Source organism: Cornus florida, unplaced genomic scaffold (genome assembly GCF_030987335.1).
Source record: "Cornus florida cultivar Cherokee Brave unplaced genomic scaffold, ASM3098733v1 CherokeeBrave_3.0.0_Hap2_Chr05, whole genome shotgun sequence".
Classification (NCBI taxonomy): Eukaryota; Viridiplantae; Streptophyta; class Magnoliopsida; order Cornales; family Cornaceae; genus Cornus; species Cornus florida.
Window position 1 is genome coordinate 69,922,539 of NW_026775575.1, and position 144,179 is coordinate 70,066,717.

A 144,179-nucleotide genomic window follows, 5' to 3' on the forward strand; every position below is an offset into this window, starting at 1 on the left:
TTCCCTTAGGATGTATACAGATATAGTACTCATCCGGATATAAATGATTAATTTACTTGATTCTCTGATTTGGGTCATAGTAGAGAGGACTTGCTCGTGGGGTTGACCCACCATTGTTGTTATTTCAGGATACGGTCAGTACCCGTTCCAAGGTTAAGGTTAGCAGTGTAGGACCACCATCCGAACTCATCTATTCTTACGATCCAGTTCAGGGTAGAAGTTTTATGTATTACTTCAGTTTCAGTTTTTATTTACTTTTGACGTTGAACTCTCGGGGTTATATTTAGGGATCTTTGACATAGGATTTCCAAGTTGTAATGAAGTACGGTATTAAATAAAGGATGGATGGATGTTGTATTATTTAGTATTCCTTTCCTGTCTAAATTCTTTTATTATCATCATTTTGTATTCCATGCTTGTATATTGCCAATTGTTTTTGATATCCCTCGTTTTTCGTGTATAAGCCTGATCAACTTATGCGTGAAAAATGTGGGAGTGTTACAAAATTCCTCTCAAGTGTAATTGTTCCTAAATTTTAAGAAGGGTTTGAGTTCCTAGATAGGGAGGTAGCAGAATATTGCTATACAACTTTCAACACAACGAATACAAAGTGTTTATGAATTAAAATTTTAAAAGATTTATGAAGTTATAATTGAGATTTTGAAGTTAGAGAATATTATACTACTTACATTGTTTACTTGTATCTCTGGACTCATTTTATTTTATTCCTCAACTCAATTATCTTCCATTCTATCAGTAATTTTATTTACAATATAACAAGTGGTTAACATGATGTTTATATAATATAGAACAATTTCTTATAAAAGAATTGGTTAATGTATGGTTGGTGGTGGTGTATCTAAAAACAAATATGACTACATACTTTATGCAATGCTTTCTTCGGTAAAAAGGAAGGTAGAGATGTGAAAGGAAAATAAGAATGAAGGAATAAACTTTCTTTATTGAGTAGTAAGAAGATAATGGGAGAAATGATAATAAGATGGGTAAGTAATCTTTCCATTTTTACAAATTTTTATCCCAGCAAATATTAGCAAAAGAAATGAGAGAAAACAAGTGGGGCTGTTATAGAATTTTAAATTACTAGTATCCTAAATTATTCCAACACGGTAAATACTATTATCCTAAATTTAAACTTTCTCTTCCTTTCTCTCTTAACGAATACTGTAAATGTGAGCTTATTCTTTTCTCTTCCATCCAACAGAAAAAGAAAAAAAAGAATGACACAATCTCTTATTTAGGGATGTTTCATCTTTCCCTTCTTCTCTCCCTTCTAACCAATTGTTTTCATTCCTACCAAACGAAGCATAAGAGTGGTAAAGTTTAATAATGTTAGTCATGTATGAATTATTTATAGTTGAGATGGTATAATCTCTCTTTTTTAAAGAGATTGTCGAGTGTTTAATCCTGGCAATAGGATTCGGGGACAAAGTCGAAAATATTTTATTGGTGGGCGACTATTAATATAAAAATAAATTCTAGAAATAAAATAAAATAATTGTAATATATGATATCTTATTTTAGTGCATTTTAAATGTATATTTTTAAAAACCATGTCTATAAATGATATAAGAAGAAAAAATTAAGAGAAATATAGTTGAAATAGCCAATAAATGTGGCTGTTGAGCATTCTTTTTCTTCTCTCTTGGATTCATAAAAAATAATATGGTAAATTACACGAACCTCCCCTGTGTTATTAAAAATTTCACTGACTTTCCCCAAAAATGAAACCTGGCTACACGGACCTCTCCTGCTAGTGATAGACCATCAAATGAACCGACGGAATTGTGTAATTTATTAAAATATCCTCAAGTTTCTTTAGAAAATGACAAAAATACCCATGTCTTATTGATGGGACTTCACCTATCCTTAATTTTGTTAGGTACAACTTTTATCTTGGAGGCAAAATTGGGAAAAAGGGAAAAATGATTCATTTATACTATTTAGTTTAGGGATTTTATCTTAATGGGGTTTATGTTTTGTTAACGCATTGATGGCCGAATGTTCATCATGCAACCTATCAGGGAAGATGGGTAGGGTTTAGGTGTTTTTAAGGTACATAATTTAAGGAACTCTTATTGTTTTGTGGACAATGTAGTGATGGAGAGGACATAGAATTTGTTTTGGTTTTTGTTATTGGTATGTATTTGGGATTTTGATATGTATTTTTCTATACAAGGACAGATTTATATAACACACATTGGAATAGATGAGGGCGGTTAGTGTAATAACATTTTGTTTTTAGGGAAGTTTCGTGTCATTTTGAAAAGTATAGGGGAAGTTCGTGTAATTATGACAAACTATAAGGGAGGTCTATGTAAGTTACCTAAAATAATATACAGGGTAAAAGTGTGAAAAAATAACCCTAGATTATTATCTTTTTACAAGAAACTCTCTAAACTAAAAAATAAAAATAAATAAATAAATAGACTAACAAGTTGTTGCATTTAAGGACATTGAATCACATGTGAACGATAGAAAATGCAAAAGACACATCTACCCTTATCATACGTACTTTTGGGAGATATAAATTAAGTTGATGACATGGAAAGTGCAATCTCGTGGGCTTCACACCATTACCATAAAAAAGTCGTTCTCTCTAGTTAATAGTAGAGACCAAAAAAAGTAGTAACAAAAATAAGATAATAGAAACAACATTTTATCTCTCTAAAACAAAATGTCAAGTCTGGTCAATTGCCATATAACGACCCAAATCTAGGGATCCGGATCGCTAATCGGATCCTTACCCGAACCCGAGGTGACACAAGGGTACTATGGTTATTTCACATTAATTTAATACTTTAAGGTCCTCTAAGGGTAAAACCATCATTCACTAAGGTCATCTAGTGATTTCAATGAGATCTGGGGAGCTTATGGTCGTCCCACGTCCTTCTAATGCTCCTACGGTTCATAGGGGTATAAAGGTCATTTCACTTGGTCAATTAATAATATCAAACCAAAAAGTGTAAAATAGACTTTTACCGTGGCCAAATAGTGATATAAAATCCCTCAAGGGTAAAATAGTCATTTACTGGTTAAACTATAACATTCATACCCTTCAAGGGTAATTCTGTTATTTTCTATAGCCATTCTATGTTTTGGTTGGAATCTGGGGGTCATTGGGTAATTATACTGAAATTTGGAGTCAAGGTTCAAATAATAGTTCATCTAACCGGAAAGAAGATTTCTTCTAACTGGGTAGATGAATGGATCAGTAGTCTTGTAATCTTCAGATCACATCTAACTGGTTAGGAGATCTAACCGGGTAGATGAGATTCTAACCGGTTAGAGGAATGGTCCACTAGCTATACCAAGTCTCAGATCTCATTTAACTGGTTAGAAGTGTAGATGAATGGTTTAGAAGAAAAATTATACGTAGATCATATCTAACCGGAATCATCTAACCCCATATTTACCTCATAAATCTAACAGGGTAGATGGGATCTTCTACCCTGGTAGATGAGCACCCAAATCCTATCTAATCGGTTAAAATACCTCATCTAACCGGTTAGGTGGGAGAAACCCATCAAACCTACATACTGCCCATTCAATTAATCGAGTAGATGTTTCTATCTAACCGGTTAGATGATGCTCAAAGATGTGGTAATTAGTTAGATCATTCCCTTAAGCTGTACAAATGCAAAACCGAAATACATAAACGTGAGATCTAAAGCTCCATGAACATCATCAAACACCATCATTTATATATCTTTCGGGAATCAAAATCATCTTTGAAACATTTATACGAGTGCAAAAGAATATGATTACAAAATTATGAGGCTTCCATGGCCGTACATACAAAGGCTTCACCTGAAGCTTACAAAAGAATACAGTTGCATTACAAGGTCATTGTCTATATTAGCCTATTACAAAAGATATCAAAAGTCCATTTCTCTGCTTCTAAGCTTGCGGGGGCACGTCGTCTATAATTTCCTTGCCGTGTCCTGAAAATAATAATTAAGGGGTGAGCACAACGGCTCCGTAAGAGATGCCTAAAGCTAGCATTAGCTTTGGGCTCCCTTGAATCAACATACAAAGAATAGATAAAAGGAGTCGGGATCATACACGGGAATGCCGATAAGCCGAAATCAACTCAAATACACCATTATGCAATGTAATGACATGTTTTCCCGACCATACTCCAGCTCAACTCACACCGAAAACTACTAACTGGCTTTACCGAGGTGAGATTGATTACTATTCTTAGCCTCAAATCCGATGACTATTTGGGGCATAGTAAATCAACTTTACGCGTCCAAGTCTGGCACGCACTCTCTCTAGGTCAAGATTGGCACGAAATCCGATTTCTTTAATAAAGCACTCCTCATAACCATTCCCAAACACACCCTTGCAAAATCAATTAACCACAATTTCCCCCCAAGATTATGTGCATACTATGAAATAAGTTCATGCATTATAAACATCAATTTAACATAATCAATACTCTCCATACAAACTTGGAATGCTTGATCTCAAAATAGAACATCTCATCAACTTCAACTCTAGATATCAAAATAACAACTTTAACATATAAACATGCTTCCATAACAATAATTTAGCATTTCAATTAGACACATACATAAACATGATATTTTCCTAAGACATACATACATCATCTTAAGTCCCAAGAATCATCATTTTATGCAAGTAAAACATGGAATCAAAGGGATACAATTCAAAAAGGGGCTAAAGCATGGTGAATTAGACACTCCTACCTCAAATGATGCAACCCAAAGCCTTAGATCCCAAGCTTGAAATTCACCAAATGCATGCAAGATCAGTATAGAAATGTAGCTCTTGAAGAGTATAACAACTTTGTCTCTTAGGCCTTCTCTCAAATCTCACCCAAAGGTTTCCAAAATGTGGAGTGAAACTTTGATGAATATAGAGATAGAGAGAGAAACAGTGAAGATAAAGAAAGAAAGATATAGCCGAAAATGAATGAGGAAGAAGGGTTGGTTAGCAATTCAATTAAAGTCATGTGGCCCTCATGCTTTCACATGTCAAGTGGTGATCCCTACTTGGTGTCAAAACCCCAAAATACCCTCCTTCCATCTACTAACTACCAACAAGCCACAAAATATCACCATCCACTAACCTCCACACACACACACACACACACACACACACACAACACACCATCTCATAAATAAATAGATGCATGATAATGGAAAAAAAAATTACCAGGACCCATACGGTGCGCAAAACGATGTACGAAAAAATAAATAAAAATAGATACTGAAAATTTTGAAAAAAAACAATCTTGGACACTACATGCCACCACTTCCACCACTTCATACTTAGAAACTCAACCAATTCATACTTAATCGCACACTACACCCCAACATTCGTACATGATAAAACCTAATTGAAACCCCCTGCCCCCCCCCCCCCCCCCCACACCCACACACACACACACACACACACACACACCAACTCACTGCCACCACCCCACTTCTTCCATAACCATCACCGTCATCCCAACATCCATTCATGATAAAACCAATAAAAAATGACTTCTCTTTCTTCGTCCTCATCACGTTAATTGTAGTACTCACAACTTTGTAAGTTGACTTAATGATGACTTCACATGTGGACAATCATGGTCAGCAGACGAGCGATCCTTATTACACACCGATCACAGGGGTTAATAAAAGAACTAACAGAGGATTGTAAGAAATCAGAATTGAAATAAGTAGAGGAGCAAGTGGATGGCGAAGTGGGGAGCTTGGATGGGGAGAGTTGTTGAAAATAAATCAGAGATTGGTGTCACAGGTGTTAGAGATAGGGATTATATTTCAGTCGAACATGATGATAAGGAAGAAAAGGTGAGGTGTTTGGGTCTTTGAAATTAAGTTTTTTTTGGAGAATTAGGCTAGGGAGCTTCAATGTTCACAATAAGGGGCATTAGAGGTAAAAAAAAAAAAAAAAAAAAAGAAAAAAAAAAAAAAGGAGGCATTAGAGTCTACACTCAATTTTTGTGTCTTGAAAATTAAAGAACAAAATGTGGAACAAATCAATTTTATTGATTTTATAAAAGTTAAATTTGTATAATACACTGTATATATTTATAGAAAAAAAGTATTATCTGATTCGATCTCCTTTGTTGGTTGAATTTAAGGGCTGCAAAAGCTTGATCTTAAATGAAGTTATTGAGAGTCTTCTTCAAGTAGTTGTTTTTGAAGAAAACCATAAAGAGTTTCTAACTGAAAACTGAAACAGCTTGATTTCGAACAATTTTGTTTAGTGATTCTTTAAACTTGTTGACTCTTGAGGAAGAACGACACGACTTTTAATGTGATTGATCTTCCTTGTCTTTAGAGCTTAAGCATTGAGAAAATGTTGAGTCTGTCAGAGTTTCAATACTCTCCAAGTCTTGTTGTTCTCTATTCTCTCCCCGTGTCCCTATTTATAGACTTAATGGGTGAATGAGACGATGACAAGTGTCATCTCTTGATAATTACACAACTATAATATTTTATTATTATTATATTTGTGATAATTATTCTATCCCTAATTATAATTAGGAATAATTGCCTCATTTTTTAAAAAGACCCAATCCGAAGTGGGTTTGGACTATTCAACAATTGGAGTTGACCCATGAAAGTGAAACTGTGCTAATTGGACAATTTAAATTAATCTACGGCCCATGTCATGTGATGAGTCTAATTTGTCAAGGCAAAGGCCCACAAAATTTTAACGTATACTCTTGTGTTTTTAGGGCATTATGGTCATTGAATTTATTTATGTATGTCACTTGATAGTCACGTGGCTGTTTGAGGTAAAATTTGACAAGAAGCTTGCGGGAAGGAGCATTTTGCAATAAAATATAATAGTTCAAGGGTTTTTCTTCTTCTTTTTTTTCGCAAAATTTGTAATTCAGGGAGATATTTTGAAGGTTAGGCAATAGTTCAGGGTTTTTTTTCATCCTTTACCCTAATATGTGTTTGTGTGTGTGTGAATAAAATATTAATATGTTGTAGCAGAATTACAATAATAATTAACATTTTTTAATTACTATATTTGAATTTTTAAAAAGAAGACTAAAAAAAGGTTTAAGGGGGCCACAAGTTTTTATTTATTTTTAATTATTTTACAATAAAGGGGGAGGGCTCCCTGTGTCTAAAATAGTTCGGTACTTTGAAAATTGTGACTCACAAATTTTGTGTTATTTGTAGTTTGTATTGCATATGGAGTTTTATGAATCTGCAACTGATATGGGTTATTTGAACGTAGTTCGACGTCAGACAATTATTTGATCGAATTACCATTTTAGTCCTTCCACATTGAATGATTTTTTTTAACTTTTTTTTTTTAAAAAATTCAATTATATAAAGGCAGATTAGTCTTTTCATCGGTCCATTATTCGTAACTAAAATGAATGTTAGGGGATGTTATGAACCTATAGGGGGTTATATACTATATATGCATACTATATGGTATTTTCTGCACGTGACCATTATTAAAAGAAGACTAAAAAAAGGTTTGAAGGGGCCAAGAGTTTTTTTTTTTTTTTTTTTAACTTACAAATTGCTTTTTATAACCATATATATATATATTATAAAATTGTGGGGAGAGGGGAGATGGCTCCCTCTCTCTGTCCGTAGGATTGCAAATGAGTCGAGCCGAGTTTAAGTTTGTTATGACTTGACTCGTTTATTTATAGGGCAACTCGAGCTCATGAACATGATAAACTCAAAAAGTTGAGTTCATGCTTGGCTCATTATTATTTTGAGAAGTTCGAGTTCGACTCATATAATAACACAAGTTGTTCGAAATTGATTTGAGCAGATGTTCAAAATCACTTTTACTCATTCGTAAATCACTTTTAATCATTCATAAACTTATATGAACCTACACAAACTTAGGGGTACAACTTCGTTGCGCTAATTGGAACTCAACTCAAGTCTAGTTCAATTTTTTATAGGCTTGCACAACTATTTTTACAGTTAAGATTGGGTCTGGGTTAAAAAATATGAACTTGAACTTAATTAGGATTGAGCTTGGGTTGAGGTGCTATCAACGTGAATCCGAGTTCTTATATTATTTTATATATTATTATTTTAAATACATTATTTATGATATTCAAATTATGATGACCTTTTTCTTTTTAACTTTTTTAATTATTTAAATCTAAACCACTCTGAATATTTAATTTCTTAAGAATTTGTTTGTAATTTATTTAAAATTTGTAATAAATTTTTAGAAAATATTCGTGCTTAGGGGTAACTTCATCTTTAACTAATTCAAGATTACATTAATTTTTTAGTGTGCATATTGGTCATATGGATAACTGACCCGACTTTCTATCCCAGCGTCTCGGCTTGAGTTGCAAATTCAAGATTAAAAATATAAAGATGGGTTGGGCTCGGGTTGATGGTTGAGTTATAGTTGAATATTTCATATGTCGGGTTGACTAGAGCCATATCTCCAACCCGTCCAAGTTGCAACCCTAAGAAATGTATGTTCATAGACATCATCATAAGTTTACGTTCATAAACCTATATAAGGATATGTTTATGAACGCGTTCATTAACCTATGCGAGTTTGTGTTCATGATCGTGTTTGAGTATATACAAAGCTTATGTTACGTAAATCTAGATGAGTTGAGTTTAACATTGTTCACGATCAGTTCATTTACTAAACGAATTTAGAAATCGAGCTCAAATTCAACTTGTTTACTTAATGAATGAGCTCGAATAAAACCCTACGCGAGCCGAACTCGAGTTATTCATGAATAATTTGGTTGATTTGGGGTTGAGAAAGACTATGCATTTGTTCCAACTTTTTGTAAAAATAAAAAATTTGAAAATTAGGCTAAAAACTTTGCGCTGGCTAAAAGCTTTTTGCACATCAACCAATAGCTTGTCGCCACGTTACAGTTTCACTAAACCGAGTCTTACTTGATTGAAACTTTAGATGAAAAAACCATATATGTTCTCTTCTCAAACCCTAATTACTCCTACCCATCTGGCCTCAGTCTCAAGTTCGTCCTTCTCGCCCAGTGGCCCTTAGATCGCCGAAAATGGTGAGATTCAACAAAAGCCTTTCATTAAACTCTCTCTCTATGTATATGTATATATATTTATGCGTGTATGCAATTTATGTTTGTACTTCTTTTTGAATGAGTTTGGTTGCTTGTAGCCGTTCAAGAGGTACGTGGAGATCGGCAGGGTCGCTCTCGTCAACTATGGAAAGGAATATGGAAGGCTCGTTGTGATCGTCGATGTTATAGATCAAAACAGAGTACGTATTTTTGTGTAGGCATTTTGTGTATTTGCCATTTATTGTTTTATTTGTGTATTTAAATTTGTGTCATGGATTTCATTTGTTGTGCCTTGCAATATATTGTTGGGATTGAAGTATAAAATTGTACGTTAGTAAAATATAAAATCAGTGACAAACTAATATTGATTTAAAGAGAGAAGAAACTCTGCCTGTATATACTGAATTTAAAGAGAGTAAATAAACTCTGGCTTTTATAACAGAGAGGGCAGGACACACAGTCGTGCATTGTCCTAAATCCTTTTTAGCTTTCCTACGTGCTGGTTATTATGGACTGTAAAAGGTTACGAGATGCAACACCAAGAGGTGGTTCAACTTGGAGGTCTGATTATGATCGGGCGTGGGAGGCACTTGGTCCTCAAGATTTTCAAGTCCCGCCAGGGGCGCACTATACATTGGGTAATGTGCTGCGGTGCTCTCCCAGCCGCTGCCGCTGGACCCTAACTCTAGATGAGCTGTTTATAGGAATACCATCATCAAGTTTAATATCCTAAAATTGAATCTAAAAACAAAGAAATATATTGTAGGAAGAAATAAATTGCAGAAAAAGTTAAGGAGAGTATGTAGTTTTAGGAAAAATGACAACTTGATAGAGTGATACTGATCGCCTTTTTATACTCCTCCACCTCTCTTAGTGATGAGGTTTTAAGCATTACAGGCATCTTTTTCAGACTTTTTGAATGTTCTAATTATGACCGTTAGGATGTGTCCTTAATATGAATTATATTAATTTAAGAAGAGTATTTAAATACAATTATATTTCTCGTACAAAATCTAGGGAACAGTTTTCATTTTTAAAACTCTAAGAATGTTACAATCCCGCGTGAGTTTTTAATATTTTGAAGGATTATATAAATATATACAAGTATATAAGAAATAGAATATTTAGGGTTACTGGAATACTATGCAATGGGGTATTGTTAGAGTTTTTGAAATGATTAGTTTTTAAAACTTCCTTTTGTACGAGAATATAATTGTATTTTAATAGAATTCATATTATTGAAATAAAGTAGAAAAAGGTTATCTATCAAAAAAAGAAATAAAGTAGAAAAGGTGAAAGCACGTATAAATATAGAATACAAATAAATATGGGTAGATGGTTACGTATATGAGCATGAGAGGAAGTATTACATGTGTGTGATTTGACTAGATGCATATGCAAGGCTTCGTTTGTTTGAGCATAATTTTTTTTTTTTCGAAAAATTGTTTTTTTATTTTTGGTGTTTGGTTGTCCTAAAGCAAGTAAAATATTTTAAAAAAATTTTCCTGATAAATTTTGGATAAATTATTTGAGTAATGCTCTTAAGAGGTCTCTCTCATGGGAAGAGTCACGAGCTCTCCTATTTTTTAATTTTTATCTTAGATGTATTAACTATTTTTTAACTTAGATGTATTAAATAATTGATTTGACTTTTCACACATCTCAAAAAACTGTTTCATCCAATGGTTAAATAGGGAATGGCTCTTCCCATGACTCCATGAGAGAGACCTCTTAGGAGCATTACTCAAATTATTTTACATTCCAGCTCGATCGCCCTCGCTCTCGTGTGGAAACTCTCCTCTCTCTTTATGCCATAGAAGTCTCTCTGATCTGAGTCTCTCTTCAGATTGCAGGACGAGTCTCTCTCCCTTCAATCCACAACTACTCTCTCTCTTTTCACACCACACATTGTCTCTTCACATTACTCTTATCTTTCTTCATACCATCGACCTTCGTCGTTGCAAACTATAGAAGAAAGTTTTGAATTTGAGCTTCATCCTCTTTAGAAACAGGTATGAAATGCGCTCTCTATCTACATTTTTAATTTTTCGATTTCATTTTAAAACCCGCAATGGCTTTGTTGTTGAGATCCAGATTTTCATCTCTATATCTATCTATATATATATACATTATACACTCATGCACACATAGATATAAAGATGAAATTTGTATACCTAAAAATGTATACCTAAATATATATATATATATATATATATATATATATATATATTTACGTATATTGTATACATGCTCAAATAGATATAGAGATGAAAATCTCTATATGTAAAAATGTATATGTGTATTGTATATTTACAGGTAAATCTGTATATTGTATGTATACACGTAAAAATATATACGTATTAGTATATATATTTTTATGTATGTTGTATACATGCACAGATAGATGTAGAGACGAAAATTTTTATGCGTAAAAATGTATGTTGTGTACATACACGTAAAAATGTGTATATATATATATTTTTACGTATATTGTATATATGCACATATAGATATATGTGTGTGTGTGTGTGTCTATATATATATATATATATATATACGTGCATAGATAAATATAGAGCTGAAAATTTGGATCTCAACAATAAAGCCCTAAGGGATTTTAAATGAAATCGAAAAATAAAAAAATGTAGATAGAGAGAGCAATTCATACTTGTTTATAAAGAAGATAAAGCTGAAGTTCAAAACTATCTTCTAGGGATTTACAACAACAAAGGTCAATGGTGCGAAGACAGAGAGAGTCATATGGTGTGAACTGTGAAGAGGAAGTGTTGTTGTGGATTGAAGATAGAGAGACTCGTCTGTGATTTGGGGAGAGAGACATCTATGGCGTAGAGAGAGAGAGAGAGAGAGAGAGAGACAAATAGATAGAGAGAGAGGAGGGTTTCTACGTGAGGGCGAGGGCAATGTTGATTGGGCTGGGATCGTAAACTGATTTACACAAATTTATCGTTAAGTTGTTTTTGTAAGATTCTAAAAATAATAATTTACCTAGTTTTAGGGCAACCAAAAAATAAAAAATAATTTTTTTGGAATTTTTTTTATGCTCAAACAAACGGAGCCTTAGTAAAAACAACTACTATTTTCTGCACCTGAGCAGTTTCTTTCAGAGCAGATTTTCCCAACTTCAAAATTTTTAAAAAATTCAAATCTCAACGAATTTAGTTCAAATAAAACCACAGACTCATTAATCAGTGTTTTATAAATTTCAATGGAAAATAACAAGTATGTTAAATCCAGTCCTAACCCCACAGTTTTCAGTTCAGCACTCATAATCAGTTCCAATTTCCACAATTCTCAAGTAATTTCCATTCCAATGAAGTATGACAAGCTAATTTCAAAATCCATTAGTAAAGAAACCTTCATGTAGAAATTTATATATATATATTTTAGCAGTTGAAATATTTTTTTTCCAAGAGTTAAAAATATTGGAAACCTTCTTCTTTTCTCTGTCTCTCTTTCTTTTTCTTATTCTGGCCGAGGACCCTATTGTTCCTCTTCCTTATTTGTACTACATATGTGTATTATATAATAGAGGAGACAAATGGCCTTAAGAGACACATGTATACACATACACAACACTTGTCTCGTAGTGTCACTCATGCACCATGCCTCTCACAAGTTGTTTATGCATGCTGTCATTGCTATAGAATTTTATATTTATATTTATAAAGCTTCCTTGAGAATCTTTGTTGTATTTAATTTAAAATATAATACACTGCTCTAGAAAACTCTAGTTTTTGATTCATCAAGTGCGTATAATATACAAGCAGCTGCCACATGTTTCTTTTCTCTAAGAAGCACCATACACATCCACACTTACAATCCTTATCACATGCACACAAGCACGTGTTGTGTACTAAGTGAACCTTTTGAATTAACACACACACATATATGTAGCATGTACACTAGTTAATTCTCCTGGAAGCTTCTTATATTACACTAATATATCTACATAATTCTTTTTAAAAATTCTGCTCATGCATCAACACACACATGGCAACATCACACGCATACACTTGTCACATGGGTTTTGTATCTTTCTTTAGGTGATGGCACATTTTTTCTCTTTATAACATTACACACACCATCACGTCATTCCACCAACACATGCATCTAGTCATATCACACACACATGTAATCCTTCCTCTCATGCTCCTATACGTACCCATATTTATATTCTATATTTATATGTGCTTTCACCTTTTCTGTTTTATTCCTTCAACCACCATTAAAATATTTTTCACATTTTACCCATGTCCTTTAACTCTATTATTTTATATTTTCTACCCACTCAGAATATTTTCCAATTTTATTGAATCCCTCAATTCTCTAACATTTCATTGTTTCAGCACCACTTCCAATCAAAAGAATTTTTTGCTAATTTCAGGATATTGCAACTAAAAGAGAATACAATTTTATGTAAATTCTATTCATATTACTAAAATATACACCCTACCTGTCATTATTATCAATTCGCTTCATTTTATCTTTTAGCTCTCTCTCAAGAGCTTTCTGTCTGGCTTCGCCCCTTCCCTTGCTTACCACTGCTCAACTAGGGAAGTGTCCCAGGCATGGGTTACATACAGATCCAGTCTATTATATAAGATAGTTGATCCCCTGCATCAGTTCCTGGTCAGGCTACAGCGAAAGAGTGATTGTGGGGTCAGTCCTTTAGCTGTACCAGCCATTCTCCCTGGCTTTTAAGATTTGGAAGTCATCGTGGATGGCACGAGTTAGAGGAGTAGAGTAGGGTAGACGTTGAAGGCTGTCTTTCGTATCTGAAGTAGTAGCCTTGCAACCTTGTTGTTTGGAGTGGGATGTTAGTACCTTCTTTAGTTGCTCCTCCCTTTTTCGGGTTGTCCAATTGGTAGAACTTTCCAATTCATGAGGAGACGTGAATGAATCTATGAAAAGGCAGGCTTTGATTAACGATGTGTATCAATCTATCAAGTTCTTTTCTTCTCTGCAACTACATATTCTCTGTAACCTTCTCTACAATTCATATGTTTCTTCCTATAATATATATTCTTTATTCTATACCTTCAATTTTTGGGCAATATGACATCAAAACTTGGTGATTGTTTTTTGTGAACATTCACCTAGAAGACATATGAATGGTATCTTAAAGTTGTATTATTGATCTATTGTTTTATAATCTTTTATTTATATTCTCTTATGAATAAGTAAGAGATATTCCTAAACTACATTGATCTGCTCATGATTACTAGAATAGAATTATAAATTAAATACCCCAATGGCAATCCCCAACATATTTAACTAATACTATATGTTTTGCATGTTGTCATCGAAAGCTCATTACAGCTAATGAGTTTTTTTTATTTATTGTGACATTAATGCTGGATGGCTTCATTGCAATTTTACCTAGTGTTTGGGGGTAGAGATATGTTAGCTGGAAGAGGGCTATTAGAGATTATTCAAGTCATCATCATGACAAATGAGTTGGGTTCATTTTTGAGATACCACTAACAGTGTTTAAATAAACGAGAGGGCAAGGGAAGGGAAGGGAATGATGTATGAGTTAAGAGAGAAAAGAAAGAATAGTGTTACTCTCCTCTTGTTTGGATAAACAGAGAACAAAATGGAAGGTCTTGTTTGGGAAAAAACTAATGGAGGGAAAAGAAAGGACGTGAATGTTTACTATGTGAGTGGAAAGGATTGAGCGAGAGTTCAATGAAAATTATGGATAAAATGGGTGAGGACTAACTTATCATTTTCTTTCATATCCTCCACTTTTGGAAGGAAGACAAAATGAGTGTTTCAGGGTTTAAAGACCTTTTCCTTTTAACTATCAGTTTTTAACCAATCATAACGTTTCCATCCTATTAATTTTTTTTTCCTCTACTAACTCATTTAATCCAGGGCAACATTTGTTTCAATGTTAAATGTTTTACATTAGAAAATATTTTTCATATACATGTTAAATGTTTGCAATGGAAAAAAACATTTTCCTTCTTATTTTCCGGTGTTTGGCTGAAAATTTGGAAATAGTTTTTGTTAAATTTAAAAAAAACTCACAATAGACTCTTGAAAAGCATGTGTATATAAATGCAAATATTAGCATTTTATAATTATATATATATTAGCATATGTATAGGAACAGGACATTATGCATAAGAGTATGGACAAAAACATGCACACAAGTGCATATATATGAACTTATATTTACATGTACATAAATTTGCTTTTATTTGTGTATAGATGTGTATATATGTTCAATGCTTGTATAATTTCTAATTTCATTCTTTCAGAGAACCAAACATTACAATGTTGTGCACACTGTCAGTCAGTATACTAATATTTTGGGATGGCTTCTTGATGGCACTTTGTATATCATTCTTTGATCCGTCTTAAGACAATTAATATTGCATAGCACCCGCATTGTTGATTGAGATTACATAGGTTGTGAGAGTGCTGTTTACTGCCTCCCAGAGTATTCATACAAATTGGATATTGATCTTATTGAGCTCCTTGTCAATCGACAGGCCCTTGTTGATGCCCCGGATATGGTGCGGACCCAAATGAATTTCAAGAGGCTTTCACTCACAGATATCAAGATCGACATCAAAAGGGTTCCAAAGAAGAAGACTCTGATTGCAGCCATGGAGGCTGCTGGTGAGTATCGAGTCAATAAACTTGCTCTTTTCCTATTCCTATTGTAATCAACATGTTCGCGAAATTGAACTGCCATTCCGCGCTGGCAGATGTGAAGAACAAATGGGAGAACAGTTCCTGGGGCAGGAAGCTAATTGTGCAGAAGAGAAGGGCCTCACTCAACGATTTTGATAGGTTCAAGCTTATGTTGGCAAAAATTAAGGTTTGTAATAATTACAAACTTGAGTCTTCATTATCTTCTTAGTTGTTTTCTTTCTATATATTTGACTTCACAGACAGTTGTTCTTTTACACCACCAATCTAATAATGTGTTCCTCAAATGTGACTTTGCAGAAGGCTGGTGTCATTAGGCAGGAGCTTGGAAAGCTTAAAAAGGAGACCAAAGCCTAAAATATATTGTCTTAGTGTGTGTGTTAAATCTTTACCAAGAAGTTACATGCGTTCTTGCCTTTTGGGTTTATTTTCATTAATTTACTAGAAGATATACTTAAATTTTTATTATTTTATTTTATTTGCTTCTCAGACCCCGTTCAAACTATATTATTAATATATTGGGCCTTGTTTAATGCATGACCTTCCAGCGGGCATTGGTAGGCCCATGGTGGTTGTCTGACAAGCCTGATATAATTGTGAGGTTCTGTGTAATGTTTATGATTTTGGTCATTTTTTATTTTCTGGAATTTTCTAGTTTTTTGAGGGTATTTTTGTCCTTTTGCATTTTGCGTGCCGACATCGTGAAATGTGTCTGGTGTGTTTGAGAGCTAGTTGGGACATTTCCTTGAGTCCAGAACTCTTGGAAATGTATTGGTTGTCATTTTGACAAATTTTTTTTTCGTTTTTTTGGCTTGGACGTACTACCGGGTCGTTATGTCACGGATCTACAGTATATTATGAATTGTTATTTTGTGTATAAATTAATTGCTTGAATGTTCGTGGTAATTTAATTGAGATATAATTATATATTAATAAGGTTAGTATAAGGTTAGATTTTCATTAAGCTTATGGGACCCACGTGTTATAACATCAATGACTTTAAGTCGTCACAGAACCCATTTCTCACCCTCATTATTGGTCAGTCTCTCTCTTCATCACTGTAACTCTTTTTTTTCTTTCTTTTCTCAACAATTCGAGGCTTGATTTAGCCTTGTTCATTGAGAATTTGATCTTGGCACTTAAGGCAATGTTGAAAAAATAGTAAAAATTGATTGATAAAGTTCCTATTTAAGTTGGGTAAGTTTACCTTTTGTTTGAGCAATTCCTATTTCTTTTTATTTTATCTTGAGAAATGTAAATTTTAATATGAAAATTGTTGTTATTATGAAAGCCTTTTAAGTGTGAAAGTATAATTTATATAAACTTTATGTTAAAGGGACTGATTTATTTTGTTGTATGAAGATTGTGTTAATGTTTAATTGAGGGTATGTTATTGTGTATATAATTTTATGTTGAGCATGCTCGGGGTTTCTTGTATATGTCTTACTTGAGATGATGATGTTGTTATTATATTGAATTTTTTAAACATGCTATGATCTTAATTGACTTTGTGTCTCATCCACGTGGTAAGCAGCCTTACTTGACTTTGTGTCTCCATGCACGTGGTAAGCAACCCTAAATTAATCACTATAAATCAATATGACATGAAATTTTGAACAAAATCAAAGATGGCAGTTTTTCAAAAGGATTACATTTTCATTATTCTTATTTTCTCTTCACTTCCATCCACAATCATATAATCAGGAAGGACAGAAGCATAAGTTCTTCTAAAATGGAAGAATAGCTTGTTGTTTTCTAATAATTTCGTTATTTCATGGTCTGTCATTGACCTAAAAAATCACTGCAACTGGACTGAATCATTGCAATTGGACTGACATTGTCTGTCACAGTGCTGAAACTGTATCCGAGATTAACTTGTTCGATTCAAATTTGAATGGAACACTTACCCAATTCAATTTAACTTCATTTCCATATCTCACCCATTTCAACCTCAGTAGCAACCAACTCAATGGGCCAATTCCATTTACAATTGGAAATCTCTCCACGCTCGTTGTTTTGGACTTGAGTCACAATAATTTTGAGGGCATCATACCTTCAGAGATTGGGTGGTTGACAGAGCTTGGGCATCTTAGCTTCTTCAACAACCGTCTGAGTGGTACAATTCCATATCAGGTTAGCAATCTTTAGAAGCTATGGTACTTGGACCTTGGATTTAACCATTTAGAAACTCAATATTGGTCAAAATTCTCAGGCATGCCTATGTTGACTCATCTTTACTTTAATTCCAATCAACTTACCTTTGAATTTCCAGATTTCATACTCCATTGCCCCAACCTCACTTTTCTTTCTTTGTCAAGGAACCATCTCACTGGCGTAATATTGAGTTGTTATTCACCAATCTTGCCAAGTTTGAATATCTTTATCTCTACAATAATTCATTTCAAGGGTTATTGTCATCAAATATTTCAAAGCTTTTGAAGCTCAAATATCTTAGTTTGCGTTACAACTAGTTTGTCGGTTCAATTCCTGAGGAGATTGGATTACTTTCTGATCTTCAATCCATTTTACTGTTTAACAATTCATTCCAAGAAAAGATTCCTTCTTCTATAGGCCAACTCACTGAGCTCACATACCTTGATTTGTCATGGAACGATTTCACTGGTCTAATACCTGAGTTGGTATTCACCAATCTTACCAAGCTTGAATATCTTTATCTCAACAATAATTCATTTCAAGGGTTATTGTCATCAAATATTTCAAAGCTTTCGAAGCTCAAAGTTCTTAGTCTGGATCACAACCAGTTTGTCGGCTCAATTCCTGAGGAGATTGGATTACTTTTAGATCTTCAAATCATTGCACGGTCTAACAATTCATTCCAAGGAAAGATTCCTTCTTCCATAGGCCAACTCAGAAAGCTTCAAACACTTCTTCTACAAATGAATGACTTGAATTCTACAATTCCTTCTCAGCACTGAGCTCACATACTTGGACCTTTCTATGAATTCACTTACCGGACCCTTGCCTTTGTCCCTGTCTAATCTGTCCAAGATATTTCACTTTTCTATATCCAATAATTTTCTTTCCGGTGAGATCTCACCTTATCTTGTCACCAATTGGACTGACTTGCAAGAATTACAACTTCAAAACAATTCTTTCACTGGTAAAATTCCACCTGACATTGGCCTATTGACAAACCTTACATTCATTTACTTGCACAATAACCAACTCTGTGGCTTGATCCCACCTGAAATTGGCCTATTGACAAAGCTCAGATACATTTACTTGCACAATAATCAACTCTCTGGCCCGATCCCACCTGAGATTGGAGTCCTGAAAGAATTGCAGTATTTGGACCTTTCGGCAAACCAACTCTTAGGTCCAATTCCTCCAACAATTTGGAATCTCAGAAACCTCGGTTCCTTGAACCTCTTTGACAACTGTCTTAATGGAACAATTCCACCTCAAATTGGGAATTTGAAACTACTGTTTGCTTTTGATCTGAGCAAAAACCAATTCAATGGTGAAATCCCAGCTCAGCTAGGTCGCTTGACTCAATTGATGTATCTAAGCCTTGAATCAAATGAATTCACGGGTGAAATACCACCTACCATTTGCAACTTGAGTTTCCTTCAGGTTCTTAATCTTTTTAATAACAGCTTGGTTAATGTCATTCCACAATGTCTGGGAAACTTTAACGATGAACTCTCTGTGCTAGATCTGCGAATGAATTGCTTTCATGGGGCTGTTCCAGCAATATTCACAAAGTGCAATAATTTGAGAAATCTGGGCTTGGGTGGAAATCACTTGGAAGGGCGGGTGCCGAGAAGTTTGGTCAATTGTAGACAGTTGGAAGTCGTTGATCTGGCCAACAACAACGTAAGCGACACATTCCCCCATTGGATGGATGATCTTCCAGAGCTTCAGGTTCTTGTCCTGCGATCTAACAGATTTGGAGGCACAATAGATACTTCCATTCTACTGTAGTAATTCTGGGCTTCAGATATATACTACTTAGTTGTTTTATGCTGCTTTCTAAATTACTAATAGTAGTTTGTATTTTAATCAAGTTTTATGCCAGAATATTAAAAAAAGAAGTTCAAGGGACAAGTTTAAGAAATGTTACTCCATAATAATTGTGGAATATTTGGAAATATTTTAATCCTTCAATAAGTCTATAGCATGTTTTGAACCTTAATCTATTTTTCTTGCTATAAAATTTCACTTTTATTATGAAAATTATATATATATATATATATATATACTTGAAAAAATAGTAAAAATTAATTGATTAAGTTCCTATTTAAGATGGATAAGATTGATTGAGACTCACACATGAAGCTTGACTTGGCACATGTGAATGTAAAAAAAAAAAAAAAAAAAAAAAAAAAAAAAAAAAACATTTTTGGACCGACTTTTTATCTTCAAAAATAAAGTTTAGTCCAATGAACAATAAGAACCACATATTAATACACTGAGACTCACATACGAGGCAGACATTGGATTCTACTTTAAGTGGCTCCAATTTGAGCCAAAAACATTGAATGATATAAATGCATGCAGACATATAGCCCACGTAGCAAGTGTCATCCTCAAGTCAACCCACTGTCAGTCAGTCAACATTTGCAATGATTCACCTCCCCAAGTTGGAAATTTCTTTAGTAGGTACATAAAGGCGCGTGTATATATATATATTTTTGGGACAATACTTTGGTTCACACATTAGCTCCTTGTATCATGTAAAAGGTGATCTCGAACTCTACTGACTTGCGCAATTACAAAGTAATGATAATACAAACTTTTCACAAACAATATTATCTTATAGAGGCATGCAAAATTTTTACGAAATTACACTAAGGCACACAAGTGTGTTCAAAGAGAGATGTTGAGTGTAGTGGCGAGTAATCAGAGTCTTTGTATTTGTGAGTCGTGTATGAAATTGGGAGTGCCAACTAAATCAAGTCGCATTGAGTGTATTTTTTGAATTTCTAATCGTACCTATTTATCTAGTCAATTACTCTTATGGGGGTTTTATCCATCAAATATAGTGAATAAGTTCAAGTGTGAGTTTTATTCATTACATCAAATGGATAATATACAAATAGGTCACGAAATTCGATTTGGGAATCATTTGCCTTTTTCATTATGTTCAGTCCACTCACCAAAATTCGATTTGGGAATCATTTGCCTTTTTCATTTGCCTTTTTCATAAGAACAGATGACAGAGCTCGCACGCTGGATATAGCACTCACATTCATCACTTATGCAACAGGAGGAATTCCACATATATTCGAACGGTAGAAGTGGAGAAAAATAAACAAGCACCTATGTGTTTCTTTTTGTCCGCTTATAAGAAGGAAAGAATCATGCGGACATGTACTATTATAATTTTTTTTTAATTTTATAAACTCTATATACTTTTAATAGTATTATATCTTTAATGCAGTGGTAATCATATTATTTTACTCCATAATTGTATTCTTCATTGTTTAAATTTTTAATTCAATTAAATGAAATTATTTTTTATCAGATAAAATAAAACAAAAAAATAAAAACTGATTTGAAATGTTTGATTAAACTACTATTTGTTTATCAGTAGTGTTTATTTAAATAAAAAAGAAGAGTTTTGTTTAATGAAAAGAAGAATTTGTTAAAATAAAATAATATTAAAAAATGATGGAAAACTATTTGTTCTTTTCTCTACATCAAAATATTCAAACCTGTCTCTGTTTCTAAATTGTCAAGGAGTTGCGAATTTTCAAAAATATTAAAAAAGTTTACAGAATAATTTAAAAGCCTTTCATGATTGTTGATAGGAAAAAATAAACCTACCCTACCTTGACCTAACGATAGAGGCAACTAAGCGATGACCAGCCGCCAGACCTCATATTTCCATTGGATAAGAACGATTAGATTTCATTATCCTTGATAATGAAATCTGACATGGTTCAACAGGGTAAGGATAATCTTGGTTAGGGATGGCAATTTGACCCGCCCCGCGGTTACCCTCCCCACCCCGTACCAGTTTTGGCGGTTTTGGGGGACCGTTTTGTTTATTTGGAAGGGAATGGTTTGATGTAATAAAAACCTGCGCGGGTTTGGTGCGGGGGCGGGGAAAGATCGCCCCGCCCCGTTTAGATAGGCAAATTACTTAAATACCCACATTTCATTAGTATATATATTTCCCATTATATATTAAGTACCCTATATAACAATATTAACGTAAAAAATGAATTTGATTAAAATGAAATTTGCAATGGTGAATAATTGAAGATGAGAGAAAAAAAAAAAAGTAAATCTATTTCAACAATAAATAAATTATGGTTTTAAACGGGGCAGGCCGGGTACCCGCGGGGGTAAAAATGTTAAACGGTTACGGGGATGGGGTGGAAAGTACCCCCATTTTTACGGTTTTGGGCCGGGACGGGGGCGGGGTTTTTAAACGGTTGTGGGGGTGGGGGAGGGTACACCCGCCCAAACCCGCCCCCGTTGCCATCCCTAATCCTGGCACAATTGGAGGAAGTCAAAAGGGTTAAATCATATCCCTGACAAATCTAGCAACAAATGGATCTCCTCTGATCTTGCATATATGGATCTCTTCTAATCTTGCACAAGCAGATCTCTTCTGATCCCGTAATAAACTGAGGGAGAGTGACTATAAGAATGAGATTCTACCGGTCAATAAAGGAGGTACGACAAAAACTATTATTAAATCCCTGTTTTTCTTTTAGTCCTCTGGTGACTAACTTGATCGTAGGAGAGCTCTTGGCAGGCACTACACCGGTGCCGTCAAGATTCATCGATCTTCTACTTTCTTCTTTGCAGGAAAACGGTGCCGTATCAGACCGCATGGATTTCACCCTCAACAGTTGGCGCCGTCTGTGGGAACGAAGATTCCCTTAAATCAATTACTCGGTTGGGTATATACACTTGCGGTCCGGTATGGTAACTGGAACAGAAACATCATGGCAGGGATCTAGTCAAAGAGAAGGGTCGGGTGAACACCCAGACGTCCCAAATGACCAGGAACAGCTTGCAGCGTTAGAACTACAGGTCTAAACTTTGAATCAGGGTATAGACCATTTGATCCAACAAAATGCAGAGATCCTGCAACGTCTTGTCCCAGGGGGACCACCACCTCAACAAGAATTGTCCGACCTATATCCTCCCAATCTGAATGATTGGGGACAACACGAGAAGGACCGAGAAAACAATCCTGTTAGTCACTAATTGACTCTAGAGAGGGGGTGAATAGAGTCAAGGGCCAATTTTTCCAATTTAAAAATATTAAATCTAACAGACTATTAATCACAGAGAAACTGAAATATTCAAGCAGTGTATGGCACAAGTATAAGAGAGATAGAGATGAGAGATTGCAAACAATGACTCGGCGATTTAGCGAGGTTCGAAAACTCCTACTCCTCGGCTCAAGGTCCCCCTTGAGACTTCCCAAAATCACTAGAGCTTCTCTTTAATGGTGGAGAGCAAACCTTCAGTTTAAGCAAGACCTTGCTTCTCTTCCTTGCTAAGAGAACACCCTTCTCCTAGACTTTCTTTTGGGTCACACCAACCCTTTTACAATAACTTGAAAAGAAATGAATTGTACAATAAATCTCTCAAAGATAGAAGTACACAGTTCTGTTCATGACTATAGTAAAGATGAATATATATCTGAAGCCCAGAATTACTACAGTAGAATGAAATGTAAGAGAGGAAATGAAAGTAGAGGGAATGAAAGCTCAACGAATGCTTCTTTAATGCTTTTTAGGAATGGTAGAATGCTCTCTGTAATTGTGTATCTTTTTGATGCAAACCAACCTCTATATATATAGATAAACAATGGTCGATATAGCTGTTGCAGGTGGTTGGACAACAATAAATAAAAAAGTTTCCGTTATAGATCAAAACCCTAGAAGGAGCCGACTCTTTGCAAAAGTGGAGGCGGCTCAATTAAAAAAGTGGAGCAGGCTCTTTTTCTGAAAAGGAGACCGCTCAATAGAAAAATGGAGCCTTCTCTAGATTTTTAGAGCCTTCTCTACTTTCGTAGAGCCTTCTCTACTTTTTGTAGAGCCTTCTCTACTTTCAGTAGGAGGCTTAAAATGAATTCCAGTATTATGTAAGGCTCATATGAATGTGTTTAAAAAACCTAATGAGCTAATTTTATGTTCTTTAAGAGATGAGATGAGAATGATATGCATGAATTGTAATTTTGAGCTTCAAAATATATTCAGCTAAACTTTGACATTGAACCTTAGTATCTTACCATCCTATCTACCATTTTCTTCATTTCTTGATCATGATCGTCTAGGCTTGATGAAGATTTGCTGAAAAGCTTGAATGATCTTTGAAGATCGAGTTCGTCTTTATTTTCTTGCACTTTGATGCTTCTTTGAAATCATTGCTTGAGTGTTTGGAATGCTTGAAATGGAACTTCTAGCTCATCATTAAGGATTGAATGATTGAACAACTATACTTCACTCAATGAAAATATTAGTACATAAACATCATTAATGGATTGTAATCATCAAAATATAAGATTGACCTTTAGATAAAATCTTTAGGCCAACAATCTCCCCATTTTTGATGATGACAAAACATTGATGTGTTTATAGTTAACATGGAGCATATTTTGAAAATTATATCAAACTTGATCCAATAGCAATAATTTTAGCATATAAATTTCACAGACATTTTTAGAAGACTCCCCCTATCAATATGCATCTATCAAGATACTTAAAAAAATAATAGAATAGCACATTAGCATGATAACACATCTTTCTCCCCCTTTGTCATCTCAAAAAAAAAAAAAAAAAAAGGGAAGTGAAATGAATAGATAAAGAAAAATAACTTGCCATTTCAGGAAATATCAGAGAAGAATAAATTAAAGGGCAAAAGATAAGCAAAAATAGCATTTTATAGATAACAGAAAGAGACTGTGAACACAAGTACCATATGACTGATAAAGGCATAGTTTATAAAACACAGAAAAAGACTTCTCTAAAGCAAATAAAGCTAATAAGTGCACACAAAAGAGGGTTTGAAATGGAGAAAAACTGTTCTAAGGAGAAGAGGGTCCATATTGGTTTCGAAATTCTGTAAAATCCCCATTAAGATGAGCGATTGCCATGTGCATTTCGTCAAGTTGAGTTTGTTGTTTTTCAAGAATGGCTTGGTTCTGACGAGTACCTTTGAGAATTTCCAACAAGAGAGCACGATTGGTACGATTTTCAACTAGAACTTCCTCATTTTCATCATCGTTATCACTTTCATGGTCGTCTTCATCCCCATCATCAACATCCTCAATCTCTTCTCCTCTAACTCGAGCCTCTTCCAACCTTCGTTGCCTAGGATAAAACCACACTCCATTGTAATCCCTTTTTAGCCCCATTGACGCAAGATTTGAGGCAGTGGGAATGTGTCTTGGCCCTGGTTTGACTGCTTCACGACTATCAAGCGGAACCTTTTTAGCCACAAATATGTGAGAGAGAACCGTGGGATAATATAGAGAGACCTTTTTCTTTCTTTTGCATGTAAGAAGGTGATGAAATATAATGTATGCAAGATCAAAGTGCTTGCCATTTAAGACACACCAGATAAGAAAGACGTCCATGTGGGAAACTTTGGATTGACTGCCAGATTTGGGAAGAATAGAGTACATGATGATCTTGTGAATCAGCCGAGCTTCCATAGTTAATTGTTTGGTGTTAACTTCTCTGGTATTTGTTACATTTGAATCATAACTCATTTGCCGAATAGCCGCTAGTTTATCAAAACCTTGTCCTTTAAACCAGTTGAAATGAGAATAGAATTGAATTCCATCCACAGACGGAAGATGAAGGATTCGAGCAATGCTGTTTGTATCAAGGTGAAAATATATTCCAGCCACATAACAGTTAAGTTTTTCTTCTCCAAGCATTTCTTCAAGATGAGTGTAGAATAACTTTACTAATTTTGGATAATAACCTTCATTCATTCCAACAAATGATCCAAGGCCAATTGCATCAAACAATCTATAGGTGTTGAGATGAAGATCATGGCAAATTGTGTCAGACAACACCATTGCTGTGGCCACTTTTCTATGCTGAAAGAATTTGTCATATATGCTTTTGTATGTGGGGTTTTTATATAGCATGGTGGCAGAGATTTGAGGTGGAGGAGGATTTGGTTCACTAGGGCTTGATTCATCATTATGTTGAGTAGACCGTTTTTGTCCACGAGAGGGATTCTTTCTATGTGAGGATGAAGCCGTGGACATTTCTAGAAATTAAACTGAAATAACAGAGGAATTCTCTGAATAAAGATTCAATTTAAAAGGCAATGAAAAATTCAAATCACAAATAAGTTTAGACAGAAGATTAACATTAGAAAGAATAAAACAAATTGAACCAAGGAAAAGGCCCTGGTTAAAGTTTCACATTTAGTTAGAATTAAAAAAAAAAAATTATTTATCTAGATATAAAGAGCCAAACTGGAATCATAATGGAGGATTCAAATTTAAATATAAATGGAAGGATATGGAATTTTGACAAGATAGTGCATGGAACAATCCTTAAATGTGTGCTTGATAAATCCCAAAAAAAATATATAACATGCTCAGAGGATTGAGATAAAGATAAATTCATCTTAAGAGTAGGAGTTTGACAGAGTTATGAAATGTACTTCCCAAATGAACCATAGACATCACATGATGCAAATTTATCCAAAAATAAATTCAAAAAAAAAAAAAAAAAAAAAAAATTGGTTTTGATAACAAAATTTATGCAATATCTCAAGATTTGATCAATAATGGAGCAGTAGATTAAATAGAGCCAAACTGATAGTTTAAGTATAAAATTTGAATAGCAGAACATATAGTAAGCAATATTCTTAGGATGATTGACCCTTTTAAAAAATAAATAACAATAGTGAATATGAGGGTTTCATGAAGGAAAGCTTAAAGGAAATGAACAAAAAAAAAAAATTGGACAGCTGAAATTATGAATTAAATGTGAGATCATCTGCAATAATGATTGAATTTGAGAGGAAGAGACTTACAGAACACAATGCCTAAAGAGAATGGAGAAGTGCCCTAGCCGAAGAGCTTTGTGGAATGAAGTGTTTATGCCCAATAGAGATACTGCCGAGGCTTACAACAACCTACAGTTTAATTGCTTGACAGTCCGAGACATTGCAATGTAGGAGATTTATGGAGTATTCTTATCAGTGGAGGCGTCCAATATAGAATAGAGGAAATCGCCCAAAGCATGATGGAGTCTCTAAAAGCTTCTGGAAGAAATCTGTTATAACCTCAAAATGAGGAAGTGCCGAGACCAAGGCAATTGATGGAGGAGCCGGCTCATTGAGAATTTGGAGCCGGCTCGGTAAAAGGATTTGGAGCCGGCTCTTAGGAAATGTTGAGCCGGCTCTTGAAAGTTACTTGGAGCCGGCTCTTCAAAGATATGGAGACGGCTCAGAGAGAAAATATAGAAAAGAAAAAAAAAAGAAAAAAATAACAACCGGTTCAAGGAAGAAATTGGAGACGGCTCTAAACAATTTTTGGAGACGGCTCAATAAATTTTTAGAGCAGACTCAATTGTCTGTAGAGGAAATCCCGAGAGTTAAAAAAATTAGCACTAAAGGAGCCGGCTCTACCTTTTTCTAGAGACGACTCTTCCTATTCCAATTTGTATGCAGGTTAGGAAGCCGGCTCTTGTTTTTATAGAGCAGGCTCTTATTAAAAAAAAATTGAGATCCCCGAGAGCAAGCAATGTGACATCATCTGTGGAGACTACTTTGCCTTGTGTAGAGACGGCTCTTTTTCTTCAAAGAGACGACTCTTTTTTTGAATGAAGCTGGCTCTGCTGCTGCTTTGCTTTACTGCTGTATTTCTTTTTCTGAGCACATTCCAATTTCCCTTCTAAGCAAGCAAAACCTATCTTCTTGAAGTGGTTTTGTAAAAATGTCAGCTAATTGTTTCTCCGTATTGACAAACATAAGTTCAATGTCGCCCTTAGAGACATGATCCCTAAGAAAGTGGTACCTAATTTCTATATGCTTTGTCCTAGAATGCTGAATCGGATTTTTTGAAATACAAATTGCACTTGTATTATCACACATTATAGGAACATGATCAAAATGAAATCCAAAGTCCTCAAGTTATTGCTTAATGTAAAGCGTTTGAGCACAACAACTACCGGCTGCAATATACTCGGCTTCCGCCATTGATAGAGCGACAGAGTTTTGTTTCTTAGAGGACCAAGAAACCAGTGATTGTCCAATGAAGTGACAAGTCCCACTAGTGCTTTTTCTATCAACTTTGCATCCTCCAAAGTCAGCATCCGAGTAACCAACAAGTTCAAATGATGTATGTCTAGGATACCAAAGACTTAAGAATGTAGTATAACTTAAATAGCGAAAGATGCGTTTAACAGCACATAGATGAGATTCTTTAGGGCAAGATTGAAAACGAGCACATAAGCATACACTAAACATGATATCCGGTCTACTAGAGGTTAAATATAAGAGACTACCAATCATGCCTCTATATTTTTTAATATCCACATTAACTCCCTTTTCATCCTTGTCAAGTTTCAAAGAAGAGCTCATTGGAGTAATGGCATGTTTGACTTCCTCCAAGCCAAATTTCTTTAGCAAATCCTTAACATACTTAGATTGGCAAACAAAAATACCATCAAGTGTTTGTTTGATTTGCAACCCTAAGAAGAAGGTTAGTTCACCCATCATGCTCATTTCAAATTCATTTTGCATACAAGAGGCAAATATTTCACATAAAACACTATTGGTTGATCCAAAGATAATATCATCAACGTAAATTTGAATGACCAACAAGTTGCAGTCAATGGTTTTAGTGAAAAGAGTATTGTCAATTTTACCTCGAATGAACCCATTAGCAAGTAAAAAACCACTTAGTCTTTCATACCAAGCTCTTGGAGCTTGTTTCAAACCATACAATGCTTTTGTCAATTTGAAAACATGGTTTGGACAATTGTAGCTTTCAAAACCAGGTGGTTGCTCAACATACACTTCTTCTTCAATGAAGCCATTTAAGAAAACGCTTTTTACATCCATTTGATATAACTTAAAGTTTTTATGAGATGCAAATGCAAGGAGCATTCTTATAGCTTCAAGTCGAGTTACGGGGGCAAAAGTTTCCTCATAATCAATTCCTTCTTCTTGATTATAACTTTGAGCAACAAGCCTTGCCTTATTTCTCACAATAGTTCCCGATTCATCCTTTTTATTTCTAAACACCCACTTTGTGCCAATGACAGTTTTATCTTTAGGTCTTGGAACCAAATGCCAAACATCATTTCTTTCAAATTGATTAAGTTCTTCTTGTATGGCCAAGAGCCACGATTCATCATTTTCGGCTTCAAGAATATTCTTTGGTTCAAGTTGGGAAACAAAAGTTACATAGTTACAAACATTACTTATTTGAGATCTAGTGCTTACTCCTTTAGATAGATCGCCAATAATTTGATTTATTGGATGATTGGACACTTGCTTCCAAGCCTCAGGAAGAGTATCTTCATGAGAGTGACAATCTTTTGGAACATCTTTGGAGTGATCTTCAATAGACGAACCATTTAAATCAAGATTTTCAATGTTCTTTTCAATCTCAATCATATCTTCATTATCATCCAATGAGCACCTAAGAGGGGGTAATGGTGATTCATCAAATACGACATGTATAGATTCCAAAACCACTAGTGTTCTTTTGTTGAACACTCTAAATGCTTTGCTACGAGTTGAATAACCTAGAAAAATACCTTCATCCGATTTAGGATCAAATTTTCCTAAACTATCTTTGTCATTTAACACGAAGCATTTACACCCAAAAACTTTAAAGTATCCAATATTTGGCTTCCTTTTGTTCCAAAGTTCATAAGGAGTCTTATTAAGAAGTTTTCTAATGATTACTCTATTTATGACATAGCATGAGGTACTGACGGCTTCGGCCCATAGCGTTCTAGGAGATTTATGTTCTTTTAACATAGTCCTAGCTATTTCTTGGAGAGACCTATTTTTCCTTTCAACTACTCCATTTTGTTGAGGAGTTCTAGGAGCAGAAAGATTATGATTGTATCCATTTTCATCACAAAATCTTTCTACATCTTGGTTATCGAACTCTCTTCCTCTATCACTTCTAATGGACTTAATCTTACACTCTTTCTCGTTCTCGACTCTCTTACAAAATTTAGCAAAGATTGCATGAGCCTCATTTTTGTGTGTAAGGAAAAATACCCAAGAGAATCTAGAGTAATCATCAACAATGACAAATGCATAGAGTTTTCCACCAAGACTAGCAGTTCTCTCTGGACCGAATAAGTCCATATGAATTAATTTAAGTGGCCTTGTAGTTGTTATGTCCTTTTTCCTTTTAAACGATGTCTTAATTTGCTTACCTATTTGGCATGCGCTACAAGTTTTATCTTTAGAAAAATTAGTCTTTGGGAGGCCTTTGACTAATTCATTTCTAGATAGCATTGAAATCAAATCCATACTAGCATGACCTAACCTTCTATACCACAACCAACAATTATCATTTGAGGATACAAAGCGCTTGACATCTTGATCATGTAATTCACATAAAAGTAAAGTATACACATTACCATTTCTTAGAGCATGAAAAACTTCATTATTATCCTTTTTGACAATGCATTTATCGGATTTAAACAAAACATCATATCCTTTATCACATAGTTGGCTAATACTAAATAAGTTGTGTTTTAAGCCTTTAACAAGTAAAACGTCATCAATAGTTAAGGAAGAGGAGATACCAATAGTTCCAATGCCAATGACCTTGCCTTTTGAGTTGTCGCCGAATGTAACATTTCCTCCTTTGTAAGGTTTGATAGAGCGAAAATTTGATTGATCTCCCGTCATATGTCTTAAGCATCCACTATCAAGGAACCATTTATCCTTGGATGAATATGAAGACTTCACGCAAACCTACAAAATGAATTTGAGTAATCTTCTTTTGGTACCCACATTCTTTTGGGTCCATGAGAGTTAGGAAGAAGCACATAAGTTCCTTTAACAACCCAAACCTCTTTTGTCCTATATGGCCTAATAGGACAATGATTGATCTTATGTCCTATCTTTTTACAATAATTGCATGTTGGACTAAAGGAGAAATTTTTAACAAAATAATTGTTCAAGGGCTTTTTCCTTTTTAATAAACATGAATCTTTGTTATGAGGATCAAATCTAAGCCCATCCTTAGCATAAGCATTTCGTTGCTTTCCAAGAATGATGCTTAAATTCTCTCTGCATTTTGTGAATTTGGCTAAGGTTTCAACTTGATCCTCAATAATGACTTTCAATGATTCATTTTCAGAAATTAACTCAATTGAGGCTGCTTCTTTAGCTAATTCTTTTTCCTTTTTCAAGGTTTCATTTTCAAGTTGAGATTTTTCAAGGTTTTGAGAGATGATAAGCTTTTCTCTTCTAAGGCTAGTACACTTTTGAACCATTTTGCCTAATTCATCATGTAGTTCTTTAAAAGCATCTAGCAAATAATTGTGTGCGTCAACTAATTCATCATATGAAGTTTCTAAATCAAATGAGTCATGATTAGAATTTACCTCATCTTCATCGGCCATGAGACAAAGATTGATCAATTCATTGAGTTCATCGTCACTTTCGAATCCATTTGAATCATCATCTTCCCATATAGCTCGCATGGCTTTGCCTTTCTTTTTCCTTTCCTTTTCATTTTTGCAGGCAAAGCAATCGGATTTGAAATGTCCTGGTTTTCCACAATGAAAACATGTAAGTGCTTCTCTTTTTCCTTGCTCACTTGATGCACCATTTCTTTTGAAGTTGTTACTCTTTTGGAATTTTTTCATTTGAAGAACTCTTCTCACAGTCTTGGTAATGAAAGCAACTTCTTCTTCTTCTTCATCATTAGGAGCTTTATCAATTGTGATTTCTTTCTCAGAGGCTTGAAGAGCTATATCCTTCTTTTGAGCTTCTTTGTCTTCATCTCTATCATTCATCTCTAACTCATAGGCCATTAATGAGCCAATAAGTTCATCTATGGGGAGTGTACTGAGATCCTTGGCTTCTTGGATGGCGGTCTTCTTGGCTTCCCAGTTTTTAGGCAGAGACCTAAGAATTTTTCTCACATTGTCGGACGATGTATATGATCTTCTAAGAGCCTTCAAAGGATTCACAATGTTAGTAAAACGAGAATACATTTCATTAATAGTTTCTCTGTTGTTCATAGTGAAAAGTTCATATTTATGGACAAGCATATTCATTTTGGATTCCTTTACATGACTGGTCCCTACATAGGTAACTTCAAGTTTATCCCAAATTTCTTTGGCTGTTTCGCAATCTGAAATTCTATTGAATTCGTCTTTACTTAAAGCACAATAGAGATTGGTGATAGCCTTGACATTACATTGTACAAGCCTACGGTCATTTAGGGTCCATTCAATATCAGGTGTTGGAACAGTTTCACCATTTACAATTTTGGTTGGAACGTGGTCCCCTTTTTCTGTGGCTTTCCAGACATTTATATCAACACCTCTTAGAAATGCTCTCATTTTGATCTTCCAATAGTTGTAGTCATTTCCGTTAAACCAAGGAGGTCTATTGTTAGATTGACATTCTTGATGAAAATTTGTATTGGCCATGGTCGTTCTCTAAGATGGTTAGATCTTTTTCTAGAGATTAGGCTCTGATACCAATTGTTAGTCACTAATTGACTCTAGAGGGGGGGTGAATAGAGTCAAGGGCCAATTTTTCCAATTTAAAAATATTAAATCTATCAGACTATTAATCACAGAGAAACTGAAATATTCAAGAAGTGTATGGCACAAGTATAAGAGAGATAGAGATGAGAGATTACAAACAATGACTCAGCAATTTAGTGAGGTTCGGAAACTCCTACTCCTCGGCTCAAGGTCCCCCTTGAGACTTCCCAAAATCACTAGAGCTTCTCCTTAATGGTGGAGAGCAAACCTTCAGTTTAAGAAAGACCTTGCTTCTCTTCCTTGCTAAGAGAACACCCTTCTCCTAGACTTTCTTTTGGGTCACACCAACCCTTTTACAATAACTTGAAAAGAAATGAATTGTATAATAAATCTCTCAAAGATAGAAGTACACAGTTCTGCTCACGACTATAGTAAAGATGAATATATATCTGAAGCCCAGAATTACTATAGTAGAATGAAATGTAAGAGAGGAAATGAAAGCAGAGGGAATGAAAGCTCAACGAATGCTTCTTTAATGCTTTTTAGGAATGGTAGAATGCTCTCTGTAATTGTGTATCTTTTTGATGCAAACCAACCTCTATATATATAGATAAACAATTGTTGATATAGCTGTTGCAGGTGGTTGGACAACAATAAATGAAAAAGTTTCCGTTATAGATCAAAACCCTAGAAGGAACCGGCTCTTTGCAAAAGTGGAGGCGGCTCAATTAAAAAAGTGGAACAGGCTCTTTTTCTGAAAAGGAGACGGCTCAATAGAAAAATGGAGCCTTCTCTAGATTTTTAGAGCCTTCTCTACTTTCGTAGAGCCTTCTTTACTTTCAGTAGGAGGCTTAAAATGAATTCCAGTATGATGTAAGGCTCATATGAATGTGTTTAAAAAACCTAATGAGCTAATTTTATGTTCTTTGAGAGATGAGATGAGAATGATATGCATGAATTGTAATTTTGAGCTTCAAAATATATTCAACTAAACTTTGACATTGAACCTTAGTATCTTACCATCCTATCTACCCTTTTCTTCATTTCTTGATCATGATCGTCTAGGCTTGATGAATGATCTTTGAAGACCGAGTTCTTCTTTATTTTCTTGCACTTTGATGCTTCTTTGAAATCATTGCTTGAGTGTTTGGAATGCTTGAAATGGAACTTCTAGCTCATCATTAAGGATTGAATGATTGAACAACTATACTTCACTCAATGAAAATATTAGTACATAAACATCATTAATGGATTGTAATCATCAAAACATAAGATTGACCTTTAGATAAAATCTTTAGGCCAACAAATCCTTCTCACAGGATCGAGGCAGAACAAAGCAAAGTCGGAAATCGATACAGAGAGCCTCCTTCCCTGCCTCTGCGAAATCCCCAGTCTCAAATAGGCACAACCTTCTGTGTTAAGGAAAAGACAGAGAAAATTACCTATTTCGGCCTACAGATCTAGGATCTTAAGGCTAAAATGGAAGATGTTATGCAGGCTATGAAAGGGAAAAGTTTTGCCGCCATTGATGACCTGGTGCAAAGGACCAACTTGCCATTCAGCCCCGCTGTTATGAAATGCCCCCTACCTAGCAAGTTCAGGATGCCCTCGTTCGAAAGCTTTGATGGGACCAAAGATCCCCTCGATCACCTGGAGACCTTTTAAGCTCTTATACATTTACACGCCGTGCTAGATGAAATCATGTGCCGAGCTTTTCCCACTACACTTAAGGGATCGGCAAGAGTTTGGTTCAACAAGCTGAAGCCAGGAACCATCAACACCTTCAAAGAATTGAGTAAGCAATTTGTGAGCCACTTCATTGCAGGTTAGAAGCATAGGAGGCCGGCCACCTACTTGCTTACCGTGAAACAACAGAAGGGATAGTCGATCCGGGAATACATCACCCGATTCAACATAGAGATGTTGCAGGTAGAAGAGGTGGACGACAAGGTGGCTTTAACCACTTTTATAGGAGGACTCCAAACCTCTAGATTCTTATTCGCCTTATCTAAAGAACCTCCCACCAGTATGGCAGGGTTGTTGATCAGAGCGTAGAAACACATGAATGCTGAAGACGCCGTATATGCACGGACGGGAAAGGAAGAAAAGGACAAGAAGAGGTCAGCCCCTCTCACAGGGATGAAAAGGTTACCAGCTATAAAAGATCATTCTTTAGCCAAAGCGATGAGGAGGACTCAGAAGAATATACCAACTAACAATTGTCTCACAGTTGGAATTAGCCTTATCAAGTCATTCAAAATAAAGACTGGAGGCATCTCAGTTAATCATTTTAAATGGAGGGTAGCTCCTTCACGTGTCATTTGGGAGTGACGGGTTCCAGATAGAACGGGATGCGATGTCCGATGGGCTATGATCGTTTCTAGTATTGGTACGCTGTGAGCAATTGGTGCTCTTATCTGATTGGTTTTGGTTAGCATGGGTGTTGCAGAGTAGTATATGTGAGGTTCGGTGTTGATAGTGTTTGACGGTCCGTTAGTTACTAGATCGCCTAGATTTGAGTTCGTAGTTCTGTACGGGTATCCGTTTGGTTCTTCTCCTTTTGTGTAGGGAGTTCAATTCATCTCAGGTGAGATTGGGTGTCCACGGTTGGACGATTGGTGAGTAGCGTGTGATAGGGTGTCAGGTGCATTCAGGTACGAGTTGTCAGTCTCTTGTGAGAGCGGGGTTCGTTACCTTTTCCATTTGTTCTAGTCCTGGCAAGGACGTCGTTTGTCGTGAGTCTTGTTTTCCATTTAGGAGTTGTGCGCATCCATGGGTAGACGGACCTGTGTGTGATTTGTTATATTGTTGAGTTCATCGGTAAAGGTTTGGTTGGTTTGGTCGACTCACTCCCACGGAGGGAGATAAAGTCATTGGTTTTTAGTAGTGCTTATTTTTAGGGTGGATTGACAACACGAGTTCCCAAATAGGGATTGTGTTTCCAGTGTCCGGTACTTTCGGTAATGGCTATGGGTGTATCGTGAATTGTAAGCTTGAGGATGGTTAGGTGATGTGATGTGAGTTATGTACTCGGATGTTTTTATAGGCATTTGATTCAAGTAGTGTCTTGAGGATAAGTGTCGATGTCGCCTTAGAACTACGTGATTAAAGAAAGTGAATGTGGGATTCCGTTGAGGAATAATGGGAATGATTGATTTTAGTTTTGAGGTTTCAGGCATGAGACGGTCGTATTGTGTGTCTTGAAGAAGTTAGAATTGGACTGAATGATGTCATGGAGTTGTTTGCCTGGTATGGGTGTTATGAGGAGATTAGAGATCTTTTATGCTGGTTAATGATTGTGACGTTTGGTGCCGTATTGTTTCCAGCTTGTTAGAGGTTCTGTGATTAATGTACGATTGGGATTTTTAGAGTTGGTATGTGACTGTATGATTGTCGAGGTTATGTAGAGTGGCAGATTGATTAGAGAGAGGATCTTGTGGTTGTTTTGTGGACTGTATGGAGTTATGCATGAGGTTTAGACCTGAGGACAGGAACGACGTCAGTGTTGAGATCGGATTGATGATGAGAATGGCCTAGCCAACCATTTCTCCCGAGTCAGTCCATCCTTAGCACGATGTCGGGTCAAAAGTCCATGATGATTTTAGTTTGTCAGGAGCAGTGAGGGCATAACATTGTATGTTGTGTCGGTGTGACAGTGTGGACTTCGATGGTTTGTCTCGAGTGACGTGGTGTGTTAGGACCAAGTGTCCGATAAAAGGGTTTGTGGTAGAATCATTGATTATTAAGGATCTTGTTTTGGGGATTTATGTCCAGAATATAGGATAGTACGTTTTATCGTTTTGATGACTTATGGTTATGTAGTCATTGGGAAATCTGTTGTTTCGTCTCCTTTAAGTTGTTTGGTATGATGATTGTCATATGGTGTGGTGGTGTAGCTGTGCGGTGGATAGTGAGTACTTGATCCGACAGGGACATGTAAGTTTGAGTTTGCGCTTGATTGTATGATGGACGTTCCCCTGTTCGGGTCTAGTACGTCTTTTAAAGAACGAGTTGGGATAGGATAATGTCATGTTAAGGGGTTTTGTGACCGTTCTTCTTTCGAGCCCTGAAGTCTCGTGTAGCAGTGCATAGTGGACCAATGTCCATTTCGAGCCGGATACAGCGTAGGGCGTACCAGATGGTCTGGTTTTATGATGTTGTGAGTGATGAGTACCCTCACGCGGTGGTGAGCATTGGGTTGTTTTGATAACAGTGTGTGATTGCCTATTGGCATTGGGTGTTAAAGGCAACAAAGTTGTTGAGTTCTTAGTCACGGGGTTCGGTGAGGTGTTCTCGGAAGGTGTGTGGCTGTGGGTTTCCTTCTTTAAGGAGGATAAATTTCGAGGACGAAATCTTTTAAGAACGGTAGATTGTAATGTTTATGATATATATTAATGTGTGTGTGTGTGTCTATATATATATATATATATATGTATATGTATTTATGGTGTGTATGTGTATTGGGTGTGGTAGAAAAGGAAAGAAAAAAGTCAAAGTGAAAGTGGGACCTACCACTAATGCACTTAAAAGGCTTAAGGCCACATTTTTGTTTTTTAGTCCTCATTTGTGAGAATTTGTACACACAAATTGAGTGTGCTGGGGATTGTTTTGAGGCATTAATTAGGGAGTCCTTGGTAGATGATAGTATGAAATACATTAAAGTAAGACATTAATTAAGGAGTCTTTGGTAGATGAGAGTTTGAAACAATTTAAAGTTAGACATTAATGGGGGAGTCCTTGGTAGATGAGAGTACTAAAGACATTCAAGACATTGGAGTTGATTAGCTAGGTCTATCTTTTAAAGTGATTTATAACTTAAAATGGGACCTAAAATAGAATTTTACTTCAGGCAATCAATGACCATAGCAATTTTTTACTTTGACAAATATAATTAACTAGAAGTCCTCAATAGCAATTTTTTTTCCTGGGATAGCTTAAATAATTATTAGTAATACCAATTGAATCACGCAATTGATAGAGTCAATCTCACATGTGATTTGTTGTCGCGCATATAGATAGAAAGACTTCTGAGCGGAAAAACATACTGTAATAAAAAATCTACTGTATATTTGAGATGCCACTGTGTTCAAAATACAGAGAACAAAATGGAACAATACGGAAAAACATACCCTGTAATAAAAAATCTACTGTGTTTAAATAAACGAGAGGGCTAGGGAAGGAATGATGTATGAGTTAAAAGAGAATAAAGAATAGTGTTCTCGCGTCTTGTTTGGATAAACAGAGAACAAAATGGAAGGACTTGTTTGGGAAAAACTAATGGAGAGAAAAGAAAGGAAGTGAATGTTTACTATGTGAGTGGAAAGGATTGAACGGGAATTCAATGAAAATTAGGGATAAAATGGGTGAGGACTAACTTATCATATTCTTTCATATCCTCCACTTTTGGAAAGAAGACAAAATGAGTGTTTCAGGGTTTAAAAACCTTTCCCTTTAACTCTCAGTTTTTAACCAATCATAACCTTTCCATCCTTTTATTTTTTTCTCTACTAATTCATTTAATTCAGGGTACCATTCGTTTCAGTGTTAAATGTTTTACATTAGAAAATATTTTTTATGGCTCCGTTTGGAAATAGTTTTTGTTAATTTTTTTTAAAAAAAAACTCACAATAGACCACTTGAAAAGCATGTATATAAATGCAAATATTAGCATTTTATAATTATATCAGCATATGTATAGGAACAGGACATTATGTATAAGAGTATGGACAAAAACATGCACCAAGTGCATTTCTATGAACTTATATTTACATGTACATAAATTTGCTTGTATTTGTGTATAGGTGTATATATATGTTCAATGCTTGTATAATTTCTAATTTCATTCTTTCAGAGAACCAAACATAACAATGTTTGTGTATATATATGTGCACACTGTCCGCCAGTATACTAATATTTTGGGATGGCTTCTTGATGGCACTCTGTATATCATTCTTTGATCCGTCTTAAGACAAATAATATCGCATAGCACCAGCATTGTTGATTGAGATTACATAGGCTGTGAGAGTATTCATACAAATTGGATATCAAGATTGACATCAAAAGGGTTCCAAAGAAGAAGACTCTGATTGCAGCCATGGAGGCTAGCTGCTGGTGAGTATCGTGTCTTTAAACTTGATGTTTTCCTATTCCTGTTGTCATCCACATGTTCCCGAAATTGAACTGCCATTCTGCGCTGGCAGATGTGAAGAACAAATGGGAGAACAGTTCCTGGGGCAGGAAGCTAATTGTGCAGAAGAGAAGGGCCTCACTCAACGATTTTGATAGGTTCAAGCTTATGTTGGCAAAAATTAAGGTTTGAAATAATTACAAACTCGAGTTTTCATTATATTCGTAGTTGTTTTGTTTCTATATCAACTATTTGACTTCACAGACAGTTGTTCTTTTACACCACCAATATAATAATGTGTTCCTCAAATGTGACTTTGCAGAAGGCTGGTGTCATTAGGCAGGAGCTTGGAAAGCTTCAAAAGGAGACCAAGCCTAAAATATGTCGTCTTTAGTGTGTGTGTTAAATCTTTACCAAGAAGTTGCATTGGGTCTTGCCTTTTGGGTTTATTTTCATTAAATTACTAGAAGAAACACTTGAAATTTTTATTATTTTATTTTATTTTATTTGCTTCTCAGATCCCATTCAAACTCTATTATTAATATATTGGGCCTTGTTTAATGCATGATCTTCAAGCGGGCATTGGTAGGCCCATGGTTGTTGTCTGACAAGCCTGATATAATTGTGAGGTTCTAGATGCTCTATGGGGGGATAATATGAAAATTATTTAATGTATATTTTAATTCAGTGATTAAACAAGTTGATATATTAACGTATTATGTCTATTTTTTATAATTTTTAATGACCACCGTGAGTTGGATGCTATTTTTATAGAAAAATGAGAATTATAGGACATGGTCCACTACAGTAACCAAAGTTTTATTGGTTTATTTAACCTATGTTGATATGCGTGTGTATATATCTGTGAGTATATATATATAATTATGTATATGTGAGGAAGTTGCCTTACTTGACTTTGTGTCTCCACGTGATAAGCAACCCTAAATTAATCACTATAAATCAATGTGACCTGAAATTTTGAACAAAACCAAATATGGCATTTTTTCAAAAGCACAACATTTTTCTTTTCCTTATTCTTGTTTTCTCTTCACTTCCATCCACAATCATATCATCAGGAAGGACAGAAGCAGAAGCTCTTCTAAAATGGAAGAATAACTTGTTATCTTTTAATAATTCCATCACTTCATGGTCTGTCACCGACCTAAAAAATCATTGCAATTGGACTGGCATTGTTTGTCACAGTGCTGAAACAGTATCCGAGATCAAGCTGTTCAATTCAAATTTGAATGGAACACTGACCCAATTCAATTTTACTTCATTTCCATATCTCACCCATTTCAACCTCAGTTGGAACCAACTCAATGGGCCAATTCCACTTACAATTGGCAATCTCTCCAAGCTCGTTGTTTTGGACTTGAGTTTCAATAATTTTGAGGGTATCATACCTTCAGAGATTGGGTGGTTGACGGAACTTGGGTACCTTAGTTTTGGCTTCAACAATCTCAGTGGTACCATTCCGTATCAAGTTAGCAATCTACAAAAGGTATGGCACTTGGACCTTCAAGGGAACCATTTAGAAACTCCAGATTGGTCAAAATTCTTAGGCATGCCTATGTTGACTCATCTTTTATTTCTTTCCAATGAACTTACCTCCAAATTTCCAGATTTCATACTCCATTGCCCCAACCTCACCTTGCTTGATTTGTCATGGAACAATTTTACTGGCCTAATACCTGAGTTGTTGTTCACCAATCTTGCCAAGCTTGAATATCTTTCTCTCTCCAATAATTCATTTCAAGGGTTATTGTCATCAAATATTTCAAAGCTTTTGAAGCTCAAAGATCTTGGTCTGGGTGACAACCAGTTTGTCGGTTCAATTCCTGAGGAGATTGGATTACTTTCAGATCTTCAATTCATTAGGTTGTTTAACAATTCATTCCAAGGAAATATTCCTTCTTCCATAGGCCAACTCAGAAAGCTTCAAACACTTGATTTACAAATGAATGACTTGAATTCTACAATTCCTTCTCAGCTTGGCTTATGCACTGAGCTCACAAACTTGAGGCTTTCTATAAATTCACTTACCGGACCCTTACCTTTGTCCCTGTCCAATCTGACCAAAATATCTTATTTGTACATATCAGATAATTTTCTTTCCGGCGAAATCTCACCTTATCTTGTCACCAATTGGACTGACTTGGAGTTTTTACTACTTCAAAACAATTCCTTCACTGGCAAAATTCCACCTGAAATTGGCCTATTGACAAACCTCAGATACATTTTATTGCGCAATAATCAACTCTCTGGCTTCATTCCACCTGAGATTGGAGTCCTGAAAGAATTGTGGCATTTGGACCTTTCGGCAAACCAACTCTTAGGTCCAATTCCTCCAACAATTTGGAATCTCACAAATCTCATTTCCTTGAACCTCTTTGACAACTATCTTAATGGAACAATTCCACCTCAAATTGGGAATTTGAAACTACTGACTGCTTTTGATCTGAGCAAAAACCAATTAAATGGTGAAATCCCACCTACCATTTGCAACTTGAGTTCCCTTGTGATTCTTAATCTATCTAATAACAGCTTCATCAATGTGATTCCACAATGTCTAGGAAACATTAGCAATAAACTCTCTGTGCTAGATCTGCGGATGAATCGCTTTCATGGGACTGTTCCAACAATATTCACAAAGTGCAATAATTTGAGAAATCTGGGGTTGGGTGGAAATCACTTGGAAGGGCCGGTGCCGCGAAGTTTGGTCAATTGTAGACAGTTGGAAGTTGTTGATCTGGCTAACAACAACATAAGTGACACATTCCCCCATTGGATGGATGATCTTCCAGAGCTGCAGGTTCTTGTCCTGCGATCTAACAGATTTGGAGGTACAATAAATACTTCCATGACTCAATTACCCTTTCTTAAGCTGCGAATAATCGACCTCTCTCGCAATGAGTTCACCGGCCCCTTGCCTACAAAATATTTCAAGAATTTCAAAGCTATGATGAATGTTGATGAACATAAAGTGGGTCGTACATACATGGGGGAGAAGAAGTATTATTATCGAGATTCAGTGAAGGTGGTGGTGAAAGGGCTAGAGCTTCAACTTTCGAGAATCCTAACCATCTTCACAACTATTGATTTATCCAGCAACAATTTTCAAGGGGAGATTCCTGACTTCATTGGAATGCTTCATTCACTTCGGTTGCTCAACTTATCTCACAACAGTCTTGCAGGACATATTCCATCATCTCTAAGAAATTTGACTCGGCTTGAATCATTAGACCTTTCTTCAAACCAGTTAGTGGGGGAGATTCCTTGGCAATTGACAAGCCTAACATTTCTTTCAATCTTGAACCTTTCTCAAAATCATCTTGTTGGACCAATACCTCATGGTCAACAATTTGATACATTTGAAAACAATTCATACTCTGGAAACCAGGCATTATGCGGTTTGCCATTGACAAAGAAATGTGGAGACGATGAACCACCGCAGCCACCAACATTGCCACATCAAGAAGTTGATTCAGTTTTTGAAAATGGATTTACTTGGAAAGTTGTAGTGCTGGGATATGGATGTGGGTTTTTATTTGGATTGGTTACGGGTTGTCTTGCCTTCTTAACTGAAAAACCAACATGGTTTGTAAATATTATTGAAGGAAAACAACACGAAACTGGTAAAGGAAGGAAGAAGAGCGGTCAAGGACGTGCTAGGAATATAATTCAGCGAACACAACAAGTCAACTAGCGGTGGTAATGTATCTTTGTTGATCGAATTTGTTACTACTTAGTTGTTCTATGCTGCTTTCTAAATTACTAATAGTAGTTTGTATTTTAATCAAGTTTTATGCCTGAATGTTAAAAAAGAAAAAAAAAAAACAAAAAAAAAAAAAAAAAACAAAGAAGAAGAAGAAGAAAAAGGTTCCAGATCTTGTCAAAGACGAGATTGGAGTCTTTTTGTGCTGATCGGACAGAATGGGAACCATATTATGCGGTTTATACCCCATTAGGGTCGGTATGGTATTCTTGAAATCCTAAAAATTATGATTAGCCCAATGTTTGAATCCTCTCTTTCGGGCTTTAGGTCCTTGAGAGACCTCGAGTGAACCCACTTAAGAAATGTTTGGGCTAGGGTTAGAAACCCTATTCTGACTAAATCTAAATGAACTAACTGGTGTAAACCCGCACCCCTTTTTCGTTGACTAAAAAATAAAGGGACAAGTTTAAGAGATGTTACTATGCAATAATTGTGGAATATTTGGAAATCTCCTTCTTCTTATTTATTTATTTATTTATTTTATTTCAATAAAGTATTTGCCCCTTTCGTTTCGAAATTTCGTTATTTTGTCTTGTTAACAATTATTTATTATAAAATTTGTCTTGTTAACAATTATCTATTATAAATTTTTTAGCTGTTTAAATTAGTGTAACTTAAATATTTTAATCCTTCAATAAGCCTTTAGCATGTTTTGAATCTTAATCTATTTTCTTGTTATAAAATTCCACTTCTATGATGATATATATATATATATATATATATATATACTTAAAAATAACAAATAAAGATTGGTTGATAAAGTTCCTATTTAAGTTGTGTAAGATTGATTGAGACTCACGTATGAGGCTTGACTTGGCACATTGGGTTCTACTTCAAGTGTGGCTCCAATTTGAGCCGAAAACATTGAATGATATAAATGCATGCAGACATATAGCCCACATAGCAAGAGTCGGTCCTCAAGTCAACCCATTGTAAGTCGGTCAACATTGTTGGAATGATTCACCTCCTCAAGTTGGAAATTTCTAAGAAGGTACATAAAGGCGCATATATATATATATACATACATATATATATATATATATATGTTGGACAATACTTTGGTTATATGTCTGCATGCATTTATATCATTCAATGTTTTTGACTCAAATTGGAGCCACACGTAAAGTAGAACCCAATGTGCCAAGTCAAGCGAGTCTCAATCAATCTTACACAACTTAAATAGGAACTTTATCAATCAATCTAATAACATTCTAAATCAGTCTCTGTTTGTGCAAAATAAGGGTTTGGGTTATAGATGATAACAAAAACATCATTTTATCAACTTTGAAGAGAACAAAGAAGATCAAAAGAGAGAACTAATTTTGACAAAGCTTATATGAGAACTACTTGGACCCCCAAGCATTAGCCTGAGTTTATACATAGCGTATCCACCTGTAAGCACTTATCAAACAGTTGTGAAACTCTCCATTAGACAATACAAAGATGGTCAAGAACCAAATAAATACTAAATGGATTGTTGCAAACCTGCTCAGAACACAGGAAAGAAATGTTAACACCTAAAATATAATTCGAGGCAATCATGCCACGTGGTCAAAGAATATGAGGTCCGAACCTTGGGTCAACCTATGATCATTAGGGTGAAAGATTAATTTCTAATCAGGGTGATCAGGTATAAGGTTGGGGGTTAAGAAGAGTGGAATTTTTAGGCCATTAAAGCTGAGATGAGGTTTTGAGCTTATAACCGGTCACAATTGGGACTCTCAGTCTCAATGGTCATGATCATGAGTTCAGGCCAAAATCTTCTCAGTCACTATGGTCATAAGGTTCTCAATGGTCATGATCATGAGTTCAGGTCAAAATCTTCTCAGTCACTATGGTCATAAGGTTCTCAGTCATCATGATCATGAGTTCAGGCCAAAATCTTCTCAGTCACTATGGTCATAAGGTTCTCAATGGTCATGATCATGAGTTCAGGCCAAAATCTTCTCAGTCACTATGGTCATAAGGTTCTCAGTCTCATGATCACGAGTCTTAGGCAAAAATCTTCTCAGTCACTACTGTCATAAGGTTCTCAGTCTCATGATTATGAGTCTTAGGCCAAACCTTCTCAGTCACTATGGTTATGAGAGTCTCAGTCATCATGATCATGAGTCTTAAGCCAAAATACTCTCAGTCACAACTTTCTCAATCACAACGGTCATGGTCAGGAGACCCTCAGTTATAATGGTCACAATCCAAAGTCTCTCCAAAGACTCATAACCAGCCATGATCAAGAGTCTCGATTGTTATTTCTCTCGGTCACAATGATCATAAGACTCTCGGTCATAATGGTCATGATCATGAATCTTAACCAAGATTTCTAGTCACTATGGCCATGATCAAGACTTATGACCAAATATGGTCATGATCAAGGGTCTCGGGTCATTATCACTTGAGGAATCTTTGGGGTAATTCAAATGAAGACCGGTTGTGAATCCCAATGTTTCAAGAACCCAACAAGTCAGGTCTAGAAGTTTGAAGAAAGCTTAAAATAGAAAAGGACAACTTGACAATGTTAGAAGTTCAGAACTACAGATGGAAGGTTCTCACCAACATCTGATGAGGGAAGTCAGGATTGTCAGTAATCAGATGACTCCAGGCTAATGTACAAATCAAGCCAGACATGACAGGTGTAGAGAGCTGAAAATGGCTTGAAGACCAAAATCATCAAGCATGAAAGAATAGGCACCATTTAGTCAAAAATACTATGTCAGACATACTTGTATCTACCTATAGAGGGATGTACAAGTTAGTCAACCTTACCAGCTCAGCAAGGTGGTTAGGAAAAGTCACTTTCGGCTTACAACCAATCAATTTCTAGAGAAACGGTTGAAAGGGACAACACCAGGTGGAAGCCTTTATAAATACCCACTCAAGCATCACAAGGAAGAGGTCCAAGACCATTTCTAAAGTTCAACCTTTAGCATTCCTATCATTTAGCACTTAGCTTTTATTTCATCAAGCTCAGTTTAGCACTTAGCTTTTATTTCAGCAAGTTTAGCTTAACACTATTAGTTTAGTACTTAGTTCATCTTCCAGCATTTAATACTTTAGTTTCCATTTCAATCAAGAGTTTGTAATTCATTCATCATTGTAATCAGTCAAGATCAATGAACAAAGGTTTGTAGATTCAGGTATATTTATTGTCTAGTTAAGTTGCTTCTAATTCATGTTTATCTGGAGTGTTTAAAGTCCTTTCTTAAAGGCAATAGCAACCTTAAGGAGAGGGTCATTCCTACTCTCCAACTTTCGCCTGAATCACCTTAGGTCGGTGACCCGACCCGATAGGAATAGTTTGGCAAGAAATATTCGAGTCCATTAGGACTCTGGCACGCCCGCGTTCTAGGTCAGCCGTTCATTGGTTAGCGACCTCAGACCACTTTGTGAGCCAAACAACTTTGGCACGCCCGGTGGGACTTGTGTTTTATTTGTGAATGGTCGTCGAGACTAGGTCACAGACTCATACTTCAGCTGGACAAGCTAACCCTCAAAGGGAAGATCAGGAAGAAAATCAGCCTGCTCCCATCATGCAAGATTCCGGGTCTGAGCATGAAGAGGGACATCAGGCCAGCCACCAAATGGCGGCCGAAAGTGTCAGCAATATGGTGACACGATTTGAAAGTAGAGTGGAGGCTTCCCAACGCCAAGTCGCTTCCCATTGGTGGCTTCATCTCACATGACTAATACTCAGCTCCAGCAGCTGAATGAGGTGATTAATGCCTTAGTAACTTGTATTGATAGGCAGGTTATTGCTCAGCCGCCTAGGTTAGAAAACCAGAACGATAGACCCGTGGACCAGTTTCTTCCTCAACAAGTTGGTCAACCAGAAAGAGGTGCCCAGCCACATCCCATGGTTAATGGTCCTCGACCAGTAGCTCCAATTCCACCACAAGTCCATCCAGTAGAGCAAGGAGTGAATGGTCACCAACAACCAAGATGGAGGAATCATGACCAACCTAATGGTCGACCTCCTCATTTTCAACCTCAAGTCTTGCCACCTCAGGCTGCAAACCCAGGGGGGCAAGAGGGACATAACCCTTGGCCCAATGTCCCTTTTTCAAAACCAAGTCCCACCTATGGTCATGACTAGGGAGCAATTGGCTGAGGTCATACAAGAACAGTATGGACTAGCTTTAAAAAGGGCTACTCGACCTACTTTTAGGCACCCATTTCCTGACTGGATAGATCGGATGGATCTTCCCCAAAATTTTTGGGTGCCAAACTTTGCAACTTTCTCAGGAGAAGGCAACCAATCGACTCTAGAGCACATTGGCCGTTTCACATTAAAATGTGGGCCACTCAACAACAACGATTGGTATAAAATGAAGCTATTCTCTAACACCCTTACTGAGACTGCCTTCAAGTGGCATCTAAACTTGCCACCAAATTCCATCCACACTTGGCAACAGATGCAGGATGTGTTCCATGATCAGTTCTATAGGACAGAACCAGAAGTCTCTATGTCCGACCTATCTAGGATCCATCAGTTGCCAAATGAGGATGTTGAGACATTTTTGGCTAGGTTTAAGAAGGCACGAAATAGGTGCCAACTTACTTTGCCTGAAGAAGAATTTGTCAACTTGGCCCTTAGCAGTTTAGACTTTGAATTACGAAAGAAGTTCGAGGGTACTCATTTTGGAGATTTGTTCCAATTAGCCGATAGGGTTACCAAGTATGAAAAAATCTTACGAGAGGAAAACGAGAGGAAAAACTCCTCTCGAGGGACCTATTATAAGGACCCTAATTATGAAATACACATGGTTGATATAGTATATGATGACCTAGAGGTCGATGCTGTTGAAATTATTTCAAAAAAACCATATGTATGTAAAGCTTTAGCTAAGCCCTTAGAGACTGTTAGCGGTGTTCAACCCTCATCATCTTTAGCCAAAAGGAATATCTTTGAGGCTGGCAAACAATATGCTTTCGATATAAGTAAAGCAGAGCAAATCTTTGACCACCTGTTGTTTGATAAAATTATCAAAGTCACTGGGGTACATAAAATACCTTCAGCTGATGAAATCAAGGGTCGAGAGTATTGCAAATATCATAACTCCTGGAATCATGCAACTAATAATTGTGTTGTCTTTCGTAATGTGATTCAGGCACAAATCGAGAAGGGGGCATGGAAGTTCCCGGAGAAGAAGAAAGAGGTGATAAGCGTTGACAGTGATCCATTCCCAGCCTTGGTCAGCAGTAACATGGTCGAAATCTCAATGGCCAGTAGGCCACGGAGAAGAATTGATTTTGAGGATACTTCAGCTAACAAAGAAAGCAAGGCTGAAGGAAAGAAACCGATGGTTAAGGAAACTCTAAGGTCTAAGGATGACTTAGAAAAGGAGTTGCGGGAGGCTCAACTGGCGCTGATCAAGCAAGGATTATGCCCTAAATGCAAGACAGACATTGGAAGGGACCGAGAGAGGTTCCACAGCGACACTCGGGGACGTCCTGGAAATTCACGTCATGAAGACAGACCTAGGTCACCCTCGCCCAGGGTGCCTGTGACAAGACGATTAACATGGCCTGATAGAAGGGCTAATACCAATGAGCATCACAAGCGAAGGCGAGAAATGAACTCCAACAGTCGGTCAAGGAATCTTACTCATGCTGTCTGGAAGCCGAGGGAGCATAACTCAAATGTGGCTCGCCAGGCTGAGACATCAGTTAACCACCCAAACCATAGGCAAAGGATGGTCAAGCCACCAGTCACTGACGACGGTCGATGGTCAAGGGTGAGTCATCCAAAGTTCTCTAGGGTCAGGGATATCCCGCCAGCATTCATGACTCACACTTAAGTAAGACGGTGTCAGCGGATGAAAACTGAGTTAAAGAGAATGGAAGAAAAATATTCAGCTCCACAGCCAGGGAAGGTGACTTTGCTTAGGAGAGAACCTATCAAGCAAGATTCAAAAAGTGATCCGAAAGGAAAATCCAATGAAGATAGTGCAGACGGAAATGGATGCACTGAAGAGAAATGTGCGTCTTCCTCCATGAAAGAAGCTGAAGATGAAGCAGGATTTGGTGATGACGAACTCGACCTGGATGACCAGGATGATGGTTCAAAAGGTATCAAATTTGGTTCATTTGAAGGAATTGTGAATTGCAATATGGTTTTTACCTTGCCTCATATTTTTGAGGCTAAGCCTGATCAACCCTCCGCTATGGAGGGAGACGTCGAGGTGATAGATGATGAAGGTCAGGAAGTTCCGGAGATTATTGAGAACCCATCTGAGTCGATCACCGAAGACAAAAAACAGAAAGTCATTGTGATAAGAGCTAAACCACGAGATGATGAGTCAGTGACTATTAGGAGAGATCAGGCGGCTAGGGTGATTTTTGAGAAGCCTTCTGCGGCAATGTCTCAACACTTGAAACCACTCTATATCAGAGTGTTCCTAGAAGGGATGCCAGTGTCTCGGGCACTGATAGATAATGGATCTGCGGTTAATATCCTTCCGATGAACACCATGAGGTTGCTGCAAAAAACGGAAGATGACTTGATTCCCACTGACTTGACAGTCAGTAATTTCACGGGGGGCAGAGCCAGGACCAGAGGGGTAGTCACCTTGGAAATGACAATTGGAAGATGTAAGACCATGACTGCTTTCTTCGTGGTCGACGCAGGGGCGGCTTACAATGCTTTGATTGGGCGTGATTGGTTACACCCACATTTCTGCATCCCTTCTACCCTCCACCAGTTTATGATTTTCTGGGATGGGGATGAAATCCAAGTCATATGGGGAGATAATAAGCCTTTCGAAGCTCGGGTCCATGTGGCTGATGCAGTTTTATATGAGGAGGAAATGGGTCCTGTGAGGCTTATTGGTTGTGACAAGTATGGCACGAGAAGGCGACGATGAGGAAAAATCTGACAGACGGGGACTTATCCGATTTATTCAAGGAACTATCGAGGCCAAATGTTATCTGCGAGCCAAGGCCGATAGTTGAAGTTGATGAACAACAGGTTGTTAATGGACCAAGCCCAAAAGGAGAAGGAGAAAATGCTAGCATTTAAAGCTAGCATGGCACGGCTGAGAGCGTATCTCGCCGAAAGACGGGCAATGTTGTGGAGTGATATGTCGGCCAATATGGCCAAAATCATAGAAGAAGGTGAGTCAGGGGATTGTCGAGATGTTATTCGGCTAGAAGAGCTAGATGCAGCCCCAGCTAAGCTAGAGGATCCGAAAGCCGATGTTCAGGATCCCTTGTTGGAGATCAATTTGGGAACAGAGGAAGAGCCTCGGCCAACCTACATAAGTGATCTTCTAGAACCTGACTTTAAAGCTGAACTAATCTTGTTGCTTAGAGAATATAAGGATTGTTTTGCTTGGAATTACACTGAGATGCCGGGATTACCAAGGTAGCTAGTCGAGCATCGATTACCTATAAAAGAAGGTTTTAGACCGTTCAAGCAAGCGCCTAGATGTATGTCAACAGAAGTGACTATGAAAGTGAAGGAGGAAATTGAGAGGTTGCTCAAAGCAGGATTCATCCAGACCACAAGGTATTGTGATTGGCTATCCAATATCGTTCCCGTGGTTAAGAAGAATGGAAAGATTAGGGTGTGCGTAGGCTTCAGGAATTTAAATTTAGCTACTCCAAAAGATGAGTATCCAATGCCCATGGCCGATCAATTGATTGATGCGACCGCCAAGAATGAGATTCTGTCATTCATGGACGGTCACTCAGGATACAACCAGATATTCATAGCAGAGGATGATGTTAACAAAACGGCATTTAGATGTCCGGGAGCCATCGGCACTTTCAAATGGGTGGTGATGCCCTTTGGTTTGAAGAATGCCGGAGCCACTTATCAACGAGCTATGAATGCAATCTTCCATGACATGATTGGGAAATTTATGGAAGTATACATTGACGACGTCGTGGTGAAATCAGCGACAAAGGCGAAACATCTGGCCGACTTGAGGAGATCATTTGAGAGAATGAGAACCCATGGTTTGAAGATGAACCCACTTAAATGTGCCTTTGGAGTGACAGCAGGGAACTTTCTAGGGTTCTTGGTGCATCGGAGGGGTATCGAGATCGACAAGAATAAAGCTAGGGCGATCATCGACGCTCAACCACCTCGCAACAAGAAGGAGTTACAAAGACTGATTGGTCAAATCACATACTTGGGAAGGTTTATTTCAAACCATGCTGGAAAGATCCATACCTTTTCTCCGCTCTTAAAGCTCAAATCAGAGGAAGACATTCGATGGGAAAAGCATCACCAACATGTGTTTGAATCAATCAAGGAATATCTTGCTAACCCTCCTGTCCTTATGCCACCTAGGAAGAAACAGCCGCTGAAGTTATATATTTCAGCCGCGAATGAGTCAATCGGAAGTTTGTTAGCCCAGGATAATGAAGTAGGGAAAGAACAGGCGGTGTATTACCTTAGTCGTATTTTAACACCGGTTGAGCGTCGATATACGCCAATCGAAAAAATGTGTCTTGCTTTGTATTTTGCTGCTCACAAATTGAGAATATATATGCTACCTGTGTTAGTTTATGTGATTTATGCCACTGACTTAATTAAGTATATGTTTTCTCGTCCAATAATTTCTGGACGAATAGGCAAGTGGTCCTTGGCCCTTATGGAATTCAGTTTCCAATATGTGCCTCAAAGGGCCGTGAAGGGCCAAGCACTTGCTGATTTCGTAGCTGACCATCCATGCTTGGATGTTGATCCGGGAGTCTATGATGCAATGGAGTTATGTGCTATTCAACTAACTCCTTGGACTCTAATTTTTGACGGATGCAGCGCAAATGATATCGGGGGAGCTGGAGTTGTAATAATTGCACCAAATGGCAGGTAAACAACATATTCTTTCTTTCTAGATTTCAAATGTTCTAACAATCAAGCAGAATATGAAGCTCTGATTATTGGTCTTGAAATACTCTTAGAGATGGGGGCACAGACCGTTGAAATCATAGGTGATTCAAGTCTGGTGATCGGTCAGTTGTCCAGCAATTTCAGGTGCCAAAGTTGGCACCTCAAACCATTCCACTCTATAGCCATGCAATTACTACAAGAATTTGCAGAGGTAAAGGTCAAGCATGTTTATAGATTGCATAATAAAGAGGCCAATGATTTGGCTCAAATAACATCTGGCGTTAGGGTGCCAAAAGGAATAATGGAGAATTTGATTAGAATAAAGAGAAGATCATTACCCTCAGTTAAGGCGAGGGAAGAATTGTTGGCGGAGGTCTTTACAATCGAGGTGGAAGACGATATGGAAGAGAATGATTGGAGAACACCGATCGTCGATTTTCTCAAAAATCCAGACCCTAAGGCTGACAAAAAGCTAAAAATTAAAGCTCTTAAGTTTGTGATGATTGATGGAGACCTATTCAGGAAAAGCATTAAAGATGACCTACTCTTAAGGTGTGTCAGTAAGAAAGAAGCCATGAAAGTAATGGGAGAGACCCATAAAGGGATATGTGGTGCTCACCAAGCTGGAATAAAGATGAAGTGGCTGATTAGAAGGTACGCTTATTACTGGCCCGGGATGCTTAAAGATTGTATCACATACGCCAAAGGATGTCAAGCGTGTCAAAGGCATGGGCCAATCCATAGAGCCCCGGCGATTGAATTACAACCAATCATAAAACCATGGCTTTTTAGAGGCTGGGCTATGGATTTGATAGGGAAAGTTTATCCACCTTCTTCTAAACAACATTGTTTTATCATTGTGGCAACTGACTACTTTACCAAGTGGGTCGAAGCGGTGCCCATGAAGTCAGTACACCAAGAAGATGTGATTCGGTTTATCAAACAACATGTTATTCATAGATTTGGGATCCCAGAATCAATCACAACTGATCGAGGTTCAGCCCTTGTCGCCCAAGAAGTGCAGGCATTTGCAGCAGAGTACGGGATCAAGCTCCTAAACTCAACCCCTCACTTTGCACAAGGAAATGGTCAAGCCGAGTCGTCTAATAAGACGTTAAAAGGCATCATTGAAAAAATGGTGGAAGATAACCCTAGGGTGTGGCATGAACTGTTATCAGAAGCACTTTGGGCATATAGGACTTCTCAACGGTCAAGCACAGGTGTGACTCCATTCACGCTCACCTATGGTCATGATGCAGTTTTGCCTATGGAAGTGACTGTGCGGTTAATGAGATTCGCATTGCAAAACAATTTGACCCCTGCTGAATATAATGAGTCTATGTTGATCGAATTGGAGGACCTAGATGAAGTAAGGTTAAGGGCTCTTGACCACATACAAGTTCAGAAAAGGCGAGTAGCAAGGGCATATAACAAGCGTGTTAGGGCCAAAATCTTCGGTGAAGGTGACTTGGTTTGGAAGACTGTCCTCCAAATGGGTGTGAATGATCGAAAATATGGAAAATGGTCACCAAATTGGGAAGGTCCATTTATGGTTTACAAAGTCTTAAAAGGAGGCGCATATCATTTGCAAGATCTTGACGGGGAAATACACCCTCGACCGATTAATGGCCGATACTTAAAAACTTATTATCCTACAATGTGGGAGACAATGGAGAATAAAACCAAAGATGGTTAAATAACCAGAAACCATAGAGACATTCATTTCATTCATTGTTTTTATTGAGTACAAAAGTTTATAAAAGTCATTACCTATCATTTTCTTTGCAGATAAACAAAATGACTCCTGAGCTCATCCCACTCTTTCTTAGACATGGCCATTTTTTCATCCTCTTTGGCCTTCTCAGTCCTCAGTCGAGGAATTTCTTTTGAGACCGATTCTCTCTGCTGATCAATTTCCACATTCTTTTGATAAATCTCCTTCATCTGAATAGCGAGTCCTTCTCTTGACCGGGCAGTTCCAGTCAATTCCATCTTGAGACGTTCTATTTCCCGTTCGATCTCTGCTGCTCTCTGGTTTTCCTTGACATGAGTTAATTTTAAGGCCCGAAAATGGGATACATTGTCTTTCTCTTGTTGAATCAAAGATTCTTGCTCCTGCAGCTTTTCATGGATCGTAGACGACAGCTCACCAGCCTTCTGAGAGGAGAGCTGAAAATCAGAGACGAGAGTTGGGAATCGACTCTGGTTAGATTGAAGATGGTTTATCTGTTCTTGACTTAAGTCATGATGATCTATCAAGACGGACATGGCATCAGTCACATCAGCAGCCAAACTTGGCATCTCAGAGAGGTCTCGGGACACGACGGCGACTAGTAATCTTTTTGCCCCCTTAATATCTGGCAGACGACTGGAAGACGTAGGCACAACGACTGGCTCGTTCATCAAGGGATCTAGATCAAACCCAGCCGCTATCTCGGAAAAGTAGGCATCAAAGTCATCGATCGTGCTATAAGTTTGAAGGGGCGTTTGGGACTGAGAATTTGAGCCAGCCTGTGAATGAAAGGAATTTAGTAAAACAAGTCAAGGCTTGAATAAAAGAATAAGTCATAAATACTCACACCAACTGGTGAAGGCCGAGTCACGTGGCCAAAGGTGCGTCTGGTAGCAAACGCTGGTGCAGAGTAAGGGCTTGGAACTCTTGGTTGTGTACCCGGGGCAACCTGCAAGAGAAGAATGTTTTTTTTGAAAGCCTAACTTTGATAAAGATATACGGGAGATATACTGAAAGATCATCTTGAAAATCACCTCAGCCCCATCAAACTGATGAAAGACAGTGTTTGGTTGAGTAGTGGCTTGTTGACACTCGACTCCACTAGTGTGAGGGTGATCAGCATTCGCAATGTCATCACAAATGTTGATCCTATCTCTTGACAACGACCTAGCCGAGTGTGAGGAAACCTGTCCGTAAAGATGCCATGAGAATCGGCAAGGTACATTGATAATGGAAGTAAAAACAAAGCCTAGTTACCTCACGGCTGGTAGAGATATTTGTCTCAACTGAGAAAGTCGATGGCATCAAGGGGTCAGGATTTTCTTCCTCGATCAGAGGCAAAGGGTTGGTGGTCCTGACTGAGGTAACCTGTTTTTTTTCCTTTCCCTGCCCTGATCACCTGGAATACTATTGAGGTTAAAAAAGGGGTATATAGGTGGCACATATAAGTAAGCTAAAGTTCTAAGAGATTATGCTTTAAAGAATTCATAAGGAGAACCTTAGGCCTCTTGGGGGGCACCACGTTTTCCTCATCAGCCTCAGGCATTTCCGCCTCATGATCAGAAACTCCCAATGGGTCATAGAAATCAACAGCTGCATAAAGGAAAAGATATTCTTATGATCTAAGGCATAGAACTTGGTATTTATATATATGTAAGTGTGAGTGTGTACCTTCTTTGGACGACTTTGATTTTTTCGTCCTGCTGGGAGAACCAGGATTAGCCACACTGATCCCTTTTGATGGCTTGGTCGAGGCTCCTTGGGGTTTAATAAAAATGGAGGCAATCCTATTTGTTATAGTGCGAGAATCCTCCACCATAACCTCCGCAATATGGTTTCCCCACCAGTAGTCAAAGGATGGAGAAGTATCAGGATTTTCCAGAAATGGCTGCAAAGAGAACTTGTTACAGAGACGGTTAAACCGGGAGGATACTCTATCCACCGTTTCTTTTGAGGTGAAGACTACTCGTTCCAAGAAAGAAGTATTGAAAGATCGAAAAGGCGGAAGTGGAATGAGTTGGGTGAGACCAAATTGTCTAGCAAATTGTGGGGGATTGTAATACTCCTCCCCACACTTACTATTTGGAGAGCCCATTCTTGAACATCCATAGGAGATGTCCCTAGCAATCAAGAAACTGGCCCAGGTTTATGTATGTTCGTCTTGGCAACTCGGTGGAGCCTGGGCAGGGGGATAGGAAAGCCACAAAGGTCACCTCGGTCTAGGAGAGAATGGCAAGAAAAGATGACTGGCCCGGTATGCAGGGAGTTTGTAAAAAAAGGAGAACACGGTTTTGAACGATCTTTTTCCTGGTTGAATATATGCATAATGATAGCCGGGAACAGGAACAGCGGTCGACAAGTCGAGATTGGGGTAAAGCTCAGGGAAATATGCGTATTCCCAAAGTTGTAATAGCCAGAATGGCCCAAAACAGGTTTTGAAGTTGGAAGCAACATATTCCCCGATGCCACGGTAAAGATAAGAAAGCAAAAAAGGAGCGAGAGCAAGTTTCTCGCCCGAGTGAAGAGCAAGGGCCAATTGAGTAAATTCCTTAGTGACTGTGAGCGAAGAAACGCAAAATAAGAACCTGTTCAGCCAGTACACCAAGAAAGAAATATGCTCGGCGATGGAAACCGAAGTTCCTTTACCTTTCCTGGCTTTAATAAAAGGGCCATGGGTAGTAATGCGCTCAGAAGCGTCAGGTTTCTTTGGATATTCATAAGCTACTTCAGGAACGGTGAGAAGTGAATTTATTTCTGTACCGTGAGGCCTGAGCCCGGTAAGAAAACAGATATCTTGCACCGTCGGGCCAATCATACCACACCGAAGATGGAAGGCATTGGTGGAACTCGACCAGAAAAAGAGTAATGAGACGAGAGCCTCCTTATCGATAGAGATTCGATTTTTTGAAAGAATGATGGCATCGTAAATGCCGACCTCCTTCCATAATGCTCCGTAGTGAGGTTTGACCCGATCAACCCAATCAATCCAGTCACTTTGAGGGATCGGGCAATTTTTGAAAAGGTTAGAAGAATCCACAAGATTAGAGAACTCGCGCTGAAATGGGAGTTGCTCCTCAACTAAGGGACAGTAGGGAAGAAGTGAGGTTGGTGGACTATCTCTGAAGGCTGGAGCAAGGCCGATTCTAGGTAAGGAGTCAGCACCTAAGACACTGGCTAACACTTCACTAGTGCTGGAAATATCTGTAGCGATGATCTCGTTGACGAGTTTTTGAACAATCCCGACTTGACTGGAAGGTTTGTTACTAGCCGGAATTGACGTATTCTCAACAACGATCGTTACGTTTTTATTACCACCCATTGGCTGAGATCCTGAAGAAAAGAAAATAAAGTTAAATTAGAGAAGGACCAAAGAGAAGAATTCACTTCAAGATACTTACTAGTCGACTGGCCGGAGTTGTTGTTTTTACGGTGGCAAATGTTGAATATTTTGTGTCACCCTTTATCTAAAAATTGAAGAAGGGATAATGCACAGTGTGAGAAGAACTGACAAGAGGAAACAGTCACTTGGCTTTATTTACAATCATGTTCAACACAAGTCAAGGCCGCTTACTAATTTTGACAAAGCTTATATGAGAACTACTTGGACCCCCAAGCATTAGCCTGAGTTTATACATAGCGTATCCACCTGGAAGCACTTATCAAACAGTTGTGAAACTCTCCATTAGATAATACAAAGATGGTCAAGAACCAAATAAATACTAAATGGATTGTTGCAAACCTGCTCAGAACACAGGAAAGAAATGTTAACACCTAAAATATAATTCGAGGCAATCATGCCACGTGGTCAAAGAATATGAGGTCCGAACCTTGGGTCAACCTATGATCATTAGGGTGAAAGATTAATTTCTAATCAGGGTGATCAGGTTTAAGGTTGGGGGTTAAGAAGAGTGGAATTTTTAGGCCATTAAAGCTGAGATGAGGTTTTGAGCTTATAACCGGTCACAATTGGGACTCTCAGTCTCAATGGTCATGATCATGAGTTCAGGCCAAAATCTTCTCAGTCACTATGGTCATAAGGTTCTCAGTCATCATGATCATGAGTTCAGGCCAAAATCTTCTCAGTCACTATAGTCATAAGGTTCTCAATGGTCATGATCATGAGTTCAGGCCAAAATCTTCTCAGTCACTATGGTCATAAGGTTCTCAGTCATCATGATCATGAGTTCAGGCCAAAATCTTCTCAGTCACTATGGTCATAAGGTTCTCAATGGTCATGATCATGAGTTCAGGCCAAAATCTTCTCAGTCACTATGGTCATAAGGTTCTCAGTCTCATGATCACGAGTCTTAGGCAAAAATCTTCTCAGTCACTACTGTCATAAGGTTCTCAGTCTCATGATCATGAGTCTTAGGCCAAACCTTCTCAGTCACTATGGTTATGAGTGTCTCAGTCATCATGATCATGAGTCTTAGGCCAAAATACTCTTAGTCACAACTTTCTCAATCACAACGGTCATGGTCAGGAGACCCTCAGTTATAATGGTCACAATCCAAAGTCTCTCCAAAGACTCATAACCAGCCATGATCAAGAGTCTCGATTGTTATTTCTCTCGGTCACAATGATCATAAGACTCTCGGTCATAATGGTCATGATCATGAATCTTAACCAAGATTTCTAGTCACTATGGCCATGATCAAGACTTATGACCAAATATGGTCATGATCAGGGCTCTCGGGTCATTATCAATTGAGGAATCTTTGGGGTAATTCAAATGAAGACCGGTTGTGAATCCCAATGTTTCAAGAACCCAACAAGTCAGGTTTAGAAGTTTGAAGAAAGCTTGAAATAGAAAAGGACAACTTGACAATGTCAGAAGTTCAGAACTACAGATGGAAGGTTCTCACCAACATCTGATGAGGGAAGTCAGGATTGTCAGTAATCAGATGACTCCAGGCTAATGTATAAATCAAGGTAGACATGACAGGTGCAGAGAGCTGAAAATGGCTTGAAGACCAAAATTATCAAACATGAAAGAATAGGCACCATTTAGTCAAAAATACTATGTTAGACATACTTGTATCTGCCTATAGAGGGATGTGCAAGTTAGTCAACCTTACCAACTCAGCAAGGTGGTTAGGAAAAGTCACTTTCGGCTTACAACCAATCAATTTCTAGAGAAACGGTTGAAAGGGACAACACCAGGTGGAAGCCTCTATAAATACCCACTCAAGCATCACAAGGAAGAGGTCTAAGACCATTTCTAAAGTTCAACCTTTAGCATTCTTATCATTTAGCACTTAGCTTTTATTTCATCAAGCTCAGTTTAGCACTTAGCTTTTATTTCAGCAAGTTTAGCTTAACACTATTAGTTTAGTACTTAGTTCATCTTCCAGCATTTAATACTTTATTTTCCATTTCAATCAAGAGTTTGTAATTCATTCATCATTGTAATCAGTCAAGATCAATGAAGAAAGGTTTGCAAATTCAGGTATATTTATTGTCTAGTTAAGTTGCTTCTAATTCATGTTTATCTTGAGTGTTTAAAGTCCTTTCTTAAAGGCAATAGCAACCTTAAGGAGAGGGTCATTCCTACTCTCCAACTTTCGCCTGAATCACCTTAGGTCGGTGACCCGACCCGATAGGAATAGTTTGGTAAGAAATATTCGAGTCCATTAGGACTCGGGCACGCCCGCGTTCTAGGTCAGCCGTTCATTGGTTAGCGACCTCAGACCACTTTGTGAGCCAAATAAGAAAATAAAATTTGAAAACCTTATATATATATATCCCGATCACGAAGTGTTTGGAAATTTTTGAATAATTCTTTCTTTTTCCAAGATTTTCCTCTATCTCAAACAAAGGATTGGGATATTCCCCACACTTTTTTCTCTCTCATCATAAACAACAAATTGAAGAGCATATAATCAGCAAACAGAAACCAGAACAAATATATATCTCTTTTGTTGGGAGAGTTAAAAAGACGGTATCATCCAAGCAAAGTGCACCAGTAAGGGCTTACAAGACAAACACGCCAAGCCATATTTTCCATCTTACCATGGAGATCAGAGGAAGGAAAGAAAGCAATTACGCACCAGGCCGATTCTTCTGAAACAAAGCATTCAAAACCACCATTTATGGACTATTGTTACCTGAATAGTGATGAAGTATCGGTCAGCAATATAACCTTTCCTTTGCAAATGGTCCTTTTGGTATTCCCAATTAGAGGTTCACTATAGGACTTCGGTGTGCAGCTCGCTTCAATTGTGCAATGGTAAGCATATAGCCTTCCAGACAATTGCGTATCAGAACTACATGACCAGGCTTCAAATTTATCAATGATGAGGTTTGCAACCCTGATGAGTTTCATTCAAGGAGAATCGCTAGGAAATGATGTGTCTTCATTCTAAGACGAGCTCAAGGAAGCATTGCAAGCATCCATAGGCAGCTGCAGAGACACAACAGGCTCACCAGAGCTTAGTTCTCCAAAAGCTAACTGCATATATAGAACATAAAGGTCAATACTACATTCAGTACTCTCAAGGGGACTGTAATGCATCTCCTGACTACTATCAAGACAACCTCCACATTAAACTCACCTCCTTGAACTCAAAAGGGTGCCTCAAGTGATTCATCCCAAACTTCTGCACTTCCATTAGATACATCTTCACCATTTTCTTCCATCGAAAGCCTAATATATAATCTATGTGCAAAGCGATCCCACTCTGTCAAAGTTGGATCTTCTCGTTCTTGCTTATAAAACAAATGCCAACGACTGTTATATTTCCAGATATATAACCATCCATGTTGCAACTCACAATGTGTGGCCATGCAAAATCTACAGGACACTAATAAAATGTCTAATGTACCTGGTGAATGAGAAATGGATCACGAGTTTCAAAAGCCACAAATTTATTAAGATTGAAAAGAATATTGAAAGCATTTGCTGAAAGTTTGCATCCTTTAAAGTCATGCAGCGTGATGTAATCTTCCCTCTGCAAGCAAGATGGTGTCATTGCCAGTGAAGGGATAATATCTAAACAGAATGAAAGAGAAGTAAATTGAAGGTATCATTAAAGAAGTAATTTTCAACCTCTGGTGAGATCATATCAACTATCTGACACAATATGTCCTCAAACAGAACAGGTTCTTGGGCCATGCATTCCATTCGATGCAACTGTTCCTCGTAAAAGAATTGCATCTCGGTGGATGTGAGAACCCCATTTCCATCCAAATTTATGCACTTAAACCTGGAAAAAAATAAGAACTCGTGAAATGGGTGAAGCATGACTGACAACAGAAGAAATTAATATAGTGCATGAAAAGTTAGGCTGATATCTGAAGCCTTGTCCAAGTGCTAGACTCCAGGGAACACGAAGAAGAACCAATAGCTTCACCAGCTTCACCACAACTTTCTGGCTCGTGCTTCCTAGATAGAAAATATGGTAAATCACTATAAAAATAGAAACCGAAAATCATCGATTTCTATTGATTATTTTCTGCAATGGCACTTCATTACTGCTGCAGACAATTTTAGGACACCAATATGTTTTTGAAAGCTCCATTTCATTTAGGCCCTGTTTGGTATCTGTTTTGCTTCATGTGTTTTTGTTGTAGGCGTGCTACAACAGTAATTTTTTAGCCTAAAACATGTTTGGTTCGGTCTGCTTTGTTGCTAATAGTGTCAAAACAGATTCAATTTTTGGGCCAAAAGTTGAAACACCATTTTGGTGTTTTAACGTGTTTTGGGTACTGTTGGCCCAAATAATCACTGTAGCAGAGGAAGTAAAAAACACTCACTTAAACCAGACTTGCAACACGTATGTAAACCATGCTTAAAACATTTCAGTCATTTTATAGGGTTTTCTAGAGAGCTCGAGCGGAGGCGATTTTGTGGCGACTCTGCTGTGTGTTCTTGTTTGGCTGAAATCCACCAAACCGACCACTAGGGATGGCAATTAGCCCCGCCCCACCCAGCTCCATTTTTGGCGATTTTGGGGGACCGTTAGGCTTATTTGGGTGGAGATGGTTTGATGTAATGAAAACCCGCAAGGTTTCGGTGCGGGGGTAGGTCGCCCCACCCCGCCTAGTCCCGTTTGGATAGGTAAATTACTTAAGTACCCTTATTTCATTGGATAGGTAAACGGGGAACAATGTAATTTGGCTTGTCTCATTTTGGTATATTAATACTTTTGCTAAATTGCTATTATCGAATGTTTTTAATGTTAAATTTTATGTTAAACTTTTTATTGTCCATACTTTTTTTTTTTTTTTTTTATGAATATTTTCAATAACTATATAATTTTAGTTGATAAAAAAAAAAGTAAATAAAAGAGAATTTTTGGTCTTAAACGGGGCGGGGTGGGTACCCGTGAGGGTAAAAATGTTAAATGGGGGCGGGGATAGGATGGAAAGTTCCCCCATTTTTGCGATTTTGGGCGGGGACGGGGGTGGGGTTTTTAAACAGTTGCGGGGGTGGGGGAGGGTACACCCGCCCAAACCCGCCCCCGTTGCCAACCCTACCGACCATCGATCTTTGCTTTTTTGTTGTCTTCGTCGAAGAATAAGGCAGGAATCGGAGAATCTGAAGCGATTGATTGTGGCTCGAAAATGAGTCATCGTATAAGATGATTTTTGCCGGACATTCTTTGGGGTCTGGTGTTGCCGCCATCTTGACGATGATCGTGGTGAACCACGGTGACTTGCTCGACGGGATTTCGAGAAGTCATGTGCGATTATGTGTCGCTCAATTTAGCTCTGAAGTATGCCGATGTTATAGACTCTGTGATCTTACAGGTGAGGAATTTGAATGCCCCCAATTTGATTTGGTTTTTCTGGTTTCAGTTTGTTTGAATCAATCAAATGAGAAGTTATTATGAAATTGGTTTTATTCTGTTTATATTTGCTTATAAATGTATATTTTTGAGTTGTTTGATTCAATTGCTTCTGGTTCCTGATAAAATTCATTGCGTATTTGCAACATATTGCAATGTTGGATATGTTGATTTTGAGGAGTCATGGTGTATTCCATATTTCCGAGTGCGATGATTGGATCTGTTGTTCCCCCCTCCCTATCCTATGTACGTGTGTATATATGTATACTTACTTATTATGCATGATTTTGGAAGTGGGTATGTGATCTCAATTTGGGATTGCTAGCTTCTTTCATTTGATAGATTCCTTTGGAGGTTGTTTAGTAACCTCAAAATACAGTTGTGAACCTCAAGAAGTTCAAGGAAATGAGTTCATGTGGTTGGATGATTTCTTGGTAATTATACATGTGCAGTAGCACGAACCATCTCGGTTTGAAAATAGATTATCAATAATGTGTCTCATTAAGATTCTTGTCTGAGTTTTATTCTCTGTGTTGAAGGGGTTTATGTATTTCAACTCTTTAAATGTTCAGGATAATTCATATGTTCTGTGTACTTCATAATTTTGGATAATATGAATGTTGAGGCTTTTTTTTAACCATTTTTTTTTTTTTTTTGTACATTAGCTAATTAGCCTAGCCCTAATATAAATTGACATATTCATTTACATACAAAATAAAAAGAAAAAGTTAGTTCCAGAATTTTTCTAACCTGACCATGTTAGCTTTAGGAAAACGTCCATCCGTTAAATCTTTTGTTCAAGAAAAGCTATGGTCTGTGGTCCTGTGGACAATGAGTTGTGTTTGGTTTGTTAAGCTGATTTTGACTGTTGCATCAATGGTTGTTGACCAACTGATAGATATATAATTTGGTGGAATGTGATGATTATTAAGCATATTTTATTGAATAATTGATTAATATTATTGAGTAACTGTTTAAGAGAAAGCAATAGAGAGTGTATGACATATGATGGAAAAAAACTTATTTGACCTAGCTGATATGTTGTTTATGTCTTGAAAATACCTACATTTCACTATCAGTATATAAATTTGGTGGAGTCACTCCAATGTAATGAACTGACCATGCCAACTTAATCTTACCCAGGATGATTTCTTGCCAAGAACACCCACTCCCTTGGAAGATGTCTTTAAATCAATGTTCTGGTTAGCTGTCTTTCATTTTTTAATTTTTAATTTTGTTTTCTTTCCCTATGGTATCACACAGACTGTTTTCTTTCCCTCCTCAAAGTGATGGTGAAAACGGTGAGTAGTTGAGCATGTGCCTCCGGCTCAGCTTCGAGAAATGGATTAGTTGCGTAATACTATTGCTAACCGAATCTGGAATTCTCTTGGGCACTCTTGATCGATCCTCCTGAAAGTGATGGTATGTTTTTTCTTTTATATGTAATATATTTGTTGCTATTGTGGGCTTGTAATATTTATATATGTAATATATATCTTTTTTGTTGTTACTATTACTTGCTACTATTATTATTAATATATTTAAACTTAAATGCTACCATTGCAGATATGAAGTGTGTTGATGCTCTCTTGAAGGTGACTTGTGCTGTTATGAAGATGATGTGTTGTTGCCATTGCCATCTACTTTATGAACATATTATCAATTTTTAGTCCCAACTATGTATTGTTATGCTTTGTTCCAAAACATTTTATGTAAAACTTAAACTTGTTTAATTTGTTGGTTGAATATTTAAGCACTTGTAAATGGTATACACTCTATTCCACTTATGCTTGCAGTTGGATTTGTTTTTATTTTGAATGTGTTGGACTATACAGGTAATAGGATAACAAAATTAAAGTAGGTTATTGCAAACAACTTATAAATAGGTTATTGCAAATTTTTTTAGGGCTTTTATAGCCACTTATTATATAGTTATATATGAAAAAATATTGATAATATTTGAATTATTAAAATGTATTTTCTAGACATTTTTGTAAATAAATTATAAAATTTATTGACTATTTATATAAATTTACCATGGCATAAAATGTGACATTGAGTTCAAGTTTGTATAAAAAGAAGTTACAAATGTTATATATATATATATATATATATATATGTTTGTGTATTCAAATTTCTCCATATCTATTAAAAAAATGACGATTATTTATATAGAAATAAATTTATAAATATACTTAAAATTTATAAAAAGAAATTAAAAACAATGATAACCAAACATGTTTTTTGTTTCTGTTTTATTTTTTTTGACAACAATTAGAGTGACCAAACATATTTTGTTTTCAAAATTCTTGAAACGCATGACCTACCAAACATGTTTTGGATGTTTCTGTTTTTGACATTTCAACAGCAAAACATTGTTCCTAAACGTGCTTCTGATTTTTTTTTTTTTTTTCTAAAACACTCTTACAGCAAAAACACTATTTCTGTTTTAGTCAAAAACAAAACGCATGCCAAACGGGCCCTTAAGGTTGAGGCAATTAGCGTGCAATAAGGCGTTTCTTGAATTCCTGAGACTCGTTTTCAACAGAAAGACTTCCATGAAATTATTTTAGGCAGTTTCTTTTTCCAGATGGGTATCTTCATCTCGATGAGTATCTCAGAATGAAGCTCCATTTGGAGACTGAATAACACGTTCCATCAGCTTCAGTTAGCTTCCAAAAAATACATCTTTTCATACCAAAATCTTTTGAAGGATAAAAGGAAAAATAAAAAATAAAAAATTTGAAATGAAGACCACCATATACTGTTGGTCTCTTTTAAGTGCATTTTATAACAAAACAATCTAAAAGATGGAACTGATAATTGGTATCAGAGCAATCTTTATTACAAGCATGGTATCTGCTGCTGCACCAACATAAACGTCATACATGCCGTAGATGGGGACCGTCATCAAGAAGGTCCCTAGTGCTCCCAAATTTTTGGAAGCCAATTTGATACGCCAGAAGTGTTTATAGAAGTTCTGCTCACAAGGTCCCCAGCCATGGATCCCCATAACGAAAGTACGTACCAAACCACCTCAGTCAATTGAAAAACATTTCTTGGCTTATTCTCTCACTCTATATATTAAAACGCATTAATAAAAAATAATGAAAGTACTTTAGAGATTGAAAATGCAAAAAAATAGATAGGATCTTAGAGGGAGAAAAACAAATCACAACAAAAGAGAGCAAAGACCAAAATAAGAAACTAGCGAAGAAAGTTTCAATTATAGGTAATCAAACTTGATGGTTAACACCATTATGTAGACATTTTCTCTTCTTTTTTTTATTCCACCATTTTTCCAAGGACAGGGAGGAAGATGTAACGCAGGTTAAGTGGTTGTGGCCAAATTCATGAGGTGATGTAGTTACTTGAATGTTGGCCAGGCCATCTGATCTAGAGAGAGATTAGAGAGCACACCTTTCTCTAACTCCAATTCGAAGACATCATTTTTCGAATATGATCGACTTCACTTCACGACATGAAATAAAAATGCCATTATAGTCACTAAAAACATTAAGTATTAACTGAAAAGGTTGTTTTTTTTTTTTTTTTTTTTTTTTTTAAACCTTGCTTTTGTATAAAAATAAAAATAAAAAAAATTTGATTTTCATTATCATACATTCATTATGTTTACTAAGATTTGAGAAAATAATAATAATAATAATAAAAAATTGATAATAGTGTAATATATGATACAATGTCTAGGCTCTTGATGCGTTTTTGGATTGGTGTGGTGTATCATTTGTGTTAATTTTATTGTCCGCGTGTCCTTGTAATTGTTGTGCTTTAGTGTGTATAATTATTTTAGTAGTTTAAGTGGTGTTTGGATGGGAGAGAAAACTATTATGTGTCAACTCGTGCAAATATAAGGAAGTGATGAAAATACGTGCGTGTAAACGACAAGTTTGTCAAGCGACGTGTAAAAAAAAAAAAAGATTTGATTAGTAACTTTAAAAAAAAGGAAAAAAAAAAAAAAAAAAAAAAAAAGTGTGATGATAAAAGTTAAGATGTTGGTGACTTGCTTACAGTTTTCGCTTTAGGTTTAGGATGCCAAAAATTCTCATTCCTCTAATGTTTATGATATATATTAATGTGTGTGTATATATATATATATACACGTATGTATGTATTTATGGTGTGTATGGGTAGTGTATGTGGTAGAATACGAAAGAAGCAAAGTCAAAGTGAAAGTGGGACCTACCACTAATGCACTTAAAAGGCTTAAGGCCACAATTTTTTTTTTAGTCTCGTTTCCTCTCTTTCCCGGCAATGCACTCTTTCCTCTCGTTTTTTTTTCTTTTTTCTTCTTCCTTTCTCCACAATTTCAAGCTTCAATTCCTCCCTCATTTGTGAGAATTTTTGGGTGCCGTTTGTGGCAAATCGAAGAGTTCGGCGAGATCTTCACGTCTACACAAACAATTTCAACTTTTGGCCTGCCCTAGGATTTCGAATTTGAGACCATTTTGAGCGTTTTTCTACAATTTGAGGTAGGGGTTCCTAATCCATGAGATTCTTGCTCCCTTGTGAATTATTCTTTGTTAATTATAGCTAAGTATGCTTAATTTGAGATGAATGCTTCTAAAATAATTTGGTTTTGTATATGAAATTCATGATTATGTGTATAAGTAAATTTGTGTGAAAAATATGCTTAAATGTTGGTTTTATATACTTGTGTGCTTGATAACTTGTTCAAAACTTACTATGTGGAAAGCATGTTTACGCATTAATTTCTCATGCCTATGGTGTTAGTAACTTACTAGAAATTGTTAAATGAAAGCATGTTAATTGGTGTAGATAAATGAAAAATTGGTTGTAAAAAGATAAATGTAAAATTGGGATTATTAGTTGTAGAAATAAATTTAGAATTTCTTCTCAAAATATGAATATGACGTTGATGGAATGTGTAGAATTTAATTGTTGGATTTGCAAATTAAAAATATGTAAAATGTCATGATTTGGAAATATGAGAATGCGGTATTGTGTGAAAATTCATGTTTTAAATCATGCTTAAATGATGCGGATAATATGTATGAAATTCTATGTTGTCATGGCATTGAAGGAATTGCATAATTCATGCATTGTCATTGGGAAAGTAAAGGGAAAAGTTTGTTTTAAAAACAAATGGAATTATTTTTGGGAAAAAGTTTTTCTAAGCGAAAACCGAACGCCTAGGAGGCGCTTAGTGGTCCATGGTGTTAGTGTAGTTTAGAGGGGAGTATGGTTGAGCAAACTAGGCCGGATGCGACGCTTTGGAGGTGCCTTGTGGTTGTGGATGGTTGGCCAATCCTCCTTTCGTGATGCTTTGGAGGTGCATTGGGTCGGATTACACTAACGGTTTGGAAGTTGAAACGGAAATGTTTCGAAATGGGGAGTAATACACATGACATTGCATTCCATAGTATGGCATGGTTGTTACGACTTGGATTATTGTTGTTGATATTGTAATGACATGATCTCGGTTCTTTTTCCTATTCCTTATTTGGATTCATGGGGTCACAAGAGGTGTGTCTTAGGCACCACCTACTAAGCAATTTGTTCATCTCATATATTTAACATTTTTCAGGATACGGGAGGGAAGTGGCGGACGACGCTCCTCCACAGGTCTTAATGGGTTAGTGGACTGTTTTGACATACCTTGTAATTATGATCTCATTTAATTATTATTATTATTACTTTTTTTATTATTATTATAAACCCTAGAATGACACGTATAATATGTACTGACATAGGAAAGGACGGTAGTGTCCTTAGTTGACCTCGGATTTGGGTAAGGACTCGGTTAGCGATTCGAACCCATGGGTTCGGGTCGTTACAAATTTGGTATCAGAGCAATGGTTCGAATACCATTAGGACGATGGGTAGAGGCCTACCTAGGATTGCATGAGAAGTTGAATTGCATGTTTATATGCTTATGTGTTAAGGTGCTTCATTGTTGAAAAGCATGTATAACTGATTATTTGCTTTGTTGCTTTTGTGTTTACGGTTTTAAGAGACATGCGTCCTTGTTAAGTGTTGACATGCTTATATGCTTAAATGTTAAAATATGTGTTACATGGCTAAAATGTTTATGTATTATTGATTGAAAGCATGTTATACGTGATAAGATGGTGAGCTGTAAATATGGGTTATGGCATGTAAGTGGTGCATTGTAATGTGACGGACAGTTGAGCACGAGTTGTGCAAGTGTGTGTTATATGAGATGATGATGAGGATGAACGGAATATTTAATTTCACATAATAATTTAATGGGTTCATTGGTTAAACTTATGTGATAGGACATGGTTATGTCAAGGGTTATGCTTCGATTATTGTGTATATATATAAGTATGTCTTGTGTATATACCTATTTTCTTATGTGTTTATACGGTCAAGCATAGGATGATTATGTGAGTTTTGACCTGAGTAGGAGAGGAGCTCAGTTGCTCCAGGGTTGTTTGGGTACCAGTTCTTATCGAACGAATTGCTTGGATTTTAGCTCGTGGATTGAGCTACCTGGTGTGTAGTCATTTTGATTTTCTTATTACATTTTGTGCGGTGCTTAGAGCACAACTTTAGAGCGGGTTCATATTTCATGGCATGGTGCCCTTGTTGTGTGTGAGTTTCATGCATTGATGTGTGGGTTTTGGTGACCATGGAGGTCAAGTGTGCGAGTGAGGGTTTCGGTAGGACCTTAGGAGGTCAGTGTTTGTGACTTAGGTCATGGTTTGGTGTGGAGGTTCTTTTCGAATTGGCCGTGATAGGTGTGACGGGGGTTGTTTGAGTCACGAATGTAGTCTATGGATTGTAAATGTGTTTTTCGAGCATTTTGGAACAGCTTAAGGAAGTGTGTTGGTTTTGACTGTCTTGGGAACTTGTTGAATTCTGTAGGTCTATGGTGATTTAGGACCGGTTGCCAGATGTAGATCATTTCATGGTCTTGTAGGAGTCTGTTTCAGAGACTGGTTTGTCGAGGAGTGATTCTCATTCCGGAGAGTTACAGGAGTGTGCTATGGGTAATCGACTCTCAATGAGTCGGTTACATGGCTCGGTCGATGAGCGGGGTTCTAGGTTGGCGAGGCTGTCTTGAGAGTCTTGAGGTGGTGTATAGTGGTTAATTTTAGTTGTGTAGTGTAGGATTGTACAATAAGGCAAGTTATTTGAAGCCATTGAAGTATTCGGTCGTTTGCGAATGAAGTGATTGATGGTAAATATTGTGTTACCAAATGGACTTTGTTTTGGAAGTTGAAAGTTGTGGGTTGGGGTTGTAATTCAAGTTGTGTCTGAAGTATCAGGAAATAATGCTTGGTGTTTGAGGATTCGAGAAGGTAGACTGATGAAAAGAATGATTGGGACGAGGTTGATCTTGTAGGTTTAATTAGTAGCCCCATTTGACTTTTGTCGGGGCCGAGGGTGTTCTTAGGAATGGTGAAGAGGGGAGGTAGTGACGTTGCACCTGGGGTATGAAGTTTCTTGTTTAGATGCGTAGATTGCATAGAAATGGTGATTTGAGTAGTCGGTTAAGCATTAATGATTACTTGCATCGTTGATGGTTTTGAGGAGACAGTTGGGTATTGAGCATTATGGGTTTTATGCTCATTTTTGTTTAAGAATTTGTCAGCACGTCATTGCTATATGGAGGTTCTTTTCTTGTGGTCAATAGTGGCCGTTGTGGGGGAAGTATCGAGAGTGACGCTTATTCTCTTGTTGTGATGGTGCTATGCTAAGGATGTTGGAGGAAGAATCGATTGGTAGTGGCTTGATAATCCAGTGGGATAAGAGGTTTGAGTTTTCATTCAGGGATGATGGTAGTAGAGGTGTTATGGCGTGATGTTTAGTACTGATGAGCAAAATGGTTTAAGGTATGATCCAAGGGTGGTTTAGAGATTACGAGTTGTTTGTTGTGTGTTATCAGGTAGGTGATGGGATTATGCGCCAGTTGAGGCGATTATGGACGGTTTAGTCTTCAGAGCTAGTGAGGATGATGTTGCCAGATAGGCACCTTTCTCTTTTGACGAGTAGTGGGTTGCTGTGGCTGAGGTCACAGGTCTTGGGTGCATGGTGTTCGAGGGAGTATCGCCTAGAAAGAGAGAAATGGAATGGGTGATCTAATGTGATCATATAACATAAAGGTTGTCATTTGGGAGTGACGGGTTCCAGATAGAACGGGATGCGATGTCCGATGGGTTATGATCGTTTCTAGTGTTGGTACGCTGTGAGCAACTGATGCTCTTATCTGATTAGTTTTGGTTAGCATGGGTGTTACAGAGTAGTGTATGTGAGGTTCGGTGTTGATAGTGTTTGACAGTCCGTTAGTTGCTAGATCGCCTAGATTTGAGTTCGTAGTTCTGTACGGGTATCTGTTTGGTTCTTCTCCTTTTGTGTAGGGAGTTCAGTTCATCTCATGTGAGATTGGGTGTCCACGGTTGGACGGTTGGTGAGTAGCGTGTGACAAGGTGTCAGGTGCATTCAGGTACGAGTTGTCAGTCTCTTGTGAGAGCAGGTTCGTTACCCTTTCCATTTGTTCTAGTCCTGGTAAGGACGTCGTTTGTCATGAGTCTTGTTTTCCATTTAGGAGTTCTGGGCGTCCGTGTGTAGACGGACCTATGTGTGATTTGTTATATTATTGAGTTCATCGGTAAAGGTTTCGTTGGTTTGGTTGACTCACTCCCACGGAGGGAGATAAAGTCATCGGTTTTTAGTAGTGCTTGTTTTTAGGGTGGATTGACGGCACGAGTTCCTGAATAGGGATTGTGTTTCCAGTGTCCGGTACTTTCGGTGATGGCTAGGGGTGTATCGTGAATTGTAAGCTTGAGGATGGTTAGGTGATGTGATGTGAGTTATGTACTCGGATGTTTTTATAGGCATTTGATTCAAGTAGTGTCTTGAGGACAAGTGTCGAGGTCTCCTTAGAACTACGTGATTAAAGAAAGTGAATGTGAGATTCCGTTGAGGAATAATGGGAATGATTGATTTTCGTTTTGAGGTTTCAGGCATGAGATGGTCGTATTGTGTGTCTTGAAGAAGTAAGAATTGGACTGAATGATGTCATGGAGTTGTTTGTCTGGTATGGGTGTTATGAGGAGATTAGAGATCTTTTATGTTGGTTAATGATTATGACGTTTGGTGCCGTATTGTTTCCAGCTTGTTAGAGGTTGTGTGATTAATGTACGATTGGGATTTTTAGAGCTGGTATGTGACTGTATGATTGTCGAGGTTATGTAGAGTGGCAGATTGATTAAAGAGAGGATCTTGTGGTTGTTTTGTGGACTGTATGGAGTTGTGCATGAGGTTTAAACCTGAGGACAGGAACGACGTCAGTGTTGAGATCGGATCGATGATGAGAATGGCCTGGCCAACCATTTCTCCCGAGTCAGTCCATCCTTAGCACGATGTCGAGTCAAAGGTCCATGATGATTTTAGTTTGTCAGGAGTCAAAGGTCCATGATGATTTTAGTTTGTCAGGAGCAGTGAGGGCATAGCATTATATGTTGTGTCGGTGTGATGGTGTGGACTTCGATGGTTTGTCTCCAGTGACGGGGTGTTTTAGGACCAAGTGTCCAATAAAAGGGTTTGTGGTAGAATCATTGATTATTAAGGATCTTGTTCTGGGGATTTGTGTCCAGAATACAGGATAATACGTTTTATTGTTTTGATGACTTATGGTTATGTAGTCATTGGGAAATCTGTTGTTTCGTCTTCTTTAAGTTGTTTGGTATGATGATTGTCATATGGTGTGGTGGTGTAGCTGTGCGGTGGATTGTGAGTACTTGATCTGACAGGGACATGTAAGTTTGAGTTTGCGCTTGATTGTATGATGGACGGAGTTCCCCGGTTCGGGTCTAGTGTGTCCTTTAAAGAACGAGTTGGGATAGGATAATGTCATGTTAAGGGGTCTTGTGACCGTTCTTCTTTCGAGCCCTGAAGTCTCGTGTAGCAGTGCATAGTGGACCAATGTCCATTTCGAGCCGGATACAGCGTAGGGCGTACCAGATGGTCTGGTGTTATGATGTTGTGAGTGATGAGTACCCTCACGGGGTGGTGAGCATTGGGTTGTTTTGATAACAGTGTATGATTGCCTATTGGCATTGGGTGTCAAAGGCAACAAGGTTATTGAGTTCTTAGTCATGGGGTTTGGTGAGGTGCTCTCGGAAGGTGTGTGGCTATGGGTTTCCTTCTTTAAGGAGGGTAGATTTTGAGGATGAAATCTTTTAAGGATGGTAGATTGTAATATTTATGATATATATTAATGTGTGTGTGTGTGTGTGTATATATATATATATATATATATATATATATTTATGGTGTGTATGGGTATTGTGTGTGGTAGAAAAGGAAAGAAGAAAAGTCAAAGTGGAAGTGGGACCGACAACTAATGCACTTAAAAGACTTAAGGCCACATTCCTTTTTTTAGTCTCATTTCCTCTCTTTCCCGGCAGTGCACTCTTTCCTATCTTTTCCTCTTTTTTCTTCTTCCTTTCTCCACAGTTTCAAGCTTCAATTCCTCCCTCATTTGTGAGAATTTGTACACACAAATTGAGTGTGCTGGGGATTGTTTTGAGGCATTAATTAGGGAGTCCTTGGTAGATGATAGTATGAAATCCATTAAAGTAAGACATTAATTGTGGCATTGTTTGTCACAGTGCTGAAACAGTATCCGAGATCAAGCTGTTCAATTCAAATTTGAATGGAACACTGACCCAATTCAATTTCACTTCATTTTCATATCTCACCCGTTTCAACCTCAGTCGGAACCAACTCAATGGGCCAATTCCACTTACAATTGGCAATCTCTCCAAGCTCGTTGTTTTGGACTTGAGTTTCAATAATTTTGAGGGTATCATACCATTTACAATTGGCAATCTCTCCATGCTCACCCATTTCAACCTCAGTTGGAACCAACTCAATGGGCCAATTCCATTTATAATTGGCCATCTCTCCATGCTCGTTGTTTTGGACTTGGGTGTCAATAATTTTGAGGGCATCATACCTTCAGAGATTGGGTGGTTGACGGAACTTGGGTACCTTAGTTTCTACTTCAACAATCTCAATGGTACCATTCAGTATCAAGTTAGCAATCTTCAGAAGGTATGGTACTTGAACCTTGGATATAACCATTTAGAAACTCCAGATTGGTCAAAATTCTCAGGCATGCCTGTGTTGACTCATCTTTACTTTGATTCCAATCAAATTACCTCTGAATTTCCAGATTTCATACTCCATTGCCCCAACCTCACTGACCTTTATTTGTCACGAAACCATTTCACTGGCGTAATACCTGAGTTGTTATTCACCAATCTTGCCAAACTTGAATATCTTATACTTTTCGACAATTCATTTCAAGGGTTATTGTCATCAAATATTTCGAAGCTTTTGAAGCTCAAAGGTCTTAGTTTGGGTGACAACCAGTTTGTCGGTTCAATTCCTGAGGACATTGGATTACTTTCAGATCTTCAATTCATTTTTCTGTATAACAATTCATTCCAAGGAAAGATTCCTTCTTCCATAGGCCAACTCAGAAAGCTTCAAACACTTCTTCTACAAATGAATGACTTGAATTCTACAATTCCTTCTCAGCACTGAGCTCACATACTTGGACCTTTCTATGAATTCACTTACCGGACCCTTGCCTTTGTCCCTGTCTAATCTGTCCAAGATATTTCACTTTTCTATATCCAATAATTTTCTTTCCGGTGAGATCTCACCTTATCTTGTCACCAATTGGACTGACTTGCAAGAATTACAACTTCAAAACAATTCTTTCACTGGTAAAATTCCACCTGACATTGGCCTATTGACAAACCTTACATTCATTTACTTGCACAATAACCAACTCTGTGGCTTGATCCCACCTGAAATTGGCCTATTGACAAAGCTCAGATACATTTACTTGCACAATAATCAACTCTCTGGCCCGATCCCACCTGAGATTGGAGTCCTGAAAGAATTGCAGTATTTGGACCTTTCGGCAAACCAACTCTTAGGTCCAATTCCTCCAACAATTTGGAATCTCAGAAACCTCGGTTCCTTGAACCTCTTTGACAACTGTCTTAATGGAACAATTCCACCTCAAATTGGGAATTTGAAACTACTGTTTGCTTTTGATCTGAGCAAAAACCAATTCAATGGTGAAATCCCAGCTCAGCTAGGTCGCTTGACTCAATTGATGTATCTAAGCCTTGAATCAAATGAATTCACGGGTGAAATACCACCTACCATTTGCAACTTGAGTTTCCTTCAGGTTCTTAATCTTTTTAATAACAGCTTGGTTAATGTCATTCCACAATGTCTGGGAAACTTTAACGATGAACTCTCTGTGCTAGATCTGCGAATGAATTGCTTTCATGGGGCTGTTCCAGCAATATTCACAAAGTGCAATAATTTGAGAAATCTGGGCTTGGGTGGAAATCACTTGGAAGGGCGGGTGCCGAGAAGTTTGGTCAATTGTAGACAGTTGGAAGTCGTTGATCTGGCCAACAACAACGTAAGCGACACATTCCCCCATTGGATGGATGATCTTCCAGAGCTTCAGGTTCTTGTCCTGCGATCTAACAGATTTGGAGGCACAATAGATACTTCAATGACTCAATTACCCTTTCCCAAGTTGCGAATAGTCGACCTCTCTCACAATGAGTTCACCGGCCCCTTGCCTGCAAAATATTTCAAGAATTTCAAAGCTATGATGAATGTTGATGAACATAAAGTGGGTCGTGAATACATGGGGGAGAAGAACAATTATTATCGAGATTCCGTGAAGGTGGTGGTGAAAGGGCTAGAGCTTGAACTTTCGAGAATTCTAACCATCTTCACAACTATTGATTTATCAGGAAACAATTTTCAAGGGGAGATTCCTGACTTCATTGGAATGCTTCATTCGCTTCGGTTGCTCAACTTATCTCACAACAGTCTTGCAGGACATATTCCATTGTCTCTGAAAAATTTGACTCAGCTTGAGTCATTGGACCTCTCTTCAAACCAGTTAGTGGGAGAGATTCCTTGGCAACTCACAAGCCTAACATTTCTTTCAATCTTGAACCTTTCGCAAAATCATCTTGTTGGACCAATTCCTCATGGTCAACAATTTGATACATTTGATAACAATTCATACTCTGGAAACCGGGCATTATGCGGCTTGCCGTTGACAAAGAAATGTGGAGACGATGAACCACCGCAGCCACCAACATTGCCACATCAAGAAGTTGATTCAGTTTTTGGAAATGGATTTACTTGGAAAGTTGTGGTGCTGGGATATGGATGTGGGTTTTTATTTGGATTGGTTATGGGTTGTGTTGCCTTCTTAACTGAAAAACCAACATGGTTTGTAAACATCATTGAAGGAAAACAACACAAGACTGGGAAAGGAAGGAAGAAGAGCGGTCAAGGACGTGCTAGGAATAGAAATCAGCGAACACAACAAATCAACTAGCTCTGGTAATGTATCTTTGTTAATCGAATTTGTTACTACTTAGTTGTTCTATGCTGCTTTCTAAATTACTAATAGTAGTTTGTATTTTAATCAAGTTTTATGCCAGAATGTTTAAAAAAAGAAGTTCAAGGGACAAGTTTAAAAAATGTTACTCCATAATAATTGTGGAATATTTGGAAATATTTTAATCCTTCAATAAGCCTATAGCATGTTTTGAACCTTAATCTATTTTTCTTGTTATAAAATTTCACTTTTATTATGAAAAATATATATATATATATACTTGAAAAAATAGTAAAAATTGATTGATAAAGTTTCTATTTAAGTTGGGTAAGATTGATTGAGACTCACACATGAAGCTTGACTTGGCACATGTGAATGTAAAAAAAAAAAACCATTTTTGGACGGACTTTTTATCTTTAAAAATAAAGTTTAGTCCAATGAACAATAAGAACCACATATTAATACACATTGATTGAGACTCACATACGAGGCAGACATTGGATTCTACTTTGAGTGGCTCCAATTTGAGCCAAAAACATTCAATGATATAAATGCATGCAGACATATAGCCCACGTCGCAAGAGTCATCCTCAAGTCAACCCACTGTCAGTCAGTCAACATTGTTGCAATGATTCACCTCCCCAAGTTGGAAATTTCTTAGTAGGTACATAAAGGCGCGTGTATATATATATATATATTTTTGGGACAATACTTTGGTTCACACATTAGCTCCTTGTATCATGTAAAAGGTGATCTCGAATTCTACCGACTTGTGCAATTACAAAGTAATGATAATACAGACTTTTCACAAACAATATTATCTTCTAGAGACATGCAAAATTTCTACGAAATTACACTAAGGCACACAAGTGTGCCCAAAGAGAGATGTTGAGTGTAGTGGCGAGTAATCAAAGTCTTCGTATTTGTGAGTCGCGTATGAGATTGGGAGTGCCAACTAAATCAAGTCGCATTGAGTGTGTTTTTTGAATTTCTAATCATACCAATTTATCTAGTCAATTACTCTTATGGGGTTTTATCCATCAAATATAGTGAATAAGTTCAAGTGTGAGTTTTATTCATTACATCAAATGGATAATATACAAATAGGTCACGAAATTCGATTTGGGAATCATTTGCCTTTTTCATTATGTTGAGTGCACTCGGTCTTTCATAAGAACAGAGGACAGAGCTCGCACGCTGCATATAGCGCTCACATTCATCACTTATGCAACAGGAGGAATTCCACATATATTCGAAGGGTAGAAGTGGAGAAAAATAAACAAGCACCTATCTGTTTCTTTTTGTCCGCTTATAAGAAGGAAAGAATCACGCGGACATATACTATTATAAATTTATTTTAATTTTATAAACTCTATATACTTGTAATAGTATTATATCTTTAATGCAGTGGTAATCATATTATTTTACTCCATAATTGTATTCTTTATTGTTTAAATTTTTAATTCAATTTTTTAATGAAATTGTTTTTTATCAGATAAAATAAAACAAAAAAATAAAAACTGATTTGAAATGTTTGATTAAACTACTATTTGTTTATCAGTAGTGTTTATTAAAATAAAATAGAAGAGTTTTGTTTAATGAAAAGAAGAGTTTGTTAAAATAAAATAATATAAAAAAATGATGGAAAACTATTTGTTCTTTTCTCTTACATCAAAATATTCAAACCTGTCTCTGTTTCTAAATTGTCAAGGAGTTGCGAATTTTCAAAAATATTGAAAAAGTTTACAGAATAATTTAAAAGCCTTTCATGATTGTTGATAGGAAAAAATAAACCTACCCTACATTGACCTAATGATAGAGGCAACTAAGCGATGACCAGCCGATAGACCTCATATTTCCATTGGATTCGAACGATTAGATTTCATTATCAAAGATAATGAAATCTAACATGGTTCAACAGGGTAAGGATAATCCTGGCACAATTGGAGGAAGTCAAAAGGGTTAAATCATATCCCCGACAAATCTGGCAACAAATGGATCTCCTCTGATCTCGCATAAACGGATCTCTTCTGATCCCGCACAAACAGATCTCCTTTAATCCCGCAATAAACTGAGGGAGAGCGACTATAAGAATGAGATTCTACCGGTCAATAAAGGAGGTACGACAAAAACTATTATTAAATCCCTGCCTTTCTTTTAGTCCTCCGGTGACTAACTTGATCATCGGAGAGCTCTTGGCAGGCACTACATCGGTGCCGTCAAGATTCATCGATCTTCTACTTTCTTCTTTGCAGGAAAACGGTGCCGTATCGGACCGCATGGATTTCACCCTCAACAGTTGGCGCCGTCTGTGGGAACGACGATTCCCTTAAATCAATTACTTGGTTGGGTATATGCACTTGCGGTCCGGTATGGTAACTGGAACAGAAACATCATGGCAGGGATCTAGTCAAAGAGAAGGGTCGGGTGAACACCCAGTCGTCCCAAATGACCAGGAACAGCTTGCAACGTTAGAACTACAGGTCCAAACTCTGAATCAGGGTATGGACCAGTTGATCCAACAATATGCAGAGATCCTGCAATGTCTTGTCCCAGGGGGACCACCACCTCAACAAGAATTGTCCATCCTATATCCTCCCAATCTGAATGACGGGGGACAACACGAGGAGGACCGAGAAAACAATCCTTCTCACAGGTTCGAGGCAGAACAAAGCAAAGTTGGAAACCGACACAGAGAGCCTCCTTCCCCGCCTCCGCGAAATCCCCAGTCTCAAACAGGCACAACCTTCTGTGTTAAGGAAAAGACAGAGAAAATTACCTATTTCGGCCTACAGATCTAGGATCTCAATGCTAAAATGGAAGATGTTATGCAGGCTATGAAAGGGAAAGGTTCTGCCGCTATAGGTGACCTGGTGCAGAGGACCAACTTGCTATTCAGCCCCGTTGTTATGAAATGCCCCCTACCTAGCAAGTTTAGGATGCCCTCGTTTGAAAGCTTCGATGAGACCAAAGATCCCCTCTATCACCTGGAGACCTTTTAAGCTCTTATATATTTACACGCCGTGCTAGATGAAATCATGTGCCGAGCTTTCCCCACTACACTTAAGGGATTGGCAAGAGTTTGGTTCAACAAGCTGAAGCCAGGAACCATCAACACCTTCGAAGAATTGACTAAGCAATTTGTGAGCCATTTTATTGCAGGTCAGAAGCATAGGAGGCCGGCCACCTACTTGCTTACCTTGAAACAACAGAAGGGAGAGTCGATCCGGGAATACATCACCCGATTCAACACAGAGATGTTGCAGGTAGAAGAGGTGGATGACAAGGTGGCTTTAACCGCTTTCATAGGAGGACTCCAAACCTCCAGATTCTTATTCGCCTTATCTAAAGAACCTCCCACCAGCATGGCAGGGTTGTTGATCAAAGCGTAGAAACACATGAATGCTGAAGACGCCGTGAATGCACGGAAGGGAAAGGAAGAAAAGGACAAGAAGAGGTCAGCCCCTCTCACCAGGGATGAAAAGGTTACCAGCTATAAAAGATCATTCTTCAGCCAAAGTGATGAGGAGGACTCAGATGAGTATACCGACTAACAATTGGCTCACAGCTGGAATTAGCCTTATCAAGTCATTCAAAATAAAGACTGAAGGCATCTCAATTAATCATTTTAAATGGAGGGTAGCTCCTTCATGTGTTACCTTATTTTCAATAAGCCTTGAGGCAATGATAGTCTTTAATAAAATTCCTTTCAGTTACATTAACTCTTGGTTAGTTATCCTTATACTTGCAATATCCCCGTATTACAAGGATGATAATAAGTGTCATGTACTAAAAGGATCCGGGCTGAATGAATCCCGTAATCAATATCTCCGTACTATACGGGATAGTAAATAAGTGTCATGTACTAAAAGGACCCGGGCTGAATGAATCCCATAATCATTATCCCCATACTATAAAGGATAATGAATAAGTGTCATGTACTAAAAGGATCCGGGTTGAATGAATCCCGTAATCAATATCCCCGTACTATAAGGGATAGTGAATAAGTGTCATGTACTAAAAGGATCCGGGCCGAATGAATCCCGTAATCAAAATCCCTGTACTATAAGGGATAGTAAATAAATGTCCTGTATGACAAGGATCTGGGATAAATGAATCCCGTAATCAATATCCCCATATTATAAGGGATAGTAAATAAATGTCATGTACTAAAATGATTTAGGTTAAATGAATCCCGTAATCAATATCCCCATACTATAAGGGATAATAAATAAATATCCTGTACCAAAGGGAAGATTCCCAAGGGAACATTACCCAAGGGAAGATTCTCAAAGGAAGATTACCCAAGGGAGGATTACCCACGGTAAGATTACCCAAGGGAAGATTCCCAAGGGAATATAACCCAAGGGAAGAGTACACAATGAAACATTACTCAAGGAAAGAGTTCCAAAAGGTAGCCAAAAAAATAAATAAATAAAATAAAAAATAATAAAAAATAATTACTGTTCAATGAACAGTACCCGCGGGCACTGTTCCGGGGGCAAAAAAAAAAATGTTTTTTACTGTTCCATGAGCAGTACCCCAGGAACTGTTCCCGCCGAGGGCAAAAAAACAAAAACAAAAAAAAGTTTTACTGTTCAATGAACAGTACCTGCGGGCACTGTTCTTGAGGGAACAGTGTCGGGGGCAAAAAAAAAATATATTTTACATTCCTAAAGCTAGACGACCAAGCTTGGGAATAGGGGGCAACTGATAAAGAAAAATAAACCTATCCTACCTTGACCTAATGCTGTTGCCGCGGCACCAACGCTTAAAAATGTGCTAAGAGTGTGAATGTGCAATGTGACCAAGTTTTAAATTTATAAAAGCCACTACTACCTCTAACTTAAAATAATATAGCTAGGGCGAGTAGGGATCGTCCCAAGGGATTGTGGGTGTGTTTGCAATGAAAACAATAAATAAGGTTAGTAGGTCGAGTGATCAAAAGATGGTGTGCTTGGTTGATTAAACTACAAACTAAACTAAACAAATTCAATGTAAATTAAGCAATTTAAATGAAATTTAGAGAAAACAAGAGAGTGAGGTCTTGGGGTCTAAAAGTCACCACTAAACATCACCATTCTAGACATTCAATGTATAATTAATGAGGGGAAACATCTATTGCAATTTGAGAGTGTGTGATTGATTGTTTCAACAGGCATGGATGACCAATTAAGCATATATTGTCTAAGCAACCTAGTGAATAGCACAATACATCAAACTAAGCCATTAATCCTTCCTTTAAACTCACAATCCAAGCACATCACATGGTTAGAGAATAATACTACTTGCATTCATAAGCATGGAACATCAAACAACAAGCATGGATTGTCCTCCCATCTAACAACTAAGGCAACTACACTACAACTAAGCTAAGGGCATGAAAATTAAACTAAATAAACTAAGAGAGAGGCACAATCCATCAAGACATGAGTATAAACCATCAAATAAACCACAATACTATTCTATTAAGCGCTATGCCTTGACAATCTCTAAATCCATAGCATCAATACACATAGACATGCATCAATAACACAAAAACTAGAGATAAACACATGAACATCTATTCTAGCATATATAGACTTATGGATAGAATGAAATGATCAATTGGAAGTATTAAACCACACAAATCATTGAATAAACAAGATTCATATATAAAATAAGTGTCAAGACAAGATTACAACACAAATCCCCTCAAAATACAAAGCATTAAAGTCTAGAAGGCATGCTTAGGGCTAACTCTAGCCCCAAGAAGATGTTTAGCCACTCATTGAAGTAGTCATCCAACCCTCAAGGGTTATCTCCATGGTAAGAATAACCTCCTTCTTGATGGAAACCCTAGAAGAATGGAAGAACTCCGAAGAATGTGTCTCTAGCCTCTTCTCCTCTTCTTTTTTCTTCCTCTCTAAGAATGTATCTAAGCATATATTTAAAAATTAGCACAAATCTTTATATAAGTAGCTCATGTGTCACACCCAATGGTCTGGACTCGTGCACAAGGGCTTCTCCAATGATTGCACCATGAGACAACTTTTAATGAGCTGGAATTTGATTTAATTCGCACTTGAGAGGGTTCAATCGATCAAACTGTGTTGAGATCGATCGAACATTGGTAAGATCCATCGAATGCTGCAGAGATCAATCATCCTTGGCGGCGCCTTTTTGAAAAAAGACAAATCTCTGAGATATTTTGGGATATTTTTGGGATAAAGACAAGAGTGGTAGGTGGGTTGGTAGGTGTGGATAAGATCGAATCTTTTCGATCGATCTAAGAAATGTAGGATCGATCGAAGATGGAAAGATCTTTGGATAAGGACAAAAGTTTGGACCCATCTTAACGAAGCCTAGATCGATCACTTACTGATTGATCGAATTAATGTTGAGATCGATCGAACTTGGTGCTTTTCCCCCATTTTGCTTCCACTTTGCTCATTTCTTCCATTCAACTCAAGATTGCTTCTTTAATACTCTTATTTGGCTGAATAAACTTGTTTTGGGGATAAGCACCTAAAAAGGACAATAACATGAAATTAGTCTAAGACGGGAAAATAAGATAGATAAAGGTCCTATAATACTCAAGCGTAAGGGGTTTAAATACGCACTTTTCAGTGTTCATTACCTAACGATAGAGGCAACTAAGCGGTGACCAGCCGCCATACCTCATATTTCCATTGGATAAAAATGATTAGATTTCATTATCAAGGATAATGAAATCTAATGTGGTTCAACAGGGTAAGTATAATCCTGTCACAATTGGAGGAAGTCAAAAGGGTTAAATCATATTCCCGACAAATCTGGCAATAAATGGATCTCCTCTGATCTCGCACAAGCAGATCTCCTCTGATCCCGCAATAAACGGAGGGAGAGCGACTATAAGAATGAGATCCTACCGGTCAATAAAGGTACGACAAAAACTATTATTAAATCCCTGCCTTTCTTTTAGTCCTCCGGTGACTAACTTGATCGTCGGAGAGCTCTTAGCCGGCACCACACCAGTGCCGTCAAGATTCATCGATCTTCTACTTTATTCTTTGTAGGAAAACGGTGCCGTATCGGACCGCGTGGATTTCACCCTCAGCAATTGTAACGATTGAATGGAATTGAATATAACTAGTAAATTAGTTTTAGAATTTGCAACTACACTAGAATTTTCTATTCATTATTCAATTTGAGTTAATTTTTTCTCTCTTTTCATTTCTCTCAACTAATATTAGCTTTTATTTTCTGGGACTTTTAAGATACCACTCAGAATCAACGTAAAAAATGTATCTACATGAGTCTTTAAATATTCCTATTTGGTAATGTCTAGATTTATTTTTAAAATTTTAGGGTCATTGGAAGTACTTAATTACTTTTGAAGTTTTTGGAACAAACTATACATATGAACATTCGGGGCGTAGTAATTAGGATTGCAAGGGGGCGGTACTCCGCCTCGGTTCCGTTTAATTTAGTACAATAAATTAAATTAGGGTAAATAAAAAGAGCTGCGTGGGCCGATAATGCTTCTATATGGTGCACCATTAGTAACCATAATGTTATTCAGACCTAACAGTCATAATACTCTGGCATCCCTCAGTTAGGATATTCGGAAAAACTATCAAGCCTAAGAATCACACTATTCTTGCTCAAAACTCTGAAACTGAGCAAGGATTGGAGTAGCAATCTAAAAAAATTCAGAGATTCTAAATCAGAACACGTTCTATTCTGAATTACATTTTCTTATAGCATTCTAAATCAGTCTCTGTTTGTGCAAAATAAGGGTTTGGGTTATATATGAAAACAAAAACATCATTTTATCAACTTTTAAGAGAACAAAGAAGATCAAAAGAGATAACTAATTCTGACAAAGCTTATATGAGAACTACTTGGACCACCAAGCATTAGCCTGAGTTGCTACATAGCGTATCCACCTGGAAGCACTTATGAAACAGTTGTCAAACTCTCCATTACACAATACAAAGATGGTCAAGAACCAAATAATTACTAAATGAATTGTTGCAAACCTGCTCAGAACATAGGAAAGAAAGTAAAATTTCAAAACCTTACATATATATATATCCCGATGACGAACTGTTTGGAAATTTTTGCATAATTCTTTCTTTTCCCAAGATTTTCCTCTATCTTAAACAAAAAAGAAAGTACACTTTTTTTTCTCTCTCATCATAAACAACAAATTGAAGAGCATATAATCAGCAAACAGAAACCAGAACAAATATGTATCTCTTTTGTTGGGAGAGTTAAAAAGACGGTATCATCAAAGCAAAGTGCACCAGTAAGGGCTTACAGGACAAACATGCCAAGGCGTATTTTCCATCTTGCAATTGAGATCAGAGGAAGGAAATAAAGTAATTACGCACCAGGCCGATCAAAACCACCATTTATGGACTATTGCTAGCTGAATAGTGATGAAGTATCGGTCAACAATATAACCTTTCCTTTGCAAATGGTGCTTTTGGTATTCCCAATTAGAGGTTCACTGTAGGACTACAAAGTGCAGCTCGCTTCAATTATGTCATGGTAAGCATTGTAGACACTAAAATTTTAGTGGGCTTTAGTTTTGACAAATGGACCCATTAAATATGGGCCTAATATTTAATTAAGTTATTTAATTGGCCCAAGCTTGGTCCACTTAAATTATTTATTTAGCCCAGCCCAGATGGTTAAATAAAAAGATAATTATTCCTAATAAAATATATTTAGAATAATTATTTTTAAGAATAGTTATCATAATATAACCGGTCCGGCCCAATTATTATTTTATCCTTATCAGGAGATGACACGTGTCATCATCTTATGGATCCAAGAAGCCTATAAATAGAGGCCTGAAGGAAGAAGGAAGAGACACAAATTCAAAATTTAGAAGTCCAGAAATTCAAGTACAAAAATTCAGAAGTCCATAAATTCAGAGACAAAAATTCAGAATTCAAAAGTCCAGAAATTCAGAGACTCAGAAATCCAGAGTGTCCATAAATTCACCAGAAATTCAGACACAAATTCAGAAATTCAGTAAGTCTAGAAATTCATAGACTTAGAAATCTAGAGGGTCCAGAAATTCACTAGAAATTTAGACACAAATTCGTAATTCAGAAGTCCAGAAATTCAGAGACAAAAATTCAGAATTCAGAAGTCCAGAAATTCAGAGACTCAGAAATCTAGAGGGTTAAGAAATTCACCAGAAATTCAGACACAAATTCAGAAATCTAGAACGTCCAGAAATTCAGAGACTCAAAAATCCAGAAGGTCCAGAAATTCAGAAACATCAAATTCAGAATTCAGAAATCCAGACTTCTAGAGAGAAATCTCATCCCTAACATCCAAATCCAAAAGCGAAGAACACCAAGCACATCCAAAGTCATGTCGTTTTTCATCAAATCCACGGTGATGAACAACAAGCATATCAAATTGTGCCGTTCTTCATCCAAATTCCACGGTGATTCAAAATCAAGCTCGTGCAGCCCTTGGATCCAACCAAAAAAAAATAAAAAGGAGATCGAATCAGAGGACCTTATTCTTTGTAAAGAATATTACAGAGGATTATACTCCAATTTTTCTAATTTAATAAAATATTATTTTTGCTCCATATTTTGTTCTTATTTGCAGACTACAAATTTTGTACATATAAATTTTTGGCACGCCCAGTGGGACATCCTCTGCCTCTCATCTCTTTCTCTAACATCAAATCCTCAACAAATTCATCGTCAGAGTCTCTAACTTCCAACAAGATTCAGACGAAGAGCAAGAATACCCCTAAGGACATCACAGTCGTGATGGACAACATTATTACCACCACAAAAGATAGCCAGAAGGTTGCAACTTCGTCAAGTGGTACCAACATCTCTACAAGCCCAATGATGTGAAACATAGCCAAGGCATCCATTCCCACCAAAAGGTAATACGATGTGGTAAAAGTAAATTCCATCAAATCTGCCAAATCTGTCCACGTAACAACTCAAGCTCATACCGCCTTCACCTTGCTTAGGGCAAGGAAGAAGGTTCTTACAACCTCAAAGGTTGCTCTAGTCACAAGTTCAAGTTTAAGGCTGGTCCCTACGCGACAAATCTCCTCTAACTTAGTCATTATGCCAGTCATGATGACGAGTACGACCTCGTACAAAAAGCAATTGGTGAGTATGGCCAGTGCAATTGAAAAATTACAACACTCTCTCAACGAGTAAGATTTAAAAATTACCTCGCTGACAGAAAAGTTAAAATTACGTGGCGACAATGCTGAGTCAAGAAAAGGCCGAATTCCTTATTCGAATTCCATGCCAGAGATCACTTCAATTGGCGATCACAATGACATGTCCGCTAATCCAACAGTTGAAATTGCCTCCATCACCTCACTTTCTGTCCAACAACTTCAAGACGTGATAATGAATTGCATAAGGAAACAATCAGTGGTATTCCTCAAAGTGCTCGCATGTACTCAAAGCCTTACACAGAAAGAATTGACATCTTAAAAATGCCGGTTGAGTATCAACCTCCAAAGCTTCAACAGTTTGACAGAAAAGGAAATCCTAAGCAACATATCGCACACTTTGTAGAAACTTGCGGCAATGCTGGTATAAACGGAGATCTTCTTGTCAAGTAATTCATTCGTTCCCTCAAAGAGAATGCATTTGATTGGTACATAGACCTCAAAGCTAGAGGTATTGATAGTTGAGAGCAGATGGAACGAGAATTTCTCAACCGTTTCTACAGCACTCGTCGTATTGTAAGTATGTTGGAGCTTACAAATACAAAACAGATAAAGGGTGAACCTGTAACACCCCCACATTTTCCACGCATAAGTTGATCAGGCTTATACACGAAAAATGAGGGATATCATAAACAATTGGCAATATACAAGCATGGAATACAAAATGATGATAATAAAAGAATTTAGACAGGAAAGGAACACTAAATAATACAACATCCATCCATCCTTTATTTAATACAATACTTCATTACAACTTGGAAATCCTATGTCAAGGATCCCTAAATATAACCCTGAGAGTTCAACGTCAAAAGTAAATAAAAACTGAAACTGAAGTAATACATAAAACTTCTACCCTGAACTGGATCGTAAGAGTAGATGAGTTCGGATGGTGGTCCCTCACTGTTAACCTCAACCTATGAACGGGTACTGACCGTATCCTGAAATAACAACAATGGTGGGTCAACCCCACGAGCAAGTCCTCTCTACTATGACCCAGATCAGAGAATCAAATAAATTAATCATTTATATCCGGATGAGTACTATATCTGTATACATCCTAAGGGAACTATCCAATGTATAACATGACCTCAACCAGAATAGACGGTGATCACTTAGACTCACACTAGGTGGTTAAGTGTTGCCTTTCCCTACCCGGGAAATCAGCTATTATACATGGTGCATGGTACTGACAACACAGACTATAACGAACTACACAGTGATAACACCTCGCAAAGCACTGATGAATATACTGAGCATATAAATTAGGCAACACATGCCAATAATATTAAACCACATACCCCGACAACCACACATCTGTCTATGGCAACGAATGCATAAGGTATAAATGAGTCTCAACTTATTAGTCAGCTCACATGGTTCTATATGGCAACACATCCATATAATATAAATGCGACATAATTTATTTAGCAGTCCATTTACCTCCTGAAATGCACACAGCATAGTAATAATGATTTGTATATCATTAACAACATAAATAATCCCGTAATGTATAATGGACAATTTATAAAACCAGGTAATCATTTAATTGAACATTAACCATTAATACCATTTAATAAAATAATGACACAATTAATATTTAGCAATGCCATTAAATTAATTACATCTGTTTAATAGCGATCCGTACTGAAAATGATACAATTAATATTTAGAAATAGTAATCGGACATAGTAATAATTAACGGGTAGTACAATAATAATTTAATGTCCCGCTAATCCCGAAAACACCAACCCGAGGCCCAAAAATGCAAGTCGAAGACTCTGGAAATTTCAAATTAGTCCTTAGGGGTATTCTGGACTTTTCCAGCAGCTGCAGGGACCCCACACGCGCCCTCACGCGCCTCCCAGAGCTTCCTACACACGCCGCCACTTTCCTCACACGCGCACGCGCTTACACGCACCTCCACGCGCTCCCACGCGCGCGTTGAAGGCTCTTGCAGACGTGGCGGATCCTAATTCGTTGGTTGCATGGGCTTTGCTGCAGGCGCGCTACACCGGATCCATCTATCACCTTACACCTAATCCAACGGTTATTGATCCGGGTGTATCGCGCTAACATGGACCGCGATGCACCGGATCAATCTAACACTCCCAAGGGCCAGGATGTGCGCGCACACCAACCTGCAGTACGCCGCAACACACCGGATCACTCCGGTCATCTTCCCCATTGCTGGCGACCGGAAAACTCGGCGGAAGGTCGCCGGAAATTGCAGAAAAGCCCCGGAAAATTCCTAAAAATTCTAAAAAAATTCCTAATGCCTTAAGGAAATATTTTTAGCTATTTTGGACATCATAGGATAATAACTAATTATATACCATCCTAAACAATTAAAAATTTCATTAATTGAATAAGATAAAATTAATAATTTATTAACCTACTAACCTTGGCTCTATGCATACAAATAAACTAAACAATTAATTTATTAATTCAAAGGGGAAAAGTAGATAATAACTTGCCTTTTTGGATTTAAAATAAATCCGCCGGTTGCGCGTAGTCGGGTAAATTTTTCCTACACCGGTCCAAGCTCCTTTCTTTCTTTCTCTTCCTTTCCACACTTTTACAATGGCTTACTAAAATTTATAATTTGTGTCTAACTCCCTTTCCTTCCTTCTAAGGTAGGCTAGCTAATTTATATACAAATTATATAATATAAATATTACAAATATCTATTTTTGTATTTAATTAACCACATTCCCAACCATAAGGCTTTAAGGCTAGCAAATCATAGTCAAGCTATTTGATCCACCATTCTACCATAGTAAATGAAATTCTATCCTCATATTTAATTTTTCATCATTACATTGATTTAATACTATTATTATTTATTATAAATATTATTATTACTAATATTATTATTAATAAAACTTTTATAATTATTATTATTATATTATTATTATTATTACATAAGAATACATTATATCATTATAATACTTTATAACACAAATATAATACTTTAATTAACTAATAATGATTAATATAAACATAACCAACAAATAAAATTATTAATAATAATACATGCATAATTAAATGAATAAATTTACTATTTTAACATACACAATTAATTTACATGCACCATTAAATGAACTTAATATAATAATGTAGCATGCACAATAACAAGTAAAGAAATCCTCACATAAATGAATTTTAAATAAACTAAACTCTTTAATAAAATACGGGGTATTACAGAACCCGTGGTTAACTACATCAACCATTGGTGAGCTCTAAGTCTTGACTGCAAGGACCGTTTATCTGAAATTTCTGCAGTTAAAACATGTATGCAAGGCATGCGTTTGGGAGTTTCTTTACATCCTACAAGGGATTAAGCCTCGCACATTTGATGAGCTTGTTACTCGAGCCCATGAAATGGAGCTTAGTATGGAAAATCATGGTGTTAGGAAAGATGTTCCAGATATACTCGACAACCTTCAAGAAGATAAGGGAAGTGAGTCCGAAGAAAAAGACAATATACTTCTTAACTTGGATAACAAAGTAGCATCATCTTTCATTATAAGCATCAACTCGACAGACTTGCATCAAGAAACGCATCATGCTACAACAATGACTTCAATTGAAAGTGCTAAATCACAGGAGGAATTAAGTCAAGGAAACCAAGAAGAAAATCTTTAAAGTGACAACAAGATAGTCCATACCCTTCAGCATAGGTTTGGATTGCCGTCTAATTCTTACAAAGTTGAAGAATAATACAAATTGAAGTGCTCTCAGATACAAGCCTAAACTGTCAATGATACTAACTGACATAAGTATAAACTATGAACTTGAAAAAAAATGACACTCCTTGACATAAGTTTAAACTGTCTACCTAAACAAAAAATCAAGAACTACTTAATACGAATTTAAACTCTCCAAAAAAAAAAAAAAAAAAAACTGATAGTCCTTGACACGAGTTTAAACTGTCTACCTGAAAAAAAAAAAAAAAAATCAAGAACTCCTTGATACGAGTTTAAGCTGTCTCCCAAAAAAAAAAAAAAAATGACATTCCTTGGCACGAGTTTAAACTATCTACCTGAAAAAAAATCAAGAACTCCTTGATACGAGTTTAAACTGTCTCCCAAAAAAAAAAATGACATTCATTCACACGAGTTTAAACTGTCTACCTGAAGAGAAAAAAATAAAAAAATAAAAAATAAAAAAAATAACACTCCTTGGCACGAATATAAATTGTCCGCCTGAAGAAAAAAAAAAAAATCAAGAACTCTTTTACATGAGTATAAACTGTTTACCAAAAAAAAAAAAAAAAAAAAAAAAAAAAAAAAAAGAAGAAGAACTACGTAATGACTTGATCCCTAATCAAGGTACATAGGCATCTTGGAGGTCTGTTCCAAGTTTAGTCAACCCAACAAAAAAAAAAAAAAAATCTCAACAACGCTCCTTGATACGAGCATAAACTATCTTCAAATTTCAAATTAATCCATGTCAAACTCAAACTTGGACTACTTCCGAGCTATAAAAAAAAATAATAATAAATAGAGAAGGAAAAATCGACAATGCTCCTGATCGTATGAGCTTAAACTACACTATGCTCCTGGCCCGCATAAGTTAAAACTGTGTACGGCCTAAAAAAAAAAAAAAAAAATTTGCTCATGAAGTGCGGAGCATAAAATCAAAACATCTGAAATCGTGTTTATCTCCTTGTTCTGATTATAGCCAAGGTTGGAAAGCTCAGAGGAAGATATACGGGACCACTCTAGCAAATGATGGTACGGAGGATCAGAGTGAAGTGGTTTCAGTGCAAAGCGGCCAACAAGAGAAGTTTTAACATCTAGAGTAGTTCCTTTTGCTATGGTGTCATTCTCTCACTCCAAAATTTACATGGAAGATTTTTGATCCAACGGAACAATAGGTCCTAACGGACTAGTAAAGATGTGTTCCAACGGAACAATGGGTCCTTATAGACTAGATGTGTTCCAAAGGAACAATGGGTCATGACGGACTAGATGTGTTCCAAAGAAACAATTGGTCCTGAGGAACTAGATGCGTTCCAAAGGAACAATGGGTCCTTACGGACTAACTGCATTCCAAAGGAACAATGGGTTCTTATGGACTAGTTGCGTTCCAAATGAACAATGGATCCTTATAGACTAAATGCGTTCCAAAGGAAAAATGGGTCCTTACGGACTAACTGCATTCCAAAGGAACAATGGGTCTTGATGGACTGGATGCGTTACAAAGGAAAATGGGTCCTTACGGACTAGCTGCGTTCCAAAGGAACAATGGGTTCTTACGGACTAGCTACGTTCCAAAGGAGCAATGGGTCCTGACGAACTAGTTGCGTTCCAAAGGAACAAAGGGTCCTTACGGGCTAGATGCGTTCCAAAGAAACAATGGGTCCTTATGAACTAGCCACGTTCCAAAGGAACAATGGGTCCAGATGGACTAGATGCGTTCCAAAGGAATAATGAGTCCTTACGGACTAGCTGCGTTCCAAAGGAACAATGGGTCCTGATGGATTAAATGTGTTCCAAAGGAACAATGGGTCCTTACGGACTAGCTGCGTTCCAAAGGAACTGTTGGCTGTCACGGCACCAACGTTTAAAAATATACTAAGAGTGTGAGTGTGCAATGTGGCCAAGTTTTAAATTTATAAAAGTCACTACTACCTCTAACTAAAAATAATATAGCTAGGGCGAGTAGGGATTGTCCTAAGGTATTATGGGCGTGTTTGCAATGTAAACAATAAATAGGGTTAGTAATTCGAGTGATCAAAAGATGGTGTGTTTGGTTGATTAAACTACAAACTAAACTAAACAAGTTCAATATAAAATAAGCAATTTAAAGGAAATTTACAGAAAACAAGAGAGTAAGGTCTTGGGGTTTAGAGGTCACCACTAAACATCATCATTCTAGACATGCAATGTATAATTAATGAGGGGAAACATGTGTTGCAATTTGAGAGTGTGTGATTGATTGTTTCAACAAGCATGGATGACCAATTAAGCATATATTGTCTAAGCAACCTAGTGAATAGCACAATCGTGTCGTTCTTCATCCAAATTCCACGGTGATTCTAGATCAAGCTCGTGCAGCCCTTGGATCCAACCAACAAAAAAAAGGAGATCGAATCAGAGGACCTTATTCTTTGTAAAGAGTATTATAGAGGATTGTACTCCAATTTTTCATATTTAATAAAATATAATTTTTGCTCCATATTTTTTTCTTATTTACAGACTACAAAATTTGTGTGTATAAGTATATAGCCTTCCAGACAATTGCGTATCAAAGCTACATGACCAAGCTTCAAATTTATCAATGATGAGGTTTGCAACCCTGATGAGTTTTATTCAAGGAGAATCGCTAGGAAACGATGTGTTTTCATTCAAAGACGAGCTCAAGGAAGCATTGCAAGCATCCATAGGCAGCTGCAGAGACACAACAGGCTCACCAAAGCTTAGTTCTCTAAAAGCTAACTACATATATAAAACATAAATGTCAATATATACTACATTCAGTACTGGAACTGATAATGAGGCACTAAATTTAGGCGCATGCAGCTCACAGGTAAAAGATCCCACTCTGTTAAAGTTGGATCTTCTCGTTCCTGCTTATAAAACAAATGCCAACGACTGTTATATTTCCAGATATATAACCATCCATGTTGCAACTCATAATGTGTGGCCAAGCAAAATCTACAACACACTAATAAAATGTCTAATGTACCTGGCGAATGAGAAATGGATCACGAGTTTCAAAAGCCATGAATTTATTAAGATTAAAAAGAATATTGAAAGCATTTCCTGAAAGTTTGCATCATTTCAAGTCATGCAGCGTGATGTAATCTTCCCTCTGCAAGCAAGATGGTGTCATTGCCAGGGATAATATCTAAACAGAATGAAAGAGAAGTAAATTGAAGGTAATCATTAAAAAAAAGTAATTTTCAACCTTTGGTGAGATCATATCAATTATCTAACACAATATGTCGTCAAACAGAACAGGTTCTTGGGCCATGCATTCCATTCGATACAACTGTTCCTTGTAAAAGTATTGCATCTCAGTGGATGTGAGAACCCCATTTCCATCCAAATCTATGCACTTAAACCTGAAAAAAATAATAATAATAAATAAGAACTCGTGAAATGGGTGAAGCATGACTGACAACAGAAGAAATTAAAAGGGATCCCATCTATCTTATAAATAAATTTAAAACAAACCCTTTCTTACTATCAAATGTAGTATTTTCTTCTTCCATAATCACATGTAAAGGATCCGGGTATTCAACTTGGGCACATTTATCGAACACGTGTGTTGACACAAATACTTTGAGGGGAATAGAAGAGTTCATGCAACACAATTCGAGACTGTCCGGCAACTAAGCTTGATTTACTTTTCCCCTTTTAGGTAGGCAATGTACCCAATTGTCCACTCAATGTTAGCCCTAAAGTGATCACCAAACCAAGTACAACGATTATCCAAGCAAGTATGCCCCATCCCCTAAACTATGGGTTACTAATCTCATACCTTTGAGTACAATTAATTGCATCACTTTAAGAGTCAATGAGGTTTCATATATTAGAATTCATTAATTTTACCAGCGGGCAAATGGTCCAACGATACCAGGTCCCTACTCGCTAAAGGGAGGTCAGAGGTTCAAGTCTCGGTGGAGGCATATGTGCGTGAGTACTAACTAAGAAAATAAAAAAAGATTTATATGGAATGTTTCTGCTTGTAAGGATGTCATAGATTGTATAAATAAAAAGGCCAAACTAAAATGAATTTAGAGATTGACAGACTGATTATTTTTGTAAAAGGTAATTTTCACTTATTCCCCTTAGGTTTTGGCAATATTCCACTTCACCACCATACCTTTCAAAATACAAAAGGACATCCCTTATCAATGACAGCCCTTGTATAACACAATAACTTTCTCAAACACACCAATAAAAGGCAAACCTCATCCACCACTACATTATCCAACACCATTCGTATTTGTCTCCATTACTAATTTTTATTAGCTATGATATAATTAGTTTTAGTGATCAATATGGCACAGGTGGTTGTAGAACATTGACCTGTGTAGGGGTCCTTTTTTATTAATATAATAAACAAATATATAATGGTGATATCATAAGTACAACTGTGAAGGAAACAGAGAAAGTGCTTGGTATAGGAGGAGGAGGAGAAAGATCTGTCCTCAAGATTCAGATGGTAGTAGGACAAGTATACAATTTCTTTATCACAGCTCCCTTTTCTTGGCTTGCCAATTCCTTCATGGGACAGTACTATTTATAGGCTAAAATCCCATTGGTCATTGTCCAATGACTCTCTGTCAAGATTACGTAGGCAACTCTGAGGGTTTAGGATCCTAAAGAGTCCAATAATTCCCTTAAGCCTTGCACCACGTCGCCAAACTATTTTTCTCCCAATTGTGACATTAAATGCTGATTGACCACCGGTTGGTCGAGCCTGACACAGCATTAAATGTGATTGTAAGGGTTGCTGCCATAATGTTTATAATCCCATCATCTTATTAACTAAGCCTTGCTAAGAACGAAGGCACTTCTTGACTTCTCATCCACCAATCCAAGATCTTCCTAAGTTTCCCAAACTTGGGTTCCTTGTAGCTGCGAAGACCCTACCTTCATTTCGTGTTATGCATGAACCCATCGTATTATGATAGCGAGCTCTCTAGGGCTCTACTCTCTTGATGCATTATTGCATGTCATGGCATCAGGGCTTAAGGTGCTCAAGGATTGGTCCCTCGAGGCTTGCTAGGCCTAGTGTGGTACCCGAACTTGGGTTGCTCGAGGATTGGCTCCTCGAGGCTCGATGGGCCTTGTGTGAAACTAGGACTTGGGGTACTCGAGGGTTGGTCCCTCGAGGCTCGATGGGCCTGGTGTGATACCAGGACTTGGGGTGCTCGAGGGTTGGCCCCTTGAGGCTTGATAGGCGTAGTGCGCTACCAGGACTTGGGGTGCTCTAGGGTTGGTCCCTTGAGGCTTGATGGGCCTGGTGCGCTACCAGGACTTGGGGTGCTCGAGGGTTGGTCCCTCGAGGCTTGATGGGCCTGGTGCGCTACCAGGACTTAGGGTGCTCGAGGATTGATTATTCGAGGCTCGATAGGCCTGGTGTGATACCAGGACTTGGGGTGCTCAAGGGTTAGTCCTTCGGGGCTTGATGGGCCTGGTGCGCTACCAGGGCTTGGGGTGCTCAAGGGTTGGTTTCTCGAGGCTTGATGAGCCCGATGCGATACCAGGGCTTGGGGTGCTCGAGGGTTGGTTCCTCGAGGCTTGATGAGCCTGGTGCGATACCAAGGCTTGGGGTGCTCGAGGGTTGGCCCTTTGAGGCTTTTAACTTTTTAAATCGCTATGAGGGCTTTGGTTAGGCTTGTATTGACTTGTCAATGTGCCATATCAGTCTTTAATAAGTGACACCCACATTTTTTCCCCTTGCACGTTTGACGATTCGTAATGCATTAGTGCACGTGCAAACCTAAATTGTTAGGTCATTTATTCATTCGAGGGGACTGAAAGGACGCGAGAGTGAAAGGTCGCCATGCATCATTAATGCACCGCCTGTTGGCGCTTCGATTGTGGGTGTTCCCGAGGTGAGGGATATATTTAAAAGAGGGGGGAAGGGGAAGGTATGAGTACCTTTGTTGAACAGACCTGTTTGAGAGAACTTAGCCATTGGTGTTTTGTGCCTCCATCTTCTTCAGTGAAGGGAAAATTGACAGAGTTTGCCCTTGTTTGTATTTATTTGTGCTCTAGCTGTGGGAATGCCATTATGGTGACCAAGAAATAAGAACTAAGTAAGAAAGATAATCCACCTCCGAGGGTGCCAGTGGACTCGGAACGGCCACAGGCGCCATTTTTTGGAAAAAGTGACATGTTTTGGCACCAGGTAGAGAGGGCTGTGGCCTCTAGTGAGCCTTTGGAAGTGGTAAAGTTGATGGAGGAGGAGGTAGACATTTTTGTAGCTGCACGCATCCCTGCAGACACTATTGTGAGGTTTAGTGTTGAGCAGGGGAGATACCTTTGGTCGTTTGTGAACTTTGTCAATCATATTAGCCCGGGGCATGGTTGGGAAGCGTGGACTGATGCGATTCTTGCCAACCCGGGGTAGAAGGCAGTTTTGACTACAACAGGTCTATTACCCTATATACAGTTGTTTTATAGGCTACACATCCCTCGTGATGTTGCTGGATTATGGTAGTTGGTCTCGCGTTGGAGCTCGAGCTCACACACATTTGTCACAGCGTGGGGGGAATTTACACCCACAATTGACGATGTACATCAACTACTGGGTTTACCTTTCCAAGGGGGGGAATTTACACCCCAACACTTACAGACTTAGCTGTTGACGAGGAGGTAATGTGAGGAATTAGGTGTCATGGGCGTGGTCTGCGAGGATATTTTGGGTATGCATTGAACCAGAGCGTTCAATTTATTGCGCTCCCCTATGTCACTACGCTGCCCAAGGCATTGGCCATGCCCATGTATTTTGACAATGATGAACACATTCCTACGGGGGCTCATCGCTTGAATGCAAGCAAGGTGTTGGTGTTCTTGCTCTGTATCACCCTTGGCTACCTTCTTGCCATTTGGGAAGGTGGTCAAGTAATGAAAATGTACAATCCTCGCCGAGTGCCCCTGCTATTTGGCTATGACAGGGGGGTTCCCTCGCAGTACCTATTTGCTGAGGGCAAGGAGTCATATAAGAATAGCTTTGCAAGATTCGTGGCCACCCATATTAGATTACTGAGGGAAGGGGCTAGCACACTGTTCCTTCCAGAGAGGGATAGGGTCCCTATGTGCACAGAGGCAACGCCCTTGCTCTGGACTATTGAGCTGGCAAGTTGGAAGGATTTTTGTTCAAGTCCTGCTCAATGAGTGAAAGCTCAGGTAATATATATGGGGGACTACTATAGACTTTGACATGGGCGCACTTAGTAGTTTTGCAACTACACTTGGATCAGCTACGATGGCACAGGGGAAGTCCTCGCAAGCTGCGGTGGCAACATTTGCTCACTAAGCTGAAGTGGCCCCAACGCCAACCTTTAAAAGCAAAATAAGAGCACATCTCGGGCGAATGCTGGACCCCAGGAAACGAGTAGCTATAGGTACTATAGAACCGGCAGTGGTTACTGCGAGGGGAAACAGGGAAAGGCCTCCAGCGCCAAACACAGCCTGACCAATGACCTCTAGAAGCAAGATCCTACTTGTGGATGAATCATCAGAGAGTGTGGATACTGAGACCTCATCTGAGAATCAAGGAGAACACATGCTCACGGGAGGGCATGGTTCAATGGCCGCTGCCTTTGGACTAAGGCGAGGTGGCATGCGCAGGCTTTAGTGTGTGTAAGATGGTGGAGTTGATGCCACCATACACGATGTAAGCTTTGGCGAGGTATTAGCTTCTGACAGTGAATTTCCTAACTTACCCACTTTTGACTTTATGCAAGCCTTAAGCAAGACTGTGCTAAATTGTGATGCTCAAGAGGATACATCAACCCGAGCGAGGGAGGAAGAAATGGAAAGTCTGGCATTGGACATCTCGCCTCTTGTTATTATACAAGAGATGCCTGTGCATACTCACGCGGCAGCAGTGGAAGAGATGATGTGAGAGTATTCGGGTCCAACAGAAGTAGCCCAGGATGTGGTGACTATGGCATAGGAAATAGACATTGCGAGAGAGGGGAGAAGCCCTGCTCGAGATGATATTCCACCCAGGGGTGGGAATGAGGGATCTGAGTCCCCAGAGGTCGAGGTGTTAGACTATATAGGTGAGCAAACTGCTGTATCGCCTAGGGGCAAAGATGGGAGATGACTTCTGGGGAAGTGCCAGGGGATAATGAAACCACAGAGATAGCGCAAGCCTCGCCTGTGGAAGTGCAAGGTTCCTCACCACCTGGAGAGGAAGAGGTAAATGAGCGAGCCTCTTTGGGGGGGGGATGAAATGTTTAATGAGAGAAGGCAGCCTACCCCCCAGAGACACAAATGATGGGAGACTTGCGTAAACATGAGGAAGCAATACAAGGGGGAAGGGGGCAGCCCTCGCCCCTAGCAGAGCCTCAAGTTGCGCAGGACCCTCTAGAGATGGAAACATATGAAAATATGGGGGACACAAGGGATGAGCAAGTGAGGCAGGTCTCTCCCCCAATTACTGAGCAAAATTCAACAGGTTCACCTCGGCCAAGGGGGGGCTTAAAGGTGGAACAAGTTATTATTGCAGCCCAGGGGCGCAGAACGAAACTGGCGCAGAGTGAGATGCAGTCAGTGCAGAAGTCGAATGGATGGGTATGCTATTCCTGCGTGCCTATGTGAATTTGTTAGAGACAGCCCTACCCTATCATCTTAAGGTGTCGCAGTTCTTGTCTTCGCACCATGCTCGTATGCGACAATCAATGTACCTATGCCTTGGGAAAATTTTAAAAATATTTGTTGAAATTGAACAGGGGTCGACAAATGAGGATCTTGTAAAAGAGGCCACACTACTATTGGAATATGTGCAACGGCTCGAGGTTCCTGTTACGTGGTTACGAAAAAGGCTATTTGTAGCTGAGAAATGCCTAAGGCAAATACTTCTCACGCCGCTCATCCAAGAAACACGGGCTCACATTGAACAAATGGAAGAAGAGCTGGCACAGGAGCGAGAGAGCCTAGCGGTGATGGTGGCACATGCGCAGGAGTTGGATGATGATTACTCGCTTATATCCTCATATATAGGCGAGGTTTTTGTTTTTTTTTTTTTTTTTTTTTTTTTTTTTTTTTTTTTTTTTTTTTTTTTTTTGCTGTATGTAATAGTTGATAATTTGCCAAATGTAATATCGAAAAAGAAAATGAATAAGAAAAAAATGGTTCTATTTTAAACTCCAAGTGTGTTTTGTTTTGTTTGTTATTGATTGTTGTGTTATGAAAGGGATAGTGTTGTGTATCGATCAAAAGGGATTGTCTTTGCAAAATTGTCACTGTAAAAGAACACTTAGTAAAAGTAGTATTTAAGCCAGGCATTGTTAACTGGGCTGTAATCAGAGCCCTCGAGAATGCAATAACCACTGTCGCCATCTATCTTGACAATGTATAGGCTTTCCCAACTGGGGGAAAACTTTAGAGCTAAAAGGCCGCGCATGATGTGCGGGGCTACCTGAAGGACGAAGTCGCCTGGCCTAAATTGTCGAGGCTGGAAGTGTCTGTTGTATGCCTATGTGATGTTGCGCTGATACTGCTGAAGATGCTGCAAAGCTACTTTGCGCCTCTCATCGAGCACCTCCAATTCGTTATCTCGAGATAGGTGAGTCCCACTTTGTGAGGCGAGCTACACTGCGGGGATCGCTATGTCCACTGGTAAGAGGGCCTCTATGCCATAGATAAAGGAGAAAAGGGTCTGACCGGTGGAGCACTTAGTGAAAGTGTGATAGGCCTAGAACGCGAGAGGCAACTGGTCGACCTATGTGGTGGGGCTTTCTTCAAGAGTACGATTTAAGATTCAGAGAATGTTTTTATTTGAAGCTTCTACTTAGCCAATGCTTTGTGGGTAGTAGGGAAATGAACGTTTATGCTGGACATTGTACTGCGAGAGCAACCGTTGGACTCTGCGGCTGACAAAAGGGGTACCATTGTCAGTGAGAAGGTAATAGGGAATGCTAAAGTGGCATATGATGTTCTCCTGTATGAAAGCAGTAACAGCTCTGCCGATTGCATATTTGAGAGGGACAGTCTCAATCCATTTGATGAAAAACTCAGTTGCCACAAGGATCAACATGTGACCTCGCACTGGGGGATGGATTGGTCCTATAAGGTCGAGCCCCCATGTGTGAAATGGCCAAGGAGCCTCAATGGCATGAATAGGTGTAGCTGGAGTGTGAATTTGATAGTGATAGTGTTGGCAAGGCTGGCATTTCTGCACGTAAGACTTGGCATCGCGTGCCATTGTGGGCCAGTAAAATCTTTTGCGCAATAAGTGCACAAAAAGCTTACGCGCGCCTAGGTGCTCTAGTTGGTGAGCCATGTTAAGCACTTATATGGCCTCGCCCGATGCCAAACGGGTAGATTTTCTTTTGACTTTTGCGGTAGCCTACTTATCCTTTGGGAGAGCGCCCCGTGATAGGAACTCGATAAACGGGTGACGCCAGTCGGCAACTTTGAGAACACAAGCCTCAGTTTCGTCCAGCATGGCTCGATACCACGAGTAGGTGCCTTGGAGGGTGCTGGCCTGTACTGCCATATCGGGCTAGTAGTAACCCTAGCACTAGAGTCGTCGATGTAGTGCGAGAGGGGTAGCGCAGTGCTGTTCATGGGTGGCCTCGAGAACCGCTTTGGTCTCTTAGGGGGGTAAACACCTGGCCAATGCGCCACATGGTAAACGAAAGTACAGAAACCCCTGTAAGAGTTAGAACACTATCATTTGCGTGGTGGGGATAGCTCCAGTCATATGCCTTAGTTGGGTAATAATTGCTGCCCATCAGTTATTACTCAAGAAGTCCTTCATGGGGAAAAGGTTGGTGATTGTGGCCGGACCAATGCGCTTAGTAATATGAACTTGGGTTGCCTTATCCGTAATTGTGAGCTTAGAAGCCAATATTGTAAGCGCATCCGAGTAGTGATTGTTGGAGAGAGGCACATGAGTAAACCGGATAAAAGAGAATCAAGCGAGAAGCCTCTGGATGATTGCGCGGTAAGATGTGAGTGAGGGCTTGCGAATGGCATACTTGCCGGTGACCTATTTGATGACCAGTTTGGAATCTCCACAAATGTAAAGCTTGGAAATGCCCTTGTCTAGAGCGGCGAGAATTCTAAGGATTAGTACCTCGTATTCAGCTTCGTTGTTGGAGCAGCGAAAAGCAAGTTTGAAGGCCACGGTGATTTGCTGAGTTGGGGATGTGAGAACAATTCCTGCTCCTCCCCCTATATGAGTGGAGGACCCATCAAAAGCAAGTTGCCACTCACCATGACTGTCGTGTACTGTGGCGACCTGGAGCTCGTTGAGGGGGAGGGCGTCGTCGAGGGGCTCATACCTTTGCTCTGGGAATTGTGTAAGTAAATCAGCTAGTGCTTGGCACTTAATGGCCCATAAAAGGTGGCATGTGATGTCGAACTCTGAAATGGCTAAGAGCCAGTATGATGTTTTGCTAGAAAAGATAGGCTTAAAGAGGAGATGCCGATAAGGCTCGCAATGTGTGATTAAATGAATGGGGTGGGTCATAAAATAATGTCTGAACTTTTATGCTGCGAAGGTAAGCATAAGGCAGTGGCGCTCAATGGCTGAGTATCGTGCTTCGGCCTCACAGACGAGATGGCTGAGATAATAGATTGGCCATTCCTGGCCGTCAATCACTTATACGAGTAGGGCACTAATAGACTTATCAATCGAGGTGAGATAGAGCATCAGGGGTTGCTCCTTGATAAGTGGGTGCATTGTAGTTGAAGAGCTAAGAATGGATTTGATCCATTCAAAGGCTTCTTGATAGGCTATTGTCTAGACAAATTTGGCATTGCCTTTGATTAGTGAACTGAAAAGGTGAAAGACCTCTGCAAGTGCTGGTATGAATCTGAGCAAGTATGAAACTTTACCCAAAAAAACTTTTAAGCTACTTGAAAGAACATGGGTGAGGCATGGCTAAGATTGCACGGGCCTTGGTGGGGTCAAGATCGATTCCTTGACAATGCACCAAGAAACCCAAGAAATTGCCTCGATTGACCCAAAGGCACACTTGAGGGGGTTTATGCACAAGTTGTATAGACGACAAAGCTTGAATACCTGGTGTAAGTCCTGAAGATGCTCCACCGACTGTTTTGACTTGACCACCAAGTCATTAACGTAGTCCTCGGTAGTGCGGTGCAGCATATCGTGGAAATAGCTGTCATAGCTTTTTGATATGTTGCGCTAACATTTTTTAATCTGAAAGGCATAACAGTGTAGTAGAAATTTCCAAGCGGTGTTCGAAATGTAGTTTTATGGGCATCTTCTTCGGCCATGCATATCTGATTGTAACCACTATAACCGTCCATGAAGGAAAAAAGGGAATACCCAGCTATCGAAAATCATCTTTAAAACATGCCTTTTTGAGATAACGAAAATTGACACAGACACAAATCTGCCCATTCTTCTTCTTTACAGGAATAATATTGGCTAACCAGGTGGGGTGTAGGATTGGTTTGATGAAACCGGCGAGGAATAAGTTTTTGACCTTTGCTTTGATTTGGAGCTCAAGCTTTAGACGGTAGATGCGTGGCGCCTGTTTAATAAGGCGTGAGCCTGCGGTGGTGGTAAGATGATGTGTCATAAGTTGGGGATCTAACCCTGGCATCTTGTTGTAAGTCCAAGCGAAGATGTCTAAAAAATCTTGCAACAAACGGATGAGATTGGCTCGCAGCGATGAATCCAGATGCGAGGAGATGAAGGTGCTTCGCGGCTCTGATACGGACAAGATTGATTTTGTCGGGATCAGGTTGCTAGGGCTGCTTCACTTCCATAGGTGTGGGCTCAACAACTGGGCTAGCCAAAGCTGAGCCCGCACACCGTCACAAACGATAAACGTATCACCCATCTGTGGCAGTCAGACCCATTTGCAATCACGAGGGGCCGTAGCACCTATAATGTGGTGAGGTATATATGGCTAGGGAGGATGGAAAATCCCTTATTGGACTTCATCCCACTTGGGCAGCGAAGTGCGAATGATGTGGACCTCACCATCTTCATCCTCATCGTCAAGTTCATCAAAGAAGAGTGCTTCAGCAAAGTAGGCCTCATGCTTAGTGAAAGGCTTATCTGAACATGGGACGGTGATCACTTTGTGGCCCAAAATACCCTTGAAACACTAATGATAGGTTGAAGCTACAATGCCAAAGCGGTACATCCACGCCCGTTCAAAGAGGACATGGTAAGAGGTGTCAGCCTTAATGACGTGGAACTTAGTGGCAGCTCTAAATTTACCAACTGCCAGGTCGACGTTTACATACCCTAGCGTTTGGTGGGATTCGTTGCCGAATCCAAAAAACTTCGATGGCTTCCTTGATGAAGCGCTCTTGAGGCAGGTCGGCCTTCTGGAAAGTCACCCAGGGCATGACATTAATGGAAGACCCAATATCTAAAAACGCACGTCGGAACTCCATACCATTGATGTAAGCTGTGACATAGAGAGGATGGTTCTGAGGGGTCAATATTCGTTTATCAGATTCGGAGAAGGAAATAGTTAACGGGGTCTACCACGGAGTGGGCTAACTTGATAAAGCTGTTGCACAACATTCCCCCTCACGCGGGGCTGTCTGAACCTAGGCCTGCGTGGGATTGGTTTCTTTGATCTCATTATAGTTGGTGACTGCGGCCACACCGTGGTGGTGAGGATAAGGATTGCACCGTACGTCCTTCAGGGTGGTCACCTCAAGGCCACTACCTTCGAGGCGCTATTGAAAAATCTATCTTAAAGTTTGGTTGGCACTTGTCGAGTGCGTGGTGGCCTGATGGAAGATGCAAAAGTTGGGGCTAGCGCGATCTTGCGGGGTTTGCTCCTTGTGAGGGATGAGTAGCGCGATGATGCCGTGCTTAACCTACTACTCGAGAGTACTGGAAACTTCCTCCATACGTACTAGGAATGGATGCTTCTTAGCTTTGTTATTGTGAGAAGGGACTAGTGCCTCCTTACGAGTGGCCTATCGAGCGACTTCTACTTTGGGGGGCGCAAGATCCTTGGAGACATTTCGAACAGCGGTAGTAAGATCGCTGAAGCTGTTGAGTCCCAAACTGACCAAGTGTACCCTATAAGTTCTGCCCATGCCTTGTATGCAAAAGTCAACCAGATCTCTTTCACTACTCCCTTCAAAACACTCCCTTGCACGTGCTTGGAAACGGGAGATGAACTTAAGGGGCTCTTCATGAGACTTTTGCATTTCTTTAGTTAGGGAGATAGTGGTGACCTGCTCGATGGCTTGGCAAAACTTGGCATGGAACTTCTGGGAAAGTTGTTGCCACGTGGTGATTGAGTCTAACTCGAGACTCCGAAACCACCTGTAAGCGAGCCCCATGAGGGACTTGGAGAATTCTCAAAGATGCAGGACCTCATTGTGGCTGTGCTGGCCTAAATACTCTATGAATCTATGCAAATGCTCGTCAACATCTCCTTTTACCCCATCGTACTTAGGGAACTTCAGAATAATATACCCTTGTGGGTACAGGGTCTGAGTAAGAATTTTTGGGTATGGTGGCTCAGTGCGCAGCACCAACGCGCGCATGGTAGACGGGGTGTGCTTCATGAAGAATTTTCGTAACATGGGTTCAGTGACGTATTTTAGAGAGGGGTCGGCTGCACACCAGGGTAAGAGTTAGGGCTGCCTGAGCCAGCGTTAGTGGGTACCATAGTGGTAGTACATAGGTGGATGAACTAGCGAGTTGATCAAGTTCAGGCAGGTTTGTTCTAGCGGGAGAGACGGTTCTGGTCCGTGCGTTTTCCATGACCATGGCCTCTAATATGTCTAGGTTGGACTACAACAGCTCCTCATGAATGGAAGGGGCACTGAGCTCTCTGGTAGTGTGATGTGTGGCGCACGAGCGTTGAAGGTGTGTGATGGCGCCTGAGACTAGACGGGAGCATCACCACCTCCCCCAACGGAGGATTCTGAGTGGTGAGTCTGCATATTCTGTGAGTCCATCTGCTTATACTGATATCCCCAGTGGAGTCGCCAAAATATAGGGGTCCTTTTTTATCAAGACAATAAACGAGTATATAATGGTGATATTATAAGTACAACTGTGAAGGAAACAGAGAAAGTGTTTGATATAGGAGGAGGAGAAGAAAGACAAGTCCTCAAGATTGAGATGGTAGTAAGGCAAGTATACAATTTCTTTATCACAGCTCCCTTTTCTTGGCTTGCCTATTCCTTCATGGGATAGTACTATTTATAGGCTCGAATCCTATTGGTCATTGTCCAATGACTCTCTGTCAGGATCACGTGGGCAACTCTAAGGGTTTAGGAGCCTAAAGAGTCCAATCCTTCCCTCGAGCCTTGCACCACGATGCTAAACTATTTTTCTCCCAATTATGGCATTAAATGCTGATTGACTGCCGGTTGGTCGAGCCTGACACAACATTAAATGTGATTGTAAGGGTTGTTGTCATAATATGTATAATCCCATCATCTTATTAAATAGACCTTGCTAAGAGCGAAGGCACTTCTTAACTTCTCATCCACCAATCCAAGATCCTCCTAAGTTTTCCAAACTTAGGTTCCTTGTAACTGTGAAGGCCCTACCTTCATTTTATGTTATGCATGAACCCATTGTATTCTGATAGCGAGCTCTTTGGGGCTCTACTTTCTTGATGCATTATTGCCTGTCATGGCATCAGGGCTTGAGGTGCTCGAGGGTTGGTCCCTCGAGGCTTGCTGGGCCTGGTGTGGTACCCAGACTTGGGGTGCTCGAGGATTGGCTCCTCGAGGCTCGATGGGCCTGGTGTGATACCAGGACTTGGGGAACTCGAGGGTTGGCCCTCGAGGTTCGATTGGCCTGGTGTGATACCAAGACTTGGGGTGCTCGAGGGTTGGTCCCTCGAGGCTTGATGGGCCTGGTGCGCTACCATGACTTGGGGTGCTCGTGGGTTGGTCCTTCGAGGCTTGATAGGCCTGGTGCGCTACCAGGGCTTGGGGTGCTCGAGGATTGGTTCATCAAGGCTCGATAGGCCTGGTGTGATACCAGGACTTGGGGTGCTCGAGGGTTGGTCCTTCAAGGCTTAATGGGCCTGGTGCGCTACCAGGGCTTGGAGTGCTCGAGGGTTAGTTTCTAGAGGCTTGATGGGCCCGATGCGATACCAGGGCTTGGGGTGCTTGTGGGTTGGTTCCACGAGCCTTGATGGGCTTGGTGCGATACCAGGGCTTGGGGTGCTAGACGGTTATTTCCTCAAGGCTTGATGGGCCTGGTGCGATACCAGGGCTTAGGGTGCTCAAGGGTTGGTTCCTCGAGGCTTGATGGGCCTAGTGCGATACCAGGGCTTGGGGTGCTCGAGGGTTGGCCCTTTGAGGCTTTTGACTTTTCAAATCACCACAATGACTTTGGTTAGGCTTGTATTGACTTGTCAACATGCCATGTTAGCCTTTAATAAGTGACACCCACAACCTATAATGAAACTAATTGGCAATTGTCGAGTTAGAGAGAGAAAGTCATGAGGGCAGCCTTGTCGTCTTCATAATATTTGCATAATTTTCTCCCTCTTCCCCAAAACTTCTAACCAAAGTCCCAAGCCATGGATCCACATAACAAAAGTACCAAACCACCTCAGTCAATTGAAAAATGGAGAGACATTTCTTGGCTTATTCTCTCACTCTATATATTAAAAACGCATTAATAAAAAATAATGAAAGTTCTTTACAGATTGAAAATGCAAAAAAAAAAAAAGATAGGATCTTAAAGGGGGAAAAACAAATTGCAACATTAGAGAGCAAAGACCAAAATAAGAAACTAGCGAAGGAAGTTACAATTATAGGTAATCAAACTTGATGGTTAACACCATTATGTAGACATTTTCTCTTTTTTTTTTTTTATTCCACCATTTTTCCAAGGACAGGGAGGAAGATGTAATGCAGGTTAAGTGGTTGTGGCCAAATTCATGAGGTGATGTAGTTACTTGAATGTTGGCCAGGCCATCTGATCTAGAGAGAAATGAGAGAGCACGCCTTCTTCTAACTCCAATTCGAAGACATCATTTTTCAAATATGACTTTGCTCGACATGAAATAAAAATGCCATTATAGTCATTAAAAACATTAAGTATTAAAAGAAAAGGTTGTTTTTTTTTTTTTAAACCTTGCTTTTGTATAAAAATAAATAAATAAAAAAATTATTTTCATTATCATACATTCATATTGTTTACTAAGATTTGAGAAAATAATAATAATAATAATAATATTGATAATAGTGTAATGGTTAGTAATTAGTTAGGGAGGGAGACCTATGATGAATAGGGTGGTGGACACTTTAAGGCCTAACCCTTTTACCACTCTAGCAACACCGTCACACCTTTCTCTAACTCCAATTCGAAGACATCATTTTTCAACTATGACTTCGCTTCAAGACATGAAATAAAAATGCCATTATAGTCACTAAAAACATTAAGTATTAAAAGAAAAGAAATTGATTTTAACCTTACTTTTGTATATAAAAAAACATTAAGTATTAAAAGACATCTTTTTTTTTTAACCTTGCTTTTGTATATATAAAAAAAAAAAATGATTTTCATTATCATACATTCATACTGGTTACTAAGATTTGACAAAATAATAATAATAATAATAATAATAATAATAATAATAATAATAATAATAAATTGATAATAGTGTAATATATGATACAATGTTTAGGTTCTTGATGCGTTCATGGATTGCTGTGGTGTCTCATTTGTGTTAATTTTATTGTCCGCGTGTCCTTGTAATTGTTGTGCTTTAGTGTTTATAATTATTTTAGTAGTTTAAGTGGTGTTTAGATGGGAGTGAAAACTATTATATGTCAACTCGTGCAAATATAAGGAAGTGATGAAAATATGTGCGTGTAAACGATAAGTTTGTCAAGTGATGTGTAAAAATTTTGAGTAAGTGATAATAAAAGTTAAGATGTTGGTGACTTGTTTACCATTTTCGTTTTAGGTTTAGGATGCCAAAAATTCTCATCCTATTTGGGGGTAGTTTTGGAGAACCAATTATATAAATGGGGACAAAAATGGGGCTGCTTTGAAAAACTTGGTGTGTTTTTAAACGGTTTTGGGGGAAGGTTGTCCCGCCCCGAATATACTATAAATTTAATAAATTATCCTTATATAATATGATATATTATTGAAATAGGTTAAATGTGTGTGTGTGTGTGTGTGTGTTTGTATATATATATATATATATATATATATATATATATATATTTCGTTTTATGTCTTAAGCAGGGGTGGAGCTAGGATTGCAAAATTGGGGGGGGGGGGGGATAAGAAAATTTGAAGATTTTATCTACATACCTTCGATCGTTTAACGTTGGTTTATTGCAAATGAAGGAGAGAACAGAGTTAAGTCATGAGTGAAGCGTTTTCAAACTTCACTTTTTAGAGAGATGGGAAATTGGGAATTAGGGGCGGAACTCTTAGGAATTACGAATAGTTAATTAGTTATGTCTTAATTCTTCTTGACTAATTAGTTAATTGGTTTGCTGGCTATAGCTTTGATTAATTGGAAACAAAACTTGATAGGGAAAAATAAACCTAACCTACCTTGACCTAACGATAGAGGCAACTAAGCGCTGACCAGCCGCCGGACCTCTTCGACTTTCGATCGATGATATTTCCATTGAATAAGAATGACAATATTTTATTATCAAGGATAATGAAAGATGATGTGGTTCAACAGGGTAAGGATAACCTTGGTACAATTTGAGGAAGTCAAAAGGATTAAATCATATCCCCAACAAATCTAGCAATAAACGGATCTCCTTTGATCTCGCACAAGCGAATCTCCTCTGATCCCGCAAATGAACTAAGGGAGAGCGACTATAAGAATGAGATCCTACCAGTCAATAAAGGTACGACAAAAAATGATTATTAAATCCCTGCCTTTCTTTTAGACCTCCGGTGATTGACTTGATCATCGGAGAGCTCTTGGTAGGCACCACACCAGTGCATTCAAGGTTCATCGATCTTCTACTCTTTTCTTTGCAGGAAAAACGGTGTCGTATCGGACCGCATGGATTTCTCCACCAACAGTTAGCGCCGTCTGTGGGAAATGACAATTCCCTTAAATCAATAAATTTACTCAGTTGGGTATATGCACTTGCGGTTCGGTATGGCAACTGGAAATGAAACATTGTTGCAGGGATCCAGACAAAGAGAAGGGTCTGGTGAACACCCAGACGTCCCGAATGACCAAGAATGGCTTGCAGCGTTAGAACTACAGGTCCAAACTCTAAATCAGGGTATGGACCAGTTGATCCAGCAAAATCAGGGTATGGCCCAGTTGATCCAATTTATCCCAGCGGGACCACCACCTCAACAAGAATTGTCCGACCTATATTCTCTCAATCTGAATAATGGGGGAGAAAACGAGGAGGACCGAGAAAACGATCCTCCTCACGAGTTCGAGGCAGAACCAAGCCAAGTCAGAAACCGACACAGATAACCTCCTTCTCCGCCTCTACGGAATCCCCAGCCTCAAACAGGCACAACCTTCTATATTAAGGAAAAGATAGAGAAAGTTACCTATTTCGACCTGCAGATCGAGGATCTCAAGGTGAAAATGAAAGATGTAATGCAGGCTATGAAAGGGAAAGGTCCTACCACCATAGATGACCTAGTGAAAGGGAAATGCCCCCTGCCTAGCTAGTTCAAGATGCCCTCGTTCGAAACCTTTGATGGGACCAAAAATCCCCTTGACCACCAGAAAAATTTTCAAGCTCTTATGCATTTACATGCCGTGCCAAATGAAATCATGTGACGAGCTTTTCCCACTACACTTAAGGGATTGACAAGAGTTTGGTTCAACAAGCTGAAGCCAGGAACCATTAACACCTTTGAAGAACTGAGTAAGCAATTTGTGAGCCACTTCATTGCAAGTCAGAGGCATAGGAGGCTGGCCACCTACCTATTTACCATGAAGCAATAGAAGAGAGAGTCGAACCGGGAATACATCACCCGATTCAACACAGAGATGTTGCAGGTATAAAAGGCGGACGACAAGGTGGCTTTGACCGCTTTCATAGGAGGACTCCAAACCTCCAGATTCTTGTTCGCCTTATCAAAAGAACCTCCCACTAGCATGGCAGAGTTGTTGATCAGAGAACAGAAACACATGAATGCTGAAGAAGCCATGAATCCACGGAAGGAGGGAGAGGACAATAAGAGGTTAGCCTCTCTCACCAGGGATGAAAAGGATACCAACTATATGAGATCATTCTTCAGCCAAAGCGATAGGACATATCGTGAGAAGGACTCAGATAAATATACCGACTAACAACTGTCTCACAACTGGAATTAGCCTTGTCAAGTCATTCAAAATAAAGACTGGGGGCATCTCAGTTCATCATTTTAAATGGAGGGTAGCTCCCTCACGTATTATTTTGTTTTCCAATAAAGCCACCATCACCAATGAGATAGATGACCCTTAGTTTTTACGCAATAAAATATTACGTTTTTTGTTACTTACCTGTGTGGTAATATTAAACTCGTATTAATCTACTTCCCTTATTAAAGGGACGAGAGGCCGACTGCACCTTATTAAAGGTTTTCTCATTAAAGGGACCAAGGGCTAACAACACATTCTTCCTTCATTAAAGGGACAAGAATCCGACTACTCCTTCTACACAGAAGGGTGAGATAATTAAAGCTTCCTTCATTTACTAGAGAGACGAGACGACTACCTCTCATATTAAAATGGTCACCCTCCTTCAAACTACACCTCTTTCCCCCATAAAGGAACGAAGGGTCAACTTCATCTTCTTCCCTCGATAAAGAGGCAAAGGGTTAACTACTCCCTTATTAAAGGGTGAGCTCACCACGCTCGAGCAAATCTACTTCCCTTATTAAAAGGGGCAAGAAAGTAATCATCAAGCATGCTTAGCTTAGTAGGACTTGGCATTCCCAATGCTTGACAAAAATCTATTTCCCTTACTAAAGGGACGAGCTGAGTGAAGCTCGTAAAACCTAATTCCCTTACTAAAGGGACGAGCTGGGTGAAGCTCGTAAAACCTAATTCCCCTACTAAATGGACGAGCTGAGTGAAACTTGTAAAACTTAATTCCCTTACTAAAGGGACGAGCTGAGTGAAGCTCATTCCCTTGTTAAAGGAGTGACGAACTGAGTGAAGCTCGTAAAATTTATTCCTTTGCCAAAGGGATGGGCTGACTGAAACCCATAAAGTTTACAACTTGTATATTGGATTTTCAAAAGAAAAATCCAGTTTTACATCAGTAAGAGTCATTGACCATGGGTTTGAATCCATGCCCTTCCAAAACAGAACCTTGATTTAGTGTCTGTTCCACCAAGGGAAGATTACCCGAGGGAACATTACCCAAAGGAAGAATACCTAAGGGAACATTCCCCGCGGGAAGAGTGCCCAAGGGAAGATTACCCGAGGGAACATTACCCAAGGGAAGAGTACCCAAGGGTACCCAAAAAAAAAAAAACTTACCGGCGGGACGAGTGCCCAAGGGAACATTACCCAAGGGAAAAATACCCAAGGGAACATTATCCAAGGGAAGAGTACTTAAGGGTAACACACAAAAAAAAAATAAAAAATAAATAAAAAATAAAAATAAAAATAAAACATATTTTACTATTTATGTGAACAGTACCCGCAGGCACTATTCCCGAGGGAACGGTGCCCAAGGCAAAAAAAAAAATTTCACATCCCCAAAGCTAGACGAGCAAGCTTAGGAATGGGGGGCAACTGATAGGGAAAAATAAACCTAACCTACCTTAACCTAACGATAGAGGCAACTAAGTGTTGACCAACCGCCAGACCTCTTCGACTTTCGAACGATGATGTTTCCATTCAATAAGAATGATAATATTTCATTATCAAGGATAATAAATGATGATGTGGTTCAACAGGGTAAGGATAACCTTGGCACAATTTGAGGAAGTCAAAAGGGTTAAATCATATCCCCGACAACTCTGGCAACAAACGGATCTCCTCTGATCTCGCACAAGCGGATCTCCTCTAATCCCAAAAATGAACTAAGAAAGAGCGACTATAAGAATGAGATCCTACCAATCAATAAAAGTACGACAAAAAACGATTATTAAATCCCTGCCTTTCTTTTAGACCTCCGGTGACTGACTTAATCGTCGGAGAGCTCTTGGCAGGCACCACACCGGTGCCGTCAAGGTTTATCGATCCTCTACTATCTTTTTTACAGGAAAAACAGTGTCATATCGGACCGTATGGATTTCTCACCCAACAAGACTAATTCGCAAAGCTGTTTTTAGACAATCATATATAAAGGCATTTATTAGTTATAGGGTTTTCAATTTAATCATATTTTCAAATTCAACAAAAAACAAAAAGGAGTATATTTCTAAATTATAAATTGTTTTAATTTTTCTTTTTTATCCTATTTATTTCAAATCCTAATTTTAGATCTTTAATAACAATTATAACATTTGAAAAGTTCTTTTTCTTGTTGCATTTAAAAAAAAAAAAAAAAATTACACATTGGATTATTGGAAAGAAAGATGAACATTCTCATTGTATGGATTACATAATTCTATTTGTTGGTTTAATTACGAAATTAGACTGGGAAATGACCAAAATGCCCCTAGATCAGTAAAGGGTCAAAAACCCAGAAAATGCAACTTTGCACCAAATATGCATTTGGCCCTAAATGCATTTCTAGGTTGAAATGAATGTGCACGCAAGTGTAATAAATGATTCTAAGCACGCGGGAATGGTCCGCGGCTCCCGAGAAGCCTAGACTCAAAATCCGACCCCCCGACGGCCAAAAATGAGAAAAATGGACTTAAAATGGAAATTTTGAAATCCAAAAAAAATAAAATGGAGTCAAATTACCGTTTGGCCCTTGGCCATACTTCAAACATGATTAATAAGACCCTATGGAAGAATAAAAATGAAATTCCCACACCCGATGCAACCATAGTCAGAATGACTTAGTATTTTTCAATATTTTCATAATATTTCATGAAGTTAAAAGTTACATAGGATACAAATTATATATCATTGGCCCATAGCCTTATCTCATACATGTCAAATACATTGCAAAGAGTGTACTTATATACGCATTACATAAATAGAATCAAATTTACACATTTTAATATATAAAGCTATAAATGGCATTTCAAGCCAACATTTACAAGAAATGAGAACTTCAAGTCTACAAATCATCCAAGCATCATGTGAATCCCGAATCTTGATCCCGGTACCTGAAAAATGTCCCCACTATGTGGGTGAGTAACATAAAGCTACTCGTAGGAGATGAGCATGCAAAGACCTAACGTTTTACAAACCAATTAAGTTACTATAATTTAACTCAGATGGTCATACCACCTAGCGTCTATGTCAAAGGTGAGACTCAAGGAACATCCTAAGCTACCTAGAGTATTCATAGCATAAACCACATCATTCATGCAATTTAAGCAACATAGAAGCATGCGGTACACGCAACAAGATATTCAATATACAAGTATACATACAAAAGTATACAATCAATATTGAAATGCTCTTAAGACAAGTATACAAGACACAAGTATACAAGGTTATATAGAAAGTAAATCATCAATATACAAGTGTACATACCAAGTGCGCTAGGCAATATTGAAATAGAATACAATATATATATATATTCAAGTATACATTTCTAAGTATACTAAGTAATGTTGACATACATGGCATACAAGTATAAAAATACAAGTATACAAAGCATTTTTTATATACAAGGTGTACAAGTATACTAAGCAAGAAATGAAGTACCATGCCTCCAAGCACAAGTTAAAAGTAATCCATAATTACAAATAGGAATTGAATGTGAAATCAACCAATGGCGTAAAGACAAAGGACATATGGTCTCAATGACCAAACAAGTGATCTTGGGTTAGTGGCCCGCAAGGAACTACCTAGTGCGCACTTTATGTTGTAGAGGGAACTCTCATCCCCGTTACTAGAGACATACTCTAGCCTTACCATATTACAATGTCCATACAACCTTTCCAAAAATCATCAAGTTGTGCAACAAGTATATCACATATACACAATGCACATTGTCAATTACCATGCACAACCAAGTCATAGAATACACACAAGATATGCTCTAGGCCTTCAAGCTACAATGGCATATTAAATGTCATATAAGTATAATGTGTATACAACAAGTTAAATCATAACTTCTACTCATGGAATACCATCTTGTAATCATACACCAAGTTGCAAATTATAAATTAAGCAAGAATATAACATCAATACTTAATTACCTCAATGAAAGCATACAAATGGAACTTAATTAAATTAAATAATTAAATTCTCAAGATTTCAAAGCAACTCCAAAACTTCTAAATATAATATGTGTCGAAGATCATAGCAAGGCCAAATTTAATTCCAAACTACAAGCCAATTCTACCTTAGTTACAACAAGGTAAATTGAGATCAATGCCAAGAAAATAATTAAATCAATTTCTCAAAACTCATTCAAATATTCCTTATTTAATATATGTTAAAGTATATGTCAAGACATTATTTAAAATCAAGTTACAAGTTAATTCTACACTAGGTACAATTAGGTGAATTAAATTTCATACAAGAAAATAATTAAATAAAGTTTTCTAAACTCATTCAAATATTCTCAATTTAATATATATTAAAGAACATACCATACTCATTACATATATCAAGTCAAATGTCAATTTAAATGAATGTAACACTTGAATAGAAATTAATTAAACTAACTAATTAATTTCTCTAGAATTTAAATCAATTTCAAATGACTCCTAATAATTATATGTCAATGGTACTATCATGATAATCACATATATCAACTCAAAAACTTAATTAAGTAAGTAGAGCAATTAAATAAAAATTAATTAATTTTAAATAATTAAATCTCTAAATTCTAAAACAACTCCAAATGACTTTATACTAATACAAGTTATAGATCAAGTCATGGCCTTCAAGAATATCATGTCCTAGCTTAATTTCATGCAAGGTACTACAACCTATTAATTTAAAAATTAAGTATAAGACATGTAAACAATTTATTGTAAGTTATAAAAATAATTAAAACACTTAGATTAAAAACCTATATCACCCCTACCTCACAAGAGGATTGTTCCTCTTGAATCCAAAGCAAACAAAAGAATTTTTGAATTTCCTTCAAGGGTTATATAGAGGAAGGTGAGGCAAGTACTTTGTGTTCCAAACTTTTGAGTCTAAGATGAGTGGAAGGAGGTCAAAACCAAGGTTTTAAGCCTAGGTTAATGGTTTCCTTCAATGGTGGCTAGGGTTCTAAATGAGGAAGAAGAAGTTTAATGTGTAAAATGAAATAATTAAAACACTTTAGTGTATTCCTCCACTCACTTGGTCAATGGAAGTCAAACACACCTAGTCTTGCACCATCCCCACACACACACAAAAGCTAGAGTTTAATTAGAAGCCTACACTTGTCTTTAATCTAATGGTTCATTCTAGGCTTAATCTAAAGCCTACACTTGTCAACTATCCAAGCCAACAAGTGCACCAATGCTAGGCCAACAAGTGGGTGAATCTCCACCCTCCACATGTCATCATCTAAGGCTTCCAAGTGTTAACCAATGAGATGCTTACAAGTGGACCAATGAGAGCGCGACACTTGTCACACTTTTCGGTAATTACAAAAAGGTCCTTTTTGAAAATATCTTCCAAAATAAATTGCAAAAAATTCCCTAAGAAATAAAATAATTACTTTCTATAATTACAAAAAAACAAATAATATTTCCGAAAAAACTATACATCCATGCCCTTTACGGAAAAGTAAGCCACTAGCATACTTTTCTACAAAAAGTAAAAATACAAATATCATGGAAATAACATATCATGGATGCATGCAAAATCGGAACCTAATCCGAGCACAAAAAGTGAGGTTACACGAAGAAAATCATTCTCGAGAAAAAGACGAAAAATGAATAGTGTCAAAAAAATGAAAAAAAAGTGAAAATGACTCGGTCCTTAAAGGAAGTTTTCAATCCATTGGAAAGAGTCTCAGAAACCATTTCTGAGCACTCGAGATGACACTAAGTGATGAGTAACCGAACTCAGAAAGGAAAATTCAACGAAAAAAAATTATCCGTAAAATTTCAGAAAAATGAAAGGAAGGAAAATGATCGGATCATTACAACTTACCCTCCTTAAGGAAATTTCGTCCCCGAAATTAGGAACATCCCGAGGAAAACCGAATAAAGACCGAACACAATGTCACACCAAGGAAAGGATCTTAGAGAACTAAAGAACAACTCCAAAAGCCTTAAGATCCAGCTGAAGGAACACGAAACCACGAATCGAAAATAACTCCTCGAATGAATCGGCATGTCAACTCAATGTCAACCACCGAGAGAATCCCAAGACAACAAAACGTCAAAACACGACAAAAGAAAAGGGCAACATGAAAGTACGAACAGCGACCAAAACCCGCCCATGGCGTACTCAAATGTGTGGTAGCAATGACAGTGACTAGCGCCCGCCCACACTTACTTATCAGTAAGGTAGCATCGACGGCAACTAGCACTCGCCCACAACATACAACTTTGTACTGTGGCATGATAGTATAAGGCACTAGTTCATAACCTGCCCTAACCAGGTCAACCCGAACAAATTTATCGACGAATGACATCAATGTCAGAAAAGATCATTAGCAAAAGCGTTACGAGAACCAGGCATCTTTTGAGAGTTAGGGTAGCTAATCCCAAAACTCTGACAATAATGTCATAGGCACCATTACGCTTAAGGCCTTAAATCCTCAGTGTAAGTAGAGTCAGCAACTCCTACATTGCAAAACACCCTTATCAACAAACTCCAGTTACGAATCCAAAGCCTGACAAGTCTATGCCCTTAAGCCAATGGATCAGACTCCACGAAACCGAAAGACACCATCCTGAGCAAACTTATCCTGAGGTCACAAACGAAAACAAAATGTTGGATCAAAATCCTATCGTGGACAACTAAGTCCTCAAAATAAAAGTCTACCACGTAGCTCACTCATGACAATCCCGACAACCAAGGTCTCAAAACCCCAACATAAGTGCAAGAAAATGAAACAGTACAACAAGCTACTCACATAGCACATACTCGCAAAACTAAATTACATAAATTAAATAATACCTTAGTACTAAGCACACAGTACACATAAAGTAAATGAAACATGCCACCTATCACATAGGGGTCAAATAAATGACAACATGATATACACTACTAATGGTACTAGCATGCTAAACAGATACCGTAAATGAAAATACACCATCTACGTCCACATACAATTATAACATAGTCATATATCCTAAACATGTTTCTAAGGCTTGCCCGAAAATAATGGCTTATAAACATGTAAAAAGGGATCATACAAATGGCAAGTTCGTAAAATCAAAAGAAATGAATGGAATGCCTCTCAAAAGACACCACGTAGAAAATGTTTAACCAAACCAGGATGAGCCCAATCTCTCACTACGAGGAAGGGAAACATTCCCCAAACGACCACTAAGGTTCCCGAAACAAAGAGTCTACAAGTCCTTCACGAGACTAGCCCCTACCCAAGGTGGAATCCTAACACCACACAAAATCAAACAATGACGCAATGTATAGTTCCAACACTAGCCATTACGAGACATCAATAGAGAACTCAACTCAAGATGTGAACGAGTTCAATGAGAACTGAACAGGATCCTAACAGAACCCTAAAATGACAAGGGAGAGTAATTAATTGCTCCAATGCAATTAATTACACAAAACCGCCCACATCCCAGCAGTAGCTCATAAGAGCTGTCTGAGGCAACACCAGAAGGATCTTAGGTCAACACACCTATCCATATCCCAAAACCATCACCCTAAAAGGGCAAGACATGAGAACCTCACCCTAAGGCTCACAAGGCAACTTCCCAACTCCCAAGGAAAGATTCGAGTCAATCCCAACTCGTCATCCCATGACGCTCGAAACAAGACCCCAATGACGTCATCACATTGAGGTCACCACGAAGCCCCAAGAGACGAAACCAACACCCCGAACGCTCCCTAACCACATCGTGAAGCCTCCCTGGCTTACGTTTCACTCCACCAGACAAAGACTGCAGTCTCGAAACAACCAAACCGATAAGAAAGACAAGGAGGTTCCCGTCGTGGGTTTCTTACAGAATGAATTTCTCCTATCCAAGGAAAAAACTCCTCAAAACAAGAATATATCCAAGGGATACGACAGACCCCAAGAATCTCTCTACCAACCAAGCTGGAACAACATGTAATGTCAAAACAAGATATAAAAAGTAAACAGCTAGCATACAGTATAGCAACAAGCTACCTACTCACACAAGTAGTAAAAATCACATAAAGCATGTCAGTGTATACAGGCAAAGGACGTAAAGTATGACGATATGCTGCATATAATCATGCTAAGATGAACAAGCAAATATAACATGTTAAAGCAGACAAGCATAAATAACATGGTAACTCAGACAAGCGCGTACAATGTACTAAGGACAACAAGCATATACAGTATGCTAAGGCAAACAAGCACATACAATTTGCTATGATAAACAAGCATATATCATATGCTAAGATAGACAAGCATAAATCATATGCTAAAACAGTTAAGGTAAACTTCTAAACAAGTTGTCACATAAGTAAACACACATGTTATCAAATCAAAACATGTTATCAAGAAGCAATTAAACACATAGAACATGACAACACAAGCATTATATGCACCCAAAACCCGTCGTCCAAGGTATTCGAACCTAGGAGCTCTGATACAACCTGTGACGGCCCTGGTTTTTCAAGCCAGTGCGTCCTATGATGAACCGAAGATTGACCCGATAACGGATCCAAATGCAGAAGCGGAAACAAAAAACAAGCCTATGGAGATGTATTGCATCTCCAAGAAGCCAGAGTGACCTTCCATGAGGCCACGGGTCTCAACGAGAATAATACGGAAATGAATAATCAGAAAAAGACCGAACAGGCCCCCAAGGGTAAAATAGTCTTTTCACATGGAAGCAATGTCCTTGGGAATGTACATTATTCATAAGACACATTCGTGACTTCCCATGAAGTCACGGGACTCAAAATAAAGTAGCGGAAACAAATTGAAAGAAAACCGGACAAATTTATCCCCAAGGGCAAAATGGTCATTTCTGAAAATATAAAATCAGGTGCTACCGAGCACACCACTAGAAAGATAGTGAAAAATTAATCAAGTTAGACCCAAAAATCACTTGATTCGGAGTTCGGATGAAGAAGATATAAAACTCCAAAGTTTCATAAAAAAATCAAACTTTTGAGTTTGAAATCAGTGCGGCAAGGATACTTTACAAGGGGTAAAATGGTCTTTTAAGATAAAATTGAAAGCAACCGTGCATACCGTTGGATAGACAAGCAAAAGTTAATAAAATTAGACTCAAAATCACTTGCTTTAGAGTCGGGATGAAGGAGATTTGAAGTCTCAAAGTTTCATAAAAATCAACTTTCCAGGTAAGAAATCTGGGCAGGAATAGTATTTTTACAGCAAGCAACATTTGATTTTTTTCCCAGAACTGAGGCTAAAAACGGACCCTTAAACGAATTTTTCTGAAAAAACACGAAGAAGAAACCCCCCTTAAAAACACGTTTTCTACTTGGTAACATAGAAGGAAACAAAAAAAACACGCTATAAAATCCCTAAAATGCCCCCTAGATCAGCATAGATCAAGAGAGTCCAAAAAGTTGTTACACAAATTTTTTTCAGAATCTGCCCACAACTGAGAGCAAAAACGGGCTACCAAATGAATTTTTCTAAAACAACACGAAAAAGAAACCCCTCCCGAAATCAAGTTTTCTACTCGGAAGCGTGGGAGAAAATGAAAAAAATACACTGTGAAATGCCCAAAATGCCCCTAGATCAGTAAAAGGTCAAAAACTCATAAAATGCAACTTTGCACCAAGTATGCATTTGGCCCTAAATGCATTTCTAGGTTGAAATAAATGTGCACATAATAGTAATAAATGATTCTAAGCACGCGGAACTGGTCCGCGGCTCCCGAGAAGCCCCAACTCAAAATCCGACCCCCCGAAGGCCAAAAATGAGAAAAATGGACTTGAAATGGAAAATTTGAAATCCAAAAATATAAAATGGAGTCAAATTACCATTTGGCCCTTGGCCATAATTTAAACATGATTAATAAGACCCTACGGAAGAATAAAAATGAAATTCCCATACCCGATGCAACCATGGTGAGACAATGACTTAACATTTTTCAATATTTTCATAATATTTCATGAAGTTAAAAGTTACATAGGATACAAATTAGATATCATTGGCCTATAGCCTCATCTCATACATGTCAAATACATTACAAAAAGTGTACTTATGTACACATTACATAAATAGAATCAAATTTACACATTTTGACATATAAAGCTATAAATGGCATTACAAGCCAACATTTACAAGAAATGAGAACTTCAAGTCTACAAATCATGCAAGCATAATGTGAATCCCGAATCTTGATCCCGGTACCTGAAAAATGTCCCCACTACGTGGGTGAGTAACATAAAGCTACTCGTAGGAAATGAGCATGCAAAGACCTAATGTTTTACAAACCAATTAAGTTACTATAATTTAACTCAAATGGTCATGCCACCTAGCGTCTATGTCAAAGGTGAGACTCAAGGAGCATCCTAAGCTACCTAGAGTATTCATAGCATAAACCACATCATTCATGCAATTTAAACAATATAGAAGCATGCGGTACATGCAACAAGATATTCAATATACAAGTATACGTACACAAATATACAATCAATATTGAAATGCTCTTAAGACAAGTATACAAGACACAAGTATACTAGGTTATCTAGAAAGTAAATCATCAATATACAAGCGTACATACCAAGTGGGCTAAGCAATATTGAAATAGAATACAATATACATATATTCAAGTATACATTTCTAAGTATACTAAGCAATGTTGACATACATGGCATACAAGTATAAAAATCCAAGTATACAAAGCATTTTTGATATACAAGGCGTACAAGTATACAAATACAAGCATACTAAGCAAGAAATGAAGTACCATGCATCCAAGCACAAGTTAAAAGTAATCCACAATTACAAATAGGAATTGAATGCGAAATCAACCAATGGCGGAAAGACGAAGGATATGCGGTCTCAATGACCAAACAAGTGATCTCGGGTTACTAGCCCGCGAGGAACTACCTAGTTCGCACTATATGTTGTAGAGGGAACTCTCATCCCCCGTACTAGAGACATACTCTAGCCTTAACATATTACAATGTCAATACAAGCTTTCCAAAAATCATCAAGTTGTGCAACAAGTATATCACATATATACAATGCACATTGTCAATTACCATGCACAACCAAGTCAAGGAATATACACAAGATATGCTCTAGGCCTTTAAGCTACAATGGCATATTAAATGTCATATAAGTATAATGTGTATACAACAAGTTAAATCATAATTTCTACTCATGGAATACCATCTTGTAATCATACACCAAGTTGCAAATTATAAATTAAGTAAGAATATAACATCAATACTTAATTACCTCAATGAAAGCATACAAATGGAACTTAATTAAATTAAATAATTAAATTCTCAAGATTTCAAAGCAACTCCAAAACTTCTAAATATAATATGTGTCGAAGGTCATAGCAAGGCCAAATTTAATTCCAAACTACAAGCCAATTCTACCTTAGTTACAACAAGGTAAATTGAGATCAATGCCAAGAAAATAATTAAATCAATTTCTCAAAACTCATTCAAATATTCTATATTTAATATATGTTAAAGTACATGTCAAGACATTATTTAAAATCAAGTTACAAGTTAATTATACACTAGGTACAACTAGGTGAATCAAATTTCATACAAGAAAATAATTAACTAAAATTTTCTAAACTTATTCAAATATTCTCAATTTAATATATGTTAAAGAACATACCATACTCATTACATATATCAAGTCAAATGTCAATTTAAATGAATATAACACTTGAATAGAAATTAATTAAACTAACTAATTAATTTCTCTAGAATTTAAATCAATTTCAAATGACTCCTAATAATTATATGTCAATGGTACTATCATGATAATCACATATATCAACTCAAAAACTTAATTAAGTAGAGCAATTAAATAAAAATTAATTAATTTTAAATAATTAAATCTCTAGATTCTAAAACAACTCCAAATGACTTTATACTAATACAAGTTATAGATCAAGTCATGGCCTTCAAGAATATCATGTCCTAGCTTAATTTCATGCAAGGTACTACAACCTATTAATTTAAAAATTAAGTATAAGACATGTAAACAATTTATTGTAAGTTATAAAAATAATTAAAACACTTAGATTAAAAATCTATATCACCCCTACCTCACAAGAGGATTGCTCCTCTTGAATCCAAAGCAAACAAAGGAATTTTTGAATTTCCTTCAAGGGTTATATAGAGGAAGGTGAGGCAAGTACTTTGAGTTCCAAGCTTTTGAGTCTAAGATGAGTGGAAGGAGGTCAAAACCAAGGTTTTAAGCCTAGGTTAATGGTTTCCTTCAATGGTGGCTAGGGTTCTAAATGAGGAAGAAGAAGTTTAATGTGTAAAATGAAATAATTAAAACACTTTAGTGTATTCCTCCACTCACTTGGTCAATGGAAGTCAAACACACCTAGTCTTGCACCATCCCCACACACACACAAAAGCTAGAGTTTAATTAGAAGCCTACACTTGTCTTTAATCCAATAGTTCATTCTAGGCTTAATCTAAAGCCTACACTTGTCAACTATCCAAGCCAACAAGTGCACCAATGCTAGGCCAACAAGTGGGTGAATCTCCACCCTCCACATGTCATCATACAAGGCTTCCAAATGTTAACCAATGAGATGCTTACAAGTGGACCAATGAGAGCGCGACACTTGTCACACTTTTCGGTAATTACAAAAAAGGTCCTTTTTGAAAATATCTTCCAAAATAAATTGTAAAAAAGTCCCTAAGAAATAAAATAATTAATTTCTATAATTACGAATAAAAACCCCAAAAACAAATAATATTTCCGAAGAAACTATGCATCCATGCCCTTTACGGAAAAGTAAGCAACTAGTATGTTTTTCTACAAAAAGTAAAAATACAAATATCACGGAAATAACATATCATGGATGCATGCAAAATTGGAACCTAATCCGAGCACAAAAAGTGAGGTTACACGAACTAAATCATTCTCGGGAAAAAGACGAAAATTGAATAGTGTCAAAAAAATGATAAAAAAGTGAAAATGACTCGGCCCTTAAAGGAAGTTGTCAATCCATAAGAAAGAGTCTCGGAAACCATTTCCGAGCACTCGAAACAACACTAAGTGATGAGTAACCGAACTCAGAAAGGAAAATTCAACGAAAAAAAATTATCCGTAAAATTTCAGAAAAAGGAAAGGAAGGAAAATGACCAGGTCATTACAGGCTATAGCCGAGGTTAGTCCACAGTATGCTCCGCCCCTCGTCTTAAGTCTTGTGAAAAAAAGAGATATGCAAGTAGGGATGGCAAAAATCCCTACCCCAGCGAGCCCCGCTCCGTTCGTGGCGGTTTGGGGGAACCGATTATGTAAATGAGACGAGGATGCTAGCTGCTTGGACAAATTTGACAAATTTTGGGATGATTATAGGAGTAAAAAAAATTAAACGGGAATGGAAATAGGGAATGAGATGCCCACCCCAAACCGTCTCATTGCCATTCTACTTAAACCCTCTTATTATATTGAGGGCTAGTTTGGTGTGCAGGAATGAAATAGAGTGAGAATTGAATGGGAATGAGAATGGAATGGGAATGCCCATTCCATTCTAGTGTTTGGTTACAAACATGTAATGTTGTAAATATGGAATGATAATTCTCATTCATGTGTTTTGTTGAACCTATTTAAAAGCTGGAATGGAATTAATTTACATTGATTGTATTGACCCGTTCATTTTCCTTTATTTCTATTCCCTCAAATTTTATGGATAATTTTTTTTCGTTGATTTCTTTTTCTGAGTTTTCTTTTTCCAACACTTTTTCATTATCTTTTCATTTTGCGTAACCTATCGAGTCATGCTCGGATTTTGTTCTGGCCTTGCATGCATTCGTTTTACATGATTTCTATGTGATACACATTTTTACTTTTGTAGAAAAGCATGCTAGATGTTTACTTTTGCCCGTAGGGGTATAAATGCAAAGATTCTTAAAAAATATTTTCTTTACTTGGGGTATTTTCATAATTATATTTTAATGAAATTTGGTATTTAAGGTTCTTTTAAATGTATATTTTGAATGGCACTTCATTTTGGGCTTTCTGAGAAATTCATTTTTTGGGTTATTCAGTGGGGTGGCATTTGTGTAATTATGGAAAGTTTTTGAAATAGTTTCTCGTTTTGGGTTCAAACTTTCATAAGGGGTTTATTTTCACTTTTTATGGACTTTAGAACTTCTAAAATTTTCTTTTGATTTTTATTTCATTTATTTTGAATTTTCAAACCCCGTTAGTCATCAATCTTGTCCGGCGCATATCTCCTCGTTCGGGACTCGGTTTTCGACCCCGTTTCTTCCATTGATCTTAGAATTCCATTTTCATTCACAGACCATCAGCATTTGAGTGCATCTTCATTGATTTCACTTTTTGGACCCGGAAGAAGCCCTTTCGGACTGTTCGGGACACCTTTTTGACCTATTTAGGGTAGTGGATAAGAGAGAAAGCATCTCTAAATTTTTATTTCCTAAAGTAGCAACAGCAGCCACCATTTCTAGAGCTTAGAGGTTGCTCTCTTCTCTCTCCTCTTTTCATCTATTTCCTCTTTGATTTTCATCTTCGCAGTTTATACTCTTTTGATCTCCTCGACGACGCGGTCATTTATATCCGATCGGTTTCCGATTTGCAGCACTTTGATTTTTGGGCTGGGAGTTCAAGCTTAGATTTGGGTCTTTTCACTTGAGGATTTCTTGCTCTCCTTGTTGTCCCCATCAAAACCCCAAAGTTTCATCGCATATTGTGGAGTTTGATTTTGATAGGATTCGAGATTTCATCTCAAAGTGAGGTAGGGGGTATTTCATGTTTATAATCTTAGTGTTTTACATGTTTTTGAGGTTTTTATAACTTATATGTATGTTTAAAGTTTAGATCTAGAAATGGTTTTTATTTTAATTAAATGATGATTTAATTTCATAATTGAAGCATGCTTAGATTTAATTAAGATTATGATTTTTGGAGAGCCCATGACTTGTAGTTCATCATATATTATTTACGGAATTTTTTGATGACTTTTGAAATCTAGAGATTTTTAATTTATTAAGTGTTTTAGTGGCTTAATTAGACTTTTGATTTGATATTTGAGTTCTTCATGATATGTTACTTATTATGTGTTAATTTCATGTCATTTGGTGATGTTTTGCAACCTAGAGGAATTAATTAATTTTTATTTTATTAGCTTCCATTTAACAAAATTATGATTTATTTGCACCTTTGATGTTTTCAAGGCCTATTATGTTACATGACATGGTAGTTGAGGACTTAGGGCATGTTTTGTGTGTTTCCACAATTTGATTGTGTATGATATTTGATTATGTGCATTTGGTATACGTGTATATACTTGTTGTGCACAATTTGTTGATTTTGGAAGCTTGGGGATGTCGTAAGTATGATTATGGCTAGGGAACGGCTCTATTACGGGGGACAAAGGAGCCCTCTATCTTATAATGCGCACTTAAGGGAAGGTACCGACGGGCTATTAACCCAGAAGTGGCCTTATGTGTCCGGTTTTGTGTCAGCGTGACGTCCAAGTTTCCGTTTGTTTGATTTCGCATTTTAAATTCCAAGTTGTTTACTTTATGAATTTATATTTTGTTATTTGGCATTTGATGTTTCAATGTTGCTTAATTGCTTATATATTGTGGTTTATGATGTGGATGTTCTAATGTAGCTTAGGATGATCCCTTAGTCTCACCTTGGACATAGACGCTAGGTGGTATGAACCACATGGATTGATTTATATCAACTTATAAAGACTTGCAAAACTTTAGGTTATACGCATGTTCATTTCCTGCTAGTGACTTGTTTACTCACCCTCATTGTTTGGGATATTTTTCAGGTAAGGAATCGTGTTTTATAGATGCACAACATCCTTGAAACTTATTTATGGCTTAATGAGTTGGCGTACTCCTTTACTTGCACCTACTAGCATGATTTTGCTTTATTTTTCGGTTAAATATGTCAAAACTTATAGATTATATTTGGGATATGTAATAAGTACCTAAATGCATGAGGCCAATGGCTAAGAACCTCATGCTTTACTTTTATGCTATTTGGTTATATGCTTAAAAATGACAAAAATTGAAAAAAGCGAAGCTTTAGTATGTCCATTTCATTTTGGTCAGTGGGAATTGCGTTTTATCACCTTTTCTAGTGTTCTAATATTATATATGATGTGTGGCCAAGGGCCAAACAATTCTTTGAATGCATCTATGATGATTGACTTCACAAAGTGCTTAAAAAGGGTATTTTTCATGATTTTGGGGTTCAAGCATGTCATATTTTTCATATGGTGTATTTTGAGGTCATGGATCATTGGGACGCATTTTATTATGTATATTATGTTTGCGAGAATGTTTACTTTGCATAAAATACCATGGTTGAATGTTATGGTTGATGGTAGACTTCAAAATTTTCATTTTAAGGCATCTTTGAGGTTTGAAATGTGGGATTTTGCATTGGGTATAATTGGGGGTCATGAACCATTCCCACACACTTCAAAACACTTATTACACTCGCGTGCATAATCGTTTTAATCCACAACTTCATATTTGGTCATTCGAACACTTGAAGCAAACTTGAAATTTGACATTTTTCATCAAATCTGATCTTAGTGGTATTTTGGGCATTTCAGGTCAAAAATAAATTTTTTTTTCGACATGATAAGCTTGGAAAAATTATTTTAAAGGGGGTTTCGTATTTTTCCAAAAAAGGTCGTCTCGGGGTCCAAAATCCCATTTGAAAGTTGCATTTTCTGTCAAACTCCCAGGTACCAACATCAGCAGCAATGGCGTCACGCGCAAAGTGGCGCACACGAGCAGGCGTGAGGAAAGGCGCGCGTGTGTAGGCATAGGCACAGGCGACAGCGCACCGGCGCACACATGGGGGCGCTAAGCCGTCCCATTTTGGCTGTCGCGACACCGTTTTTCGCCAAGTCTTTTCTCCCTCTTCCGGACTCCGTTTTAGGTGAACCTTTTTTTGAACTTCGTTAATATTTCGCTGTCTATCTAATGGTGTGCTGGGTAGCACCCATAACTTTCTAAAAATTATGATTTTGCCCCTAGGGCTAAACTTGTCCGTTTTTAAAACTTCTCTTCTGCATTTTGTTTTCTTTTAAGTTTCATGGCTTTATGGGAAGCCATGTTTGAGTTTTAAAGATGACGTACATCTCTTGAGAGTTTGTTTGTATGTGAAATGACTATTTTGCCCTTGAGGGGGCATACTTAGTCTATTTTCACCTTTTTGCTTCCACATTTGTTTTTGTTTTCGCTTCCGCATTCTGGATCCGTTATCGGGTCAACTTTCGGGTCATATTAACTATCCAGGTTCGTGAAAATTCAGAACATCATATTGATATCTCCAAATTACCCTTTATCATGAATAAAGAAATAAATTTGGGGCAAGCAAGGCTTTGAAGATTAGGGCAAGGAGGCGTCTCCGGCGGTGGTGGTGAGATAAAGAGTAGTGAGAGAGGAAGACAAATTTGAAATAAGGGCTAGCGTATACAAATACATGCACCTCCTTTGAAATTTAAATCTGAAAATTTCTAGACTTTTCGTCCTGACATATAACCCAGTTAAATAATACAATTTTGAATTATTTTGGTAAAATATGCAGGCTTCCATCTCGGTATATGCATCTATAATCAGTAAGGAGACAGTAGGACCCAGTTGAAAGAAATGTTTTCTTCTTTCCTCCTCCATCATTCTTTTCTTCAATTTTTCCCCATCTCTGACACTCTCTCCCTTCACTTCAGGAATTGGGTAGTTCAAGTTTTTCGATTCTTTGTTTTCTAAGAAACTCAGAAACTCTCTGTTAGATTTGGGGTTGCTGAATTGATGGTGTTCTTTGCTGAAGAAGAATCTGTCTCCTGCGGTTAGGTTGGGTTAGGTTGGGTTGTATTGTGGTCTCCAGCGACGGAGGTGAGATAAGGGGTAATAAGAGAGAAAGATGGAGGAAGATGAATCTGTCTCCGGCGGCAGAGGAAGACAGTGAAGGGACACGACGAATAGGTTGGAAGATGTCGATGGGTTGGAAGATAACAGAGATGGGTTTGGTTTAAAAAAGGGATGACGATGGGTTTGGTTTAAAAGATAGAGGAAGATGAATCTGTCTTCAGCAATAAAGGGAGACGACAAATAGGTTGGAAGATGTCAATGGGTTGGAAGAGAACAGAGATGGGTTTGGTTTAGAAAAGGGATGATGAATAGGTTTTTTTGTTATAATTTTTTTAATCGTATTCCATGTGGGAATGGAATGCCCATTCCATTTGTAAATAGAAGGAATGATTATGGTGGAACAACCATTCTCCAAGAATGGTGGAGAATGATGGTTCCACCTTTAATAGCCCACACCAAACACAAGAATGGAAAGAAAAACATTACATTCCCTCTAATTTGATTCCATTCACCCACACCAAATATGGCATGAGTGTGCTGGGGATTGTTTTAAGGCATTAATTAGGGAGTCCTTGGTAGATGAGACTATGAAATACATTAAAGTAAGACATTAATTAGGTAGTCTTTGGTAGATGAGAGTTTGAAACAATTTAAAGTTAGACATTATAGGGGGAGTCCTTGGCAGATGAGAGTACTAAAGACATTCAAGACATTGAAGTTGATTAGTTGGGTCTATTTTTTAAAGTGATTAATAACTTAAAATGGGACCTAAAACAGGATTTTACTTCAGGCAATCAATGACTATAGTTATTTTACTTTGACAAATATATTTAATTAGGAGTCCTCAATAGCAATTTTTTTCCTTAGGATAGCTTAAATAATTATTAGAAATACCAATTGAATCAAGCAATTGCTAAAGTCAATCTCACATGTGATTTGTAGTCGCGCATATAGATATAGAATCTTCTGAGCGAAAAAACATACCCTGTGACGACCCTAGTTTTCAAGCCAGTACGTCCTGTGATGAACTGAAGATTTACCCGATAACGGATCTGAATGCGGAAGCAAAAACAGAAAATAAGACTCTAAGAAGTCAAAGTGACCTTCCATGAGGTCGTAGAACTCAATGAGAACTGATGCGAAAGCATAAGATCGAAAATATGACAAATAAGCCCCCAGGGGCAAAATAGTCTTTTCACATGGAAGCAATGTCCTTGGGAATGTACATCATTCCTAAGACGCATACGTGACTTCCCATGAAGTCACGAGACTCAAAGAAAGTAGTGGAAACAAATTTTAAAAAAACCAGACAAATTTAACCCCAAGGGCAAAATAGTCATTTCTAAAAATATAAAATCGGGTGCTACCGAGCACATCACTGGAAAGACAGTGAAAAATTAATCAAGTTAGACTCAAGAATCACTTGATTCGGAGTCCAGATGGAAGAGAAAAGTCAAAACAAAGTTTTGACGTCGCCGAGGCCGTGAATAGGGTTTTGACAGCAATGAATAGTAACCTAGGCAAAATGCTAAAATCCGTGTGCCATTTTGAGGCACTAAACGACGTTTTTTAGAGAAACACGAAAAAGAAACTCCCCTCAAAATAATTTTTCCAAGCTGACCATGCCGAAAGAAAATTTTATTTGTGACGTGAAATCCCCAAAATGCCCTTATAACAGACTTTTTCAAATAGTGCAGGTGCGCACAGGAAAAACACGAAGAAGAAGAAACCCCCCCCTAAAATCGAGTTTTCTACCCTACAACACGGAAGGAAATGAAAAAAAATACACTGCAAAATCCCCAAAATGCCCCTAGATCAGAACTGATCAAGAGGTAAAAAGTTGCTACAGTAACTGTCCACATCTGAGAGCAAAAACGGGTTATCAAACGAATTTTTCTGGAAAAATACGAAGAAGAACCCCCCCCCCCCCCCCCGGAAATCAAATTTTCTACCCAGCCACGCAAGAGAAAATGAAAAAAAAAAAAAAAACTTGCTGTAAAATGCCCAAAATGCCCCTCCATGAAATCTGGTCATGAGGGTTAAAAAGATGCTAAAATGCAAAACTGAAAGCTGAACTTTGCGAGCGATTTCTGGTACCAAGATGACATTTTCTGGAAAAGCACGAAGAAGAAATCCCCCCTAAAATCACATTTTCTAAGTGAACATGTGAAGACCGGAATTTATTTTTTGAAAGACAACCCCAAAATACCCTAAAATCAGATTATGCAATAAAAATGTAAAATGAGTCCATAGGAGGCTCAAATCACCAAGGATGAGGTTTTTCTTGAAAACGATCATGCACGCAAATGTAACTTACCTATTAGAATGTGCTACAATGATCCACGGCTTAAAAATATCACCGATGCAAAATTCGGCCCCCCCACGGCCAAAAAGGCAAAAATAAACTAGAAATGGGAAATTTGAAAACTAAAATTAACAAATGATTTCAAATTACCGTTTGGCCCTTGGCCACACTGCATGCATATTAAGTAAGTCCTAATGAATGTGCTCGTGCACACTTTGCATCACCCGATTTGGAAATGAACCCTTAAAGGCTCGGATTTTACTATTTTAGCCCAAAATGCAAAGTATGAAACTAAAATGTAAAAATGAAAACAAAATGGTGATTGGCCCTTGGCCACACCTTATACATATTAAATGAATGCTGGATAATGAATTTCATACCCAATGCACACTCCGGTGCAAAAATGTTATGCTAAAACCCTAATTTCTCATATATTCTCATTAAAGGCAAGATTTCAACATTTATGAATATACATGAATTTCAAATATGGTTTGGCCCTTGACCTCATATCATATACATAAAATGAGAATCAAAAAGTGTGTTTAGGCACACATTACAAGTTTAGAATCAAAATATACACATTTGACAAGTAAGGCTACGAATGGCTTTTCAAGCCAACCTTTACAAGAATGGAACCTTCAAATCCACAAATCATCCAAGCATAACGAGAATCTTAACCTTGATTCCTATACCTAAAAAATGTCCCCACTACATGAGTGAGTAACATAAAGCTACTCGTAGGAAATGAGCATGCATCGACCTAACGTTTTACAAAGTTATTACATTAACTTAAAACAATTCAAAAGGGTCATGCCACCTAACGTCTATGTCAAAGGTGAAACTCAGGGAGCATCCTAAGCTACCTTAAAACATTTCTAACATAAATCACATCATTTATGCAATTCAAACAACATAGAAGCATGCTATACAAAATAACAAGATATAGATCCTCAAAGCCATTAACTTGAAATCTAAAATGCGAAAATAACTAAAGTGGGTCATGCCACCTAATGTCTATGTTCCAAATGAATCTATAGGATCATTCCTAAGTTGCATTTGAACAATATAACATATATGTACTTAACAACATCAAAAACCTGCAATAAATCATTAGAAATCATAATGCCTGAATGTACTTAACAACATCAAAACCTGCAATGATTAATTAGAAATCATAATGCCTGAATGTACTTAACAACATCAAAACCTGCAATGATTCATTAGAAATCATAATGCCTGAATGTACTTATCAACATTAAATCGCCAATAACCAAAACCACAAGTCACAATTAAACATTGGTTGTCAACTTGGAATTGAATGCAAAATCAAGTAGTGGAAGACTTGGACATCAAATCTTGGATAAAGTCAATACCTAAACGGTTATTCCGGGCATTAACCCACTGGGAATACCACCCTAAGTGCACACTATAAATGCGGAGAACTCATACCTCCCGCACTAGAGCCAAACTCTAGCCATACCTCTGTAACAATGTCCCAAGTGACTCCAAAATAAATAAGTTAATAACTTATATACGAAATATATATAAAGCACAAAACTGCATTCCATGCACATATAGGTTGTAACCACACAGCTCATGCTCTAAATCCACAACTACTATAGGATGACAAATGTCGAATCTTCAGAGCGCGATTCATTACGCGCTGTAATAACTTCACATGTCGAATCTTTAGTGTGCAATTCGTTACACGGTATAACAATATAATTCAATATTAAAAGCATAAACTGAAGAATCTAACACAAGTCTAAAATCATGCTTTAAACATACCACCAATGTCAAACTCATGATTAAATCAATAATGCGATAGAAACAGAAATTAATCAAGTAATCTAATTAATTTATCTAAGTTTCAATTCTCAACCAAATGGTCCATAATTAACACATGTTATACAACATAACTTGATCATTACATATATCAATTCAAAAACTTAATTAGGCCATCGAAACAACAAAATGAAATTTAATTAAATCATGATAATCAAATCCCTAATTTCTAAAACAATATCAAATGGTCCCAAATTAACATACGCTAGTGTACAAGTCCTAGTCATCACAATTATCAAATTAAAAACTTGATTAAGCCAATGGAACCTTTAAAGTATATTTTAATTAATCCTTTTAATTAAAATCTCTAGAATTTCATACTCATCTAAATGCTCTAAAATTAAAGTATGTTAAAGAACATGCCAAGACTTAATTTAAAAGCATATCATAAGTTAATTTCATACAAGGTACGTCCATGAGAATTAAACTTTTACCAAAGATAATTATTAAATAAAAATGCAATTCTTATTCAATTAATCCCAATTTAATATATGTTAACAAACATATTAACGCCTAATTTATCATCATGCCACAATTCAATTCTAAGTTATATACATCCTTGTAAATTAAATCTTATATAAAGAAATAAATATTACTAATTTTCTAGATTTTATACAAGGCATGCAAACAAGTTGTATAATCATGGAAAACACTCAATACAACACATATATAATCCTAAAACATCCCCTACCTCAATTTGAGATGGAAATCTCAAAAGCCACCAAAATGAAACGGCTCTAAATCCGACAATACTTCGGGATTTTGTCGGGGACAACGCCGTGAACATTAAACTCCAAAGAGGACCTACCAAAATCCTAACTTGACCTCAAACCCGAACTCAAAAATTGGTCAAAAACGGGTTCAAATAAGGGGGAAAGATGCGCATAGTCAAGACAAACATAAAACGCAAAGGCATTACGACTTTTTAACAAAGGGAATGAGGTTTAATTGAGAGAAGAATGGTGGCAGCCCCCCTTGGGCTACCATGGCAGCTTCTGGTCATGCATGAAGAGAGGGGAAGATGACTTTTTAATTTTATAACCCCCTATTTATAGGAAAACCCTAAAAGTGCCCCGAGCAGGCCCCGCCGGGTCCGGAACAGTGAAATTTGAGCAGACGCTCTCAAACGGCAAAAATCCATAAACAAAAAAGAACTAAAATGAGAAAATATGAATAACGGAAGAAACGGCATCAAAAACTGAGTTCCGACCAGAAAGATATGCCCCGAACAAGTTTAACAGCAATCGGTGCCAGGAACCCTGAAACTGGAGAAAAATAACCAGAAGGGAATTCAAAGAGTACACGACTCAATGAAAAGTAAAAATGAATCCCGTACAAGGATCCAGGCTCAAAATAAGGCATATAGCAATAACTTTCATTAATTGCATAATGGCCCCTCCAAAAAGTAAAAACTACACTAATGGCCCAGAATGAAAATATCTTCCAAAAATATTTTCTGAAAAACCCCTGAAATAAAATATCTTCAAAATATATTTATGAAAAACACCTCAAGAAAAGAAAAAGATTCTGAAAAATTATGCATCCATACCCCTATGGACACCGGGAGCAACCAGAGTATTTTACTGCAAAAGTAAAGATACGTATTTCGTGGAAACCACTTAGAATGAAGATACGTGAATTTAAAAACCAACTCCGAGCACGAAAAGTGAGGTTGTACCAAAAAGTGACAAACGGGGAAAAGACAAAATAGAGAAAAGGACGAAAAGTGAATAGTGTCGAAAAATTAAAAATGTGGAAATGACTTGGTCCTCAAAAAGAAGTTGTCAATCCAAAAGAAAGAGTCTCAGAAACCATTTCTGAGCACTCGAGGTGACACTAAGTGATGAGAAACCAAACACAGAAACGAAAAGACAACGAAAAAATTTATCTGTAAAATTTGAGGAAAAGGAAAGGAAGGAAAATGACCGGGTCATTACATACCCTGTAATAAAAAAAGCTACTGTATTTTTGTTATACCACTAACAGTGTGTTTAAATAAACGAGAGGGCAAGGGAAGGGAAGGAATAATGTACAAGTTAAGAGAGAAAAAAAAGAATAGTGTTCTCTCCTCTTGTTTGAAGAAACAGATAACAAAATGGAAGGTCTTGTTTGGGAAAAACTAATGGAGAGAAAAGAAAGGAAGTGAATGTTTACTATATGAGTGGAAAGGATTGAACGGGAGTTCAATAAAAATTAGGGATAAAATGGGTGAGGACTAACTTATCATTTTCTTTCATATCCTCCACTTTTGGAAGGAAGACAAAATGAGTGTTTCCGGGTTTAAAAACCTTTTCCCTTTTAACTCTCAATTTTTAACCAATCATAACGTTTCCATCCTTTTATTTTATTTTCTGCACTAACTCATTTAATCCAGGGCACCATTCAGTTCAATGTTAAATGTTTTATATTAGAAAATATTTTTCATATGCATGTTAAATGTTTTTCAGTGGAAAAAAACATTTTCCTTCTTATTTTCCAGTGTTTGGATGAAAATTTGGAAATAGTTTTTGTTAATTTAAAAAAAAAATCTCACAATAGACACTTGAAAAGTATGTGTATGTAACAACCCAAATCGGGGGTTCGGATCATTAACCGGGTCTTTAACCAAACCCGAGGACACACTAAGGGTAAAATGGTCATTTTACAATATGAGAGGCCAATCCATCCTTAAACTAGTCAAATTAGGTTTAAAACAATCATTCTAGTCATTCCATGATACTTGGTGAAGTTCTACGGTCATCGGTTATAATTTCCCAAAAGTACCCTTACCCGGTTCAAGGGAAATTCCAACACTGTTCCACTAAAATAGCCATAACTCTCAACATGAATGAAATTTGAGGATGAGGCTGGTCTCATTGGAAAGCTAACTAAAAATCCTTGAATATGGACTCAAGAATGACCTTATTTGAGTTTAGAACGAAGAAATTATGACCAAACGAAGTCAGGCAATCAAAGCTAATACACTGTCAAGGCAAAAATATACACTGGAGGGCTGGAACCGGTTACCAAATCTTGGTACCAGTTCCACATGGGCAGAATGCCCAGATGTGAACCAAAAACACCCTTGAACTGGTTCCCGGATGAGGTACCGGTTCCCCAAGTCCAGAACTTAAAAATTTTACCCAGAAAGGCCTAAATACTGAAACACATACATATGGACACTCCCTAGGTCCATTGGTGATCCTAATTAAAGTCTAATCCCGTTTCCAAACAGGCAATTAACAGTGAATGAAACATAATTAAACTCCCGTGCCTTCAATTAAATCGAATACAAGTCCAATACATCGTTTAAAGACCGAATTACACAAATCTCATTTTATACAATTTCAAAAGGGTTAAATATAAGGACTGAGGCCTCCAAGGCCAAAATTACATAGATTTGATATAAATGAAATAAATTCCAAACTACATCAATGTCCATGGATGCATATCATTCACTAGCTCACCTTCGAATTCCTGAAAAATGTTTATGACAATAGGGTGAGCTCAACAGCTCAGTAGAAAAAGCTTAAATTACATTCCTAATAATCCCGTGAAACACAACCAAAGAAAAGGAGAATAAGAAGAAGGGGTCATGGGAATGTCAACCATAACTTTAAACATTAAATTCAATAAATTTATAAATCATTTCAACACATGAGATGCAATTGCCCTCCTCTTTCCTTCCAACCCAAATCTCATCAAATCTTTCATAACCATCATCTCACTTCTCAACCCAACTTACATGACAACATCAATTACCTCCTCATCCTCATTCCCACATCATGACTTCAATTTCACAAGCCCAATTTCCCCATGAAAAAAAATACTTGAAATTTATGCTATTAATCATCAAAATACTATTCATGAATTTAAATCAACATCATTATACATGATATACAAACCATAAGACAATCATACAAATTATATTTCCATATTTCAACATAGAAATTAGCATGTTATGCACAATAAGCATAAAAACACATTAGCCACATTTCAAACCACATAAATCAACCATATATCATGTTTGAACACCATAACCCAAGTTTCTAAAAAACTAAGCATGCTACACAACAACAAGATTTCAAGTAAAAATATACAAAGAAGCTCACTAAAATCATAGGACTCATATTTTAAACTTTCCCTACCTCAAGATAGCAACCCAAGCTCCAAGCCCCAAACTCAAATCCCACCAAAAGCTTGCAATACCGGTGCCAAAACGTAGCCCTTGCAACGATCTACAATTTGTTAACTCCAGCTTAAACCAAATCTTCTTCTAGCATGAAGAAATTCTAGAGAGAAGGGAGAGAGGAATATAGAGAGAGAATGAGAAAGGTTAGAGAGAGAGGGCTTGGCCAAAAATGAAAAAAAAAAGATGGGTGTAGGCTTGGTCTTGCAATTGATTGTGTGGCCTTCCTTGTGCCACTTGTCATGATCCTATGGTTACTAACTTTTTATCAAGTTACCATCATGCCCTTGCCCTTCCTCTACAATGTCATCCTTTTCCCATAAAATATCTTCCTAATATACAGATATAGATGTATACATATATATGAGAAAAGTCCATTATGCCCCTTTCTTAAAATGATAAAACCGGGAGACGTTCCTGAGTTCGGAAATCGTCCCGACTTCCCAAAAATTCTAAAAATAATACCGTCACTTCTAATTAACTTAAAATGACTAAAAATACACTTCTAAAACCCTTGGCTCAAAAAAAAATGACCAAAACGCCTGTCGGGGCCGGTGTAGCACGTAAAACGAGGTAAGGATTGAAATAATCCATAAAAATCAAATAAATTCCCGAAAATAGAAAATAGGAAAAAATCGATAACATTACAATCTCCCCAACTTCAAAAGATTTCGTCCCCGAAATCAACCCATATCACAAGAGAAAGACGAAAGGATACAAAAATGGAGTATGTCTCCGAGTACCCCACACAACACGCTATACCTCAAAATCCCAATCCAAAGAATCTCACATCCTGCGTCACTCGTAACCCCGTGCTTGTGACCTAGCGCAACAATGACCAAACGGTAACCACAGTCGCATGCAACCTTTCCCCCACAACATTAACTGTGCATAAGGGCACACCCTATACCGAACAAAATTCTCTATCGCCACATACCAAGCACACGAGACACAAGTTCCCAACCAACTCCATGACTTCACTGAGTCCTGACCACTGAGAACCATTAGGATTGCCATCCTTCTAACCATAACATACCACTAGTCGATACTATATCCACAAATGACGACTTCAGTCAACCCACACGACAACACGCATCACGAAAATAATCTTTCAATCTAAGTTGTCACAACACTAAACCATCTACTCCAGCACGTGAGATTAAGGGAAAACACCCAACCTAGGTCAAAACCAATCCGATACATAAAATCGCACTAACGTGGTCCACACAAGACATCCCACAAGAAAGCGGTGGATCCCATACACGATAGGTCCAACTAGCAGCGCCACATACAATCTGCACTTAACACCCACGACTGTAATCGAGAGAACCATCCGTCCTGTCAAATGTACCATCATATACCAGGGAAAATCACCCATCAGCATAGCTTAAGGATCAACTGATCCAACAACTAAACTTCTTGGACACGTAGTCCCGTACCAAGTACACCACCATCCACAAAAAGTCACCTAAACACGTACAAAGAATACCATCAATCCAAGCGAGACTCACTCTAAAATGGAATCGTACTACCACACATACGCAACGCATAACACATTACTCCGACTGTCATTAAGCATACTAAAATCATTGATCGTTGACCTTTGACCCGACATTATGTTAAGGAAATATTGACTCCGAGAAATGGTTGGCCATGCCATTTCCATTGTCGATCCGACCTCAACACCAATGTCGTTCTTGTCCTCAAGTCCAATCCTCAAGTACACTTACGCAACAACTTCTACGTCTAATTCTTGACACATGGTCTAACTATCCTTAACACATGAGTCAAACCACAGCTACTAGGCACCACTACTAGTTCCAAGACCCTAAGAAAACGTACACACCGGTAAATAAGTCATGCCTCATGTCACATCGGTCATAACCTCTCAGAACAAATCCCACAAAACCAAGGACTTCACCTCTTACCGTGGAGGTAAGTCGAACGATCAAGATCAAACCCCCACTCGGAATCCCTAGTAAAGGAGAACTCTAAAAAGTCCTTTCGTCCACTGACATGTATAACTCCTATGTGGAGATACTAACTCATAGGCAACAATGTCCTTGCGAGGACCGAAACAAGAAGAAAGAAGAGCAAATCATTTTACCGCAACAGAAATAAACACACACCAATCGACACCTCGCATACGAAATACTAAGAAAAAGGAACTATATGGAGACAAAACAACTCGATCTGTAACTCGCACACCCAGCGTTGCTACATAATACAAAACAGTGCCCCTTCCTAAAATGTTAAAGGCTAAACAACGAATCTTAGGACATCGTATCCCATCCTGCCCAAAGAAGAACCTTACAAGTGAAAATCTAGACCTCTCATTCATAGAAACACATCATTATCCAATACATATCGTTATCCAATAAAACTGTCTGTGAATTCACATATAGTCTTATAAATACGTCATTACTTTAATACATAGTGGTCATAACTGGTACAACATTACAACATGAAACAATTACAAAACATCTCGATCTATATCCTTCCCCAAGGGCTCACACACTAACCACCATCAGTATCATTCTAATCTGGAACCACACTATGGAATATGTCCACCATCCTAGCACAGATGAACCCGATACCGCACAAAATGCACAGGCATCTGCCCAAACTCGCGGGTAGCCCCCATTACAACCAGATTAATAGTGCGCAGGCATCTACTATCACACTCAGTCTCACAGGTCTCCCCCGTTACAGAACTCACAGGTATCCCCCGTTACTACACCAGACTCACAGGTATCCCCCATTACAACATAACACGACTCACAGGTAGCCCCCGTTACAACACGACATGACGCACTGGCAACAACATGGCAAGACGCACATATAACAATGCGACACGACTCCCAGATAAATATACAACACGACTCACAGATAACCATGCAACGCGACTCACAGACAACCATGCAACACGACTCACAAATGTCCCCCATTACAACACAAACTGACTCACAGGTATCCCCCATTATAACTGACATGACTCACAGGTATCCCCCGTTACAACACAAGCCGGCTCATAGGTGTCCCCCGTTACAACCAACATGACTCACAGGTATCCCCCGTTACAACACAGTCATAGGTAACCCCCTGTTACAAAACTCATAGGTATCCCCCATTACATCGAGCACAATAGTGCACAAGCATCTGCCCAATCTCACAGGTATCCCCCGTTATATCAAGAATCAATCACAGTAATGTTTCATCTCCTCTATGGACAGTCCATCTTCATGTGGCTCTCTTGACTACACCGAAAACAAACTACGGAACTAGGTCTATCAAGAGGACACTCTGCCTTGCAGTGTCCTAGCTGTCTACAATGGTAACACACCACACTCGTCCTAGAGGACCCTAAAGAAGCACCAACAATAGGAGTAGCACCTATCGTTCATTGCTCCTGAGAAAGCAATAAAGCACCTCTGTGCCTCTTCCTGTCTTAGCTCCCAGAAAAAGTACCCATACTCGTACCTCATTCCTGAGAACCCACAATACCACTCCTTTCTTACCAATATTTGGCTTCTGCCTCTGCCATTAGTGCTCTCGTAACCGCTTCCGAAGAACTTTTTAATCCCAAAAGTGTCACCCCCATCCTAATAGAATGATTTAGGTTGTACACAAAATGGCATGTCTTCTCCTCCTCGTTTCCTAACACATCCATAGTGAAACGTGAAAGAGAAGTGAACTTGTTCTCATACTCCATCACTGACATGTCACCTTGCTCAAGACTATTAAACTACGTCCTCAATTCCCATATCTTGGTCTGCGAAAAATACTTATCAAATAAAAGACTCTTGAATGCATCCCAACGCATACTATCAATATCATGCGCGCTAATCATAGTCTTCCACTATACTGCCGCGTTGTTAACAAACTTATACATGGCTAAGGTGATCTTTAACCGATCATCGGGTACAGCTATTGCCCTGAAATGCTTTTCAACTTCATCAAAGTTAACCAACTGTCCGCTACTAACGGGTTTGGACCTCCCTCAAATGCTACTTTCACGAGTTTGTTAAACTGAATAAGGTACCGAAGATTTCACTCCACCTCCGTCTCCGGTGGCTGAATAGCCCGTCGTGGTACCACTTGAGGAACTATGGTACTCGTTAAATTCTGAAAGGCTGAGGCAACAGCCCTTGCTAATAGAACATTGTCCTCCGATACTTGTGGATTATCATCCACCTCTCTAACTCGGCCTTGTCCCAGTGGAACCCTATCCGGCTGAGATGGCCCTTCATTTGCTCGCCCCCAACTTCATCCGGATCCATCACTTCACGTAGTCTTTAAGCGCGATACTACAAAAGCAACTAAACGATCAAAACAAGGATACATGATGTAGCTCAATCCATGAGCTACGGTGATCACACTATTCGTTTAATAAGAACTAAAACATTCATAAACATAGAAGTGGTCAAGCCCTTCATATACATGGGTCAAAACCCTTCGTAACCCAACACAGCACTGCCATGAAACCTCAAACTCATCAACAACGAAACAAACTAGTCACACAAGCATCCACTCCCTGGTGGATGAACGACCACAACATAAACCTAAGCGTGCAACTACATCCTAAAACAAGATCATAGCTACCATACTCGAATAAACATCATCACGCCATATAATTCATGCTTTCATAGATAGTAAACACTTAACCATTAAGTACACAATCAATTAAGCATGTTTTCATTAATAGTAAACACTTAACCACGTAGCAAATTAAGCATGCTTTAAACAAATTTAATCATATAAGTAGTTGCACATAAATATTTAACATTTAAACTATTGGTCATGCTTTTACATTCGACAATTAATAAATTCAATGAGTAATGAACACATAAGCACCTACCAAGCATGGCCATGAAATAAACATATTAACATTTAAGCACATAGTAATAAGTCATGCTTTAAAACTAAACAAGTAATAGTCAAATAAGTACGCAATACCGTTAAACCCAACTCTAACTCAACTTGGGTTAACCCTACCTATCGTCCTTAGGTTTTTGAACCTAAAGCTCTAATACCAAATTTGTAACAACCCAAACCGGGGTCCGGATTGCTACCCGGGTCCTTAACCAAACCCGAAGACACACTAAGGGTAAAATGGTCATTTTATAATATAAGAGGTCAATCCATCCTTAAACGAATCAAATGAGGTTTAAAACAATTATTCCAGTCATTTTATGATACTCGGTGAGGTTCTACGGTCATCAGTTATGATTTCCCAAAAGTACCCTTACCCGGTTCAAGGGAAATTCCGATACTATTCCACTAAAATAGCTATAACTCTCAACATGAATGGAATTTGAGGATGAGGTTGGTCTCATTGGAAATCTAACTCAAAATTCTTGAAGATAGACTCAACAATGACCCTATTTGGGATTGGAACGAAGAAGTTATGACCAAACGAAGTCACGCGGTCAAAGCTGATACACTGTCAAGGCAAAAATATACACTGGAGAGCTAGAAATGGTTCCCAAATCTTGGTACCGGTTCCACATGGACAGAATGCCCAGATGTGAACCAAAAACACCCTTAAACCAGTTCCTGGATAAGGTACCGATTCCCCAAGTCCAAAACTTGAAAAATTTACCCAAAAAGGCCTAAATACTTGAACACATACATATGGACACTCCCTAGGTCCATTGGTAATCTTAATTAAAGTCTAATCCCATTCCTAAACATGCAATTGATAGTGAATGAAATATAATTAAACTCCCGTGCTTTCAATTAAATCGAATACAAGTCCAATATATTGTTTAAAGACCGAATTACACAAATCTCATTTTATATAATTTCAAAAGGGTTAAATACAAGGAATGAGGCCTCCAAGGCCAAAATTTCATAGCTTTGATATAAATGAAATAAATTCCTAACTACATCAATGTCCATGGATGCATATCATTCACCGGCTCACCTCCGAATTCCAAAAAAATATTAATGATAATAAGGTAAGCTCAACAGCTCAGTAGAAAAAGCTTAAATTACATTCCTAATAATCCCGTGAACCACAACCAAAGAAGAGGAGAATAAGAAAAAAGGGTCATGGGAATGTCAACCATAACTTCAAACATTAAATTCATAAATCATTTCAACACATGAGATGCAATTGCCCTCCTCTTTCCTTCCAACCCAAATCTCATCAAATCTTTCACAACCATCATCTCACTTCTCAACCCAACTTAGACCACAACATCAATTCCCTCATCATCCTTCATTCCCGCATCATGACTTCAATTTCGCAAGTCCAATTTCCCCATGAAAAAAAATATTTAAAATTTATGCTATTAATCATCAAAATACTATTCATGAATTTAAATCAACATCATTATACATGATATACAAAACATAAGACAATCATACAAATTATATTTCCACATTTCAACATAGAAATTAGCATGTTATGCACAATTAGCATAAAAACACATTAGCCACATTTCAAACCACATAAATCAACCATATATCATGCTTGAACACCATAACCCAAGTCTCTACAAAACTAAGCATGCTACACAACAACAAGATTTCAAGTAAGAATATACATAGAAGCTCACTAAAACCATAGGACTCATAATTTAAACTTTTCCTACCTCAAGATAGCAACCAAAGCTCCAAGCCCCAAACTCAAATCCCACCAAAAGCTGCAATACCGGTGCCAAAACGTAGCCCTTGCAACGATCTACAATTTGCTAACTCCAGCTTAAACCAAATCTTCTTCTAGCATGAAGAAATTCTAGAGAGAATGGAGAGAGGAATATAGAGAGAGAATGAGAAAGGTTAGAGTGAGAGAGAGGGCTTGGCCGAAAATGAAGAAAAAAATGAGTGTAGGCTTGGTCTTGCAATTGCTTGTGTGGCCTTCCTTGTGCCACTTGTCATGATCCTATGGTTACTAACTTTTTGTCAAGTTACCATCATGCCCTTGCCCTTCCTCTACAATGCCATCCTTGTCCCATAAAATATCTTCCTAATATATAGATATAGATGTATACATATATGTGAGAAAAGTCCATTATGCCCCTTTTCTTAAAATGACAAAACCGGGAGAAGTTCCCGAGTTCGAAATACTATCACTTTTAATTAACTCAAAATGATTAAAAATACACTTCTAAAACCCTCGGCTCAAAAAAATTGACCAAAACGCCCGTCGGGGCCCTCGTGGCATTCAAAACGAGGTAAGGATTGAAATAATCTAGAAAAATCAAATAAATTCCCGAAAATAGAAAATAGGAAAAAATCGGTAACATTACAGTATATAAATGGAAATATTAGCATTTTATAATTATATAAGCATTTGTATAGGAACAGGACATTATGTATAAGAGTATGGGCAAAAACATGCACAGGAGTGCATATATATGAACTTATTTTTACATGTACATAAATTTGCTTGTATTTGTGTATAGGTGTATATATATGTTCAATGCTTGTATAATTTCTAATTTCATTCTTTCAGAGAACCAAACATAACAATGTTTGTGTGTATATATGTGCACACTGTCAATCAGTATGCTAATATTTTGGGATGGCTTCTTGATGGCACAACCCCAAAGTTATTTTGATGGCACAATTCCAGAGTTGAACGATTGATCATAGTATTAGGTTCGTGGTGAAATCAAAGCCCTAAGACCTTCTCTCTCTGATCTCTTTAATTTAATTTCAGTTTAATTTTATTTTATATTCATGACAACCAATCAATCAAATCCAAAGCCATTACTTGAACATTTAGAATAGCCTCCATTGAATGAATATTGCATAGAAAAGAGAGAAGGAGAGATCTAGAGAGAGGAATTAATCAAAAGGTGTTTAGTTAATGTTTTTGCTACATGACTATGTCTCAGTGTAGTTTATTTAAACCAAATGGTATAGAACATTGAGAGAAAAAAAAAAATTAAAAAAAAATAAAAATTAAAAAGAGAGTGAGGAAAAAAAAATTCATGGGGTGCTTTGGTATTTTCACATATTTATTCTCAATATGTTTGGTTTATTCAGCGTTTGTGTATATTAATTACTAGTTTTGATGTTATAACTATGAAGTATTTCCCTCTGTGTCCCGAAATTCATGAGGTGTTTGGGAAATAGTAGATTTTTAATAATTTTTTATTATATTGATAAGAGTGAATTTTCAAATTTAATTTATTAAAAGGTAAAAGAGTCCTATGTAATTAGTACACTTCTTTAATCAAGTCAATGTCAAAAAGGATAATTTGAGAATATTATAAAAAAAAAAAAATACTTACATTTTTTGAATGAGACATATTTTTTGGGACATTCCAAAATAAATAAATAAAAAATAGACAAAAGTTATTTTGATACATTTGAAAACAATTCATACTCCGAAAACCAGGCATTGTGCGGTTGGTTGGCCGTTGACAAAGAAATGTGGAGACGATGAACCACCGCAGCCACCAACATTGCCACGTCAAGATGTTGATTCAGATTTTGCGAGTGGATTTACTTGGAAAGTTCTGGTGCTGGGATATGTATGTGGGTTTTTATTTGGATTGTTATTGGTTATCTTGCCTTCTTAACTGAAAAACCAATAAGGTTTGTTAAGATCATTGAAGGAAAACAATACAAAACTGGGAGAGGAAGGAAGAAGAGCGGTCAAGGACGTGCTACGAATAGAGCTCAGCGAACACAACAAATCAACCAGCACTGGTAATGTATCTTTGTTGATCGAATTAGTCACTACTTAGTTGTTCTATGCTGCTTTCTAAATTACTAATAGTAGTTTGTATTTTA

The 144,179-nt window shown here is 37.8% G+C and overlaps 2 protein-coding genes, 1 long non-coding RNA gene and 2 pseudogenes across 3 annotated transcripts; all 5 read left to right on the forward strand.

Annotated features, from left to right (window-relative positions):
- Positions 1-8,948: 8,948 nt before the first annotated feature.
- Positions 8,949-16,285, forward strand: LOC132306778 (large ribosomal subunit protein eL14y-like). The gene is made up of 5 exons (XM_059804341.1): positions 8,949-9,046; positions 9,163-9,264; positions 15,586-15,715; positions 15,805-15,917; positions 16,049-16,285. The coding sequence occupies exons 1-5, from the start codon at positions 9,044-9,046 to the stop codon at positions 16,103-16,105; spliced, it is 405 nt and encodes a 134-aa protein (XP_059660324.1). The 5' UTR covers positions 8,949-9,043; the 3' UTR covers positions 16,106-16,285.
- LOC132309432 (probable leucine-rich repeat receptor-like protein kinase At2g33170) lies at positions 16,285-20,578 on the forward strand (annotated as a pseudogene).
- Positions 20,579-38,193: 17,615 nt separating this feature from the next.
- Positions 38,194-39,252, forward strand: LOC132310206 (uncharacterized). Its single transcript, XR_009482574.1, has 3 exons — positions 38,194-38,520; positions 38,610-38,722; positions 38,859-39,252. It is a non-coding gene; the product is annotated as an uncharacterized LOC132310206 (long non-coding RNA).
- A 186-nt stretch (positions 39,253-39,438) lies between these two features.
- On the forward strand, positions 39,439-63,451 carry LOC132306779 (receptor-like protein 52). Its single transcript, XM_059804343.1, has 3 exons — positions 39,439-42,250; positions 62,935-63,093; positions 63,238-63,451. Exon 1 carries the CDS (start codon positions 39,531-39,533, stop codon positions 42,243-42,245), a length of 2,715 nt encoding a protein of 904 aa, XP_059660326.1. The 5' UTR covers positions 39,439-39,530; the 3' UTR covers positions 42,246-42,250; positions 62,935-63,093; positions 63,238-63,451.
- A 7,631-nt stretch (positions 63,452-71,082) lies between these two features.
- Positions 71,083-75,199, forward strand: LOC132306780 (receptor-like protein 52; annotated as a pseudogene).
- Positions 75,200-144,179: the final 68,980 nt, after the last annotated feature.

What these genes read in the sequence shown, in the direction of transcription:
- LOC132306778 (XM_059804341.1), top strand. An exon ending in TGCAGCCATGGAGGCTGCTG is followed by an intron (nt 15,716 to 15,804) that starts GTGAGTATCGAG and finishes CCGCGCTGGCAG; the next exon opens with ATGTGAAGAACAAATGGGAG. An exon ending in TTATGTTGGCAAAAATTAAG is followed by an intron (nt 15,918 to 16,048) that starts GTTTGTAATAAT and finishes GTGACTTTGCAG; the next exon opens with AAGGCTGGTGTCATTAGGCA.
- LOC132306779 (XM_059804343.1), top strand. Translation starts at nt 39,531, where the DNA reads ATGGCATTTTTTCAAAAGCACAACATTTTTCTTTTCCTTATTCTTGTT.